This window comes from Wolffia australiana, chromosome 3, assembly GCF_029677425.1.
Source record: "Wolffia australiana isolate 7733 chromosome 3, ASM2967742v1".
Taxonomy (NCBI): Eukaryota; Viridiplantae; Streptophyta; class Magnoliopsida; order Alismatales; family Araceae; genus Wolffia; species Wolffia australiana.
This window is the reverse complement of record NC_135837.1, coordinates 1478293-1622471: the sequence shown is the minus strand read 5'-3', so window position 1 is coordinate 1622471 and position 144179 is coordinate 1478293. Positions and strand designations below refer to the sequence as shown.

Genomic DNA, 144179 nt, shown 5'->3' with positions numbered 1-144179 from the left:
AATCTGCCCTCTTTTCCTTCAACTACATCTGAAAATGATTTGTAAACTTTATTATGCCCGTCCCTCATTGGTTGTCCACGTATACCCTTTTCAATTCCCAATGAACAAGATGTGGTGACCTATAGAAAAAATCAAAGAAAAAGGAAGAGATAAGAGGGCCCTATGGAGAACGTGGTCATAAATCCATAATAGAGTCCAACTATAACAACGGAATTTAGTATTTTCATGCATAAGGATAATGGATTACCTAATAGAAAAAATTTCAAAATCATCACAAATCTCCTCGTCATGCTTGTAATCCTCCAAGCTACCAACAAATAAAATATACCATTTGATCCCTTATTTAGTTAAAATTTTGAGAAAATGCATCATGGCGGGATTTAACCATGAATCAATTCATTCATTAAAAGCTAGTGGGTGAATTCAATCATAATCCAATCCAACTTTACAGAATATAAGCAAGTGCAGATCTCAAAGTTGGGTGGAGGTTGTTTCCGATTATCATCGAATTCATTCTTAACTTTTGGAAAGGATGGAGTAGACGGTGGGAGTGATAGCCAAATGCTAAGAGCTAAATTATGTTCTACAGGCGCGAGGAGCGGAGCAGAAGCGAGGAATTTATGAGCAGAAGCATGACGCGCGACGGCACTTAGCGCTTAGGATTAAAGATGAATCAACGTTCTGAGGCGCGACACGCGAGGCGCGGAAGCGATGAATATAAGGATTCAGACGCGAGTGAGCGAGCATTTACGAGCGTCAAAGAAAAGAAAGAAAAGAAGAAGGATAAGTAAAGTCAAGTAAAATAACTACGACAGTTCTTGAAGAACAATAACCGCTCGCGCTCGTAAACTCGCTTTGCTCCCTTATGCTCCCGCTCGCTCGTCTTCATCTGAACGCTCGTCTTCATCTTCACGCTCGTCTTCATCTTAATATTCACCGCTTCCACGCCTTCGTTCTTTTTAATACTGAAAAAAGGTTCCGCTTGTAAACTTGCCCCTAAGAACGTTGTGAAATAAATAAAGTGACGAAGTAAAGGTTATGTTTTTTGAACATAAAGAAGTCGCTTCTGGCGAAGCAGCGAGTTAATAAATAAGCAAGTGAGTGAATGAGCCAGCGAGCTGTGAGTGAAGTGCAACACTCGTAAGGCGCGCAGCGCGCAGTGGATAAATCCATCAATATCAACTAGTCGTGACCATGTTTTCTTTCTTCTACTGACACTGAGCGAGCAGCAAGCGTAGGTTACGAAGTCATTTCGGGGTGGGGCGCGCTAGCGCGCGTACTCTTCTGCTATCAATGATACTAAAAAAAAAAATGAAGTGTGTTTCGAAGAGATCGAGACGCTGTACTGTTTTCTTTACAAATTCCATACATACTAAGATGAAGGCGCGGAAGCGGTGAATATATTAATCTGAAGGCGCGACGGAGCGTTCAGATGAATCTGAAGATGAAGGCGTGACGAGCGTGAAGATTCAGGCGAGCGTGAATATATTAATCTGAAGGCGCGAGGAGCGTGAAGATTAAAATTCAGGCACGGAAGCGGTGAATATATGAGGATGAAGACGAGCGTGAATATTAAGATGAAGGCACGGAAGCGGTGAATATATTAAGATTCAGGCGCGAAAGCAGTGAATATTAAGATGACGGCGCAAGTGAGTGTTTTAATCTAAGATGAAAATTCTTCCATGTTTCAGCAGTAGCATATTGTTCCATGGAGCTAAGCCGCGTATCATTCGAAAAGTTATCGTTGCAAACCCCAGGATATTATTTCAACGAAGGATAATCAAAAATCAAAAGCTCTGATTCAAAATAATATTTCTTCATCCCCCCATGAGCAAGTACCAAAACATTTGACTCTTGACTCAATAGAGAATAAAGGATTAGTAAACCAAATAATAGATAGTAAGTGGATCGGTTTGAAAATAAATGAGCTCTTAGTTGTAGAATATTATTCTCGTCAGACTTAAACAAACAAAAATCACAAGGAAAGGATTGGATAATTTTGTCCCCTTTTCGGAGAGAGAAAAATAGCTAAGGGAAATCCAAGTTTAAGCTAAGGTCTTTTTGATCTAGATTTTTCCTAATTCTGTATTACAAGAATCAGGAGTAAAGTTTTCATTCCTTTTTCGCATTTTTTGGTATTTTTATACTACAGTAATTAGGAAGAGAAAATAGCATCTTTCATCTCAAATAAAGGTAGAAATCTTATAGAGGAGAAATAAAGGTATAAATCGTTATTTAATAAATTGTGTTAAGTAGCCTTGGTGAATTAAATGAAGGTAGAGATAAGGAAAGAGAGGGATTCGAACCCTCGGTAAACAAAAGCCTACATAGCAGTTCCAATGCTACGCCTTCAACCACTCGGCCATCTCTCCTACATAACATAATCTTATTATTGACCATAAACCGACTGAATAGCGAGTAATTCCTATTTTTGGAGTATAGGTATAGCCAATCCATTCTAATGATGGAAATAGAAAAACTTTTCCACAAATAAAATACTAAAAAAAAACAGTCGATAGATTTTTAGAATTAAGGAAAAGGGGATAGACATTACAATTTGGTAAGACGAAAATATTTTTTCGTCTTATTACTTCTGGATTTGGTGCAGTGTGCGCATAAACGCAACGCATACCGCACCAAATCACACATTTTCGTTGTTTCTTTAAGCGATTTTATTAAAGATTATTAAATAATTAATTCATTATATGTGGAGGGGGCAGAATGCTAGCGGAGAGGGGGCGAGAGCCGGGAGGTGGAGGGCAGGCTTGAAATTTTTGCACATCGTCCGATTTTCACACTGCACCGACCCGTGTGCGGTGGGCGGTGCGGTGTGCGAAAGTCGTTTGCGAAAATTCGCACAACTGCTTCACACATGCGCCCAACCGCACGAGCGCGATCCGCTTGCACGGTTTGGACCAAGGAGGGCCTCCTATGGGGTCTGAGAGCAAAAATGGCTAAATCATCTACTCCTAAAACACAACATAAACAACCACTGAAGACTGAAGAACATAGGCAAGAGTTCAATATTGCCTATAATCACAAAGCCAGAAACCCATAGGCAAGAGTTCAAGAATCCTAGGGTAACTCTCTTATGGGAACAGAGCAAAAACCAGAAACCCAAGACCAGAAACAACTTAAACCGCACAATATTGCCTATAACCTCAAAGCCAGAAACCCATAGGCAAGAGTTCAAGTATCCTAGGGTAACTCTCTTATGGGAACAGAGCAAAAAAATTGCTAAATCATCTAATCCTAAAACACAATAACACATAAAAACAGAGAACACCTGCAAGTTATTTTCACATATTACAGACAGCAGGCAGAATAGAACAGCAACCTCCTACCGCTTACATCACCTAACACACCAGCCACTTTAATAAACCAAAAATGGGCCTCAAAGAGGAGCCCATTTGGGCAAGGGGGCAGGCCCTTTCAAGCCCAGAGGGCAAGAAGTGACATGGTCAAGGCCCCCGACAAGAGGGCAAGGAAGGACAGGGCATGGAACCTGAGGCCTGCCAGGTGTCTCCTGGGGCCCAGAAAGTCAGCAGCGATGAGGTCAACGAGCGCCATGTAAATGAGAATTCCAGCTGAAATTGAATCCAGCACCCCCTCCACCACCAGCGCCCTAGGGCTGTATGGATTGTAGAAAGAGGTCACCGCTGTCCCCGCCGCAATGCCCGCCGGCGTCGTCACAGCGAAGAAGAACGCCATCACCGCCACCGTCCCCGGTCTGAATTTGGCCTGCCACCATACCATTATCATGCTATCCATGTTGGCCATTATCAGCTAATGATGATGATGATAATCATAATTGGCCATATAATGATAATGATGAGGGTGTTGGATACTGACATCAATGATAATAATCATGATGTAAGATGACATGATGATGATCATGCTACTCAGGTTGGCAATTGTAGGATAATGATGGTAATAATAGAGATTGAAAAGCTATGATGACTGAATGTAAACTGTAATGATTATGATGGAAGTTGATGATACCAAGGTTAGGCTACAAATGTAATGATGATCAGGTGATTTTAGTGATTCTTGGAAAAAACGGTGGTAATGTTAAATGATGGACCTTCATTACAAAGATATTTGTAGGGAATGATATCCATAGTTACTGTGGAAGTAATGATGGCATAAATGCAATGATTTTACAACCAAAGATTAATAACAGTGATGATGGGAAACATACAATTATGATGAAGCATAACAAAATGCTATTCCTGATAGTGATGGCGATGATGCTGACGATGATGGTTATGATAATGACGTGGTAGTGGTGATTTTACATATGGTAATATTTTGTTTGAAGTTGGTGATTGGGAAGCTTATTGAAATTATAATAATAATGGTAATGACTGCAATGGCTGGGAGATGATGATGCTGCAGCTGCTACTGCTGCTGATGATGATGCTGATGCTGATGATGAGGAGGATAATGGTGATGGTGATGGTGAAGGTGAAGGTGAAGGTGATGGTGATGCTGATGGTGACAATGATGGTGATGGCTATGACGATGGCGATGGCAATGCTGATGGCGATGGTGATGGTGATGATGATGGTGATGGTGATGATAATGATGATGGATTACCTGAGAGATGCAGCCGCCGAGTGCAAATCCTTCAAAGAACTGGTGAAAACAGAGGGCTGCAGTAAGCGGGCGGATGGTGCAGGGGCTTAGCGACACACCCATGGATAGGCCAATGATCACAGAGTGGGAAACAATCCCCAGCTCCAATATCTGTAAAATCCATGTATATCATTGATCCACATCATGCACCATTATCATCATCACAAACATTATGATCATCATGAATACGATTCTAAACATCAAAATGTGGCCATCATCATAATCTCGACCATTAGGATCATCACGAATGTTATTCTAACAATCGTCATAATCCTGCACATTACGATCATCATGAACCCCATTCTTGCCATCGACATGTGGCAATAATCATAATCTGAAATGCGATGATCATCATGAGTACCACATTGACCTTCATTATATGACCATCATCATACTGTCGAACATTAGAATCAGTTGAATACTATTCTGACCATCATCAGGTGACCTTCATCATAATATCAAAAACTATGATCGTCATGGACACCACTCTAACCATCATCAAATGACCACCATCATAATCTCGCCCTTAAGATCATAATTAAAACATTTCTACCCTTAATCATGGAAACGTAATCATATCTCAAAGATTAAGACCATCATGAATACTATTCCAACCATTATTGTGTGACCATCATCATATTGAAAACTAGACTAATCATCATGTGACCATCACCATAATCTAGAGCATAATGGTCATCATGAACACCAAATAGAGAGATATATAGACAGAGAGAGAGATGGAGAAATAGAGAGATATAGACAGAGAGAGAGATCGATTAATAAACAGCCCTAGAGAGAAACAGAGAGATATAGACAGAGAGAGATTGATTAATAAACAGAGCGAGAGAGAAATAGGGAAACATATAGACAGCGAGAGAGATTGATTAATAAACAGAGCGAGAGAGAAATAGGGAAACATATAGACAGCGAGAGAGATTGATTAATAAACAGAGCGAGAGAGAAATAGAGAGTATGTAGACAGAGAGATATAGATAGAGAAATGAAGAGATATAACGATAAAAAGAGAGAAAGAGAAATAGAGATATATAGACAGAGATATAGATAGAGAAATGAAGAGATATAAAGATAGAGAGAGATAGAGAAATAGAGCGATACAAAAGATAGAGAGATAGAGAAATAGAGAGATATATAGACATAGAGAGAGAAATAGATATAGAGAGATATGTAGACAGCGAGAGATAGAGAAATAGAGAGATATGTAGACAGAGAGATATAGAGAGATTTACAGATAGAGAGAGAGAAATAGAAATAGAGAGAAAAATTAGAGAGAGAGAGGCAGACAGATAAAGAAATAGAACGATAGACAGCGATAGAAAGAGAGGTAAATTAGAGAGAGGTAGACAGATAAACAAATAGAGCGATAGACAGCGATAGAAAGAGAGAAATACACGCAGAGAGAGAGAGAGCGAAATGAACCGATACGGTATAGACGGCGATAAAAGAGAGAGAAAGTAAAGAGAAAGAGACTCCTAATAAAGCCCAAGGACCGATACCTGCGAGACGACTACGTGCCGTAAGTGCCCGTCTGCATGGCTCCCATCCCCATACCCTATTCCATGCGCGTGCGGTACGACGATCCCCAGCAACCCTTCTCTCTCTTTCCCCACCAACCCAACTCTTCCCTCCTCGTCCTCCTCCTCCTCTTCCCTCCTCGCCTTCCTCTCGCAATAAACCGTCCCAAGAAAATCAACGAGCAGAGTCCCCATCGCCGCTACCATTGCGAAGAACCCCGCGAACGGAAACTTCGCCCACGGAAACCGCGGCAGACACTCGCTCGCCAGCGCCTCCTGCGCGTCCGCCAGAACGTGTACGAACCCCGTCGCCAGTATCACCCCCGCCGCGAACGCCTTCGCCATGGCGAAACCTTCCGAGTCGACTCGGAGCCTTCCCCGACTCGCCCTCGCCAGCGGTATTCCCACCCCCGCCGCGCTCGCCACCGCTATCGCCGCCATCGCCACCATCTTCAGCTCGAACGCCCGATTCTCGTCTCTGCATCCCGCCTCCTCTCCCCCGGAAGAACAGTCCCCGTTTCGTAGAATCTCTGCGTAAAACGACGCGATTCGGGTTAGACATCGGTGGGCTCGACGTGGGTTTTTCGAGGTTTTTGATTTTGCTTGTTCTTCGTACCGAAGATGTTATGCAGGCTGTTCATCGCGAGATTTGGCAGAGATTGAAACGCCTGCCGTTGAAGAAGATGAAGGGATTAGAGAGGATTGATCGAACGCGGAGAAACTACACGCGGAGAAGTTAAGCAGATTGCGGCGTTGACGAAGATGAACGGATTAGAAAGACTTGATCAAACGCAGAGAAAATAAGCAGATTGCAGCGTAGAAGAAGATGAACAGATTAGAGCATTGAAGAAGATGAACCGATTAGAGCAACTAAAGAACAAGAAGAACAGATTAGAGAAAATAAGCAGAGAAAACAGAAACCTGGCGAGAATCCATGGACCTTTCTTCTTGTTCTTGTTGTTCTTGTTTGGGACTGAGGAAAGACTCCACATTTATGGCGGGTTGGTATGAGAGAGGATGTGGTCATGGTTAGCAGAGATGGAGTTACAGAGCGGGTTGGCGTGAAGGAGGCGAAGAAAAGAGGAAAGAAGAAGAAGAAGGAAAGAGGGGATGACGTCGGCAGAGGTTTGGGCCAATGAGAGGGCGCCATCTGTCCCTCTCGCATGTTGCTGAACTTCTCAGAGTCTACTTGGATGACGACAGATGAGCTTATCGAAAGGTCGCCTACTTGTCCACCTTGATGGATTATTTATTATTACTTTTAAGTTGTTAAAATAAGATAGCGTGAGGAAATTAAGAGGAACATAAGCATCACAAGTAGTCCATTTCTTAATAATCTTGGCAATTGGCATGATGGTTTTACAATTCTAGTGGTTACCAAGTTGCTATATTTGGGTAAAATAATTAGGAAAACAACAAGGGGGACCAGATTCTTCAATAGATTTTTTTGTTTCCTGCTTGCCTTTGCCTTCATTTGGCTCTCCATCAAAGTCAAGAGATCAGGAAAAAATCATGATTGACTTTTAGTTTCCCTCGCGGGAAAAAAAAAATTAGGGAAGTAACAAAGGGGACCAGATTCTTTAATAGATTTTTTCCTTTCTTGCTTGCCTTTTGCCTTCATTTGGCTCTTCATCTAAGTCAATAGATCAGAAAAAAAAGCATGGTCAATGACAATGAAACTTTTAGTTTCCTTCGCGGGTAAAAAAATTAGGGAAGTAACAAGGGGGACCAGATTCTTTAATAGATTTTCCCCCTTTCCTTCTTGCCTTCGCCTTCATTTGTCTTGCTTTCTAAGACAATAGATCATAAAAAAAAGCATGATCAATGACAATGAAACTTTTAGTTTCCTTCGCGGGTAAAAAAAATTAGGGAAGTAACAAGGGGGACCAGATTCTTTAATAGATTTTCCCCCTTTCCTTCTTGCCTTCGCCTTCATTTGTCTTGCCATCTAAGACAATAGATCATAAAAAATCAAAATTAATGACAATAAAACTTTTAGTTTCCTTATCAGGTAAAAAAATTAGGGAAGTAACAAGGGGGACCAGATTCTTTAATATTTGTTTTCCCTTTCTTTCTTGCCTTTGCCCTCATTTGTCTCTCCCTCTAAGTCAAGAGATACGACGAAAATTAATGATTAATGATAATACACATTTTAATTTCCTTACGAGATAAAAAGTAGGGAAATAACAGAGGGGACCGGATCTTCAATAGTTATTTTTCCTTTCTTACTTGCCTTTGATTTCATTTGGCTCTCTATCTAATTCAAAAGACAGAAAAGAATATTGATTAAGGACAATAAAACTGTTGCTTCTGTCTTTTCTTTTTCTGTGCATAGATGTGGCAGCATGCTGAATAAAGATCAAGAGTGACATGGAAGCATCTCATCCATCCCAACCATTGGATAGTCTTTATAGAAGTTAAAGAATAAATCCTAGATGAGAGGAATGAGATATTTAACTTAAATCATTAACCATTATTTTGTTTCAACTGTAGGGTTTGATATCTGCAATCCAAACGGCAGATCAAGTTGAAGTTTTTAGGTCGGGTTCATATTTCTCTCATCTATCCATTCATATGTTTTGATATTTAAGATGAGCCCCTACTATTTGTAAAAAATATAGTTGGACTTTCTTTCCTACCTTGGAAGAATTATTAAAATGGAGTGAGTTCTTTGAGGATGCATAAAGTGCTCCTTGCTGTTTTAAGTTCTTTGAGAGGGAAACAGAGAAGAGGAGAGACTTGCATGCATCACAAAATCATTGTGGTCCTGGCAGAACATAAGGACTTACAGTAAGTACTCTTGCCTTACGATGATTCATCTCCATCACATCTATTAGGTTAAATCCACGTCATTTCTTCTAACCATTCTAATTTACCATCGTCGCTACCTCTCATCCCATTATCTAGATCTCAGATCACCGTCTCAATTCCCCTAAAAGTAGAACACTAATTTATTCATCCTCATTTTTCACTCACTCCCTCTTCTGATCATAACCTCTATCTTTTCTAATCTATCTTAACTTCCCATTCTTACAAATTATGTTCACATTCTCCTATTGTTACAATATATATATTATTATAGTTCTTATTAAATAGTAATTATCTCCTGCACCTAAATGATTCCCTCATTACACAATATGTTATGATATTTACAAGTAACTCCTCTCACCCTTATTGAAAGAGCATTGAATCCCTAATTAATGTTTCATGAAGGGATGAGTGGTAATCATTACTAGCTAAATTATTTGTGCAAATATAGTTTTTATATTAATATTTCAGATAAATCAAAGTCACCAATTCATAATTTAGCCCAATTTTTAGTTTATCAACCATATATACTTGAATTGATGATCCTGATGGATGAGTTAACTTGTTTTTTCTTGTTCAGCTTCAAACCATCACAACTTTCCATAATTTTCCAATTGTATAATTTTTTATGTTTTCATTAATTTATAGATTCAATTTTATTTTATCCTTTATCTCAATATCAATACATTTACTTTAACATACTTATACTTCAATATACATCTCAATCCCTATAATTTCAGTATGATTAAAATATAATCATACTGAAATTAGTGTTGATAGATAGTTATTCCCCAAAACATTAGTGATTTGTAATTCGGCAATCATTGTATTTCCCAAAACAAGTAATTCATAGTTATTATAAAATAAAATTTTCCAATAAATAAGTTATAGATTTTATATTTTAAGAATTGGGATATTTATATCAATTTTTCATTCTATTTCAGAACGTCATCTATTCAAAACAATAGTTAACATTCATCACCTTACCTAAATGTGATCTAATAGTACAGATAGACTTTCCAGATTCCATTATTCTATTTTCTCTCTTAAATCTTCATCTGGTACCGATTAAACTGGATTTTAGTTATGTTGAAAATGATATAGATTGGAGAAACATGAAATCCACACCTAGGTTTTCCATTCAAAACACAAAAAATAAATATAAATATATAGTGTGATGCCAGTGAATAATGGCTACAAGATCTGTGATACTCATCATACGAAAGAGAAGAGACCATGATATCCTATCTGGATATTTATATGATTTTCTTAATCATAATTAGAACATATGACTTTATACTGATGATCTTCATACAATGTTCTCATCATAATTCATGATGTTGGATCATGTATTCAAAGACTCTATTAGAAGAATCACAAGTGTATTATCATGCTTATGTTTCATTAAAGAACATTGAACAATATTTGAAGTGTGTGATTGAATTTCTCGCCACTTATATTTTCATTAATCAGTGGAACTAGACAATAGTATTATTTTAATATATTTAATGTCGCTTTCTAATAACATTTGAAAATGAACATTTAGAATACATGTGTAAATACATGTATTCATCATATTCGCTAAGTAACTGCATTTATTCATGTACTCATTTATGAGCATCTCGTGTGCATTATAATAAATATATTATGTCAATGAATATTAAAAAATAAGTGGAACGTGAGATTGGCTTGCAAGCCACATATATTTTCAACAAATAAAAGGTGTAATGCAATAGAGATAATATTACATGTATGTGGTGATGTAAATATGACAATATAAATGTTTAGATATGGGGTTATATACAGGGAATGAGACATTCTGACCAAAATTAAGTTAGAGAAGATTGAATTGGACAACTAGTCAGCCTCTTTACAGTTGCCCAAACATTTTTTTCTGGCTCTTAATCGCATGTTGAATCAGAATAAAGCCCAGTCATATATAATATACAATATTATTTTATATTAACTCTCACCTCTTACTGCCCCTCCCTCTCGCACTCTCTCCCTCTCAGTTTTTCGCTCTCACTCACCCGTTGGCACTCTCTCCCCCCTCTCCCTCACTCCCTCTCCCTCTCTCTCACTCCCTCCCACTCCCCCTTTCTCACTCTCTCTCACGCTCTCACTCCCTTCCTCTCTTCCTCTCTTCCTCTCCTAGTCCCACTCTCTCCCTCAATCTCTTGCCCTCTCTCCCTCTCACTCCCTCCTTCTCACCCCCTCACCATCTCTCCCTCTCAGTCCCTCCTCAATCCCTCACAGTCCCTCCCTCAATCCCTCTCATAGGCTCTCCCTCTCTCAATATATCCCTCTTGCACTCTCTTAGTCTCACCCTCTCATTCTCCCTCTCTACCCTCCTCGTAGTCCTTCCCTCTTGCACTCTCTCCCTATCAGTTCTGCCCTCTGATTCTCTCCACATCTGTCTCTCTCAATATCTCCCTCTCACACTCTCCCCCTCTCTCTTTCCCTCTCTTTCTCTCTCTCTCTCTCAATCCATCTCGCAGCCCCTCCTCCTCACACTCTCTCCCTCTTGCCCGCTGCCTTTCACTTCTTCCCTCTCTTCCTCGCACTCCCCCTCTCTCCTGCCTCTGCCATCTCTCTCCCTCCAGATCTCCCTCCCTCACTCTCTCGCTTTCATACTCTATCCATCTTGCACTTTATCAGTCTCACCCTCTCACTCTCCCTCTCTTTTTCTCCCACCCCCTCCCTCTCCCACTCTCTCCCTACCTCACTCCCTCCATCTCCCATTCTCTCCCTTCCTCACTCCCTCCCTCTCTCACTCTTTGTTTCTCCCACTCTCTCCTTTCATCGCTCTCTCCCTCTTCATGTCTCCCACTCTCTCCCTTCATCATTCTCTCCCTCTATCTCCATCTCACAGTATCTCCCTCGCAATTTTTCACAGTCTACCTCCTCTCAAATTCACTCATCTTGAATTCCCAATCTCCCCGATCCCCCCCCCTCTCTCGCTCTCTTATCCTTCTCTCCCTCTCAATTTTTGAGTCTCCCTTTCTCACTCTCCTCTCCCTCTCCCCTCCCTCTCTCCCTCTCTTCCTCTTACATACTTTCCCACAGTCTCCCCCTCTCACTTCCCTTTCTCCCTCCAACACTCTCTCCCTCTCTCCCTCTCAATTTCTCAGTCTCCACTTATCACTCTCCTCTCCCTCTCTGATTCTCTCCCTCTCGCTCTCTTCCTCTCACACTCTCTCCCACTCAAGTTCTCAGAGTCTCCCACTCACACTCACCTTCTCTCCCTCTTTCCTCTCTCAGTCTATTATTCTCTCCCTTCTAATTATCTCACTCTATCCCTCTCTCATTCTCACACTCTTTCACTTTCTCAATCTCCCCCCTTCTAACTTTCCCACTCTCTCTCCCTATCTCACTCTAACACTCCCCTTTCTCAATCTCTCCCTGATAACAAACACCACTTTTAGTAGCTTAATCTGACCATATTTACAAGTTTATTTACATTAAATTGATTATATGTCTTTGTTATCAAGCTTAAAATGATTAATTTTATTTATAGAATGATATTCTGAATTTTGAAATATTTTTAGTGATTTTTATTACATCAAATTGTAAAATAATATAATTTTTAAAGTCAAAGTATAAATGTTTTTAGAATTTTTTGTAAAGATATAAATTTTCTAAGTCTAAATACATGTTTATTTGTAATTTTTGGGCCTTTATTTAATTCAATATAAATTTTGGAACATTTTTAACGCGTTTATTTTTGCAACGCCCGTGTTGTCGTTCATTTTTTTGGACGACGATCAAGCATGGTTAGGGATAACAATGGATTCAAATCATTAAATCTGGTTAATAACTGGCATCAGCCAATCATTAACCCAAACCGTTACGGCATTGCGATTAGTGCCATGATGGCATTTAAAGCCTAAAATTTTTCTTTCAACTTTTTTCAGTGCATGGTGATGTGGCCAAATAAAAAAAGGGACTCTTTTTTGCAATACACGCAGCGTGGGGACCAAGGAGAGAGGACTAAAAAAAATATTTTTTCTTTTTCTCTGACTAGTCAACAAGTGCAGCTAAGACGTCATCCTATGATTGGTTTCAAAGGGAAACACGCTGACATGGTGCACACTAATGCGCCACAATGCCAGCTACGACATACTTATTAAATAATATATTTAAATAATATACCATTTTGTATTTTTCACAGGGTGACACGTGGTGCAACAAGAGCAGTCGATCACAGATGATGAGGAAAAATCTGAGGCAATCATTGCATTAAATGCCAGGATGAGACAAAACCTTACCAAAATGACATGATGGCGCTGACGAGGATGAGGACAGAGAAATCTTTTGATTAAATCAATGTTTAGTATTTTTTCAACCTCCAGGCTAGATATCTGATGATCCAAAATTCCAATTGAGCTAAAATTTAAGGGTAGATTCATCTATATGTCCCTTATCCATCCATATGATTGGATCTATAAGTGAAGTTCCTGATATTTCTAAAAAAATATCTTTAAGCTCACTTCCTCCTAGAGAGGAAAATTGAAAGAAAGTGAAGTTTTGAAGGTCCATCAAGGTTACTCTTGGTACCTCTAATGCTTGGAGAGGGTCAATAGGGAAGTGGGAGGTTGATCTACACTAGGAAGATGCCTCGATCCCAGTGGAACATGGGGATCTAAGGTTAGACTCTGGCTTTACATTGATTACTCTTGAACACATTTAGATAGCTCATCTGTTATCAAAAATCACCGTCTCCATCCCTTATCATCACTCATCTTCATCAACTATCATACCTATCTATCACCGCCTATCATCTATTTCACATATCACCCACCACATCCTATCCTCCCATTTCATGCCTCATTTTACATCGTTCTCACTAATCCTATCACCACAACTTACAGCAACATCTTCATCCCTTCTTGGCTCTCCATACTCCTATATTCGATTAAATCCTAAGTTAGAAAAACATAAATATTAAACCCTAAAGTAGCTACTTCTTATCATTAACTTTAATATTGTCTTACGTAACTGGTTTACGCCTTCTTACCCTTCAGCTCTGACTTGATTGATCATGATTCAATAATAATTCGATACTCGTCTCATATTATCATATCACAATTACCCCTATCATTATCACTATCTTCTCCCATTCACTACCTCGTACGCTATACATTATCCTTCTCACCTTCTCAAATTCACCCGATGGAGATACAGCTCTTTCCCTAATATCCGTTCCCTACGGAGACAAACCTTTCTCATCATTAACTAATTAAATAAATTTATGAGTTAATGTTTTTGAAAAATACTTATTAAATGCAACTTCACTAATGATAACACAAATGATTTGTTTATTTCTATTATATTTACATATTCTATGCATTAAATAATTAAATATATGTTATCAAGCTTAAGAGGATTAAATCTAATTTTATGTTGATTTTTTATTTTTATGTATCTAAGTGAATTTAAAAGGATTTTCTGACATCATATTCTAAAATAACTTACTTTTACGTTTCAGAATATATTTTCTACAATTTTTGTAGACTAATATTCAGAGAGATATGAATTTTCTAAGTTGAAATAAAAATAATTATTATATTTTATGAAATAGAATTCATTTTATAATAGTTTATAGTTTATCAATCTTTTTTTGGATTTAAAATGCGCCCACCATGTGTCGCCATTCAATTCGTTAAATTATCACCAATCATGCACTTCCACAATGATTAGCTGTGTTAATCATTGTGAAAAGGCACAGTTATGGCATTGCATACCATAATGCACCAATCATTATCTAACACGCTGACACACTCTTTCGCAAGAGGCGATATGGACCAATGAAAAAAAGAATCCATTGAAATAGCAATACATGTGATCAAAACTTCAGAAAAAAATAATAAAAAGAGGAAAAATAAAAGTCAAAAGTTGCGCCAGTACATGTGGAAACACATCACATCAGACACTGACAAGGCAATGTTACCTTTTCTCTGATGTGAATGACATGCATCAGCGTGTCATTCAGTTAAAAAGAGAGGAAAAGAAGAATAATCCATGATGTGGCACATGGCGGCACGATGCCATGTCATGGAGTAATCGATTAATCAAAAATTGGTGTTGTCATTTTCCCTTACAAGTGGTGACTTTGAAGCTGGCAGATGCAAAAGACGAGGTGGCATAGAATACTTGGTGATTTGAAAGCTCAATTAAAATAGAAAAAGAGGAAGTGCCAGAGCTGATGATGAGGTGAGAGAAAAAATCTAGGGTTAGAATTACTCCATACTCAAGTCCCGATGTCTGACGATATACATGTGCAATTGAGCTGAAATTTTCAGGGTTGCTTTGTATCTTCTTCATCTTCCATCCATGCCCTACGATATATAAATAGAGACATTGATCACTTTAAAAATCATCTTGAACTTTCATCCTAGTTGTGTGGGCTGATTAAAATATAGTGAATTTTGAGATCCATCAAGTGTGTTCTTGGTGTCTTGGGTGTGAAGGAAGAAGCACTATAGAAGAGGGCGAGCTTGTCAGCAATCGCAGATCACTATGATCATGGAAGAACATAAGGATCTAAGATAAACATCTTTGCCTTATATTATTGCTTTCCCGTCATCATCGCTATCATAATAAGAGTTTACCATCATCATTCCACTTCCCAACATACCCATTATCTTGTCTCTCGCTCTACCATCACAATGTTCACACACTATCACATCCTCTTCTTTATTCCCATAACATGTTGCGTAGTTCTACTTTTATTCCTTATTTTCTTTGCTAATTTTAAATTTGATTTATAATGTTTATAACCTTTTATTCGATATAACTATCTCACTAATTATATTCTCGTCTTTATCTTTTCTCGTATCGTTCATCAATATACTAAAAAAAGTTAAATCCTTGATCATTGTTCCTTGTGGAGATGATCCATACTCATCATTATCCAAATACTCCTAAGTACGGGTAGATATATTTTTATTGAATAATCTCAATTACCGATAATAAATTAAAACCCTAAATTTGAAATTATCACTCTAACTATCCCACTCTCTCCCTCTCTCACTCTCACACTCTTTCACTTTCTCATTCTCTCCCCCTATGAGTCTCTCTCTTACACACATACACACTCTCTCATTCTCACATTCTCACATTCTCTCACGCGTTCACTCTCTCCCTCTCTACGTCTCTCACTCCCTCACTTTATCTCTCTCTCTGTATCTCATTCTCACACTCTCATTATTCCCCTCTCCCACTGCATTTCCCTCTCTCTCTCTCTGTATCTCATTCTCACACTCTCCCATTATACCCCTCTCCCCCTCCCTTTCACTCTCTCTTTATCTCATTCTCACACGCTTCCATTATCCCCCTCTCCCCCTCACTTTCCCACTCTAACTCTCGTTCACGTAGTTTCTCATTCTCTCCCCCTCTATCTCTCACTATCCCTCCCTCTCTCTCATTCTTTCATTCTCTTCCCCTCCATCTCTTTCATTGTTTTGCTCTTTCCCTCTCTCATTCTCTCACCCTTTCACTCTCTCGTTATATCCTTCTCACTCTTTCTCACTCTCTCATTACCAAACACTACTTGGCACCCGAGGTGACATTCAGATTAAGTTCAGTAAGATGAGGTGAGAAGACCAAGTGGAGCAAACATGAGACACATTAAAGAAGACCACATTTAATGGAATATGTATAAATGGGAACATCATATTTTCTAATTCTGACTTTAAAATATTCTTAAAACTTACTTACATTGTTATTTAGATTGATATTGACTAGTCAACTTGACAAACCAAATCAAGACCGAGACCAGACCAAACTTTAGGTCCAGGTTTAGGTTTTTCACTTTCTCATTGTCCTTACCTTCCGGCATGTGTAAGTTGAGCTGATCAGTGTGTTGGGTTCGGTGCCTTGGTTCGTCCATGGAAAATACGTTTCCATGGATGCAGAAGCATGTCTATTGATTCATAATCAATCTTTAAAGTCATACATTAAGTTTACCTTTTGGGGAACTCGTTCTACCCTTGATTTTGCCGCTCTGATATTTTTCTGAAGCCGCTCACGTGTCCGGCCTCTAGAAGTATCCATGCGATCATTCTGCACTTGGATCTCCACGTCTTCTTCTTCAACTCTTCTTGAAAATCTAGAAGATCTTCTCACTTTGAAGACACTCTCCTTGGATGAGTGAAGAAGAGAGTGGATGATGTCGGGCGTCATCTAGGACACTGTCAGGTCGGTACCAAATCGATGTCCGGCTACATAGATAGTGGGGTCAGACATCGCCAATGAATAATAGCCAATGGGTATGTAACTACGATGAAATGATGCACCTACGTGATCGTACTTGCAGGCCTCAACTCGAAGGAGAGTGCCGAACTCCATACTCCGAAGGGGTTCTCGGGTGATGACGATGGTGGCCTCTCAAACCTTGTTGGAGGGACGACGACGTCGATGGCACTGAACGGAATCAATCTGTATGGGCTCGCACGCAAAGGACGGGCTCGACCCATACTGATAAGATGTCACTTATTGTAGTTTTCTCTCAATTACTCTCACCTATCTAGCCTGAGCGCGGTGGAGCCAATTCAAAAATATATTGCAAGGAATAATATAACAAGCAGCGGGAGAACGGCATACCTCGTCAGCAAGCAGCTCATCGTGCAGTGTTCGTCAATGTCAACAACCAGTGCGGGTGTAGTGGAGAGGAGTCGGAGAGGGTCAACGGTCTTGACTAGCCCTATGGCACTGGAGCAGTTTGGCGGAGTCCCAAGGCAGAGAGAAGACGAGACCAGGGTGCCCGGTGGGACGGTACGATCAAAGGGTCACAGCTCAGTAGGCACGGCTGATTGAGGGTGGTGGTGACACTAACCGAAGTACGCGAGCTGAGTGGGCCACGACTACGTCCATCCCGAGGCAGAAGTTTGACCATACAGGCGACCAACCAGCACTGACCCAAGGTGGGGTGCCGTGGCGAGCTGAGCTGGCTGTTGTTGAGCGACCAACGCGGATGCTGGAAGACGCTCACGTGCGCTGCTTGGCTGGGGCAATGCGGGCAGCGATAATGCTGGGCAGGGTGCCAAGGGTGGCTTTGTCGTACGGGTGGCGACTACGTCCTGTTCAATCCACGACCCATTCGCCCACACTCAGAGGGCAGCTGGAGGGTTGAGTTCTTGTTTGCTCAAGAACCACCTTAGTCTGGGTGAACACGTAGGGTGCAAACGACCGATCGGTAGATGAAGGGTGTTGGCGATGACCTTTCCTCTCATCTGCCTCCCTTCTTCTTCTTTCACTTGTCTTCGTCTTCTTCTTCCCTCTTTCCTTTTCCTGGTGAGACCTGCTTCTAAGAACATAACCATCATAAATTCAACCAGATCTGAGTCATCATGGCCATATGTAGGGCCATGATGGGCCAATTTCATAGAATTCTTTATGGGGCCCTTATGATTTGGGGCCCCATTTTACAAAAAATTAAAAAAAAAGAAAAAGAAAATGCATTTTAGAAAACACAAATCAACTCTAATACGGAATGACACGCGACTGGGCAGGTACGGACACGACGAGAACAAACACGATAAAATGAGGAATCAAACGAGAATGAACCGATGAATATCAAAACACGAAGATTATGGACGTGCTTTACCCGGGTTATTTAAACCCAGGCGGCTTCACGGACACTTTGGCGTGTCGGTCGGGCGGAACGCGAGACGACAGGGGTCGATGAAGATGACGACAATGGCTTTGAAGATGTGGTGGCGATCTCGGGCTAGCACTCTCCATCAGTGGGGAAAGGGAGGGGCTCTCAAATATGGTTTGCGTGGGTGCTTATAATGAGAGCACTTTCCCTCTTTATATTTCACTTCACGTTTTTCTCAAAAACCCTAAAAATAAAATATATCCACCGATGCCGTTATGACCTTATGTGTGTGACCTTCTAGGCCCATGTATCATTCTGATTAATAACTTTAGTGGCCAAATAATAATTATTGACCAACCTTATTAATTAACTATATCACCATATAGATTAATTAAATAAGGATCAATTTAACCAATCGATAGATTAAGTTTCCAACTCGTGGGGTGCCAAGCTCCACCTCGTGCTCTAGAAGATACCGAGTAGTGTCAAACTCTCTCATAGAACCTTTACCGTCATCGGTTACCGTATATGTATAATCCACCATCCGCGCGAGATATCCAAACGACTTCGGGTAAGATTTATTGTCAAACCCTAATCCATCATTCAATTAGTACTGATTTGTAACGGGTATCATTGGAGAAAAGCTCACTACCCTAGCCAGGGATTTTTCTGCGTCGTCTTCCTTGAGTTAATCTCCTCTTCTACCGAGGGCGGATGATCCCGTCTTGACCACTCAATCATCTTCGTGAGCTTCTTACTACATCCGAGCTATGACTTGTTTGAATCCTATGATTAGAGGTTCGTAAGTCGTAGTCAAAATGTAGTCGTCCATTCATGAGATATCCTTGGTGTCTAAGGTCACTAGATTACTTATACAAATGTGACATGAATCAATCTGATTGGCGTTTAGGTATAATAGCATTTATGAATTTGTACGGATCAATTCAGTGAACTCTTTCTTATTAAGAGCACCCACTATCTGTCCTTAGTGTCGCCACACTAATAGCCACAATATCAGTTATGCTTATCATATAAGTATGATCAACTAGTGTTATTCTATTTGTATAATTCAATGTCCGTCCGACTATCCATCAATTAGGAATATTTGAAATACATGTTTAAAGACTAGTGATCATTGTGTTATGATCTCCTCATAATTTACTAAGTCATTTCATGTATTCATGAACTTCATAATAAAAATCACACATAATAATAATGAACGTAAATATCTTATTCAATGAACTTAAATAAACATGGTGGTGCGGTTGGCTTGACAGCCACATAATATCCATCACCCTTTGGTATCTATAGTTTTCCCCAAAGGTTATGATCGGAATCCTTGATCTCATAATCAAGTCTTAGCTCATACTTTCCTTAAATCCTTCAAATCCCCCTATCTGCACCAGCTTTTAGCAAAAGTAGTGGGTCACTACTGTCCAGGTGCTTTTGAAAAAACTACTTTCAACTGCTCCTTGCACATATATGTCTTCCAGTTTTCTTCAAGCCTTCAAATTCTCCAAATGCCATCCAAAAGCTCTCCCAATGATGTGAACTTCCACAATTCCACAACTTATTTAGCCTACATGTACTATTCTATCATGTTTCTCTTGCATGATGAATTTGTGACTGAATCTCTACAAATATATAGCTCTGGGTACATGCCCACGTGCGGCCTATCGTGGCCAGGAATTTGACTACTGGAGAGCTACAGGAATTTGACTACAGGAATCTCATCGTTCCTCCAATATTGTTGAGCATTTGGAGATGCATTTAGCAAATGCAAGCTTGGAATGTTTTTTATTCTAGAAATTTATTTGGAGTCAAGTTTATATTGAGTGTTTCCCATAATATAGAAATTAATCAACTCAATGAATAATATTTTTATGTAAAGGTGTGTGTTTTAGATAATATAAATAAAGCCATTTTTTCACAAATAGCCATCACTTATCACGATTTGATGTATTAGTTTTTTATAAATAACTATCAATAACTTTATTTCAGAACCAATTTTACTCAATTTTTAGAATATTTTTGCACTAAAACCTGAAAAATCATAAGGCGAATTTGTGTATCTCGAGTTCAATTTATGAAACATGGCATAGAATGTGAGTATAGATTTTTTGATATTGTTCATTAAAAGGGATGGAAGAGAATCATTGAATCCTGGTTTAGATTACCTGTGATTTTCTTATCATCTCTCGTTGAAACCCATGTATGGATTATTCACTTAAACCAATTTTAATAAATAATAAAAAGTTCCAACCCATTAAACTTCATTATGTGATAAGTTGTGAACCACTGTGCTTCCATTACTTTCTTCATTTTGCATGTTTTGTTTCATTATACTTTTTTGAGTTCCATAATGTACAACCTTATCATTTTATTGAAATAAAATTTCATATCATCAAATTCTTTCCCAACAGATATAAAATATTTGTCTATTTGGCACAATGAAAATAGCATAAAGTATCATTTTGAGGTATAACACATTTTTTCTTTTTTTTTAGTAGAAACTATAGGTTTGAGTTGTCATATTTTTTGAAGAATTATGGTGAAGATCAAAAATATTCAAGAGAACATTGCAACTCATTTAACATGGTCATCTAATCATCATCTCTTGTAGGATTTATTTTAAACTTTACATAAAAGAGTGGCCACTAAGGTAAATGTGGTAAGCCACGTAAAATGTTGAATACCAACCTCCTGATATTTATTTCTGATATTGTTTTTTGAATATCAGCGACTGCGAGTCGCTGAGTTTGTATCCTGCGGGTATCATTAAAATTGCATATTATATAGCCTCTTAATCGTTAACGACAAGCACACATATTTCATAAAAAAGTTTACATCCAGTGTTATAAATCCTCACCTATTGTTTTTAAATTTTAGACTCTCTAGGATCATAAGAATTATTTTTTAGAAAAAATAATGATGTAATTCTGTCAATGATTTTGAGATTGAATGTTTTAAATTTACTTGATGCAACGAAGGGTTCATCAACACCCAAGTCCAGTTAAGGCACTTGGGCAGGACAGACAGACGATCAACACAAATTTAACCTGACACCCAACCTTCCCTCTTGGTTACGTCGGTCAGTGAGCCTACAAGTAACTACACGTGATATGACCTCCACTGTGCCAGGGCCGATGTGTCAACCATCTGTGAAGTATCAAATTCTTAAAAAATATAAATGGATATTATGGCTTAAAGCTTTACTCGCTGTTAAGTTTGATGGGTTCATGTGTTCATATGCATGGCTTATAAGTTCACATTGTATTTTCCCAATATTTTAGTTAATTTTTAATACATCTGAAGTCACTTACTTCTTCATTTAGTTGCTTGCAAAATTTATCAAATCTTAATATGGTTCTTAGTAGACATGGTCGTTCTGTTCTGTTCGTTTAAAACGAACAAAAAATTTGCACAAATGAACCACACAAGGGTCTGTTCGTTGTGATGTTCTTTTTATGTGCGAAAATTAGAACAGATGTTCGAACAATTCGCACAATTTGCACAAATTCGCACAAATTCACACAAATAGAACAATTCACACAAACATATCGAACTCGCATGAAGAGAACATAATTCGCACAAAGTGAACAAAATTCGCACATGGAGTCAAAAATTGTACAAAATTCATGTTTAGTTTCCTAATTATTTACAAGAACAATCTGGAACATGGATGCCTCCTCCCAAAAGGAGACATAAATCTTGGTGGTTAACTGCGCATCATAGTTCTTAATACCGGGTCCTAATGTTTCCGCATAAGGTCAACTGGCCCTGCATACCCCCAATGATGAGGTCCTCGCAGTGTCTTAATTCAGCTATTGAGCAACCTGGGCACGTGCGGGCGGGTTAAGGAAAAGCCCCATACTATTGCATCAGAACAACGATGAGGCATGTGATCGCTTAGATAGTGCAGGGCCAACAGTAGTGATTTGGTAACAACAGGAAGCGGATACAGCTTCTCCTTCAGACTCAAGTTTCGCGTGATTTACGAAAGATGTTGCTTGCATAAGCATGATGTAACTTGACAGTTTCTGAGGTCCACTAGTCTTTATTTGCGAGGCATGGGCCGAGAGATCACAAATCCGATGGGAACAGTGCAAATTTTTGGAGTCTACTGAGTTTGGAGAAAAATGCCATGCTAAGAATGTCATAGAAAAGTTCATGTTCTACGCTTGTCCATGATTTGGAGCACTTTTGCATACACATGGAGACACCCAAACTTGCAGATGGATGGATAGCCTCTCATTCTTTTAAAGAGAACGTGCGAGTCCAAATTACAAGAGATAAACAAGCCACTGGTCATTGGCGGAGACCATGACACCAATGGCAGCCACCCCAAAGGCAAACTGTAGGAGACGGAGGGCGAAGCTGCCATGAGTTCTGGGTGTGCCCTGGATGTCCTTCATCCTCACCTTGGGCAGGTTTTCCTGATTGCCATCCGTTGGCGGGGAAACTTTCACTTAAATTGATAAAAATCAACAGGGAGAGCCCATTTCAACAAATACGAGGGCACAACATGAAGGAACCTTATAGGCCAATGAGTTTTATAATTGGCTAATCAGGGGCCATTTCATGTGCTTCGCACTCTTTTTAGGTTTGAAAACTATATGGATTATATCTAAGGAAGGGATTTCCAGCGAGAGATATGGGTCAGAGTTTACGGCAGTCTTTTAAATATTTAAACGAACCTTGGTTTGAACTGAATAGATTCAAAGTAAATGCGGACAACCCCGAAGGAATTATTCGAAGTGAAGTGGTCCAAGAGGGTACCCAAACTATTTCTTTAGATTGTAAAAGTTGAAGGCTGGGGTTTTCTTTCCTTGTATGACACTCGCTAGTACTTTGGAATATTGTACACCCAGAAAATTCAGCCAGTAGTGATCATCTGAAAGGAAATTGAGTACCCAAAAATATCCCTCCAACTGATGGAGGGTCGAATTTCTGGGTTTTGGGCTAGGTGTTACCTGAAGCTGCCACAATCTGGTCATGCAACATGTGAGGAATACATAGCTATTACTGTCGAAAAATCTCACAGGTGGCTTTACAAATAACTGTTCGTTAATACTTATCCTTTACATGCTTCCAGATTCTTAAAACACTCTTGAAATTGGTTTCCAGATTCTTAAGTATCTAAATATTGATCCCTTCTTTCCGTAATTAACTATTAGTGCCTTTCCCACCAATTAACCATCAAGATATCTTCTCCCTGCCAAACCCCTCCCCCCCCCTTCAAATACTTCATCATAACAGCTGCAAATTCAACTCTTATAGCCCTAAACAGCAATGCCAAAAGTTAAAAAAAAGAAAACCCAGCAAACTCCAACCCTATGAATCCCACCGGTCAACCCGTTGACCAAAACCCACCTTCTCTGGAAGTGGCCCGTAAAATTGAGTGAACTCGGCGAGGCAGCGCGTGCGAATCTGGTAATGAGCCTGAGTATTCCGGCTGATGGCGGCAGACGAGAACTTGGATGTATCAATGGCCCAATTTGGCCGTACATACTCCACTGTCCTCTCCCCGCCAGAGGCATTGGCATAGAGAAAGTTCATCAATATGTCCTCACAGTTGAAGTGTTGACCCACTAGCCGGCGACCCACCTCTGCCGCCTCGCTCCAGTACCTGCCAAAGGCAGCGCTGTCCATAAAGGCCGCGCCAGTCAAAACCACGTTATAACCGCCTCTCCTTCTGGCGTATCTCTCATCTCTGTATTCCCCCTCAAGAAGCCTGGGGTAGAAGCCCACAATTCGATGCGGGCTCTGCCGCCACGCCACAAACCCCTTCTCCACATCAGTGCATGTCATCATGATGTCATCATCCAGCTGGAACACCCCCCGGGTCCGGATTTCCGGGTCAGGCTTGAACCGGTTGTTGAGCGAGTTTTCCAGCTCCACACGGATCCGCACCGGCACAGCAGAGTCGAACCCAGCCGGGTCCGGCAGCGGTCCCTTGTTCCACACCACCACAATTTCCCTGACCGAGGTACAGCGTGAGTAGTGCTTCACGAAGAGCCTCAGGTTCCAGAGCCGAGCCTCATACGTCATCGTCACAAGCGTGAACTGGGATAGCTGCGATCCAAGCCGGTGCCCAGGCTCGGCACCATCTCCAGATAAGAAGAAGTGCCCCGCAGTGCAGGCTAAGGCAGCACCAAGGGCAAGCAGCACGAGCCGGAGACGCTTTCGGCGGCGCCATGAGACGGGAATTGCAGCCAGCACCAGTGCGAGCAGTGCAAGAGAGAGACATCCAAGGAGGAACCGCCGGCTCGACTCACCAGAGGGGACTCGGTCGCCGTCCATGACAGCAACCCACGAGTCCGGGCCGAGTTGAAGTGGGTCCAGGTGATGGCGGCGGGCCCCGTCCCACGAGTTGCGTGCCTTGAGGGCCAGGCCCAGTGAGAGGTTGACTGGAGACTCATGGAAGTCAAGGGGGGTCAACACGTTGACCCGGAAGAATCTGAGATCTGCGCCATAGGTTGCGCCACAGTCTTGGCCCGGACGGTAGAGATGGCCCCCGTGGAAGAACGGACGGCCGCCGTTGCGGGCGCCAAGGGCTTTGCCGGAGCGGTAAATGGGGTTGCGCTTGTGCTGGCGCCACGTGCCAAGTGGGGATTCGCTGTACCAGATTTCCAGCTCAGCATTCTTCTCCACATGGCGGCGTGTGAAGTCGGAAGCAAAGATCCAGAAGTAGGCCCCGTGGTGGATCATGACGGCGTCGACGAGAGGTTGCTTGATGAGGACTTTCTCCAGAGTCCACTTTAAGGGGAAGTGGGTGGCACGATAGAGGCGGAGGTCTCCTTTTTTGTTCCCCTCCGGCATCATGTAAATCTGAAACAAGGAGAGAATTTCATGGATCTGGGTAGAGCGTGAAGTGGTTTATTCTCTCGAGAGAGAAATTATGTCTGGGTCTCTCTCCAGGAGAGAAAATGAGAGTCTGGGATGGGAGGAAAGTTGGGAGCTCTGAGTGTTTAGTATCGATCTAAGTGACTGTCTAGAGAGGGAAAATACATCAGGGACACATTCCTGCAGGGAAAATGAGGGCAGGTATGAGAAGAAGGATAGAATTTTGGGTAATTGGAAATTACATCTGGGTCTCACTCCAGCACGGAAAATCAGCACGGGGATGACGAGAAACTTGGGAGATAGTACTGTCTAGAGAGAGAAAGTACTTCTGGAATTCGGGTCTCAACTGAATTGGAAAATGATCTTGGCGATGAGAAGAAAATTTAAATTTTGGGTTTTTCAGTGAAGTTGGATCCCACTAGATTTTCTGGCTAGAGAGAGAAAATACGTCTAGGTCTTGCTCCGAAAGGGAAAATCAGCTTGGAGATGAGAAAATAGTATATATATTTACGTGGTGGGTAGAAAAGGTTGGTCCCCCCATGGTTTTTGTCTAGAGAGAGAAAGTAATCTGTCCTCCCCCTGGCAGGGAAAATCAGCTCAAGGATGAGATGAAAGTCGGGATCTTGACGCGGTAGTTTGAATTTGGTTCCCACTCTTTGTTACTGCCTTTAGAGAGAAAATAAATCTGTCTCACTCCAGCAGGGAAAACCAGCTCAGAGATGAGAAGAAAGTTTAAACATTGACGTGGAGGGTAGAGGTTCGGTCTCCCTGGTTACTTTCTAGAGAGAGAAAGTAATTTGGGGGTCTCATTCTGAAAGGGAAAATGAGGTCAGGGATGAGACGAAAGTTGAGATCTTGATGTGTTGGATTGAATTAGGATCCCCCTGGTTTCTGTCTAGAGAGAGAAAACGTGCCTGGATCTCCCTCTTGCAGAGAAAACTGGTGAAGAGATTAGAAAAAAGTTTGGGCCATGGCATGTGGGATTTCCTTGTTTTCCATCTAGAGAAAGAGAGAGGCAGACTAACCTGGCCATCATGCTTGAAGACAAAAGGGAAAGAGAGATGCCATTCCTCGTCAAGGGCTATGCCCAGAACCTCCCAGGAAATCCCATTATTGGTGCTTTGCGCAACGCCGATGTCTCCCTGCATTGTACTGATAGTCTTTGTCTCGAAGAACAAATAAAGCGCGTCGCCCTGGGATTTTTGAAGATTGAAAAAACAGTAAAATAGGCAAAAAAAAGCATTGTTGGAGGGAAAAATTGACTACATGATCTGTTCACCAAAGAAAAATTCTTAACCATCGAGATAAAGAATAAATATTTCTAAGTACGGGTAAAATCTCAAGATATCTAATCAAAAGATAGGGAAAAGAAGACTAGTTTAGAACTATAAATGCAACAAAAACATTCTCAGGAGGCAAAATATAGAATACAAATTCTTTCAAAAAAAAATAAATATATACATAGAATACAAAAGACAAAGTGGCAGTAAACCACAAATTCAAGGGGTCAACGATAGGATATTTGATCATATAATGATCAGGACTGATGGATCAATCACCGGATATTGTGAGCTCATTCTATCAGACTGACGACTCTTACGTACAATAGGTTCGGTGATTGATTAGGTTGAGATAAGATTGACTCGATTGGATAACGGTCAAATGAGGATTGATCTAATCGACTCACAATGATCAGATGTGGACAGACCTGATCGATCTAATAAGATGAGGATAGGATCAATCTGATCACGTCAAATGTGGATCCGTCTGATCAAGATCAATGTGGATTTTAACGAACTGATCACGATCATGGCCAATACATCAATCGAAATTTTTTGATTCCATCCAGTTCGGTTGCAACCCCTAAAAAATACAAAAAATACTTGACGGAGCTCATCCTGATGAAGTGGGATACTTTTCTCAGACATTTTCATCAGAACCAAGTTCTGATGAAAGAAGAAAGAATTGAAACATTTCACAATCCAAAATCTGGTCAGTGTTCATCCAATCTAAACGAAAAATGTTTTATGTGCAGTGAATAATGCAGAGAAACTCACACATTTCATTTGGCCCATTTACTTATCTATGCTTACCAGAATCACAAATTCTCCGGCTCAAACATACCTCGCGGAACAGGAAAGGATCAGCGACGAAGTTGCTGGGAAAGCCAGCATCAGTAACAGAGGCACAGGAGAGCACAGGATTAGCAACAGGCCAGGCCGATGCATTATCATTATTCTTATCAGCCTGTAAATCAAGCAAAAAAACAAAGCTCAATCGATAAACGACGAAGCGGGATCTAAAGAACAAGATCAATGGGATCAATCACATACCAATTCGATAGGAAGCAGGGAGAACGGATCCTTCCCATAGTAAATACCAATGGCCCACGATCCCTCACCGTCCGGCTGGCATCCGACGGCCCCAGAATCATACCGTTGGAAAGAAGATATAACCAGCCAGAAGAACACGATCCCGACGACGCTAACAAAAACAGCCGATCCAGCAAAATACTGCGCAATAGACGAACGCGAGATCGATCTCAGCGTCTGCTTCCACCTCCATCGCAACTTCTTCATCTGCGCCATGATTCAAGTTTCTTGACCCAAATCAAACCATTTCTTCGAACTCTGAACGAAAATCAACCTGAAAAACAATAACAATCGGATAGAAACACGAAGAAGAAGTAGAAGATTGTTGCAGACGATCAAACGAAGCTGCTGCGAAGATCACGGTTGAAGATTTGTTGACTTCTTCGAACTGTAAGTAGAACAGCTAGAAGTAGAGAATTAGGGGTAGAGAGAAGAACTGGCCGTCCGTCGTGATACGCACGCTGGGAATACGTCCTATTTATAACCGTCAGAATGGACGGACAGGATCCGCCGATCTACATCGTAGGATCTGGTACGCATCCAGCTAATAAACTTGTTAATTTCTGTTACAATAATATATAAAAATCTGGATCTGATACTATAAATTGATTCCTCAGACAAAAAAACCCGTTTTTTTGCCTGAATTTATTTTTTGATTTTTTGTCCTCAAATTTAGAGTCCTTAAATTTTCAAAGTATATTACAAATTCCCTATGTCCTCGTCATGATCTTCGCTCACTTCATTAGGTTGTTAATCCAGGATAATTATCTCTTAAATCCATTGATACTGGTAGGAAGTTTATTTCTTGAAACTCCAAATCTCCTATCATGTTGACTATAAACTAAACAATTGAAGTTTCTTACAGTTTGTTTTGAGAAAATGGATTTTTTAGGTGTTATATTGAGCACATTTTATTATACATGTGCCATTGACTAAGGCAAAGAGCATATTAAAATGGGAAAAAATAAAAATATAAAATAAAAGCCTAAGCATAGATAGTGAGAGTTTGAGAGAAGAAAGAGCAAGTGTTTCACATAAGTTTTTAATTGCTGGCAGACCATGAATAATTTATTTATATATAAGTTTAGTATTTGCCTACTTTGCAGGCGTGAAGCGAGGGTAAATATCCCAATTTACACACAGACGCCGCACATTATTCGACATGTTTTTTAACCTCCTAACTATGCTTTCGTCTCGGACTCTCGGCTCGGAAAAAATTGCGATTGGACAGTTCCTGTGGAGGCAAAAAATGGGGCATGGGACGTCCCGAACTACCGTATCGTCTTGTCCACGACAATCTCGAACTCTAAAGGGTTAATAGCACGAAATATCCCAAACTGTATCAAAAATCTGAGACTTATCCTAAACTTTTTTTTTGGCACATTATATCCCAAACTCGCTAAGTCGATGGGGACATATCCCGGTGATGACGTGGAATCCATCGTGGCTGCCAGGTGGATTTTCGGCCAGAATTTGACCTGGCGGAATCCACCTGGCAGCCACGATGGATTCCACGTCATAACGGGGATTCCACCTGCCAGGTGTTTTCCGATAAGAGAGAGAGGCATTCTAGAGAGAGAGAAGGAGAGAGAGACGTTCTAGAGAGAGAAAGAGAGGCATTCTAGAGAGAGAGGCATTCTAGAGAGAGAGAAGGGAAGAAGGGAACGAGCGGGGAAATGAGAGAAAACTCACAGAATCGGACATGAAAGCGTGGTTGGGGTCGTCGACGTCGTAGTCAAGGAACAAGGCCACTCTTTCTCTCTCTAGAATGCCGCTCTCTCTCTAGAATGCCGCTCTCTCTCTAGAATGCCGCTCTCTCTCTAGAATGCCTCTCTTTCTCTCTCTAGAATGCCTCTCTCTCTCCTCCTCTCTCTCTCTCTAGAATGCCTCTCTCTCTTATCGAAAAACACCTGGCAGGTGGAATCCCCGTTATGACGTGGCTGCCAGGTGGATTCCGCCAGGTCAAAATCTGGCGGGTTAATAGCACGGTACATCCAAAACCATGTCCAAAGTCTGCGAGTTAACCTTAGCTTTTTTTTTGGCACGGTATATCCCAAACTCACTAAGTCGTCTGCGATATATCCCGGTGATGACGTAGAGTCTATCATGGCTGCCAGGTGGATCTCCGGCTTGATATTTACTTGGCGGAACCCACCTGGCCGCCACGCTGGATTCCACGTCATCACCGTGATATGTCTACCTGCCAAGAGAGAGAGAGAGAGTCTAGAGAGAAGGAGAGAGAGGTTCTAGAGAGAGAAAGAGAGGTGTTCTAGAGAAAGAGGCGTTGTTCTCTAGAACACCTCTCTTTCTCTCTCTTAACACCTCTCTTTCTCTCTAGAAAGAGAGAGAGAGAGAAGGAGAGAGAGGTTCTAGAGAGAGAAAGAGAGGTGTTCTAGAGAGCAATGCCTCTCTCTCTAGAACACCTCTCTTTCTCTCTCTAGAACCTCTCTCTCCTTCTCTCTCTCTAGCATGCCTCTCTCTCCCTCTCTCTCTCTAGAATGCCTCTCTCTCTTATCAGAAAACCCTTGGCAGCTTCTAGAAAGAGAAAGAGAGGTGTTCTAGAGAACAACGCTTGTCTCTCTAGAACACCTCTCTTTCTCTCTCTAGAACCTCTCTCTCCTTCTCTCTCTCTAGCACGCCTCTCTCTCCCTCTCTCTCTCTAGAACGCCTCTCTCTCTCTTTAAGTTAAACCCTTGGCAGGTAGACATATCACGGTGATGACGTGGAATCCAGCGTAGCGGCCAGGTGGGTTCCGCCAGGTAAAAATCAGGCCGGAGATCCACCTGGCAGCCACGATGGACTCCACGTCATCACCGGGATATATCGCAGACGACTTAGTGAGTTTGGGATATACCGTGCCAAAAAAAAAAGCTAAGGTTAACTCGCAGACTTTGGACATGGTTTGGGATATACCGTGCCAAAAAAAAAAAGCTAAGGTTAACTCGCAGACTTTGGACATGGTTTGGGATGTACCGTGCTATTAACCCAAATCTAGGCGGAATCCACCTGACAGCCACGATGTATTCCACGTCATCACCGGGATATGTCCTCGTCGATTTAGCGAGTTTGGGATATAACGTGCCAAAAAAAGAGTTTAGGATATGTCTCAGATTTTTTATACAGTTTGGGATAATTCGTGCTATTAACCCAACTCTAAATGGGAGCATCTTTTGGGAGAAAAGAACTTGATCTAAAAAATCAATAAATCAATAAATAAGTATGTACCTTAAATTGTTTAGTGTTTGCCCATTTTGACCCCGTTATGGCGTGGAGTGAGGGTAAATATCCCAATTTACACACGGGCGCCGCACATTATTCGACATGTTTTTTAACCTCCTAACTATGTTTTCGTCTCGGACTCTCGGCTCGGAAAAAATTGCGATCGGACAGTTCCTGTGGAGGCCAAAAATGGGGCATGGGACGTCCCGAACTACCGTAACGTCCCATCCAGGACGATCTCGAACTCTAAATGGGAGCATCTTTGGGGAGAAAAAAACTTGATCTAAAAAAATAAAAAAATAAATATGTATCTTAAATTGGGATAATGCGTTTCGGAATCTTCCCGGGTCGGATGGAACCGATGTTAACCCGAATGCATAACTGAAAAACCACGTCAGCACGAGGTCATATTCTAACGGATATTCGGGTTTCTTCAAAGGAGAAATAAATGAATCCTGACCGTCCGATAATGATCGTACGGTTATATATTTTATTATTTATTGTTTATTTATTTTTTCAACGGTTATTTATATCCGTTTGCCGTCTGGAGGAGGAAGAAATTTGCGATCTGTTCTTCGGCGTTGTTCGATCGTCTGCTGTCGATTCCTCGTTTTTGTTCGATTGAAAGCTGAAGATCGTCTGATTTCCGATCAGTTGATCGATCTATTCGTTTCAGATTGCTTCGATTTGTTTTTTTTGGTGTAATTTTGATCTTGAACGCTTCGAAATTTGAGATTCATTTATTGAGATGAATCCGTCCGTGGTTCTGAGGGCCGTGTTCGTCGGCGGAATCGCGGCATTTGCGAAGGTGGCCGGAGCGATGAAGGCGGCAGGTGGCGTGAAAATCAGTGCTGCAGCCGCTGCCATGACTGCTGCTGCCACTGCCGCAGTCTCGGGAACCAAAGAAAATGATAGTCAAGATCGGAGACAATCGGTGGTCAAAACATGATAGTAATCTCAATGTAGCAAAAAACACAGGTGAGAATACCTCCGGCTTGTAGATGCTTCTGTTTATGTGTATTTCTAACCCTTGAAGGATAAATTGATGAAGAGTATCTTCCTCTTTGGTCTCGGTTCTGGAATGTTAATTTGTGGTTACTTACGGGCATATAATTAATTCTGATTTTTTTCACTAACAAGAATACTCTTGCGTTTGAAATTATTTAATTATGATTCAGTGCATAAACTTGACGCAGTAGGATTCATTGTTCTGGAAGCCAAATCTTTTGATTTGTCGATATTCTAAGGGAACCATTTGTCTGGTTTCTGTTCACCTAGAGTTCATAAGTTTGACGCGGTAGGATTGATTGTTCTCGAAGCAAAATCCTTTCATTTGTTGATTCTAGGATATCCGTTTCTTCTGGTTTCTATTCGATTAGTGTTCGTACTATTTTAATTCTGAATTAGTTCGTTAACTCGATGCAGTAGGATTGAATTAAGATTATTTTCTTTTGACGGAGTAGGATTGATTTTCCAATATTCCAAGAGATTTGTCTCTTCTGGTTTATGTTCAGTTGTTGTTGAAACTCTTAAAGGAGGAATCAGTTGTTCGAGGTAGCGGATTAGTCTTTTTTTTTCTTGAAGCAAAATATTTGGATTTCTCTATATTTCTAAGACATCCGTGTGTTATGTTCAATTGTTGTTGAAACTTTTTCAGCCTGAATTAGTTTGTAAACATGACGGATTAGGATTGTGTGTTCTTGAAGCAAAATATTTGGGTTTCTCAATCTCTTATGGTTTATGTTCAATTGTTGTTCGAACTCTTAAAGTCTGAATTAGTCTATACACTTGCCACAATAGGATTTATTGTTCTTGAAGCAAAATCTTTTGATTTCTCTGTATTCTAAGATACTCGTGTCATATAGTTTCTGTTTAATTTTTGTTCAAACACTTGAAGGCTGAATTAATTCATAAACTTGACATGGAAGGATTTATTGTTCTCGAAGCAAAATCTTCTGAGTTATCGATATCATAAGATACCAGTTTCATCTGGTGTGTGACTGTAATATATGAATGAAGATGAATTGTGAATTTAATGTACTCTGTTTTATATGAAGTTTCCTTTTGTTTTCTAACAATCAACGTAGAAACATGTTAACATCTGATAAGAGACACATGGTACTATACTGATACAATCTTATACCCCCGGGGGTATCGCAGGAGATTTAGCCCATTAGGGGCACTTTAGTCATCTGATGTTTTGATTGGACTACGTCCTTTCTTTATAAATATGATTAACCCTCTCTTTAGGAGGGCAGTCAAGAGTTAAGGAATGATTGGCCTTTTGGCTCACTATCTTGATCATCCCTATCTCAGTCGTGTCTTCTTGACCATCCAGCAATTCCCAACCCCCCATGATTGTCTCATGGTATATTCAGCTGGTTCTCTTCCAATCCAATCCCTACCCTTGCCAATCGGTTCTCTTCTATTATTTGGCAATCCCCGTCCCGGCGATTGCCAACCTCTCACTGCGTCTTCAGGCGGCTCGTCCCTGGTTAATCCCTGCCTCCTCAGTTCGGCCCCATTCTACTCTCCAACCCCTTTGATCATCCCCTTCCGAATATGAACCAACATCAAGGGTCTTATCACATACCAAAGGAGGCATGAAATAAGCCTGATCAAATGCATTGAGCAGAAATTGGCAAGGAGATTTAAGGGTAATGGGATATCCATGATTTGGCATCTAGGTTTTTTCTTGAATTCTAGAGCCAAATAAGTTATCCACTCTCTTATCTCTTCCTCTCAGTCATCCTCCTGAAATCGTCTACCTCCTGGTACAATAACATTGGTTGGTCTCAAATTTGTTAAATCCTGTAATTCTCAATTGGTAAAGTAATCCTGTAATTCATGTATGCAACAACCCAAAGTCAGCGTATGTTGCCGCGCGAAGAGGTACAATCAATTGTACAAAAAAGGGAATTGTCATTTGATTATTTCCAGGCAGATGGGATTATTCATGTTCATGAGAAACTAGGTCAGATACAGTTATGACAAGTAAACTCAGCCCGGCCTTTCCTAACTTGATTCATTATCCTGTCAACCTCTTCCCAGGATCTGCAACAGGCCTAGAGACCTGCATTCAATTGTACAATAATCCTTTAAAATATATGATTCAGCGTAAATAAATTATTTCTTTGTATTTTTTTCTGAAAATCCTAGTAATTTCATTTTAGTTTTTATAGTTTCTATTTGTGTTTAAATTTTTAATAAAAATAGGAAATTATATGTAGATCCATAAACAGAGTAATTATCTAAAAAATAAATGTTGAAAAGTCTAATTGCACCAATTATATGCCTAATATAATCAATAATGATATATATGTGTTATCTCCACAATCGTTTCTCACTTCCTCTTATTAAAGGTTACCAAAACATTCAAAAATTAACCTAGTTCTAACAAATCAAGCATAAAGTTATTTTTTATGGTAGTAATGAGTGCATTGCTTTGGGGCATTGATAGAGTGAAAATGGGGTGTTAATTTGTAGGTGTTATTATTTTCACTTCAGTCTAATAAAATTTATGAATTAGTAATCTTACCCAGAAATGTATAGTTAAGAGTAAGGTTGTCTCCACAGCGATTGGCTCTTAGAGTCAGACTTAACTAATGAGTTAGGGAATAGAGAGAAGGGATTTTAAAATGATACTACTAATAAGAGTTCATATGATTATCAATATTTGAATACTAGATAGGAAAATGTGGATGAATTTTCTAAAGATGATAAAGTAGAATATCAAAAGGGATTTAAGGAGTGAAATAAGCAAGAAGTAATTAAGATCAAGCTCGTAACTAGAGAAGATAACAAACACCACAAGGTGTTTGAAGAAATGATTAATAGAAATAAGTTAGCTTATATATTTTTTATAAAGAGAATTCTCCCTAGAGATTTTATTCTGAGATTAAATTTGGTGTAGAGATAGTATAAGTACATTAGAGATTTTAGGTGATTTTTGTAGAATTTTTAGGAGTCAATTTATGTACAAAATTCAAAGTAAAGGTTTGAAGAATAAGTGTGTAGGAAGTGTTCGATGTAATGCCTAGCTGAAGGAGTGTCATGATAGTTTTTACATAACATGGGGGGTCTTGTAACATGCATTTTTTAGTACCTAATCTGATCATATTTACACATTTATTTTTATTTAATTACTTATAATTGCATGTTATCAAGCTTGATATGATAAAATCTATTTTTAGAATGATGTAGACACCAGTCTAGGGTATGCTGATTAATCAGCATCTCATGGCTCCAGAAATATGCTGGGCAGAGGAGTGGGCCTTCATTTGACAGTAATCAGATGGGGGGGGTTCTACTAATATGTATTAAGTAGTTTATTCACCTATGCATTTTATTAGCACTATGGGAAAAATATGTGTTAAGTAGTTTAAAAGGAATTTTTGGATGTTTGTCTTGATATTCTGGACTTTTTTGGGGATTTGACTGACTCAAATTACTGGATTGATTTTGGTATAATACAATCCAATGACTAACAAGATCACTCTGCGACATTACACATTTAATTCTATCGACAAAAACTGAATGTTCACCTATGAGAAGTCTTGGTATTTGTAGTCTCAAAAAGACAATTACAAAGTCTCCAAATGCTTTCAACCTTCAAAAACCCATACTATTTACTCAAATATCTTCATTTATCACTAAATTTGATGTTCTATTTCCAGCTGTTTTTGAAATTCCATCAAACATTCCACCATCAACAGACATGTACGATGGAATACACCTTGGACCAGAATGAAAACCCTTCAACATTAGATTTTATAAAGTATTTAGAACTAAACAAAATGGGACGGAAAAATTGTTTCAAGAATCGCAAAACCCAAAATTCAATCAGCATTCCACCAGCTCATCTTCTAGTTCAGAATTAATATTTAATAAACTATATGGTCTTTGGGAGACTTTCGCAAATGATGTAGCTTTGAAATGCTCCAAATCCCCATTAAATTTCCTATACCCTGTGTAGAAAAAATTTTGGAATAATTTCATTGTTATTTAGTTTTCACAAATTTTGATCTAAAAACTGTCAACTATCAGATATGTAACACTCTTCAAGAACATCATCCTGGCAAATCTGACATTTCCCTATTTCGTCCTCCATATTTTTCTTTTTTAATGAGCTTCTTTCATGACCACTGTTATTGGGATCGGAATATTCTAGATATTTTTTTGAAAGGTAATAATTTTAAAAATGCATATTAAGGTTTAGAAGACTGGAATTTCGCAGCTATCACAAAATATCACCCCCGAGAATTGAACCTTTAAAATGTGTCCTTGAATTTTTGGACCGTGTTAATGTCCCCAAAGATAACTGGGCATTGAGCCCTTAGAATTGCCTCGGTGGTCATCACACTCTGATTATCCTTCATTCAATTCAATGACTGAGTTAGAAAAGATGGGTCTGAACATGAAGGATATAGACATTCACACGAGAATCTTTAAGACACATAAGAAAATTTTGTGTTAACTAATGTTCCTACTATTTGTAACTATTTATGAATTCAAATTAACACCTCAGCTACACTAAGTTATTAGTCTATTTAATGATATTTTTAATCGCTTAAAAATTTTACAACAGATAATCCTGAACGTTTACACTAAGATAATTTTTCCAAGATAATCTAGTACATAATAGAATATTTAAGATACTGATTTTTTCATCAACATATATGATCACAATTGAGGAAATCATGATACCTCTCTATATGAATCAAAATTAAAACTCTCTTTTACATTGAATTCTGAAGCTGAGTTAGCTTTTACCACCATGCAGCATGCCTTAAAATTTTCAAAATCCTAGATTTGCTCAATATTTTTCTTGTTGAAACCAACACATCTCGTTTTGGAGTTTTGGTTGGCTTGTCACAGCTAACTCATCCCATAGTGATTTGAGTATGGTCTTATCTGTCGGTGCCTACAGTCAATATATTAAAGAGAGTTGATGCCAGTAGCTAAGTCTACTTGCAAATAGAATCACTATTTGATGTTTGAAAATTTTAATATTCTTGCTGAGTATTCTAGCCTAAAATTTTCTCTGATGAGTAGTGGGAGATACATCTGCAATGCCATCAATGGATGGCCAAGTTCTGCTTTTTGAAAATGAGATACAAGACATAACTCATAGTTATTGAGGTCTATGCGTATGGCAATCCTTCATGTCACCATATATAAATCATTAATTGGTTAGCAAGGAAAACCTTGGAGAAAGACATTACTCAAGAAACAGGTTTCGTAAAATCATATCCTTTAGATTTTAAAATAAAATTATCCCAACTACTCCATAAATGATATGTAAATTTATGGAGGAAGACTTATGTACCTGTAAGGTTTGTCACTTATTACACATCTTACAAGGGTTCCATGATGTCAAGATATGTGGGCATATTAGATTTTGGAAGACAAGAAAAGAATCAGCCTGAAAATATTTTAGTCAGGAATGAAGATACAAATTAACATGTTATGTCAACCAATGCCAAAAATCTCAACATCACGGAGTTTAATATTATCACCATATGTTGTCACTCAACTCTTTTATATCTCAAATTTAATATGGAAAGATATATATATATATCTATTTAACATAGTAGCTTCCAACATCGAATAGGATATAATGCTGTTATGGTAGTTATTGATATGTTAAGTAAGTAGCTTTCAATAGATACTTTGACTACCAGCTTTGAAGCATTGTGGGTGCAAAAATATTCATTATTGTAGAGTTATGAGTGATGTTCATGGTAATGAAACAAAAAACGGTAGTATGAACTTGGGTACAATCTTGAAGAAGATACACCCAACTCACGTGAGTGTGGTCATCAACACACACAATGTAGTAGTGATGGTCCGACAAAGACAAGGCATGAGAGGGGCATTAGTGATAACATGCATTTTTAGTACCTAATCTGATCATATTTACATGTTTATTTTTATTAAATTACTTATAATTACATGTTATCAAGCTTAATAAGATAAAATCAATTTTTAGAATGATGTCCTGAATTTTCTGCATTTTTTGTATTTTTGGGGATTTTTAGGACAATAGATTATGAAAATATAATTTATGAGACAAAATATGATTTTTAGGGAATTTTTGACATTAAATGCGGAAAGGTATGATTTTTATAATTCAAAATATATTTTATATGTATGTTTGGGCTTTTATTTTATTTTATATGAATTTTAAAACATACTTAAAGTCTTTATTTTGCGCCGCCATGTGTCACTGTTTGATTCGTCTTAGGGTGACGTATTAGAACTAAGGATAATGATTGGCGACAACCAATCATTAACTTAGTCAATGATTGATGTCAGCCAATCATTTGGCTACGACATTATGGCATTGCGAAAAGTGATGCCACAATGGCATTCAACTAATGAATTTGACTTTTTCTGCACAGGGATGACGTGGACGAATAAAAAAGGAGGTCTTTTTTTGCAATAACTGTGCACCTGGGCCAAGGCAGAAATTGAGATTTGATTCATTGTTGGTAATATTAAATAAAAATATATTCAACTATACTTACGAATATTTAGATAGTGATGAGTATGGATCGTCTCCACAGGGAACAATGATTAAGGAATTAATGTTTTATTATAGTGATGACGACTGTGAGAAGAGATGAAGATGATAATAGAATATGTGAGCTAGTGATATCGAGTAAAAGGATGTAATAGTTATATTTTAACTTAAATTAGTAAAGAAAAGAGTAAGTGAACATAGAATTGTGTGAAGCGATATGGGGTTGAGATAGAGAACGTGAATGACACGATGATATGGTAGAGATGAGATATGGGGATATAAGAAAGTGAAATGATAGTGAAAAGACAATGAAAAACCCTAATTAAGCTAACTATGATGTCAGGAAAAGAAACAACGTATGGCGAAGACGCTTACCTTGGATCCTTACATCCTGACAGGATCACGGCGATTTGTGAGTGTCGGTAAGCTCCCCCTCTTCTCCAATGCTTATCCCCACACACCCAAGACACCAGGAACACACTTGATGGATCTCAAAACTCACTATCTTTCAATCAGCCTACAAAAGTAAGAAGCAAGTTCAGGATGAATTTCACAGTGATTCAAGCCTCTATTAATAGACCAGAGGGTATGGATGGAAAGTGGATAGGGAGATGAAGCAGTGCTGAAAATATCAACTCAATCAGAGCTATATATCATCAGATATTGCCGTTTGAAGTTAGATCAATCATAGCCCTTATTTTTTATCTTTCCTCGTCATTGTCTCTGACGTTTCCTCTTTTTCTATTTTTGGTTGAACTATCAAATCCTTTAGATTCCTCGTCCTCTCATCTTCCGTGCTCACATTTTTTGGAGCTGCCACGTGTGCTTGTAGGCGGGAAAAGACAAGAGAGAGAGAGAGAGAGAGAAGAGAGGAAGACGATAAAATATTATTGTGTCTTTTCCTTTCTTTGTCCACGTAAAGAGAGAGAAAAGAAGACAAAAAAGTATCTCTGAACTTTGATTCATAATAATGAAGTAAACAACCATAGTATGAACTTTGGTACAATCTTGAAGAAGATACACCCAACTCACATGAGTGTAGTAGTCATCAACACACACAATGTAGTAGTGATGGTCCAAGAAGGCGAAGTATGAGAGGGGCATTAGACTTCACAATATGAGGATATATTCCCATCTTGACTCAAGTATAAAAAATGTTTATGTTTGCCTAATTGAGATGACTCACACTCATTTTTATTCAGATAAAGTTAAGACATGGTTTTTTGAAGTTTTCCAAAACAAGGATGTCATAACAACAATGCCACAAAGATTATAAATGGTTATAGATAAAAAAAGGAGTCCCAAGGTCAAAATGTTTCATAAAAAAATAACTTGTAGATGTGCCATCCATCCTCTGTTTGATATGTGGATCCTAAAAGGTACAATGAAAAGGAAAAAAATGTAACTAAGCAAAGGAAGGCTCAGGTAACAATTGATAGACTCAAAATTCAGGGTTAAAATTACATCTTTTATTTGAGTTTAATCAATAAAATTACCGAATCAAAACTCACCTAAATATACTAGTTAGTGGGATTTAACTATCTCTAGATAGTGATTCTGAAAGAATGATGAGAAGGGATGTGCATAGAGTAATAGGTAGTGTTGCGATGAAAATGATGAGATGAGAGGAGAGGTGCTAACTGTTGAATAAAGACATGATCACTGAAGGGAGAAATAGTAGTCGGGTTGACATGAATAAAGTGGATGGAAACGAGGGAGCAAGATGAGTGACAAATGAGATGGAGGAAGATAGTGATTTAGGGTTTCTGCTTTAAATGGAGAAGAGAACAGGGGATGAGCTCGTGATGACGAAGATGATATGTGACATAGGTGGTAGACGATGAAGGATTGAGGAAGATGGTGATGGATGATGGTGGATGCTATTGATTTAGCTAATTTATGTGTTGGACAAAAGCTAATGTAAGGAAATACATTAACCTTAAATATCTATATTCCAAAAGGATCAAGATGATTTTCTGATGCAGATCAGCCTCTCATCTTTTCTGTTGACCTTGTCCAAATACACTCGAGACATTATGAAAACCCTTGATGACCTTTTAAAACTCACTCTCTTTCAATCTGTATCTAAAGGAAGAAGTGAGTTTCTTTAAGATACCTGTGTGCCACGTGTCCCATAACACGTTGGTCACACAGCCTTTGCTTATCTAATCAGACTAATAGAAAATGAATTTCTTTAAGATTCTCCAATATCGATCCACATGGTGATTTATTGTGCAAAAAACTACCTCCATTTTTTTCATTTGTCCACGTCATCATCTACATTAAAAACATGTCAGTATTTAATTCCTTTATGGCATCACTAATCGTGATGTCATAACGATTGTGTTCTAATGTGATGGAGGACCATCTGGCAGATCAAGCCCATGTTCGTCATCAGCCACGTCGCGAAGCCCAAGCCAACGGAAGAACCCGAGTTTCCGATATCCAATTTGACGACAGCTTCCCAGTGTCGTTTCCGTCTGGTACGTATCATTTCCTTTGACTTTATGAAGGGCCCCCCCCCATATACAGGCCTCATGTATTCACGTTTTCTGTTGTTGTTGTTGTTGTACTTCGTTAAGACTCTTAGGGGGAGGGTCCTTATTGGACCTATCCCCTTAGAAGGCCCATCAGGGCAACCCCACCATACCCCCTACTATATAAATGGGGGTATAGTCATCGTTCTTCTTAGAAACCTTTTTATGAAGAAACAAATCGTGTTGTGAGTTGCACCTGTGATCCCCCTCGTCCTCCAGTGGAGGAATAGCGGTAAATTTTTGTGTTCTCACTCTAGATCAGCTACTGTGGTCGACCTCCCGACCTCTGCCCCGAACGAGTTGCTGGTTGTCGACGTTGCGCTGCTAGGGTTCAGGCCGCCAACGGGAAGTTTCAACTATGGCCTTGGCTTTCCCTGCAAGAACCTACGTGCTGCCCATGCCGATCACGCCGTCTCATGCGGCTCCTGCCACAAGCCTTGACGACTGGTCGCCCGTCTGTTCTGTCATATGCCTAACCTGTAAGATCTTCTCGTCGCACGAGGATCCAGCATAGCTTCCCGCGGCCGCCCTGGTCTCAGCTCTTGGACGTGGTTCCACTCCACTATGACAATAACCCAGTTCCACTAGTGGGTCCGACCGCTAATACTGCAGCCTCAGTCTCTGCCATTGCCACCATCAACGACCGCGCAGTCAACGGCTCTGCTTACACGATCCTCATCATGTCATGGTGCCCGCCATCAGCCTTGCACTTCACCCGCTACCACGAACGACATGCCACGATTTCCGCCTCTTGTGGACTCCGATGGTCGTTCTCTGAGCACATGAGCCCGGCCCTCTGTTACTCAGGGTCTGCCAACGGCTCCACCCCCCATCCCCCCATTCTGTCATCGCGGACCTCAGGGCATCCACCGTTTGAATGTCGTCGTCATCGTACCGTCTGCAAGTGTCGTCTGGCCTACTTGATTCCGACCGCATCGACGAGTAGATCACTCATCCCCGATGACGACTACCCACACCCGACACACAGTCCTGCTGATCGACCAACTCTTGCATCGTCACCAGCTCGCGTCGGGGTCTCCTTCACTTCGGATCTCCTCATCACGCTGCAGCAATCCGTTTAACCCCGAGGGATCGGACCTAGCTTACATGTCACATCCTCTACCCCTCTTTACAGTATTATTACATCTTTCAGTTCCGTCCTCGCCCGCTCCGCTGCCTCTAGTATATACGTGTTATAAAACTAGCCATCGCCCTTGTGTTAGAAACTTTTCTTCGTCGATGTTGGATCTGCTTTGTTCTCGGCGATGGACGTGGATGCTCACGGATGCTGATTGTCCCACACTACGTCGGTCTTCGAGCCGAACACCCGGGTCATTGGGAGCATGTCCGTTGCCCAGACCCCTCGTGTCTACTTCTGTCCACTGTCCCGGGTCATCGGATTTCCATCGTTCTTCTCGTTGGTTTTACAACTTACGCATCAATTATCCACATCCGCAACATGCTTCTATGCCCTTCCCTGTTGTGTAACACGCGCCGCTCGATCCCGCACTTCCTGTTACATCATAATGATTGGCTGATACCAATCACTAACAAAATTTAATGATTGGATGATGCCAACCATTATTGAGAATAATCTATTGGTTGTCATTTGACAAAGAAAATTGTGACACAAGGCATGATGGAAATAAAAACTGAAACTACCTTATAATTCATATAGAATTAAATATAAACCCATCAAATATACATAAATATACATATATATATATTAAAACTTAGAAAAATCTACTCATAATCTATCTAATGTCAGAAAAATAATATCTCGATTGAAAAAATTATTTTCTTTCAGAATATAACATCAGAAAAATCCCTAAAAAACTTAAACGTTCAAAAATCATTCATTTTAAAGATTTAATCATTTTAGGCTTGGTAAAACGCATATAAAACTATTTTAATTTGAATAAACCTGTAAATATAGTCATATTAACTTTTTTATAATGTATGTTATGAATGGCGTTGATAGATAATAAGTTTGTATGAAAATTAGGAAAATAGATAATAATGTAAGAGGAATATTTGGGGTAACAAAAATATTCACATGGCCTTTGACTACACAATCCGATAATTAGGAGCATGCTGGTGAGGTGATGAAGTGGTTGGTGTGTTGGCCTTATGGATGGAGGGCCCAAATCAATAATCCATGGTGAAGATGAAGATGCAAGGAGATTGTGTGTACCTGATGTGGACGGAGTCATTGTATCACAAGAATGTTGTAGTGCTTTGAATTCAAGGAATGTCAATATCACCTAGAAAGGCAGAGGCCTGACATTAGATTCACTAAAGAAGCTAGGAAGGTGGCATGAAAGTTGATTATGTAGTGTTGGGTTTCCGAAACTGTTTCTATAATTTAATGGACGTATGATTTTTCTTGCCCTAGTAGAAGCATGGAGGAAAGGAATTAAAGCCCTTCTCTCAAAGTTGGATGACGACTATTTGATCTTGAGGTAAGAGGGTCATGCGGTACTCTATAAATGGAGAAAACCATTACAGAAGGATGGGATGTATATCCCAACCTAGGATGACTTGAGATGGCATGTGGGATGCCTTTAATCACTTGAAGGGCAGCCAAAAATATGTGAGATTTCTCAGGTACCCGTTCATTACAGGGAACTGTGTCGCAAATCTAAGAAATTATTGACTGAGGAAGTCCACTCAGATAGACATCAGCAACAATATCCCTGAGATAACATTAGAAGGTGCAAAGATCAATATTGTCAACTCCTCAATGAGGGCAGATGTCCAAAGTGAGCTTGAAGTGATGGATCCCCATGCTTTCATTCAAGGAATGACTCAAAGATCTCCATTGTGCGTACAATATTTGTCCCATTAATGTACATGTTCTCTAATGTGGTCCAAAGTTGTTGATTGGGATAAATACGTGTGAGAAACATAGATATGGATTGTTCAATGTTCTTAAGCATCCAATGATAGCCGAATTGAGCTAAGACCAAGAGACAAGTGTGGGCACTGTAAGTACTAATGGATCATTCGACAAGTAGGGGAACATGTTGTGGGACGTCAGGAAGTGCTTGAATCCAGAGGCCTACAACACATAATTATGTCCATCCAAGACATATTTATCAACAGCCCAGACACGTGCAGAGGTTTTCCAAAGTGCTGGCAGCGGAGAGATGCAACCGGCAATGCGTCCATAGGCAACGTGTAGGGTGCCAATAAATATGGACACTTACGCGATGGCAGTTGTGCACATGAAGGCAACACTGGTGGTGGCATCAGGAGACATCAGAGATGGCTTCAGAAGTGATATTAGAGAGGGGGTCAACAAAGAGAGGAGCTTTGATGGCAGAGAAACAAAAAAATTGCGAAGAAGAAGAACAACTAATGAGGAAGGAGGCAGCACACTAGAGGCCGTAGTGGCGAGAGGAGAAACTCCAGGGCTTTGATGCCATGTTGACAAAGGGAAAAAGAAACCCTAGAATTGATCAAAGGGAGGGAAATTACATATGTATATATAGAACGGAGGTGAGAGGAAGAGAAAATACCGAGGTAGTGGAGGAACAATAGGGATGTGGGTAGAATAAGCCCATGATGAGCCAGATTAGCCTAGTCTAACATGCTCAACTAAGATGGAGATGGATGCAGGATGGCTTGCTTGGCGCCAAGCTGGGCTCGTGGAGCGAGTGAGTTTGGAGGCAGTGTTAGAGGAGGCAAGTCAGCAACTCACCATGATGGGCCGCATGCTTTGACTGGCCAGTCAGCAACTCAGCTGCAATGGCAAGTTTGTGATAATGCTCAACAAACCGAACACGAACATTTAAGTTTTTGGCTGTTTCTTTCATCTACAAATAATGTTCATCTGACTCCAACTAACAAACTTTCCATCCCCAACCCTACACCTGTTGTTGTTACAGATGGCTGTGTCATGAGGGTGTTCTTTAAATCTTTCTCTTTTATTTGTCACTGGGCATCCATTTTTTCAAGTGTATTTCTAATAACAATGAAATATACACTAAAAGTAGCATGAAAAAGGAGAGGACAGGGTGAGAGAGATACATACAGAGGACAGGGTGAGAGAGAGAGAGGGAGGGATGCAGAAAAAGACAGAGAGACATACAGATAGATGCAGGAACAAGAGAAGGAAATATTGATGGGGAAGATTATCATAAGCAAGGAAATTATTTAAGAGAGGACGTTGGAAGAGTTCGGGAGACAGAGATAACAGATAGTCATATAATTATTAAGAGAGAGAGAGAGAGAGAAGAGAGCAAAGATTGGGAGAGACTGCGAAAGAGGAAGAGACAGTGTAGGGAGAAAGGTATATGGATGGAGGAAAGAGAGTGTGAGAGAGAGATTGACAGAGAAGAGAGAGAGTAGACAGGTATATAGATTGAGAGAGAGAGAGAGAGAATGACAGAAGAGATAGAGAGTACAGAAGAGAGGTATATAGATTGAGGAGAGAGAGAGATTGACAGAGGAGAGAGAGACATAGGTTGAAAAGAGAGAATGAGAGGGGTTGACAGAGTAGAGACAGAAGTATATATAAATTGAGAAGAGAGACGGACTGACAGAGTACAGAGAGAGGTATGTATAATTGAGAAGAGAGAGAGACTGACGGAGTAGAGAGAGAGGTATATATAATTGAGAAGAGAGAGAGAGAGAGAGACTGACGGCATAGAGGGAGAGGTATATATAATTGAGAAGAGAGAGAGGTTTATATAATTGAGAAGAGAGAGAGACTGAGAGAGTAGAGAGAGGTATATTTATAATGGAGAAGAGAGAGAGACTGACAGAGTAGAGAGATGGGTATATATAATCGAGAAGAGAGAGAGAGAGAGACTGACGGAGTAGAGAGAGGGGTATATATAATCGAGAAGAGAGAGAGAGAGAGACTGACGGAGTAGAGAGAGGGGTATATATAATCGAGAAGAGAGAGAGAGACTGACAGAGTAGAGAGAGAGGTATATATAATGGAGAAGAAAGAGAGACTGACAGAGTAGAGAGAGAGGTATTTATGAAGGAGAAGAGAGAGACTAACAGAGTAGAGAGAGAGGTATATATAAATTGAGAAGAGAGAGAAAGAGATTGACAGAGTAAAGAGAGAGGGAGAGATGCTGACCAAGGAGACAGAGTATCTTAGAGAGATGTTGATGGAGGGTCACTATTCAGCAGAAGCAAGGGCCTTCAAGACGGCAGAGAGGGAGTCGTCAAGGCGGATGTGCTGGACCCAATTAGCATTTATGCCGATTCGCTCGATGCTCTGTTTGAGTGTCCGAGCAATGGCCGGCTTCGACCGAGTGGCGAAGAACTCGGTCACCTCCTTGGCCATCTCCTCTGAAGAGAACTGCGAACATATAATCCCACTGTTGAATTAACACAGCCTATGAAGCGAATTTCAAATCCAAGTATAGAGAGTGTACTGGGGACACAGTGCAGCTGATGAAGCGACCAATCAGGAATCCATAGCCCCATGTCTTCGAGATGTGCTCCCAGTTATCCTGAAGCACTCAAAAATTAGCCAAAGCCTCTCTCTCTCTCTCTCTCTCTCTCTCTCTTTCTCTCTCTCTCCTCTCTCTCTCTCTCTCTCTCTCTCTCTCTCTCTCTCTCTCTCTCTCTCTCTCTCTTTCTCTCTCTCTCCTCTCTCTCTCTCTCCTTATCTTTATATGCAGAATGGATCATGAAGGAGGAGCAGATTCTGGGCTTTGAGACAGAAGAAGAGATGGAGAGGGAGAGAAACTGAGAGTAAAAGAGAAAGAGAGAGAGAGAGTGCAGAAGAAGGGGTCCTCAGAAGAGAGATGGAAGGGATAGACCAAGAAAAAAATGAGGTAAAATGAAGAGTGAAGAGAGAGAGAGAGGAGAAGGGGAGAGAGTGAGAGAGGAGAGAGAGATAGTGAGAAAAAGATAAGTGTAGAAGAGAGGAACGAATGAGAGGGCAAGAGGATATTGAAAGCGAAAAGAGATAATGGGAAAGAGGTAGAAGCGTAGAAAAAGAGATAAAAGGATAGATGATGAGAAAGAGAGTAGAAGTGTAGAAAAAGAAATAAAAAGGGAGATCATGAGAAATAGAGACATAGAAGATCATGAGAAAGAGAGAAATAGAAGAGAAGAAAAAGAGATAAAAGGAGAGATCACGAGAAAGAGAGAAATAGAAGATATGAAAAAGAGATAAAAGGTGAGATCATGAGAAAGAGAGAAATAGAAGAGAAGAAAGAGAGATTAAAAGAGAGAAGAAAGAGAGATTAAAAGAGAGAGAAAAAGAGAAGGGAGAGACAGAGGAGAAGAAAAAGAGAAATTCGAACAGACGAGAATGACAGAAGAGAACAAAAAGAGAGAGATTAGGAGCGAAGAATGAGAGGAGATTAGAAGATAGGGGAGGCATACAACAAGTAAGAGAGAAATTAGAACAGCCGAGAAAGTCAGAAGAGAAGAAAAAGAGAGATTAGGAGCAAAGAATGAAAGGAGATTAGAAGATATGAGATACAGAGGAGAAGAAAGAGAGGGAGTATAAAAGAGGGGAGAGACAAAAGAGAAGAAAGATAGATATTAGAAGAGCAGAGTGAGAAAGATGTGAAGAAAGAAAGAGAGAGAGAACCTTTAGCCACTGCCACGCGATCTCCCGACCCTCACTGCTGACTCCAGCAAGCCCAAAAATTACATCTTGACTCCGGACCTATAAGAATCAGAGAAGATGATGAGATGCTCAATTTTTTTTAATTCTTTTGCAAAGGCAAAACATTTATAACAAGTTTGAAGCCGCTAATTTCCAATGATGGCATAAGATTAACAACCTCCGTCGACAGCAGGAAATTCAAAACCTCTAGGATCATCTCTGGGTCAGGGCAAGACGACAGAGAACCTGAGGACATATTCACAAGAAATAAATAAAAAGGAGAGACGGTCAGATTCACAAGAAAAATAAATAAATAAATAAACAAGAGATGCCTGCCGCGTACTCAGGATGCGGGTCTTTTCTTGGCTCAGATCTGTCTCTCTGTACACCTTCAAAAGGCTTTCATACCCAGACCTGTTTATTCTATCTGCATTTCTCATCACAACTACATACGCTGCCTGCAGCAAAGAAACACACTGTTGGTCACGCATGGGACATAAGATGGTTAGCCAACAGATAAGTTAGTCGTCTATGAGGGATGATGAGGACTCATCCTCGTCTGTCGCCATAATAATGAGAACCAGATCATAATCGTCATCATCTTAGCCATAGATAATGATGAGAATAATGATGACTGATCATGGTCATCTGTCAACAAATCGCAGAGACATGACCCAGACGAACTCGTGCATGTCATTGTCATCTCAATGAAAAGGGATGACTAGGATGATGGCGAACTAGTCGACCTCATTTCCATCTAGATAAAAGTGAATGCCGAGAATGATGACTTACTAGTCGACCTCATTTCCATCTAGATAAAAACAAATGACGAGGATGATGACGAACTAGTCAACCTCATTTTCATCTAGATAAAAACGAATGACGAGGATGATTACGAACTAGTTAATGCCATTCTCATCTTGATCAAAGCGAATGACAAGGATGATTAGGAAGTCGCTAATACCATTCTAATCTTGATGAAAACGAATGATATGGACTATGACACATGAGTCATCAACAGTGTCATCTTTATGAAAAGAAATAACAAGGAAACTGACAACTCATCATCGTCCTCTCATCCTCATCTGTGGTGATGGTGAACCTTACTTAAGAAGAGAGAAAACAGAAAGTCAACAGTGGTGGACCTTTCGAGTATCAGGAGGCAGACTTGGCGAGCTTCTATCCTCCATAAATGCGAAGAATCTCTTCAGGGCCTCATCTCTGGTGGAATCGTGTCCAAGCATGGCAAGCACGGCCAGCAGCTCTCCCCTCAACATTGCATCCAAGTGGCTCTCCCCACTCTTCGGTTCCCAACCCATTTTCCTAAGTGTAAAACCAAACAGGACGTCATTATTTCATTCAGAAAATATTTTAAATAGTACAAATTTTTCTTCTCAAAACGTAAGATAGAAAACATGGGGCCAAGTACTTCGCCGATATCTGGAATAGATTAATGAAAAATCGCTTCAGATCGGGCACTAATTCTGGGACGGCATCAGACACGATCCGTAGCACTTTGTAGCTAATCTGCAAAAAATGGGGAATGGATGATCCTGATTGATGATCTCGTGGTCTTAAATTGTACAGATAAATCATAAGAACATTACAGAGATTAGCTGCGACAAAACGGTGTACTCCAGCTCTGTCCTGAAGGCTCCCATCAAGGAAAGTAGAGATGACAGAGGCAATTTACAAGCCGTGCATAGGGCATATGAATCATCCAAAATTCCTACAGAAACAAGAATGAAATAAACACATTAAAATAGATAGCACTGAAATTAAAGCGCCGACGATTTCTTTGTTTTGTGTTTACCAAATCTGTCAGCGACTGAGAGCTGCTTGGCTTGTATAGCAGATTGGAGCCGAGCTGCAAGATCAGCATCATATTTGACCCGATAGAAGCCAGTCTGATTGACATTAAGCTTGACCCAGGTGTTGCCCAATTTATTAAAGTCCTCCGAAATTAGGATATTTTCTGTGTTTGATTTCAAAAGAAAGTTTGTTTGGGAACTATATGAGCCCCAGCACACCGTGATAGGAACCATCCATTGACCAGCGCCAGAAGATCCACTTGATAGAAATTGGGACTGGTCAAATAATTACTGTCACATTATCAGAGACCATGGCCAAAAAATTTTGGAAGAATAAAGAAAATACTGGGCTCTACGTAGCATGGGGGGTTGATGACAAGGGGACGATGACCAATTTCATCCGGTTTCCAAGATCCATCGACATCATCGTTACCGTCATTCACCCAAGTCTAAATATGGATGATGATGCCGATGATGAGATTGGGAGAGTGTGAATTGGTGTCGTTGTTGTCATTTTCATCTGTCCAAGCCCAAATATGGATGACGAGGATCATGAAAAATAAGTCATCATCTGCCAACCAAGCTTCAGGCACCGCAATGAAATAAAGAAAGCACATAACGACGAATGTGAGGAAAGTATAAACAAAATCCCAAGTGCTTCATAGAACATCTAAAACAAATGAAAAGGTGAAATGACCTGCTCGCATTCAAAAGAATTTTCTTTGATCTTTACAGAGACAACAGGGTAACCCTTTTGTTTCGTCCATGAGTTCATGAGTGTCTTGACAGGCTCACCAGATTCCTCTTCAAGAACTGACCACAGGTCCTCTGTCTTGGCATTACGGCATGCGTACTTATTTATATAGGAAGCAAGAGATCTCTAGAAAACAGAAAAAAGCAACCACAAAATCAGAAAGAATAACATGGAGGCTATAAAAAAACACTCATATATTTCAGTATCCATAGTTATTGTCAAATGGGCTCTCGTCAATGGGCCTGGCCCATTGGCACACAGTTTTATGCACTAGCCGTTATTCTGACCGTTGTAATTCTATTGGGCTTTTTTTGTGTTTCTTTGGCCCGATAATACCTCTATTTAACTTTGAACCCTAAATGGGTTGTGTAAGGTCGTTCTTGTATTTTTGAGGGTTCTTTCTTCTTCCCTAAAAGTCCTCGACCTCTCTCATTCACTCTCCCTGGAGACTCCCAATTCGTGACAGTTATAATCAATAGTAAAATGTCAGAGCTCTCTTATTTATAAGTTGTGAATTCCTAGATAATTTTAAACAGAAGCAATCAAAACCGTAGTGTGCACGATTAGGTCGTTAGGAAATATTTTGCGAGCTTTGAGATCGAAAGTTATTTTCAGTTTGTAAAATAATCTTGAAGGTTTTGAAGGAATTAAGAAATAGGTTTTGAAGGAAGAACACTCATTCAATGGACATGTTAGAAAATAAACTGAGAAATGGGTTTTGAAAGAAGGATACTCATTCAATGGATATGTTAGAAAATAAACTAAGAAATAGGATTTGAAGGAAAATGAGAAGGAAATAGGGTACTCAAGACAGAAAGCGCACAACAGTCGTCCACAGCAGAGATGCAGCAGCACTTGTTAGGGCACAACAGCCCAGGGAGGAGATAGCAGGAAAGACCAACGTGTTTATTACTTGAGAAAGCCCCCAATTAAACAAGATGATCTCGGATCCCCTATCTGTCAGCCGAAATATAAGTCCGTTCTTTATTCATTTCCTTTTAATTCATGTTCTATTTTCTGGATACCTTCTTGTATTGGGCCTTCTATTTTTAGCCCACGTGGATGTACACCCCTGGCTATATATAAGCCAAGGAACTCCAACAGAAAGAATAATGAAGCAAAGTAAGCCTTCTTGAACCTCGTATGTTGTTCGTAATGGTACCAGAGCGTTCGTCAAGAGACGATCTGCGGTGCAGAGATCGTCGTCTTCTTTGAATCGTCGTCGTCCTCTTCTTCTAGATCCACAAACTACGTGAAGGAAGGTTACTGGTGTACACCGATCCAAAGTTCTGAGATCCTCAATTGGATCTCCGTCTCATATTAGTGTCGGGCGGCTGTTCTCGTTGGTGGCTGTTCACTTCTTCCGGATCGGTGATTACGCTTCAAATTGGCAGTCGTTTCTTCTGTAAGTAATGAATTATTGCTGTTCTTGATTAGATCCTCACCGTCTCAAGATTGTCCGTCTTCTTCCGCATTGGTGGTTACAATCGCTTGATGTGCGAATTGCGTATTCCGATTTTACTGTCGCTTGTGGCAAAGGAGATCTGATCCTGTCTTCATTGCCGTTCTCAAGACTATTATCATTCTCGGCAGAGGAGACCTGAGCTTGCCGTCCATACTATTTTTTCAAGATCAATACCTGTTCCAGACGCTTATCTACTATTCTGTCTCTGGTGGCGTTGATCCAGATCCGTGAGATCATTAGATCCAACGACTGTGTAGTGTTGGATTCAAGAAGTTGCAAACTATAATATCAGCTGACATGGCGACTCCACTGCGGAACAATGACCTTCAAATTACTCAACAAGAGCAAGGATTGTCCTCTATTCTACATCATGGAATTCCTGAATCCATGAAATATACGGGGCTAAATTTATTACATTGGAGCAAATTTGTTGAGATGATTCTTGAAGGAAAAAGATTGGGTCATCACTTGAGTGAAGAAATGAAGCCATCAAATCCACGGTATGCGATGTGGAAGGCTGAAGACGCTACAGTCAAAACCTGGTTGCTCAGTAGCTTGCGACGAGATTTAATTCCAAAATATCTTCTGATTGATACTGCAAAACAGATCTGGGATAAAATTCATAAGAGCTGCGTAAAGACAAATAATGACTGGCGGATTTATGAGTTAGTTACCAAGGCAACACTTCTTCACCAAGGCGAAAAAACAGTCCAAGTTTATATATGTGAACTTCAAAGCCTATGGGATGAGATAGACCATTACAGGCCGATTGCTGAGACAGATTGCCTCTGTCGACATTATACTATGAAAGACCGGATTTATAAATTTCTTATGGGTCTTAATCCTGAGTATGACTCATTGAGACGTCAGATTCTCAACAGGGAGATAGCACCCACTCTAGAACAAGCCATACAACTTGTACTCGAAGAAGAAAGTCGTATACAACACCCATCTAATGCACCAGCTGGTGAGACAGGTACTGGTTTTATAGCAACAAAGCACTCAAAATCTCACCACAGTGAGTATCACAAAAATCAAAGAGGAAAATCTACATGGCAGGCTAGAGAGTCAAATGTCTGCTCATACTGTAAACGGAAGGGACACAGGAAAGAAAGTTGTTGGGACCTACATGGTCGACCACCGAGACAAGCCCATGCTAATGTTGTGAATATTCAAGATTCTACAAGTGAAGATGATAAAGCACATCCTACACTGAGTGATTTCCTCTCTATCGAGGAGGAGTTAGAGAAACTGAAGAATATGATTCATCCAGTAAACACATCTATGGTCTGCAAGGAAGAGCATCATGATGGTAAACTTTTAAATTTTTCTAGCATTCATAATACATATAGTTCATCCAACTGGATTATTGATTCTGGAGCAACAGATCACATGACATCATATCATTCAAATTTTATTGAATACTCTGTATGTTCTAGCAGTCGGCGAGTACAGACTGCAGGGGGAGAAATGCTTCCTGTCTCTGGCTTTGGAACCGTTAAAATAAAAGATCTGGGATTGTTGGAAAATGTCCTTCATGTTCCTAAGCTTAAAGTAAAATTGATTTCTCCTCAGAGATTGGTTAAAGACACGTTACTTACGCTAACTATGGATTCTTCTGGTTGTTTTTTATATGATAAGAAGCTGAGCCGAACGATTGGACCAATTGAGGAGAGACACGGCTTGCTGACAGTACATGATGGAGCAGCTGAGGTGCTGATGGCAAATGGCAGAAGTCTGTCAGAGGAAGATAATCTCCCAATAGTTGAACAAATTAAACTTTTTCATTCCCGTTTGGGTCATCCATCGTTTGAACTCTTGGGACGGATGTTCCCTGTTTTTACTCATGGTGTGGATCTTTCCAAACTTATATGTGATGCATGCCAGTGTGCTAAACACAAGAGATCGTCATTTAAGGGAAAGGGTGAAGGTGAGCGAAGTGTCAATCCGTTTGATCTTATACATACTGATGTGTGGGGTCCGTGTTCTATATCATCATTGAGTGGTGCTCGATGGTTTATTATAATCGTTGATGACTATACTCGATTGACATGGACATATCTCCTTAAGAATAAGTCAGAGATAACAGAGATTATCAAACATTTTATTACCATGATACAGACCCATTTTGGTGTGCAAGTCAAGAGAATTAGATCAGATAATGCTCAAGATTACTTTAATGTAACATTGAGATCTTATTTTCAAACACAGGGTATTGTTCACGAGTCCTCATGTGTATATACACCGCAACAGAATGGTGTAGCTGAAAGAAAAATTGGTCATGTTGTAGAGACAACCCGAGTATTACTTATTCATCGGGAGTACCCAAGTATCTATGGGGAGAAGCATTATTGACAGCTGTTCATTTGATCGACCGTCTACCAACCAAAGTACTTGGATACCAGAGTCCTATCAATCTTATGATCAAATTTTAAACTTTTTGCGAGATTGAAAACTGGGCTGAAACCCAGATTATTTGGCTGCACAGTTTTTGTTCATATACATCATGCATATGTGTTGGATATACGTCAACTCAAAAAGGGTATAAATGTTATCACCCTCCAACCAAGAGGATGTTTGTGTCATTAGACGTAACTGTGGAATCCCACTCTAGGTTGGGATTAGAACGGGAGAGAAGATGATGAGAAGAAGGAAATGTAATCTCATACACAACTGGTTACAAGAGAGAGGGTAGTTATACCCTAGGAGAGAGAGTGTGAATAAAGGGCTAATGGGCTAATAGAACAAGGCCCATTAGCCATATAAGGCCTATCTCACTAACAGCCCCCGCAAGCGAGGTATGGATGTCGTCCATGCCGAGCTTGGATACCGCACGCAGGAGGAGAGGATTAGACAGGCCCTTGGTCAGGACATCAGCGGCCAGGTCGGAGGAAGACACAAACTGGAGGTCGAAGATGCCCTCGTCCATCCGCTCCTTAAAGAAGTAGCGGTCGTGCTCCATGTGCTTGATCCGACCGGTCTGGCCAGGATTTTTGGCCAGGGCAATGGCTGATTTGTTGTCGCAGTAGAAGTGAATCGGACCAGAATACTTGACGCGAAGTTCGCGCAAGATCCCGTAGATCCACTGGCCTTCCGAGGCCCCATCAGCAAGAGCCCCGAATTCCGCCTCGGCGCTAGAGCGGGACACCTTGTCCTGCTTACTGCTTTTCCAGCTGACAAGGCCACCGAACACGAAGGCACAGTACCCGGTGGTGGAACGGTAGTCGACGACGGACCCGGCAAAGTCAGCATCCATATAGACCTTCACAGTCGTGTCAGAGCTCCGTGGGAAGAGAAGGCCCTTTCCGGGGCAGCCTTTCAGGTATGCAAGAACCCGATTGGCGGCCTGGCGATGGATCTCGTGCGGAGCATGCATGAATTGGCTGAGAAGGTTGACGGCGAAGCTGATGTCGGGGCGAGTGTGGGTCAAATACAGGAGCTTTCCCACCAGCTGTTGATATTGATAGGGGTTGACCGGCGGAGAATCGCCCCCATCACCCAGCTTCACATTAGGATCAATGGGCGTCCGGAGTGGGAAGCAGTCGATCATACCAGTCAATGTCAGCAAGTCAACGGTGTACTTCTGCTGGGAGACAAATATGCCACGAGACGAGTAGGCGACCTCAAGACCCAAAAAGTAACGGAGAGGGCCGAGTGCCTTAATCTCAAATTCCCGAGCAAGAGCAAGTCCGAAGCAGGAGGCTTCCACCATATCCGAACCAGTAATCAGGATATCGTCAACGTAGACCACCAGGATAGCGACCCCGGTTGGGCCATGGCGGAAGAAGATGGTAGCATCACTGTTGCTCTGGGTGTAGCCTTTAGCACGCATGACGGAGGAGAAGCGGCCAAACCACATCCGCGGGGACTGCTTCAGTCCATACAAGGACTTGCGCAATCGGCAGATGGTTCCCGGAGGACCCAGAGGGTACCCGAGAGGATGGCTCATGTAGACCTCTTCCTCAAGATCGCCGTGAAGAAAGGCGTTCTTGACATCAAATTGCCGAATCAACCACCCATGATGAGCAGCGAGAGCCTAGAGTAGACAGACGGATTCTATCTTCGCCACGGAAGAGAAGGTCTCAAAATAGTCGATCCCCTAGGACTGCGTAAAGCCCCGAGCGACAAGCCGAGACTTGCGACGCTCAAGGGACCCATCAGCACGGTGTTTCGGGGTGTGAACCCACTTGCACCCCACGGCCTTCTTTCCCGGCGGAAGAGGAACCACATCCCACGTGTTGTTTTTGATCAAGGCATGCATTTCTTCGTCCATCGCCGCCTTCCAATGAGGACAGGCAAGAGCGTCGGCAAGACGGCGTGGGACGGGAACGGACGCAATGCGGGTCAAAAACAGACGGTAGGGAGGACTCAGGCGGTCGTAGGAAAGATAGTGAGAAAGTGGATAAAGAGGTGTGCGAGTGCACTGGCGGACCCCTTTGCGTAGAGCAATCGGCCAACCAAAGGAGGCATCGTCAGCCCCAGGGGAAGCCGACGGAGAGGGATGGCCAGAGGGGGAGAGAGCGGAAGCAGTGGAGGGAGAGACTGTCGCAGGAGGGGCAGACGACGCGGAGGGCGGGGAGAGCGGAGGCAAGGAATCAGGAGGGATGGGCTCGGGGTCAGTAGAGGAAAACTGAGGGGGAGACACCGTGGAAGGACGAGGTTCGGAGGCCACTGCAGGAGGGGAGTCATGAGGAGCAAGAGGAGGATCAAGGGCGACAGGCGTGGGGGAAGGAGGAGCCATGAGCTCGACGACAGGGAAGGAGTCCAAGGAGGGAGCCAATGAGGCCTCGCCCGGCGAAAGGCCGGACGAGGAGGAGGAGCCATAGAAGGGTTGGAATTCGGCAAAAGTGACATTCGCAGAGATAAAGAACCTGCGAGTGACGGGTGGTAGCATTTGTAACCTTTTTGGAGAGAGGAGTAGCCGACGAAGATGCACTTGAGAGCCCGGGCATCGAGCTTCGTCAGGGTGGGTGCCGTATCATTGACGTACGCGGTGCACCCGAAGACACGAGGAAGAAGGTTGGTACGCAATGTCACAGCAGGAAATGTAGTGGACATCCGATCAATCGGACTGCAGAACTGAAGAAGCTGGGAGGGCAAGCGGTTGATGAGATCCGTGGCTGTCAACACGGCTCCTCCACAACACGTCCAGGGGACACAGTAGTTCAGCAACAGGGTACGGGCTGTAGAAGTCACATAGCCAATACGACGTTCGGCCATCCCATTCTGCTCCGGGGTGGCAACACAGGACGTCTCATGCAGAACGCCCCCCTCGGCAAAGTAGGTTGCCAACTCTTGGTTGACATAGTCGCGGCCGTTGTCCGAACAGAAATGCTGAATGGGACGGCCAAACTGGGTCTGAACCATGGCACAGAACTGTCGAACCGTGGCCGCCACAGCTGACTTGGCTGGAAGCAGGTAAGTCCACGTGTAGCGGGTGGCCTCGTCGACGAAAATCAGAAACCAGCGGTGCCCCTTCAGACTGGGCTGCGGAGCCGGGCCCCAGACATCACTGTGAATCCGATACAGCGGTACCGTTGTATGGGAAGCAGATGGAGGAAAAGACGAGCGTCGATGTTTGGCTAACTGACATGCCTCACAAACAACGGTCTTAAGGTCCAAGCCCATACATAAAGACGGAAACAGACGCTGTAAAGTAGAGAACGGTGGGTGGCCGAGGCGCTGGTGTTCAAGCTGGAGGCGGTCGCGGCGATGGTCAGCAGCTGGTTGAAGACTACGCTGCACCATAAAGCACGATCGGCTCCCATCATCGAACAGCAGCAACCCCGGGTCCCGCCTAATCAGTGTAGTCTTCCGCACCTTGTTAGACAAGAAGATCCCGTCAGGTTGGATGTGGAAGGAACACTGAACCGCATCGACAAAGTGCTGCGAAGACATAAGCAAGGCACGGAGAAATGGAACATGGAGAACATTGCGGATGTGACCGAGACCATCCAAGTGGATAGTCCCGATGCCAGCCACTCGAAGACGTCCACCCCCGGCTGTGAGGACAGCCCGAGTCCCAACATGCCGCTCGTAGGATACGAAGCGGTGGTTGAACGGGGTCATGTGTTCCGTGGCCCCCGTATCAAGCACCCAAGTGGTATCCGACACAAGAGGGGCCATGAGAGCCGTATGTCCACAGTACCACTGATCGGAAGGAGTAAGTAACGCACCAAACGTTCCGAAGGAGGCCATAGGCTGGGTCTGCAGGACGGTCAACTGCACGGACAAACGGGCAAGATCGGCTTGCAACTGCTCCATGGTCACCGCAGAGCCACCCGGTAGAGGAGGGGACGAGGCCGGGGCGGCGGCGACAAGGGCTTTAGCAGCCTTGGCCGCTTGAAGGTCAAGCTGCTTCTTCCTGCATCGCTTCGCCGTGTGACGGCGCTTGCCACAATAGGTACACACCAGCTTGTCCCGCGGGTCCGAGGCCGGATCGGAGGCAGGGGGTTTGGGTTGCTCCGGTGGGCGCGGCAGCAAACTAGAAGAATCCCCAAGACGGGAGATCAAGGCAGTGGAGTCAGCCGAGGTCGCCACCTCAGAACGATCACGCCGGAGACTGCTCTCCATCTCTATTAACTCCTTGACCACCGCTTCAAACTCCGGGAGAGTACCCTTGGTATGCAAAGTTCTGCGGGGAACCTCGGCGTACTCGGGGTTGAGGCGGTCAAGAAATGACAGAAAACGGAGGCGAAGGGTGTGGCGTTTATCAACGCCGTTCGGATCGCCAACGGGCATGTAGTAGTCGACCTCCCTCCAGAGTGCAGTATGCGCCAAGCTATAGTCCATGATGGACATAGTCCCTTGGCGTAGGGCACCAGCGCGCTCCACGAGCGAAAAAATCCGCCAGTGATCAGCATCGTGACCACAATACTTGTGGGCATGATCCCAAATCTCGTTTGGAGTAGTCAAGTGAAGGAACTTGTCGTAGACCGAGGGAGAGAGCGTGTGGTTCAGCAGCCAGGAGTGGACAAAGTTCTGCTCGGCGTCAAAAGCGACATAGTGCGGGTCGGTCGTCGGCAGGGGCGGGCAGATCAAGTGCTTGTGGAGGAGACGGCCCTTCAGCGTAGACTCCACAAACTTAATCCAGGCTAGCAGTTGCGGAGCACTCAACCGACAACAGTCGGGAGCAGGCGGGAGAGGGAGACCAATCTTGGGAGAGGGCAGATCTCTCCCGAAGTTGGCCGCCGTGAAGACGGGAGACTGCGCCGGGGGGTTCTCAGGAGAAGACCCTGAGTGGACGGTAGAGTCGGTAGGCATGACGAGCGGCGCCGATCGCGGCAGCTTATCCGGCGGCAGCTGCGGCGTGCTGCGGGCTGCGGCTTGCGGCCTGCGGCGGACTGCGGCTGCGGCGTGCTGCGGCTTGCGGCTTGCGGCCTGTGGCGGGCTGCGGCGGCGGCTTGCTGCGGGCTGCGGTTTGCGGTCTGCAGGGGCTGCGGCTGCGGCTTGCTGCAGGCTGCGGCTTGTGGCCTGCGGCGGGCTGCGGCGTGCTGCGGGCTGCGGCTGCGGCTTGCTGCGGGTTGCGGCATGCGGGCTGCGGCGGGGTGCGGCTGCGGCTTTCTGCGGGCTGCGGCTTGCGGCCTGCAGCGGACTGCGGCTGCGGCGTGCTGCGGGCTGCGGCCTGCGGCAGGCTCCGGCTGCGGCTTGCTGCAGGCTGCGGCTTGCGGCTTGCGGCCTGCGGGGGCTGCGGCTGCGGCTTGCTGCGGGCTACGGCTTGCGGCCTGCGGCGGGCTGCAGGCTGCGGCTTGCTGCGGGCTGCGGCTTGCAGCGGTAGTGAGAGACGAGAAGGAATCCTCTGGCTTGGCTGGTGAGTCTGGCTAGCAGACAGTGGCAGCAAGGGCCAGGGACAAGGGGGTTGGATCAAGAGCAAGGCTCTGATACCATGTGGAATCCCACTCTAGGTTGGGATTAGAACGGGAGAGAAGAAGGAAATGTAATCTCATACACAACTGGTTACAAGAGAGAGGGTAGTTATACCCTAGGAGAGAGAGTGTGAATAAAGGGCTAATGGGCTAATAGAACAAGGCCCATTAGCCATATAAGGCCTATCTCACTAACAGTAACCTTCAATGAATCTGAAAGATATTTTTCATCTCCATGTGGTAGAGCAGAACAACTAGTCCAAATTGGAAGAGAAGTTGAATTGCCTAGTATGCTATCATCACCAGAGAATACAGATATAACTCATTTAGAGGCGTCAACCAACTTACCATCTATGTTTGAAAATGGTAGTCCAAATTCAGTATGGCAGAATGAAAACGATGAATCTATTGAATATAATTGTGAGGATGCAGAAGAAGAACAGGAATCGAGAGAAATAACTACAGTACAACCACAGCAAGCATCTTCTGAAGATGACTCAGGCTCGCCAATTGCATTAAGAAAAGGAAAAAGGAGTTGCACTCAATTTCCAAGATACCCTATATCGAACTTTATTGGATATTCACATCTCTCCACTGAATATCAAGCACTTATTGGTAAAATTGACGCAATACTACCGCCCAAGACAGCGCAGGAAGCTATGAAGAATAAAAATTGGAAACAAGCCATGGATGACGAAATGAATGCACTACTCAAAAATGATACATGGGAAATTGTTGCATTACCCTCGGGTAAGAAGATAGTAGGATGTAGATGGGTGTATACCATAAAGTATAAGTCTGATGGTACGTTGGAAAGGTACAAAGCCCGTCTGGTCGCAAAGGGGTATACTCAGTCGTACGGAATAGATTATGGGGAAACATTTGCCCCTGTGGCAAAATTGAATACAGTTCGAATTCTACTTGCAATAGCAGCAAATCTGAATCGGAAATTATTTCAGTATGACGTAAAAAATGCATTTTTACATGGAGATCTAGATGAAGAAATTAATATGGAAATTCCTCCTGGATATTACCCGCACATGCGCAAGAATCAAGTGTGCAAATTAAGAAAGGCCTTATATGGATTGAAGCAATCTCCAAGAGCATGGTTTGGGAAATTCTCTCATGCGATGAAAGACATGGGCTATCACCCGAGTAATGGAGATCACACTCTTTTTGTCAAGACAGGTTTGAACGGGAAGGTGGCTGTATTACTTGTCTACGTGGATGATATTATTGTTACTGGAAATGATGATGAAGAAATTTCTATCTTAAGCCAGAAACTTGCTCAGATTTTTGATATCAAATATCTGGGATTGTTGAGATATTTTCTGGGAATAGAGATTGCTTATTCTTCTGATGGCATCTTTATTTCTCAGAGGGAATACATTTTGGACATATTGAAGGAGGTAGGTATGAGCAACTGTAAACCATCGCCAGTACCTATGGATCCTAATTTGAAACTTAGACCATGTGAAGAAGCAGCGCCTGTTGATCGGGGACAGTATCAGAAGTTGATTGGTAAGCTTATATATCTTAATCACTCTCGTCCAGATATTGCATTTGCGGTGGGATTTCTCAGTCAGTACATGCACAGTCCGCGGGAACCACATTTGCAGGCAGCATTTAAAGTACTTGCCTACCTAAAAGGAACAGCTGGACATGGGCTAATGTTTCAGAAAGGAAAAAATTTAATATTGGAAGCATACACTGATGCAGACTATGGTGGGTCAGTGTTGGATCGAAGGTCAACAACTGGATACTGTATGTTCCTTGGTGGTAGTTTGATTACTTGGCGCAGCAAGAAGCAAAAGGTAGTATCAAGGTCGAGTGCAGAAGCAGAATTCAGAGCCGTAGCAAAAAGAATATGTGAAATTCTTTGGATCCGAAATATTCTCCTTGATCTCCATATAACTCAAGATTGTCCTACAATACTCTATTGTGACAGTAGGTCTGCAATTGATATAGCGCATAACCCAGTTCAACATGATAGGAAAAAACATGTTGAAATTGATAGACACTTCATAAGAGAGAAGATTGATTCTAAAGTGATTGCTATGGAGTACATTCCCTCAGATCAGCAAGTTGCAGATATACTTACTAAGGGCATTCCAGGCAGTTTATTTCATCGGCTTTATTCCAAGCTGGGAATGAAGAATATCTACCTACCAGCTTGAGGGAGAGTGTCAGCAGAAATATAAGTCCGTTCTTTATTCATTTCCTTTTAATTCATGTTCTATTTTCTGGATACCTTCTTGTATTGGGCCTTCTATTTTTAGCCCACGTGGATGTACACCCCTGGCTATATATAAGCCAAGGAACTCCAACAGAAAGAATAATGAAGCAAAGTAAGCCTTCTTGAACCTCGTATGTTGTTCGTAATGGTACCAGAGCGTTCGTCAAGAGACGATCTGCGGTGCAGAGATCGTCGTCTTCTTTGAATCGTCGTCGTCCTCTTCTTCTAGATCCACAAACTACGTGAAGGAAGGTTACTGGTGTACACCGATCCAAAGTTCTGAGATCCTCAATTGGATCTCCGTCTCATATTAGTGTCGGGCGGCTGTTCTCGTTGGTGGCTGTTCACTTCTTCCGGATCGGTGATTACGCTTCAAATTGGCAGTCATTTCTTCTGTAAGTAACGAATTATTGCTATCCATTGCATACTGGATCCGAGAGTCATAATGTGCAACAGTCAAATGTTTACGGAACAATCAAAATTACAGCAGAAACATAAAAAAGACTTTCTTCTGCCACAGGTTTTGGTACCTCATCAGAAATATACTTTGATTTAAAAATAGTACACTAATTTTCTGAAGGAACAATAATTTTGCCCATGCTATTGACATATTTTTCTAATCATATGATTCAACAAGCTTTTACTAAATATTCTCTATTATGTAACATCACTTCTGATGGCTCAACGGAAACCTGCTTTCAGGAGACAAAATAAAAAAAAACTAAAATTGAAATAACTTTGAAAGGGCGGGCACACTGGCCTTTATCGCCAGACACACTGGCCTTTATCTCAGGTCACCACATTTTCCAACTGAAGGTCTATTTTTTCCCTAGATGTGTACCAGGTTGGCAAGGGTCTGCACTCTCTCTCTCCACCCATTTCCCATATCTAATACTTCCTGTCACACTTTGACAATATAATCAAACGAGATTATGAAGAGCGACAGTGCATACTAGGAAGAAATAATGGCTAATTATTAATAACACGATTTCTGTTCAGAGTTTTTCTCTTTTTTGAAAGAATCTGTTCTGAGTTATTTACTAGACCCAACGAAATCACTTTAACAAAGTGTTTGTAAAACAGGGAATGTGACACTATTTTTTCAAGAATTACAACCGCAACTCCTTTTGGCGTAAGATGATTCCATTTAGTTTCACAACATGTCAGAAAAAATCTTATGCTGTATCAGAGTTAAGGAATCTAACCTTCCAGCACTGGGGATTAAGTGGTAACAAAATATTGAAGTAAGAGACTATTTCAGTCTAACCTGGAAACATTCAGCCCCAAGATAGCTATGCAGCATTCGGATGACAGAGGCTCCTTTTTTATAGCTAATTGCATCAAATATTTCTTCAATCTCACTGGCATGGTTTATGTCAACCTGTCATATGATGTTATGGATGAGTTTGTTAATTAAATCCGGATCCTAACCTCAAATAAAAAAGAATTCTCAACTTTATCAAACCCTGATCATACCCACAAATATAAAATCATGGTACAAAAAATAGAAGCTACCAACTGCGCTGAAAAATATAGTTGATAGCAAGGTCTTACTTTTTAAATTAGACAGAATGTTGTTTTCCAAAAACAGAGTGCCATGGTTTTATAAGGGCATGACGAAGTTCCATTGTTCAAGAAGAACGTGAATTAATGAGAAAATATCCAGTATAAAATGTCTCATTAAATATTTGAAAACTATTCAAAGCGGCAGCATCGATCAACTGATTGTGGTGTATAGAACAGGTATCAGTGAAGGTTACCAAACCGTTACATTTTCTTGCGATAAGACTATGATATGATCCTGGCTCCATTGGTTACCGGAGGAGGATGTTATAAAGAGATAGAAGTTTACAAAGAAAACAATACAACTAATTCATCACATGACCATGCACATGATAGCTTATCGTGCGGGTGATTGGGCAACTGAGTCCTGTTAGGTCAACATAAATTTTAAGAAAGTGGCGGGGAGATGGTTACACGCCTTCATGAATCTGATTTCAATCTGTGAGGGGAGACTGCAGGGATGGGGGTCGCATTTGATCTTGGAGTTCTGAGAGGTGGTTGTTATATCCGTGCGAGAAGTGACATGAGCAGCGGGTTGCTGGTGGAAAGGCAGTGGATCAGCAAGGATCTGGTTGGAGATTTGGTTCTTAGTACACAGTTTGATTTTGTTTGGCAAATTCTATACTCATCCATATCAGGTTATTCTCCTTCAATGATACTATCATTTTATAACGGACCAGAAATCATAAATGGAGGATGCCTTATCTAAACCAGATATCGATCATGGAAGGAACATAAACCAGAGGAGGAAAAGGGTAAATTTTTTTATAATAAGTTTAGCAGCTTCTGCTGAAATCTGTTCTCTTAAAAAACAGGGATGCGAGGAAAGTTTATTTCTCCTTTGATAATACATTCTTTTTGGAGGACAGGGGAGGAGAGCATTAAGATGAAGAAGAAGAGCTTCATTGGATATCTTCTTGGCATAGGTTGGTATTCATTGGAAAAAATTGAGAGTAGAGCTTCTCGAGGCTGAGTTTGGGACAACCGACAAGAACAGTATTTAATCTTGAATATCCCTTCATTCTTGAATTGATTCTTGCGAATACTGTCAGGGCAGCATATCAACATCCATAATGGAAGGAATATAAACCCGAGGAAAAGTAACCTTTTTTACAAGATAATTAACCACCTTTGATGAAGTCTGTTTTTCAAACCTAGAAGATAAAACATCATTGAAGATACAATGTACTAAATATTATAGTCTGTTTTATGTCTCAACCCATTATATAATTTCAGCAAAGAGATTTATGTAGTCTATAATTTGTGTGGTCCACTTACTCTGCTTTTCCTATAGAAAACATCCATTAGAATTTAGAATGATTGGGCAGCTAGTATCGAAACCAACTTCAAAGGGGAAGGCAGCATGGCCTTCAACTTTGGGACATATATGCTATATGAAACGGTGAGGAATGGCGAAGTCTATATTCCAGTATAAAGCTTGCAGTGGGTACAATACATGCTTTCTCTTGGTTCATCCTTGACTCCGTTTCTTGAGTCAGATTTTTTGCCACAGTGATAACTCTGTCCACGTTCCTTCTTCAGCTCTTCCTCCTGTGATTTAGTTGGTGGAGGAGCTCTGTCAGAGAGAAAAGTTGAGGATTCATGCCTCTCATTAGCAGAGTGGACCTTCTATCTGCTTTCCTCCTCCACGAGAGTATGGATGGCTTCATCTAAAGCTGCTACTTTCTTCCAGTGAATGATCTGCTCCTCACATCAAGGTAGTGTACCAAAACATTAAACTGGAGTCTTCCACTTTTGACTCTATGCTAGGTCCATGTTAGGACCCTATCATAGACAACACACTAGGTAAACAGAGTGAAAGAAAGTTAAATAAAAGTGCGCCTCATCAGAACATGAGAATGACTTGATGATTTTCTGTCTTTATTGAAGCATTCTATTTTATTTTTTTCTATCACTATCCTGCTGGATTCAGTTTTCCTGTCCATCTTTTTATCAAAGAATTAGGGGCTTATAATTTTTCAAAGCAATGCTCTGATTAAGACATTCAGTTTGTGAGAGAATTTGAAAAAAATCCTTTTGCCACTGATACTGAACTTAGGCAGCGAACGTATTCTCTCACACATTCACAACCAGACACCCCAAAAAAATTGTACAAGCAGAGGCCAACAGTTGATTGGAAGATTACTCCATATATTTACGTTGGATAAGAAAAGCTCTTCAAGAAAATGGTTGCAATAGGCAAAAGATAGAATAAATATCAAGTAAATAGAGGTCTATGTAAATGTGCAAGGGGAAAGAATAGTAGCATTGTAAATCTTACCTCTATAGGATGTGATTCTTCTAGAGCATCAAGCCTAAGACCTTCAGTTGTTTCATCCAGAAATTGAGTCCAAATTTGCCATTCAGGAAACAAGGAATCCACAGCCAGATAGCTAACCTGGGGCCAAACATTATCAAATGTTCAGTACTTGTATATTTGATTAAAGAAAGAGGCTTTTCTTGTAAAAATTTTAGTACCCATGTTGCAAATCCTTCGTTAAGCCACAAGTGCGTCCACCATTCCATGGTCACAAGATTCCCAAACCATTGGTGCGCCAGTTCATGAGCAACTACGACTGCAACCTGAGAAAAAGATGAAATAGTGAACGCCATTTTCTCATCATTTTTCAGGAAAAGCTCGTCTCAGATGTGTTATCTTGAGTAAACATTGATATGCGATTAAATGTTTTGAATACTAAAATTCAAGGGCGAAAAGTGTAGAGATAATTCTTAAGAAAATCATCCAGCCCTATTGTATTATTTGCAAAACTCAAGAAAAACAAAGACGAAAAATTAAATCAAAGGTTGAAAATATATTCCTAGGACCATAAAGCTCCACCATATTAAATTACCCTTTGCTTATTGGCAGCAGTGGAGTGACACTCATCATAAAGTAGAGCTGTTTCACGATAAGTGACCAGGCCATAGTTCTCCATTGCCCCAGCAGAAAAATCAGGAATAGCAACCATGTCTAACTTCGGCAGTGAGTAGGGCACACAAAAATACCTAAAAGAAACAAGATGTCAGCAACATATTGCATAGACGTTGAGGTCAACTCACTATAAACATGAGATGACCAAATGAAAAAGAAATGAAGTTTCTATAATGAATTGATTAAATGTGTATCATGAAATAACAAAATGGGTAACTGGGTCAACTTATGCTGCTAATGAAGAGACTGGTGACCCACGCCTTCCACAAAAGGATGTATCCAGATACCCCAGTGGCATGAACTTTAGGCACAAGAGGCGACGAAGATTGCAACCATTTATTCTTCGAGTGCCCCTTCGCCCGCTCGATTTGGGTCACCCAAACGTAGCTGGCGATGAATGTGACATCGAAGGTCTTCTCGGAGTTCATACGGAGAGGCAGCCATTGGAAGAGCGAAGAGGGGGGCCGAGCAATGATAGTGCTCCGGGCAATATGGCTACACCATAACGAGGTGGTATTTAGGGGGCACAAGGTTTCTACCAATGGGATCATGGCATCATGGTTCTCTCGAAGTGTAAACAGATAGGGAGCGGTTGACCGTATATGAGTAGAGCTTTAGAGCTCTTCGCGTGTACCTTTGGGTGGTTATTGCTTTGTCAACTGATCACCTTAAATCAGATTTTAAAAAAAGAGGATAGAAAGGAAAGGGAAATAACCTTGCGAACAGATCAAGCGATCTCACAGCAACATCTAGCGCAAATGTACCTTGACTGGATTTACCAACTTGACAATACACACGCACCTTGGTTCCTAAAAAAAGAAGTAGACAATTATTCACAGATATTTTAATCTGACGAGATGAAAAGAAAATAAGCATGCCTACCAGAAGATGTTGTATCTTCAACATAATCAAAGAGGCCCACAACTACAGCAACCAAGTAAGTTGACATGACCGGAGACTCTTCAAAGAAAAGTGTCCGTACTGGTCCATCCAGCTTTTCTTCAGTTACTGGCATGTTGGACAATGCCACCAGATCATGGGGAACCTCTAGTGTTATCTTGAATTTGGCCTATATGTGATTTATTAAAAGCTTGAGAAAACCATGAAAAGTTGAACCAGTCAAACAGGAAAACCAAATACAAGTTGCATTCAAATAACTTCAAATATTATGGTCCATCTGATGTCTCACACTCTAAACGTAAAAAATTTAAATCAAATAAGCTAAATGCAATGACAAGACTAACGGGGTGGTGGGATGGTTCAATCCCAGGACTTTAGATTTCCTAGGAATTTCCAAGTCCTCTTTTCTTATCTCTGCCTATTTTCTCTTGAACTCTTGTTTGCTTCTGTCAGTTAATAGGATTGCTTATTGCACCTAATTGAGCCATGCCTTCCCGCAATACGAAGTCTCAAGCCATTTCCCTTGCACTACTCACGAAAAAGAAGGTGAACCCCATACCAAATGGGCCAGTAATGGACAGCGAGAAAATTGAGCAGAAGATAGACGCAAGAAGAGGGGGCAGCCTCCCAAAGCCCCTGCCTTATCCCATCTCTATCTATCATGATCTTTCCGAATCATTATATCTATCTTCAGTGTGATCTCTAACTTATTTATCCCCTCTCTCTTGCTGCCTCTTCCATAAGACAGGGAAACAGTGCTTCTGGGATTGACTTAAATCGGTGAAAGATAATTTTTAAACTTTATGCTGAATTCGCTGTCTGCGTCCTGACAAAAAGACGCTTTGTTTCAATGAGCGGATTATCAACATGCATGCTCATATCATTACACTCGCAGATACGTCACTAGATCTTAAATATGTATCTTGCTGGTAAAAGGCCAGGTACCATGTCAATCCCACTAAACCAGCCTAAGCCGGGGATGCCCCGAGGCACTCACATCCTATAATTAGGAGCAGGCACAGCCAATTATTCATCCAGAATTACCTCAGGAGTCCCTTTCCCTCTACTCCTTGCAACAGGACACTCTTTTCTATCCCAGTATTAATGGCGATCTCTGCTCCTTCCCTTCTCTCTTCTTGAGCAACCTTTCTCTCTCATGTTTGGACATTGCTTTCATCTTTGAATTGGACCTTTCTTTTGGAGAATTCCTCTTATATCAGGTCAATTGTCCAATATGTCCCAAGGTACATATCTTTTGGAGGATTCCGTGATGATTTTCTGAAAAGTATTTTACAAATGTTCCACATATCCTGCATCATCAACCTTGCGCAAAGAAATTATTGGATTGGTTGGGTAAGAAGATGACACCATAATTTGGCATCATTGGATCCGTCAAAGGAATGAAAGTGAATGGATGTTATGCTCAATAGAAGCATCCTGCAATACTGAAATCATTGGAGATTTTGAGAAGGCTCTATTATTGGCAAAAACCCATCTGTAGTGTGTCTTTATTGAACTTCAGAGTTCCAAGCATTGATTCGTGGTTAGAAGAGGCTTTACCAGATTCCAGTCCCAGCATTGGCAGTTCCCAGCTCTAAGAATCCAGTAGCCCCACTGCAAGACTGCTTCAGTTCTAGTTGTGCCGAAAGATGAATACTTCTCACGCCACCATGTAGTTAGTAGGTAAATCTGGTAACCGTTAAACAAAAATCATTTCTCAGACCCACGGGTAGCACCTCAGAGCCCGGCTGCAACAAATGAGTTTGGCCTATTCAACAGAGACTGAGATCAAAATTTCAGCTCATGCATACACTTTTAAATCACCAAAAAGAAATTAGAGGTAGCTTCCTTGCCTACAACATTCATCAGTAAAAATTATACATATTCTATTCTAAGACAGAATTCCTCTTCCGGTAAGCTGTGATTAGGAATATAGAAGGATATTTTTGGTTTGAAGGCCGTGCCGAGGTTTGGGCACACCTAGTGGCATTGAAGCCTACTTGACATCAATGCCTACCTGGGGCACTGGGGTGATCCAATATGTGTTTGGAACTGTTCCAATACTTCTCCATTCATTTCCAATGAGGTGATCTTCTTTGTTTGCTTCTTCCATGTCGCCTTGGAATTTTAAGGCCCAGTTTAGTGAAACTTTTATCACTTTCCACTGGGCCAGAGGTGGAAAAACCTACTTATAAAAAGTAACAGAGTCGAAGACCTGAATGCAATGGAACTGAAAAGTGTGATTTGTTTCATTGCTTAGGTTTAGTTATATGAAAATACAGCGATAGTCAGTATAGATGACTCTTGTTCTCTGGATATTTTTTTCCGAAGAATTCCAATAGGAATCCCAACTTGATACTCTGCCAGTATCATAAGCTGTGCAAATAAATTGGGAAAATATTCCAAGGTCCATATGAAGATTGAAGAAGGCCCCATTTATCTATAGAATCACAACATTCAGCACAGAAGGACAGGTGGGATACACTTGTGCATTTACTCTTCATCTTAGGGGCTTAAAATAGATGTATTATTGAAGAAAAACATGAAATGTTTATGATAAGAGATTCCAAAAGGCATATCAAAGGCGTCAGTTTTGCAGGGGGAGAAACGACGCAACAGACGTTGTTGAACATTCTCACACGCACTTATAAATAAGTATGCGAAGGAGAAAACACAGGATTATTCTTGAAAGAGATCTCAAGCGGCAGAGGGCGGGCGCTGGAGCAGTCGTAAGGAGTTTCCAAACGGCCAGAAGGAGGCTCGATCCTCCCCGCATTACTTCTCTACTCTATCCTCATTCTCCTTCTCTCCCCCAAGTTGCATTTCTGTTTTCAATCGGACAACCTTTGCTGAACTACATTGTTATCATTTGGAGTTATATCAGTTTATCTTCCCTGATGAAGCATGAATATAGTTTTCTGATTTTTCGCCGTTAATGTCCATTAAAAAGGGGTCATAAATTTCAAGTAGGTATTCCTTTTTCAATCTCATCGTTACATAATTTGATTCTTTTTCCCAGCACACCTAAACAAGGGGAAAAAAATTTCTAGAGCTTTTGTTCTCTCAAGATTTGCCTTTTTGTTCATTTAGGACAAACCCAGTAATAATCATCGAGCGATGGTATTCTGGTCGTGAACAAAGATATATTTCATTATATGACTTCTGGAAACATCAATGAACTCAGCGCATGTGTAAAAAAGATATTTTTCGTTTATCAGATAGCAGGGAAAACACATATGCAATCTAAACGTTGCATTTGAAAAGGAAAGTCAAATCTCCTGAAGTTGACAATTTTTTCAGCAGCTGCAGTCCAGAAAATGAGTCGTTTCATATTTACTCTCCAATATAAATTTTACTATCTTCTTTTGAAAAAATATACAAATTTTACGATTTATATGTGCCTTCAAAGACTCAGCTGATGAAACAATATAAGATAATACAAACACGCACGGTTCCTGACGAAAACATAGGACTTTTCTTCAGAAAACAAATCTAAAAGTTCAAGAGAGTACGTCTGAACTAATGAAAATCAACTGCGCCAAATGGGGATCAACAAAACTCAACAAGAAAAAAATTATCACCTTGAAAGCAGGTTCATCCCAGCATGGAAAACAACGCCGAGCATCTGCAGGCTCAAACTGCGTAACAGCCATGTTCTTTTTCACGCCGTCGTGTTCATACGTACTATTAAAAAGAGGGAATCCGAACAAAAACAATGAGATCCCATGTCATATAGAAAACTATCCAGATATAAAACCTAAGATGATCCTGAAGTCAAAATTACCTCCGGTAGAATCCTTTCATTTGGTCATTAAGGCTTCCAGAGAAGCCGATTTGCAAGACACCCTTCCCAAGTGGAAGAACCCTCTCGAATTCCAGCACTAGGATCTCATCTTCCGCCACGTAAACGATCTCAACGGGATGCCACTCCTAAATCAGCAAGAGGTAATCAACAATTGCAGCAAATCTTTACTGGTACATAAATAAGCATCCAAATCCCAACCTCGGAGGAATCCTGAGTCCTGAACGAGACCGATCCATCGGCAACGACAAGATCCACGGCGTTGAGGACCAAGAACTTGGTGTCTCCGACAACGGCGATTTCGACGCGAACAGTGCCCGCGAACTCGCAATTGAGCAAATCAGGCTTCAGCTTCAGATCATAACGCCGGGGAATGGCGAATTTCGGCAGCCTCGGCTGTCCCTTGAACAGATTTACGCTCTGCTTCTCCGCCATCTTCGCGAGCTTCACTCCGTGGAGATCGATCAGAAATTTGAAATAAACTCCAAGGAAGAAGAAGAAGACGACGAAGAAGAAGATTAGAAGTAGAAGATTCAAATGCCACGTGTCAGCCCAGAAAGGGTCTTATTGCATGCCACGTGGCATCCCAGAAAGGGTCTTACCGCATGCCACGTGGCATAGTAGTGAAGCAATAGTCCACGTGGCATTGGACGGGACGACGGACAGGGAAGGACTAACTTCGTCCCGTCCTACGTCCCAATTTTCAGAGTTCTGCCTCAATCGTCCCGTCCAGTGTTCTTCCCATCCCTTTTTTTCGTCCGCGTCCCATACCTTTCAAAACCATCCCGCCCAAGAAATTCTTGTCCCGTCCGACATTCCCCGGACGAAACAGGGCATACGTCAGCATTAAACCACTCAGAAATTGACACATGGCGCAGGACGTGTCTGCCAGCTGGACCTGTCTGGCGCATACTATACTCACACAAGACACAGAAACTGTCCCATCCCCCCTCCAAGGCCTCATACGGGACACTTATATCGTCCATGGACAGAGCAATCGTCCCGTCCGGGGGCGGGCGAATGATTCTTCGTTCCGCCAACTGCCCAAAGTCCTGGACGGGATGATTTTTCGCCCACCAACAAAATTACCGTCCCCTCTGCATCCCTGCACTATATGTGTAATATAGAACTTTCTACAAGGACTGTTTGGGGTTTAGGGTTACGGGTTTAATCTGATGATTAAAATGCAACTTGATCTTATCGAATCAGTGGATTTATCCATGCGAGTTCAACATGGAACTAGAAAATCAATCTGCACAGGTAAGAAAATGGGATCAATATTAGAACAATTAGTAGGGAAGCACGTCGCTGTCTGATTTTAGCAAAAACCTAACCCTATACCTAAAGTTCGGTCCGGTCTCGGTCTCGGTCCAGTCCGGTCTCAGTTCAACCGGGTTGACTAGTCAATCCAAGTATTAATAAGTAGTTTTATTCAAAATCCGAAACTATGTTCACATTTTTACAGAAAATGGTCTCCCTTTCTCCTACTTTGCTCGCCTTTGCTCCACTTGGTGGTCAGATAGAGAGAATTAAAGAAATCGAAGGAGAGTGAGAGAGAGTGAAAGAATGAGGTTCAGATGAAGAAAAAATGAGTGTAAGAAGGAATAAAAGAGAGGTAATGGGAGATCGATGGAGTGTGTGAAATAGGGTGAGAAAGGGAGAGAGTGGGAAGAGAGACGGAGACACGGAGAGAGTATTTTTTATTATGAAATTAAAACTCATAAAGTTATTTTAAAACTTTTGAATGAATTAGGTTAATGAGGATACTTACTTTATAATTTTTTAAAAGCTAATTTTAACGAGTTTGATTTTGTAAATTTATGTGAAATTAATTAAATAAATTTAAAAACAAAAAAATGAAGCTTAAATTCACTTATTCAATAATTTCTCCTGGTAGATTTGTCCCTTACTTGCCCTATGCCTCTTAAAAAAATTATAAACAATGTTGTACAAACTAGAAGCCTTAAACAATGTATTTAACCCTAATTCCCGGTTCGTTAGACATACACCAAGTCATTCGGAATCTGGCATTGATGAAGCATTATAGTATATGGAAACCAATGAGAGTAAATGTTCCATGAGAGAGTTGATATAATACTACGTGTCTTCTAGAGCGTGATGTATAGCTTGGCACCCATGGACTAGATACTTAACCTATTTGTTAGGTTAAATATATCTTAGTTAATTAGTTAATATGTTGATATATTTAATTAATAAGGTTGACCAAAAAGTTTTATTGGGTCATTAAAGTTATTAATTATACTGAATCATGGGCCTGAAGGGTCACACTCAAAGTATCTATAACATCAATAGATATATTTTAACAACAAGGAATTTTGTGAAAAGTTTGTAAATAATTATAAATAGAGGGAATTATATAACGTGGAAGTTGAAGAGTCAGATCGTGAGAGGAGAAGAAGAAGAAGAAGAAGAAGAAGAAGAAGAAGGAGAAGAGAAAGGGAGAAGAGAGAAGAGAACACCGCCATCCCCGACGCCGCCGGTACCTCCGCCGCCGCCGTTCCTCCGCCGCCGCCAGTTCCCCGACGCCGCCAGACCCTCTGCCACCGCTCACTCCACCGTCATTCCCGTGCCCACGATGCCGCTGGTACCTCCACCGCCGCCTGTTCCTCCGACGCCGCTGGATCTCATCCGCCGCCCGCTCATCTGTCACCGTGTGATCGCGGCCGCGCGTCCGCCACCGCTGCAACTTCTACGCCCGGCCGCAGACGCCAAGCCGTTCGGCTGCCGCCAGCAGGTCTCGGTCCGGCCCACCGACACTCCACCGGCCGTAGCGCCGCTCCCCGCCGCGCGGCCGCACGCCGCACCCGTCCGCGAGACGCGTCCGCCGGCGCTCCGTGTTCGCCCGCGCGCCAAGTCTGCAACACGCGGCTGCACGCCGCACCCGCCTGCGCGGCCGCACGCCGCACCCGCCTGCGCGGCCGCACGTCGCGCCCGCCCGCGTGACGCGTCTGCCGGCGCTCCGCGCTCGCCCAGACGCCCACACACCAAGTCCGCAACGCGCGATCGCACGCTGCCCCGTCCGCGTGACGCGCTCGGCTGCGCCAAGTCACCGCGCCTCGCCGTCAGTCGCCCACCGAGCTTCCCGCCCGCAGCTCTCGCCTGCGAGCTGCGCCCACCTGCATGCTAAGCCCACTCGTGCACCGCGACTGCCACACGCTCCTTACACAAAATAACAGTCGCCAGCGCGACGAAGGTACCCCTATCCTCCTTTCTTTGTCTCTTACTTTCTTCAGTGCATCTTCCATTCCCTTCCTCCGCGCTCGGGTTAGATATAGGTGAGCGAGACAGGTTGAGAAGATGATGCAATTTTACGAGAGTCTTTCCTGCCCGGTACGAGTTGGGTTTCCCCGACGCGTGTGAGCATTTTAGCGGGGTATTCTCGTTCGTCGACATACTCACCCTAGACCCTCTCGGGCGAGGTTCGGGAGGTCCGTTTGACTCACTCATAGCGGTCCCGTCAATCTCTAGAACGGCACACACCGCTCTTCAGCCCACGCACGTACGACACATATGACCTCATACATTCACGCCATCATATATATATACCTGCCCATTACCATTCTTGGACGATACTGACTGTCGTCGTCCGATAGAGATCCTGAATCGATACCGAGCCGCTACCCTCGGTGTCAACCGGACGACGTCTTGACGGCGTCCGGCATCAATTCAGTAGTGCACATTTTTTATTTATGTTCTTGTTTAAATATTTTGAAACATTTTTATGTTTTCCATATGGGAAAATGGATGCTTGTTTTTCAAATCGGTATTTGGATATACATATCGTAATCCACGTCCAAAGTGTCAGATTAGGTATCCATAACTGGCATCTGCCACGTCCAAAGTGTCACCCTCTGATCACTGATGAGGACCAAGTGGTCAGAGGGTAGCAGAACCCAGACCTTATAAAGGTCAGCGCAATAACCAAATTCAGAGAATTTCTTTGGTGTTTTAATTGTGGTGGGGCGCACTAGCGATCAGATTGTCCCAAAACTAGTACTATCATCCATTGGGTGACTCAACTTATTGGGTCTCCATTCACAAAGAGTATATTCTAGATGCTCAACTAGACGACGAACTCCCACCACGAATCACCCAAGTATTGTACGACTTCCAGTATCTCCCGCCGCCTTCCCTCCCGAAAGGACTTCCTCCACAATGTGAGGTGGATAATGCCATAGATTTACTACCCGGAAAAAGACCACCAGTTTCATCTCGTTGACTTGAAGAAGCAGCTCACAGAGATGTTGGACAACGGCTTAATAAGTCCCCCCAAAGCACCTTATGACATGCATGTCCTATTCCAGCAAAAGAAGGATGGGTCTTTGCACTGATGTGTCGATTATCAGGCTCTAAACAAGCTCACCGTTTGGAATATTGCTCCTCTCCCACTGTTGGATGATTATTGGACTGTCTGGGTATTGCAACAATCTTCTCTAAGCTCCACTTAAAGAGTGGCTACTACCAAGTTCATAGTCATGAAGGTGACAAGGAGAAGACGACCTGCATAACAAGGTATGGGTCATTTGAATTTACCAACATGCCAGAAACACTTGCAACCTTGATGAATGTCCTCTTTTGTGAGTTCCTCTATAAACTCATTGTCATCTACCTTGACGACATCCTAGTCTACGGCAAATCAATGGAGGAGCACAAGGATCACCTGCGGACTATCTTCTGCATCCTTGCAACCAAATTCTTTATTTTTCAACACAAAGAAATGTGTCTTAGAACAACAGCATGTGTAGTTCCTCGATCATATCCTTGGAGGGGGACACATTCACATGGATCTACGAAAAATCAAAGCATGCACAAATGGCCAGTCCCTCGATCCGTAATGGAATTATGGTCTTTTCAAGGTCTCATGAGCTTCTAACGGCGATTAATCACCCACCCAATTTTCCAAGAGAGCATTCCCCCTAACCAATCTTTTGAAGGAGCACAATTGGGTTTGTTCTCTAGAAAGGCAACACTCATTAAATGAGTTGAAGATGGCAATCATCAGTTATCTTGTCTTGAAATTACCAGATTTTTTCCAGTCCTTTGAGGTGTTCACAAATTCATCAGATATCATCCTCGGGGGAGTACTCCCACAAAATGTACAATAGATTACTTTTGAAATTTGAAAGCTCAAAGAAGCTGAGAAAAACTATGCCATCCATGAAAAAGAAACGTCAGCCATCATCCATTACTTGGAGTTTTGGGGTCATTATCTCTTAAGTGGACCATTTACAATGCACACAGACAACGTCGTCAATAGGTACATCAGTCTCATAAGACGCTCAAAGGGTGGCAGACACGATGGCAAGATTGTTGGGTTCTAAAGGCCTTGACGTGGATGAACAAAACAAAACGATTCGCAGCGGAAGACTTGAACGAATCGAACGACACCAACAAAAATCATTGAAATAATGTACCTTTTCACGGATCGCATCCGTGATTTCATGGATCCCAGAGTGAGCCGAGTCGAGCTGCTCATGTGTGCAGCCTCTAGACGTATCCCCACTATCCTCGGCACGTCGGATCTCCTCCTTCTCGTTGATGAGCCCCCTTCAACCTCCTATGTCGTCATTACGTCGTCCCGATCGTATTGGGCATGGAGAGGGATGTGGGGAGAGTGGAGAAGAAGGGGAAGTCCCCCTAAACAATTCTGGCCTGGGTGAATTTCGTTGAGGGCCTTCTCCTATTTATACTAAGTGGGTATTTTTCATAAAAACCTCCAAAACTTAAGTATATCTTTCGACGTCCAAAAGACCATTTGCGTGTGACCCTCTAGGCCTATGTATCGGTCTAGTTAACGACTCCAACAGCCCAATAACCTTTATTGGCCTTCCAAATTAATTAACTATATCATCATATAGATTAATTAATGTCCAATTGATTTAACCCAATCGATAGGTCGAGACTCCGACACGTGGGGTGCCAAGCTACACCTCGTGTCCTAAAAGATACAAAGGAGTATGTATCGATGCACTCATGGAACTTGTTCGTCATCGGTTACCGTGTATATATAATCCCTCATCCACTTGACGCTCCTTGCATGACTTAGAGTACGGTAAACTGTCAAACCCTAATAGATCATCCGAGTTAGTACTGAAGCATTCAGAAATCATCGGAGAACTCTTCTACAATATTTCACTGCCTTGGCCAAGAACTTCATGCATCATCTTCCTTGAGCTGTCACCTCTTATACTGAGGGTGGACGATCCCATCTTGACCACTTGATATACCTGAACTAAGACCATTGAGAATCTCATGATTAGATACTCGTTGGCCATCACCAAAGTACAACCGTCCGTCCACAAGACGTCTTTGGTGTCTCAGGTCTAAGAACCACTTACACAACCGTGACGTGAATCAACTTGATTGACCGTTCGGTATAATACTATTCAGGGATTCGTACGGATCAATTCAGTGAACTCTTTCCACTAAAGACCACCCACTATCTATCATTAGTGTCTCCACACTAATGGCTATGGGACCGGCCATACTCATCATATCAGTGAGGCTAGATAGTGCTAGTCTATCCGGATACTTGAATGTCCTTCTCGCGTATCCTTTGAATATGAATGTTTAGAACACATGCTTAAAGACTAGTGATCTCCATATTACGATCTCATCATAATTTACTAAGTCAGATCGTGTATTCATGGACTTCATTATACACATCACACGTGCGCTATAATAAGTATGTTATATTAATGAACATGGAACGAGATGTGGAATGTGTGATTGGCTTGCCGGCGACATATATTTTCATCAAAGATATCATGGCAGAATTCAACTTCGACATTATATACAAGGCGGGGAAGACAAACGTGGTCACTGACGCACTGAGTTGTTGTCTGATCACCACGCTCATGTGTGCTATCTACGAGTTACCAGTTGACTATTACTTCTAATCTAAGCTATGTGCTGCTAGACGTGGTCGTTCTGTTCTTTTGGTGTGAGTTTGTGCGAATTGTTCGTTCTATTTAGTTTTCTGAGCAGAACAAAAATGAATTTGAACAAAACATTGCACAGACCCGTGTGTGGTTCTTTTGTTCGCTTTGTGCGAATTTTGTTCTAGTTTTGTGCGAATGTGCGAATTTTGTTCGTTTTTGAAAAAGAAAAGACCAGAAAAAATAACAAGGCCTTGTGCGGTCCTTTTGTGTAAATTCTTTGTTTTTTTTAAATGAACAGAACAGAACAACCATGTCTACGTGCTGCCTATGATGCCGAAAGTACAGCTGCAAGCTGAGAACCCAAATTTCATCATGACAATCCAAGAAATATTAGATCGAGGATGGCCTATTCTATAGTTGAGGACGTCTACTCTACATTCCTTATATAGGAATGGCACAATTCCTCGTGGGCAGGTCATCTAGGTCAAGAACAGACCCTCTCTCTTTTGCAGAACCGATTATTCTAGGACAAAATGGCAGCAAACGTGGAATTTTATATGAAAACTTGTCATACATGCCAAGTGGATAAAACAGAACGGTAGAATATTGTGGGAACATTGGAACCTTAACAAATTCCAATGGGACCCTGGGAGTCAATGTCAATGGATTTTATCACCGGATTACTAAAAGTTCATGGCATCGATGCGATTCTTGTCTGGGCAACACAAGTACGTGCCCTTCGCTCCTGTCAGACCACCATGCTCCGACTATAAGCCACGTGGCATAAATATACGCAGCCACATAGGCATAAAAATAGGCCGCGACAAGAACATTTCAAATTTAGTGCAGCGAGGCACTTGGCAGGAAAAGAAGCACGTGCGAAGACACATAACGTTCGAGAAGCTTCCATTACCAGCTTCTGCCATGTCCTAAGGCCTACGAGATCTGTCCTGATACCCCATATCAAATGACATCTATCCGATATCTGGTATCTGAAGCCGTCCCAATTTTAATATGCAATCAGACATAGCCCAATGTTAGTCGGAAATTGTTAACAGTCAACTATAAGCCATGTGGCGTAAAAATACGAAGCCACGTAGGCCGCCATCCAAAACATTTCAAATTTAGTGCAACGAGGCACTTGGCGGGAAAACAAGCGCGTGAAGACACGTAACATTTGAGAAGCTTCCATTACCAGCTTCTGCCACGTACGAAGGCCTACGAGATCCGTCCCAATACCCAGTATCTTGGAAATCTATCCAATATCTGATATCCGAAACCGTCCCAATTTTATTAGGCAATCAGACATAGCCCAATGTTAGTCGGAAATTGTTAACAGTCAACTATAAGCCACGTGGCGCAGAAATACGCAGCCACGTAGGCCGCGATCCAGAACATTTCAAATTTAGTGCAACGAGGCACTTGGCGGGAAAAGAAGCGCGCGCGAAAGACACGTAACATTCGAGAAGCTTCCATTACCAGTATAAATAGAGTTCGATACCTCGAGCTATGAACATAGAATTTCGCCATGGATGTGAGAATGTTCGGGATGGAGAGTCCGCTCTACGCGAGGCTGCAGAGTCTCATGGCGATTCCAGAGGAGGTGGAGAAGGCCTTCAACGCTCCCACGCGGTCCTTTGTGCAGGAAGCTAAAGCCATGGCCTCGACTCCCGCCGATGTCAAGGAGTATCCCGATCACTACCTGTTCGTCGTCGACATGCCGGGAATCAGATCCAGCGGAATCAAGGTATAAGTTGAAGACGATAATCTTCTCGTTATCAACGGCGATCGGAAAGACGAGGACAAGGACGGGAAGTTCCTCCGCATGGAGCGCCGGTCCGGCAAGTTTATGAGGAAGTTTCATCTGTCTGAGAACGCCAACGCGGATGCGGTCTCCGCGGTGTGCCAGGACGGCGTGCTCACTGTTCGAGTGGAGAAGGTGAAGCCTCCGCAGCCTAAGAAGCCGAAGAACATAGAGGTTAATGTCGCGTGATGTGTGGACTGTGGAGTAAGCTACTTCTAGCATGTTAATATGTTCATCCGTTGTAAAGAGATCATTTTCCGAAGTTTCTAAATAAACTGGATCAGTTTTTATATTTCAAATGTTTTTAGTTTCTTGGCGGATTGGACTAGTTCTCGTCCGTGGAAGAAAAATTGATTCGTTAGGCCTTTGATCTATCGACATATTTGATTTTTGCAAAAACGATGCCCTAACAGGAAGTTCTTTCTTAATGGATTATGAAAATTTGAGGTGATCTTGAGATATCTGTGACTAAATCTATATCGATGCACAATGATATCTGATATGAGTAGCTCGCCTGTTTACAGTGGAATCTGTTATTCAATCTTTTCTGAGCTTAAACTTGACATGTTTTTGTTCGACTTTACGTCTATTAATAAACCTGTCGGCCAAATTTCAGAATTTCCAACCAGCAGGTAAAGAGAAGTCATGAGAGATCAAGAATAAGGAGAAAAAATTAAGAAATAATAACATAAATAAAAGTTCGATTGATTCAGTCATTATTAAGTATTCCATTGGTTCAGCTTTATGATAAGATAGATATATTTATTGTGTAATTCGTGTAAGAATTCATTCATTCTTCACTGAGTTTATGTCTGAGATAATTTTAAGTTATAAGAAAGTTGACAAAGTTCATTGATATCTTATTTATTAGAAGATTAACTAAATAGATACGATATAGGAGAGAAGTTCGTGATGTGATAGAGAGCTGAGGATTGACATTTATTATGGCTTGTATATCTTGAATAATTATAATCGAAGTTGTATTAATCTATATCTATGATAAAAAATCCTTGCATTAAATTGATTTCTATGATAATATATTTGTCCAGGGTCTAAGGTTCACGTGAGATACTCGAGGTAATTTGCAGTTTGAATCACTATTAATTAAACCCATTTTTCAAAGCAGGTAACGTGAGAACTTAATTGATAATTTCATGATATTTTAATGATTGTAAGCCGTATAAATGATAATCTATACTACTATAAGAGGAATACATGTGCGCTTCTGGCCTCTGATTGGCTAACAAAAGAGTGAGAGAGAAGAGAGAGAGTGAGAAAGCCCCTACCCGTCGCCGCCCCGCCCTCCTCCCCCGCCCTCCCGCTCCCCCTCCCCTCGCCCGGCCGTGTTCTTCCTCGTGTTCTTCCTCGCCGCTTTCCTCTTCATCAAAGATCTGGTGGGTTCTTCCCCAAATTCGATTTTTCTTCATTGGGAATCTGGATCGTTCTTCCGGATTGATTTGGCTTTGGCTCCTGGGAGCGATTAATTTTTGTTTCATTTTGAATGATGAAGCGTCAGGATCACTGGTTTTTCATGGATTTTTGGGGCAGAGTTGTGCTCGATGAGATTATTATCTTTATCTGTCGAATTGTTTCGGCGATTTGGAGGAAAATTTTTGTTAGAATATCTGAGATCAGCATCTATACGCTGTGATATTTGTGGAAGGAAAACCTGTGGTGATACTCCAATGGTCGATATGAGTTTCTTGAATCTGAGATGAATTCTGTATTCGTTTCTTTATCAACGTTCTTCATATGGCTGTGACATCAAACCAAAAACTGCATCTGCGATGATTGAGGAGAAAAGGCCGGTCAGTTTAAGAAATTGCACTTTATGGTCGATTTTACGAAATTAACAATCCTTTTTCTCAATTTTAAGACAGTTGAATGAGACATTTTGCATACTCTGTTTTCTCTTTTGTTTACCTTTTCGAGCTATCTGTGAAAAACTGGACCGAAGCAGTGTTTACACAACTTTTTTACGACTGATACTATGCTTTATTTAAATCATATTCTAATCTACTGTGCTGAAAAATCAGGTTTCATTTCCATTTTCCATTTAACCGCGATGTCATGTGTCATTGACATCATCTCTTTGCTAAAAAATTACAGAAACGCTACCATATTATAGAATATATAAAATTGTTCTCGGAGAAAACATGAAATTGCCATTTTTATACTCCATTTTCTGATATATTAAGAGCGTTATTTTTTATCTTCGTGCAGACATCGCATCCCCACTACAACCAGATCCTGGTGAAGAACCCTGAAGACGATAACTTTGCAGGGAGGGGGCACGGGCGGCAGGAGGGGGCGCGGGCGGCGGGGAAAATTGGTGTGAAATTGGTGAAATTGGTGTGCGATGTGTGAAATTGGTGTACCCTTCTGGATGCTGATTGGATGATAAGAGAGTGAGAGGGAAGAGAGAGAATGAGAGAGGAAGAGAGAGAGTGAGAGATCCCCCTCCCTGCCGCCGCCCCGTCCTCCTCTCCCGGCCTCCTGCGCCCCGCTCAAAGGCACCAAATTCTCACCGCACCCCGCACAAAGGCACGAAAAAATATCTAACGCGAGCAATGCGAGCGGGCCCCACTAGTGATATATGATCAATATTACTTTATGAATATTGATAGTGTCTTCTTATTTTATCAGCTTTTTTTATGTAACATCTGCATTCTGTGTGAAACTATCGCACCATGAAAATCATGCAAGGCAAATATCAGCAATGATAATCTGCATTATTTAACTAAGATTTCTTCAATAATGATTTTTCTATAAAGTCAAGCAAGGTTTATTATAAAATTATGGATGATTGATATTAGTTAGAGCCTTAACGATATGAAAGATGAAGTGCCATGATTCATAATGTGATATCATAATAAGCATGAATGTATTTATAATATATAGAATTTTTGCATATTCTCATCATTCATTCATAAGAAAGTATTTCTTAATTGTATGCCATTTTAAGATAATTACTGAAAATTTAAGATTCAAAATGAACCTCCGAGTTATCTCAGAATTTTAAATGAGCTAGTCAAATTTTCACTGTTTTATGGAAATTTTTGGAATTTCTTGAATTTTTCATAAATAAATGAGTTATTAATGTAATAGTGTATAATTCAAGAGCTCGTTTCTATTTCTTTGAGGATTTTTGGACACCAAGTCGTAGAAAAAAATCAATTTTTGTGATTAGTCATTCCAAAATACAACTAATTTTGTGTGAACATTTTTAATTTCATCATGACTCAACAAATATACTAGATATGATGATTATGGGTAGTCTCCACAAGGAATAATGTGATGGACATACTTGCGGTTGGCAAGTAAATTACACATTCCAAGTCTTGTTCGATGTTTATTAATATAACATATTTATTATAATGCATGTGCAATGCTTATTATGAAGTTCAGGAATACATAATTAGAATATGTGAATTATGATGAGATCTTGGTATCCGGATATCAAATTATGTGAATTATGTGAATATACAAGAAGGACATCAAAGTATCGGGATAGAATGACACTATCTAGCCTCACTCATATGTTGAGTATAACCGATCCCCTACCCATTAGTGTGGCAACACTAAGGATAGATAGTAGGTGCTCTTTTGTGGAAAGAGTTCATTGAACTGATCCATACTAATCCCTAAATGTTATTATACCAAATTGTCAAACATGTAGATTCATATCACAGTTGTGTAGGTGGTACTTAGAACTTAGACAACAAAGACATCTTGTGAACAGACAATTGTACTTTGACTATGACCTACATGTTAATAATCATGGGATTCTAAATAGTCTTAGTTTGGGGTGCATCAAGGAGTTTATGAAGACGATTGAATGGTCAAAATGTGATCGTCCACGCTCAGTATCAGAGGTGACAGCTCAAGTAAGAAGATGCGATGAAGTTCTTGGCCAACACAGTGAAATATTGAAGATGAGTTCTCCGATGATTTCCAAACGCATCAGTACTTATTCGGATGATAGATTAGGGTTTAACACCTGACCATACCGAAGTCACCCTAAGAGTATCGAATGGATAAAGGATTATAAGTACATGAAAATCGATGATGAACATGTTGCCTGAGTGAGTCGAGATACACTCATTTGTATCTTCTAGAGTACGAGGTATAGCTTGGCACCCTACGTGTTGGAAATTCAACCTATCGATGGGTTAAATCAATTCAACATTAATTAATCTAAAAGACGATATAGTTAATTAATTTTGACGAGTAATAAATGTTAGTGGGCCATTGGACTTGTTAACTAGACTGATAACGAGCCTATAAGGTCACACGCAGATTGTTTTTTGGACATTGGACGATATACTTAAGGTTTAGAGGCTCTTATAAAAAATATCTAGTTATTATGAATAGGGTAACACTTTAATGAAATTTACCTAGGCCATATTTGTTCAAGGGCCTTTACCTTCTTCTCCCCACTACTCCACTTCATTCTCGATGCAATCAGGAGGACACAACGACAATGATAGAGGTTGAATGAAACTCATCAAGATGGAGGAGATTCAATGTGTCATAGATTGCGTGGAAACATATAGAGGCTGCATACATGAACAGCTCGACTCGTCTCACTCCAAGATCTAATAAATTATAGATGTGATCCACGCACTAGTGATTTCATGTTTCAATGTTTTAATGATGCTTTTGCGATTTCATGATAAGTCTTCCATTGCATTGAATCCTTATGTTCATCTAGATCAAGGCCTCCAGATACCAACCATAATTATGTCACTACATTTGTTGCCTTATCAGACATTTTGACAAATCCTTAAGAACGAAATTCCTTTTAACTAAATATTTTGTTTTACCTTCATCTCTCATATTTGCCAATGAAGCTAGTTTTGAGTCAACTACTTATGTTTCCAAAATAAGAGAGCATCGCAGAGGCAAGAAAGAAAATGGTTTTTTGGGTTGTTCCACACCTATGGCGTGCAGTGTTGTGACAGAATTTAATAATGTTAATAGATCAAAACATTGACTTTATAAATGGACCTCACTGAATAATTCAATAACCTATATTTTATGAAATGCCTTTGGAGGAGTCGTGGAAGTACATATATAACTTCACCATTACTTGTGATGAGGGAACGCCAAATATCATCCATCATGTCATTCATCAAGGTGATGCATGCATGATAGGTTACGTGATAGTGATGGATGACAATGTTATGAAATGCCTTTGGACAGCTGTCTTGGATTACAGTGGTAACATATTTTAAATAATGAAAGAGAGATAGAAAGAAGGGGAGAGAGAGACAGAGGGAGAAAAAGGCCAAATGAGATAGAATCAAGAGAGAGAAGGAGAGAGAAGAGGGAGAAGAGGAAGAGAGGGAGAGAGAGACACCAAGAGAGAGTAGAATGATAGATACAAGAGAAAGAGAGACTAATAGAGTGAGAAAGACACCTGAAAACAGAGAGAGTGACTAAGAGAGAGAAGAGTGAGAGAGAGACCGAGAGAGATAGGAGAGAAAGAGAGACTAAGAGAGTAAGAGAGTGAGAGAGACCGAGAGAAAGAGAGACTGAGAGAGAGAGAGAGACACACACACACACACAAAAAGAAAGAAAGAACCAAGGAGAGGGGGACAGACATAAAGAAAGAGAGAGACCAAGAGGGAGAGGGAGACATACGGAGAGAAAGAAAGAGAGGGGACACATCCAGAGAGAGAAAGAGAGACCAAGAGAGAGAGGGACGCACAGAGAGAGAGATACAGAGAGACCAAGAGAGAGGGACACTCAAAGAGAGAGAAACCCAAAGAGAGAAAGAGAGACCAAAAGAGAGAAAAAGAGACCAAGAGAAAGAGGGACACATCTAGAGAGAAAAAAGACCAAGAGAAAGAGGGACACCCAGAGAGAGAGACAGAGAGACCAAGAGAGAGGGACACTCAAAGAGAGAGAAACCAAGAGCGAGAAAGAGAGACCAAGAGAAAGAGGGACACACCCAGAGAGAGAAAAAAAGACCAAGAGAGAGAGACAGAGAGACCAAGAGAGAGGTACACACCCAGAGAGAGGAAGAGAGACCAAGAGAGAGAGGGACACACCCAGAGAGAGAAAGAGAGACCAAGAGAGAGAGAGCAACCAATAGAGAGAGAAAGAGAAACCAAGGGAGAGAGAAAGAGAGACCAAGAGAGAGAAACAATAGAGAGAGACCAAGAGAGAGAGGGACACACCCAGAGAGAGAAAGAGAGATCAAGAGAGAGAGGGACACACCCAGAGAGAAAGAGAAACTAAGAGAGAGAGGGACACACCCAGAGAGAGAAAGAGAGATCAAGAGAGAGAGGGACACACCCAGAGAGAGAAAGAGAAACCAAGAGAGAGGTACACACCCAGAGAGAGAAAGAGAGATCAAGAGAGAGAGGGACACACCCAGAGAGAGAAAGAGAAACTAAGAGAGAGAGGGACACACCCAGAGAGAGAAAGAGAGATCAAGAGAGAGAGGGACACACCCAGAGAGAGAAAGAGAAACTAAGAGAGAGAGGGACACACCCAGAGAGAGAAAGAGAGATCAAGAGAGAGAGGGACACACACAGAGAGAGAAAGAGAAACGAAGAGAGAGAGGGACACACCCAGAGAGAGAAAGAGAGACCGAGAGAGAGAGAGAGAGGGACACACCCAGTGAGAGAAAGAGAGACCAGGAGAGAGAGGGACGCACAGAGCGAAAGACACACAAAGAGAGAGAAAGAGAGACGAAGAGACAGAAAAACCAAGAGAGAGAAAGAGAGACCAAGAGAGCGAGTTACACAGAAGAAGAGAGACCGAGAGAGAGGGACAGAGAGAGAAAGAGAGACCAAGAGAGCGAGTTACACAGAAGAGAGACCGAGAGAGGGACACAGAGAGAGAGGGACACAGAGAGAGAAAGAGAGACCAAGAGTGAGAGAGACAGAGAGAGAGAGAGGGAGAGAGAGAGAGAGAAAGAGAGAGAGAGGGAGAGAGAGAGAGAAAGAGAGACCCAGAGAGTGAGGGACACAGAGAGAGAGAGAGACACAGAGAGAGAGAGAGAGAGAGAGAGAGAGAGAGAGAGAGAGAGAGAGAAAGAGAGACCCAGAGAGTGAGGGACACAGAGAGAGAGGGACATAGAGAGAAGAGAGAAAGAGAGAGAAAGAGACCAAGAGAGAGAGAAAGAGAGACTAAGAGAGAGAGAAAGAGAGACTAAGAGAGAGAGAAAGAGAGACTAAGAGAGAGAGAAAGAGAGACTAAGAGAGAGAAAGAGAGACTAAGAGAGAGAAAGAGTCCAAGAGAGAGAGAGAGAGACTAAGAGAGAGAGAAAGAGAGACTAAGAGAGAGAAAGAGTCCGAGAGAGAGAGAGACTAAGAGAGAGAGAGAGAAAGAGACCAAGAGAGAGAAAGAGAGACTAAGAGAGAGAAAGAGACCAAGAGAGAGAAAGAGAGAGAGACTAAGAGAGAGGGAAAGAGATCAAGAGAGAGAAAGAGAGACTAAGAGAGAGTAGGCATCGGGGATCAGATCGGATCGTTCGAATCTTGATCAACAGATTCGAACGAACAAAAGCCAATTCGAACGAACAATTTGGTTTGATCGTGTTCGATTGCCATTTGTACGATCTTGTTCGAACAAGTTCGAACCATTTCAAACAAATGGCAAGCGGCGCCATCGACTCTCTGGCAGCCGCCGGCACTGCTGGCGGTCGCGGCAGCCGCTGGCCGGCGCGAGCGGCTGCTGGCAGGCGCTGGCGGCCGCTGGTTGGTGCTGGGCAGCCGCTGGTTGGGCTGGGCGGCCACTGGCCGGCGCTGCTGAGCGGCACTGGCGACGCCAGATTCGAACATTCGATTCGATCCGATTCGAACAACGTGTTCGAATCAGATCGTTTTCGAACATTTGATGCGGACAGCCACCTTGTTCGAACAATCCGATCCGAACAGATGCTCAGTTTGGGTTCGGATCGGATTTGAACGGGGCAGATCGGTGTTCGGATTCGATCGTTCGAATGCCCGATCCGATCGATCATTCGAACGATCTGTCTGAATCCCCGAAGCCTAAGAGAGAGAGAAAGAGAGACTAAGAGAGAGAGAGAGAGAGAGAGAGAGAGAGAGAGAGAGAGAGAGAGAGAGAGAGAGAGAGAGAGAGAGAGAGAAAGAGACCAAGAGAGAGAAAGAGAGACTAAGAGAGAGAGAAAGAGACCAAGAGAGAGAAAGAGAGACAAAGAGAGACAGAGAGACAAAGAGAGAGAAAGAGAGACTAAGAGAAAGAGAGAAAGAGAGAAAGAGATCAAGAGATCAAGAGAGAGAAAGAGAGACTAAGAGAAAGAGATCAAGAGATCAAGAGAGAGAAAGAGAGACTAAGAGAAAGAGAGAAAGAGAGAAAGAGACCAAGAGAGAGAGAAAGAGAGACCCAAAGAGAGAGGGACCCAGAGAGAGAAACCAGTAGGGAGAAAGAGAGACCGAGAGAGAGGAAGGCAGAGAGAGAGAGGAGAGGGTGACAGACAGTCTGTGTTACAGGGACGCTGTCAGAGGAGGATGGTATTAAATGCAAGTTATTTTCATGAGGAAATGCAAGTTCAAGACCTCCCCATCCTTGATGTGCCGTTTCCAACTTGTGATTCAAACCAATTGGAAACATTCCTCGACCCGTTCACCCTCAATCTTGACCTCAATTCTTGGGATTAAATGCAAGTTATTTTCATGAAGAAATACCGCACAAATGGATCGTATAAAAGTGGCTTTAACAAATTTGAAAATTTTTATTCAATGAAAATTTGAAGTTTCATAAATCACATTTCCTGAAGTTTTCACCTTGGGCTAAGGTTTCTTCAACAAAAAATTTGTTAGCATCTATTCCTTAATCACAAAACATATATAAGCTTCTAGGATTATTCGAGGATTATTTTAGAATAATCCTAGAAAATACCTCTCACAATAGGATTATTCAATCCTTCTAGGTTTGCACAAATTCTAGGATTATTCTATCCTTCTAACTGACAGAAGAATGTCAGGTTTGCAAAAATTTTGCACAAAGTTGGCGTCTCTATTTCATGATCATTATTAAATGCGACGCCAAAAGGACAACAACTTCGATCAGAAAAGAGCAAAGAAATAAAGAAAATACCACTCAATTAGGAAACAAGTCTCCTTGGCAACAAAGATCCGAGACGTAGAAGGATAGAATAATGTGGACTCACAAAAGCCCACCCTTAAACTAGCCAAGCAAATCCTGCAGGAACGGAACAAAAAACCCAGATTAGATAATACTTAAATAGAAAAAGAGAAAAAAACTTAAAAAGAAAAGAGACAAAATCTTGTTGAATGAAATGGGTGAAACTCCAAGAAAGAAAATTTTCAACTCACAAATCTTGTTGAATGCGACGATATCACAGCTCTGGATGTACTCGCTTGCCGGCTCGGCGGTGAGGTGATCTTCGATCAGACCGTCAACGGAGACCAAATCATCAATGATCGTCATCATGATCTGAAGCTTCTTGATTCCATACCCCACAGGAACAAGCTTAGCTGGAAAATTTTAGAGAAAACTAATTTAATTCCCTTTCTTAAGATGCAAAAAATAAAATTTTAGAATAATTAAAATTAGGAAAACCCACATGCGCCCCAGGTCAAACCCTCCATCTGGACGGCCCTCACTGATTCTTCAAGTTTCTTCATGTCGGTTTCATCGTCCCACGGCTTAATATCCATGAGAACGGATGACTTCCCAGCTGTGAAGCAAAAGAGAATTCAATATAATTTTATCAATATACTCTCAACAAAAGGTTTTGGTGACTTTGGCACCATATTTTATATCTTCAGGGAAATAATCGGACAGGTTAACCTTTCAAACGATTATAGTTATCAGTTACTCGGGTAAATGGTTTTCTTTCAGAAAAGTCTCTAAGGAAAAAAATAAATCATCATTTAATATCAGCAAACAATTATGTCAATTAATAAGGAGTTGATTCAGGGGATAACTTACATTCTTTCTTCTTGCCAGATGCTTTCGCTGCTGCTGCCCGCGCTTCGGAGGCTGCCTTCTCCTCTTCAGTCTCCTCTCCAAATAGATCAATATCATCGTCATCATCCTCCTCCTCTGCAGCTGGTGCCTGAAATGATCATCTTCATCATCATCATCATTAATAGTGGCGCAGATGAGAAAAAAGCATCCACTAGACCCCACATGAAACATCCGAGAATCTCACTCATTTAATCGAAAGTAAATCATTAACTTGTACACTTCCTTCAGAGCTTTAGATCTCGATTAAGAAACCCCGGTTTTACTAATTCCACTACATCGAAACCTATAGCGAAGAATTTGAAAAACTTAATGAACCATGTTCCATCAAGCAATCTACGATATGAGGATTCAGTTCACAGAATGAGACACCAACTATGATTGCATGGAAAGATGTTTTGAAATATGATTCTGTAAAGTGATCTATTAAATGGTACTACTAACCAAACCGTATCTAAAATGACGTAATTATCTGTGAATTTTTTAAGAAATTTGATCAAGAAAATGGCGATCTCTGGCTTCGATTCTCACACGGAGATAACAATCAGGAATCCCTAACAAATCCATTGGAAACATGATTTTGTAAAGTGATCTATCAATGCAATGATAATCTTCATCGCGTTTTCTCTGAAATGGTGTGATGATGATCTATCAACCAAGAAAAATGTCGAAATAATTAACCTTAGCATCAGAAATTGGAGGAGAAGGGGGAGCTACTTCAACGGCAGAAGAAGAAACGACCACGCCGCTGCCGGCTTCACTCACTCCGCTGAAGAGCACACTTTGTTCAGAGGACATTCCAAAGAACGCATATCAAAGTTTTCAATTGAACTCAAGAAGAAAGGGAAATGGTGACCTTAGCTTCAGAAGGGCATCGATGTGCTTGTACCAACGTGAAATGTTGAGGTATTCTGAAGATGGTGGCGAGGGAAGCGCGCCATAGACAGCGAGATCATCCTTAGATGCTTGATATCTGATGAAAATAAGGTTAAACTTGATATCCATTTCGCAATCAGTTTAAACTAATTAGATGAACTTACCCAGAGATGTAACTCCGCGTCAGGAGATACTCGTCAAGCTTTTGGAGGCCGGACGGGGAGCTGAAGTCGGAGAAAGAAACAGCCATGGCTAAACAAAAACGAAATAACCATCAGCGACGGAAAATATACAATAAAATCTTAAATTTCGGAGCTTTACTAGATCAATTGTCTATGCAGAACACTATTGTAAACAACGAATTCGACAATAGAAACTGATTATCCAATCTGGACTCTGCAAGAAGAGTGAAAGAGATATTTTCAAGATGCAACACGCTACAAGATCAATTCAGCACATAGAAAACTGTCATATTGTAGGCAAAGAACGAATTTTCAACACGTTCGAACTGAAATTCCACTCCAGAGTCCGCAAGAGGAGTAAAAGAGATATCTATGAAGTGCAATACGTTACAATATCAATTCTCTTTAAAGAAAAATATCACAAATCACAGGCAAAGAACGATTTTTAAAACATGTTCGTCTGAATTCCCAATTCTGGATCCGCAAGAAGAGCAAAAGAGAAATCTTCACGAATAACTCTGCAAACAATTTGCAATACCTTCGGCTGAGATCGAAGAAGAGGAAGATCGCCGAGCAGTCTTGAAGTACACAACTTCTTTCCTAGCGGCGCTAGGGTTTTATAAGACCTTTGATCAGCACGATGACGAAATGGACGGTCAAGATCTCACTTAGATCTAATCTCAGACGTCCATTTATACCCGGTTCTCTGGAGTGGGGAAAAACATAACTATTAATTATTATTTGGAAACTTGGTTTGATGATTTTTTTTATTGTAGAAAGATATTTTTATGGAATTTCTCACGGAGAATGTACAGATGATTAAGATTGTTTTTTTTTAATAACAACACGATTAAGATTGTTAACTCGTGAAATTAAAGAGCTCAAGGAAAACAATAGTTAAATCACTAAAATGTTTGAAGTCCAACCTAGAGGGAATCCAATCCAGTTATAATGTGGCTAAATTCAAGGATTATTTTGTTAGGACTCAAGATATAATTCAGAACTTTGGCTTTCAGAAATTCAGGCATAGATATTATTCAGAATGTACAAACTTATCAATATACTCTGTAATGTCTACGAGTTTCATCATGATTTCAAAGTGAATATAATAGTAGAACTCTTAAATTACCTACCTAATTATATTTATTACTAATTATATTTATTAATACAATCTACTCCATGCACTATAATTTGATCCATTTTGCTCTCTATTGGTGATTACAATAATAATAAAGGACCGTGTAAAGTAAGGACTGTTTAAAATTACTAATTCCAAATATCTTAAACTAGATTAATTTTTAAAATTTTAGTGCTGTCATGATGAATTTCCAAGCAATAAACTTAATATGCTTTAAAACCAAAAAAAGAAGTAATTTTAACACAAAATATTTAATTTGAACAAATGATTTCGTCTATTTGTTTACTAAATGCTACATATCAAGGTATTTTAATTTGTAATAATTTTATCACAGTCCTGGAGAGTAGACTATTTTGAAATCAAAATGGTTTTTGTAATGCCAACTCTTGCGTATTACACATATGAAGCAAAGGCTTCTATCATTATGGAATAATATGCTACGTGTGATATTAAAAATATTTATATCTAGTGATATTTTGGAAGATAATATTTGGATGAATTAAATAATATTTATTATTATTAATTCGAACATTTTGTGAATTTTTAGGGTCATCGAATGGAAACTCTTACCATATCATATTTGACGAATAATAGACCCTATTTACATCATGAGATTAAAAAATTAAACGATTATCATATACAAAGGGAATTAAAATACAATTATTCAACCCCTCTCAAAAGCACACAAGCTCTTAGAGATATACACAAATTTCAGTATTATTATAAAGTTTGGTAACTCTTAGCTATCATGAAAATTTAGGCAACTAATTTATCTCTTGCTTATCTCTTGATTGTATCTAAGACAGATCCAAATTAGCCAACTCATATTTTTTAACTTATAAATCAAAGCTCATCTCTTGTTCACTTCTAAGACTGAGAAATCAAATTTCTAAATTAATGTGATATGCATGTTAACGTTATGTAATGAAAATCATTTTATTCAAGTACCAATAGCCCCAATGTTTTTTCAGAGACAACAACTCCATTACTATCTACCCTTAATTTCTCATAACAAAAGTTTTAAAACGAAGGTTCTGGTGGAGTTTTATGAAAGGGACCATATCGTGTTTCTCCAATAATTAACGTAAACTAAAGGATGTCATGATGTTTGTTCAGTACATCATTTCAAGATCATTTTCATTGACACATGCATGATTTATTTTGTAAATGAATATTTATGAAACTTGGTGCCGATTTCCATGCCAAATTAACTAAAATACTATTATAGTCCCATGAGTATCAGAGATATCCAGATAAAGAAGTACATTCCTGGAAATAAAAAACAAATGATAATCATACAAGGACAACAAGAGAATCAGGAGGGACACAACTAAGAAACTTTGTGATCATGATCAAGAGGAAAATTTATCCAAAATCAAGAAGTTGACACGCCAAATATCTTCTAATGAATGCAAAAAATCCTCAATAACTTCTATTCAACTTTCCATTTTCTTTATGCAAAGCAACAATTACTGAAAAAATCAAGCGAGGGAGAAACAAATGAAATCAATAAATGAAAAAATCAAGGACTAAAATGTATGCATCTATGGTTATGCATATCGAATATTGAAGACTTGTACAACCTTCTCGAAACTTTGTTGTGAGATGTATTTTGGTAAAAAATAAGGTTATTTCTATTATTCAGATGGCTTGGCCGATTACATAGTGTGAGAAGGTGCAGAATAGTAACAAATATATCTTCGCTTGGCACCCTCCTTGTGGGTTTGTCTTTTTGTTCTCTTGGGCACTATTTTGGCTAACTCATATTCATATAATCTCCTTGGTTTTTGGTGGGCTCGAAATTCATACCATTAGACATCAAGATATATTTGGACCGCACACATGCTTAGCCCAAAGTAAAGCACTGACTTAAGGCAGTGTCTTGATTAGATTTAACTTCTAATCATGCCAAGTTGAAGCTCTAGCAGCAGAGTTCTAAGTTATTTTGATGTGCTCTACCTCGCGTATCAAGCACATTGAGTGCATTTTCTTGTTTTTTAATCCTTAACATTATTTCCCTTAAATGTTGTAGCCTTCCTTGTGAGAGGCCCACATAAAACTACCTTCTGACTTCATGTTGTCTTTTTTTGTCGAAGTCTATCCCTACAAAGACCACCAAAGACATCCAATTCACGATACGAACCACAACGGTTTGTATCATATTTAATCACAAACATATCATAAATATATATCTTTCCTTGTTTTAGTTTAAGATCACATCAGAAGATCATGTTCTGACTCCAACAATGGAACACAACGGAATGAATGAACCCAGTCTCATTCAGGTCTATCACAAATTCAAGTAAATGAATCAGTTTGGCCAGTCTTTCCCCAAGAGTGAAAATGCATACAAAGATAACTTATGACCTCTCCTAAATTCCAGAACCCAGCCTTAAGATCAACAGCCAATTTTGCCACAATATTACATTTTAATATGTAAACTAAAACAAGGAAAAATATATGTTTTATAAACAATTTGGGCAATTTGGGCAGATATAGGCTTATCAGTTTTATAAACAATAAAAAAACATGACGAGATGATCAACACAAGCTATAATTATGGCTCATTCTCCTGAGAGAATAGGGAGTTGGAAAGGACACGATTTTTTTTTTAAGTCTTCCAATCTGTCAGGAATTTTTTTTTTCTCAAGTACATACATGTTGGTTGACTAAATGCAACTTTTCCTCTTCTAATGAAAACATTTATCATCCCATGCTATATACATTACCAAAAAAATCAATCTACTTACAAAATATGGTTTTTAGACCAATTCCTCACAACTCCAGATCAGAGGTCTAACCTCTACTTGCCTACCCACGAACTCTCAATAATCACACCCTTGCCTTCTGAGATCACTCCGCTGGATATAGCATATGAACAAGGCAAAGTTAGACAAGGAGGGATTTTCTAAAAATTGAACTGAGGCAAAATTTGTGAATAACTAGTGAAATGTGCAAACGAATGGGACATAACACATCGCCATACCTATGACACCCATTCAACAGGAAAGCCTCTCTTCCTCAGTGGGGACTAAAAAATTCCAATCGATGGAATCATATGCCTTTGCAAACTTAAATTTCCACATGAACTTCTTTGTCACTTTTCTCTTCCTTGTAACATATTTATCTCTATATCTCTTTCTACCTCTGTCTCGATCCTTAATCTTTATCTCAATCTCTATCTTTTCTCAGATATTAGGCAGAGGCAAAAAAAAAAAACAGAAAATACCTCAACTGCAAAAGGGCATCTATGTGGCTGAACCATCTGAACACATTAATGAAATCCGAAGAATGCCGTGGAGAAATGGCAGCGTAGACAGTAATATCATCCTTGGAAGGTTGGTACCTGAATCATATCTTCCGTATAAACAGTAATAATATCAGACAGATGAAGTTCTATTTTAGATGCTACTACCCAGTGATGTAGCTACGAGTGAGTAGATAATCATCGAGTTTTTCTAGGCCCGAATGTGAGTTCAGATTGTAGAATTCCAGAACCATTTCAACCCTGCAGAGTGCAGATTCAAGATTACATGTGAAAAGATACTCAAATAAAGCAAAAAATAAAGATGATGTGGGGTTTAGTTTTCGTAACATTCGTATGAACCATCTCAAAAAATAAAGCAAAAGTCCAAAACCATTTCAAATTGCAAAAATACGATACCATGCATTTGGATTAGTTAAGAATTCACCGATTCCAATAATTTTTAATAAACGAAAATCAAATGAAGAATTAAGATTCACTGATTACGGGATTCATCAAGCAGATCGCCATAAAAATGAACTGGAGTGGCCAATATGCCGTTCGAGGAAAATAAATAGATAGCAAACGAATCATTAGCTGCAATAGATGGTAAATTGAAAGAATCTGACTCTAATGAACGGATTTTAAACAAACAAGCAGGTTGAACAGGTAGAAAAGTAGGGGGAAGAAACAAATGATACATCTCGACGACAGATGAGAATCAAAATCTTAAGACAAAGACGATCTTTGTTTCGGATAATCATAGGCATCTCATGAAGTTTCGGAGAAAGTTCGCGGGGAGATTTTCAGATCTGTAGAAAGCAAAAAACTGAAATAACAATACAAGATCCGTTTCGTAATTCCGGCTCTATCATTTCGTCCGATCGTGAATACAAGATCCGTTCCGGTGGAACTCACCTTCCTAGTCTTTCTCCGTCGATGTCCCGATAGAGAGAGAGAGAGAGATCGTCAAAAAATAACTCTCTATCTATCTCTCTCTCCATCTCCCTATATATATCTCTGTCTCTATCTTTATCTCCTTCTCCATCTTCGTCTCTATCTCTATATCTATGTCTATCTATATGCCTATCTCTCTCTCTATCTCTATTTCTATCTCTATCTCTACGTCTATCTCTATCTCTATGTCTATCTCTATGTGTATGCCTATTTCTATTTCTCCATCTCTATATATCTCTATATATTCTCTATCTTTATCTTGATGTCTCTGTCTTTGTCTATGTATATGTCTTTGTCTCTGTCTTTATCTCTATTTCTATCTTTATCTTGATATCTCTGTCTCTGTCTCTACTTCTATCTTTATCTTGATCTCTATGTCTCTCTATCTCTATTTCAATCACTATCTCTAACTTTATCTTTATCTGAATCTCTACCTCTATCTCTGTCTCTACATTAATCTCTATCTCTATCTCTATCTCTACCTTAATCTATATCTCAATCTGTCTCTCTCCATCTTCATGTCTATGTCTATCTCTATCTATACATCTTTCTATATTTAAATATCTGTATCTATCTTTATCTCTTTCTCTATTTATATTTCTGTATCTATCTTTATCTCTATATCTATCTCTATCTCTATCTTTATCTCTATCTCTATTTCTATCTCTATCTCTCTCTATCTTTATCTCTATCTCCAATGTCCCATCTTATATGGGTCATCTATGTAGGACACAGCTATCTGTCCTGTCCAATACCTATTAATGAATATCTCATTATCTTCGTCAACGCTTATGGATTATAAATATAAAGGCTGATCTTTGTTATCCAATTGTTGATATGAAAGCCACACATTGAAGGTGGCATTATTCTTATAAGAACTACATTTAATGGAGACTATCTATATAATTATCTATGCCTCTATAAATCCAGTACCTCCAACCTCAAATTATCTACTCATTTTTTGTTAATCCTCCAATATTTCACTCTACTAGTGTGAGCACTGCTTAATTATTTCCATTCTTTGGCTCTTTTTGCTGCCATCTAAATTCACAGTAAAAAAAATCTAATAAGGCAAGAACATATACTTTCCTGAAAAACATCCAGGGAGAATAACATGGTCAGAATCTCTAAAGAAATGAATATTATTTATCTGCAACAGTGTATGGAAGGATTTTCTGTGTAGTCCCTTATAGGGATCGTCAAACATCATCCCTCACGTCACATGTCACCGTGATGGACACATGACAGATGATGTGATGGTGATGGATGGGGCGTGACGGTGACGCGTGACGGGCTGCACGTGACGGTGATGGGATACCTCGAACGCGTGACATGATGACAGGTCCGTCACAGATGATGACCGTGACGGATTAACATAGTATAATAAATAATATTATACTTCGACTACGTTTATTAAAATAGTAAAAATAAATATTATTATTTCCGTCACTGGTGATGGCGTCACGGTGACGGTGACGTGACGGAACGAGGAAGAAGGGACGCGCGACGAGTACGTGACGGAATTTTTCAAAATCCTCGGACGCGTGACGAGACGGTAACGTGACAAACATTTCGTCACGTCACCGTTCGTCACGCATCGTCATCCGTCCTGTCACGTCCGGGGCGTCACGTCCCGGACGTGCCGTTCCCTAGTTCGACAATTGAATCTCCTTAGGAAAGAAAATAGTTTTTTATAGAGATCTGAAGACGAGTCACTTCAAAAAACAGCATATGGCAAAGTAAAAAAGCTGCTCTTGGCCAAAAAAACTCAAGAGGGATATAAAATAATGAGGCGGGTTGTTTCTAACGTCAAAGTCAAGGTCAAAGTCAAAGTAAAATATCTGTCCATGGCCATGGACCCCAGATTCTACTGAGCAAAAAGGTAGCCACCCACCAGGACAGATCTCGAGGAAGAACATCGCAGAAGAACTCAGCAAGAACAACAATTGAATGAGCCGGAAAAAACATGGACTTTTGTGAAAATGTACAGGACTCTTGATGCACAGAAAAATAAGAAATCTTCGGCGGAATAGACGACGGGCCATCTCAAAAACCCAGCCCTGTGGGAGGTCAATATTCCGCCGGGGGTTTGACCCTGACCCTCCGACGCGGTCTCAGGTCAACCACAATAATCGTGATGTTGTCCTTGCTTCCCTTCTGTAGGGCGAGCTTCATAAGATAGTCGGCAGCCGCCTGTGCCGCCGGGTCAACGCCGATTTCTCTCTCTACGGAAGCGGCTCCGTCACCGTTCTTTCTGTACCAGAGGAGGATGCGTTTACGAGCTGCGTTACAGACTTCTTCATTGGATAAGACGTCCCACAGGCCATCGGTGGCGAGGACGAGCACCTCGTCTTCTCTGGACCGGCGGAGACAGTTGACCTCAGGATCCGCGATGACCCAGGGCTTCAGATATCGATCTCCTACAAAAGTCAGAGTTCAAATCAAGGTAACTCACGACAATGTTCTCGTAACAGGTTAAGTTAGGAATTGAGATATGTAAACAAATAGATATTTCATTTAAAATTCCACAAAAATACAACAAATCTATGAATGGCTTGTTCCAAACGCTAGTCCAGTACCATGTCAAATAAATACAGCGGCACTCGCCGCAATTAAATAAAAGGGAAGCAAGACTCAACTCGGCGGCAAGTAACACTCGGCACATCTTTTCTCTCTTAATTGTCGTCCTATTGTTCCTTTTCATCTTCTTTTCTAAACGTCTCATTTTGATAGCATCCAAATTTGGCTGGTGGATGACGTCCTCCAGGGACGTCATCGGTACCTCTCTTTCTCTCCCGCCCGTTCTTTGTTGTTTATTATATCGATTCTGGACGTTTCCGCCTTCGGACATCAAGATATCCTTGCAAATTCCACTCACATTGGGGATCATTGATCAATACATTACAAGAAAGCATTAATTGGTAACAGAGCACGTTGTATCTGAAAAACACAAATCCAAGATGCCTAAAAAGACGTCCAAATGGGAGACGAAAGCGTAAGGAAGATGGACAGCAGCATCGTCAACCTCCACACGACCGTGTTAGCCATGGATCAGATGATGGATGCATTATTTTCAATGATGGAGAATCACTTTCAAAAAATGATTCCTCCCTTCCGCGCTCTTCATATGAATGCTTGATGCTAGCGAGTCAATTGTCAAAGCCATGATTGGCGATGGAAGTCCTTTCCACCACTAGAAGCTCTGCATCCTTGCTAGATCGGGATGATCCTGTGGAACTGTCTCCACTGAACCTACTGTGTCCTCCTTGCTTATCACATCTGTCATCGCCGCTGTCAGCACCATCATCACATCATGTTTGGGCTCCTGAAACTCTGCAACCTCATGGGGGATTGATACGACTCCCTTGTAAATCTTCCACAATGAAAAGATCCAGCAAGTTCTCCGGAGGAAAGGAAATTCAAGGGGTAGAGAGAGAGATGGAAGGGAAGGACGTCGACGGAATCAGCACGTCGAGAATAGGAAGGAGGGAGGGATAATGAGAGAGAGTGACGGGGTTGTGCACGCCACTGGCTCCCGATTGTCTTCTCGTTGCAGGGGTGGCCTTCTGCAAGGGAGAGAGAGATGAGCGAGAGCCTTGACCTAAGGTTGTTCGTAGGAAATACTTACGAGGATCAAAGGTCCTCTGCCGGCCTTGGATGAGCCCCCTTAAGGCTGCGGTATTGGGCTCTGCTGGGCCGGATCGCCAGCTTTCTGTCTGGGCTGGTGGCGACGTTCATAGACCCGGGAGTGGATCATATCGGGGATGCATCCTACTAACCACTTTCTTGATGGAGTGGGTTGTTCATGTGCGAACTGGACTATTCAAACTTTATGAACCAGGCCTGTCCAGACAGCCGGTGGATTCTGAATCCGTCCTGCACGTACCTGACCTGAGAGGATTTACCTTTGAATCTGATACCCTTAAAGAATCTCAGGACTCTTCTGGGCTCATCGGCTGGACCGGCTATCGAGAAAAAAATGTGGGATCAAATAGTAGTTCAAGGCGGCCCAGGCCACCCCTTTCCAGACTGTTGGAGTTCAGTATTGCAAATGGACCCAGACAAGTGCTGTCCTGGTCATTCTCAATGATTCTGACCTCCACTGTCCACCTCTGCCGTCCGTCGTCTTTGCTGCCACCACTTTCAACGTCCCGTCCTTCGGCTCTTCCCCTGTCAGCCGTGTCTCTCCCATTGCCTTTTCTCCACCGCCAGTGGCCAAGGCCTATCCGGTCCACTGACAGAAAATCTTCCACGCCACTGTCGACTCCCTAGGCTGTCGCCGTTGATTCTTCCTGTTCAGCCTTGTCGCCTCCATCCGCGGTCTTCCCTCTCCATCATCAACAGCTCTAGTCCACCGCTGTCGACAATTGCCATTAATGCACTACAGTTACCATCGACGTGCATCTTCTGATCACCTCAGTTGACATTCACCCTTCTCCTCCAATGTTGCCGTTACGGTTAATTGCCGGCCTCCGTCGTTCCCTACATCCTCTGCCGCTGTGATCAGCCATTCACGATTTACATCAACACACAGAGACCGCCACCATTCACCTCCACTGTTTGCAACCTCCCTCGGTCATGAGGAGAGGCCAGCTCTCCCCCCATGCGGGACATCCCTCCATGCGTAACCTCCATTCACAGCTGCCGTAACCCCCAATGCGACACACATTTACAACCTCCTCAGCCATGATCAGCCGTTCCCAAACCCTTGCCGCCATGATCAGCTGGTCCCAAACCCTTGTGGATCTAGAATGTAATCCCTGATTTCTAGAATGTAGCTTGTGGATCCAGCATTATCAGTCTCGCCATAATCAGTATCATGTCCGTGTTACCTAGAAGCAATTTGTGGATGGTGGATGAGGCACAGTTGACAGCAGCTTGACGGCAAATGGTAGTTAGCACCAGGCTGACAGAGAAGATTGAGGAGTTGGGCTGACATGCAGGCTCTCCTCTGGATCGTCCTGGAGGAGGGTGAGTGAAGGTGGCAGAGGTGGGCTGGCAGGGGAGAAGTCAGAGGAGTTTTGATGGGCTATCAAACATGGCAGAAGATGGACGCTATGGTCAGACAACTTGGCCAACTCCACCGTACTATCTCGATAGGCCTGGTATTTGGGGACCCTAATGAGGTCGGTGATCATGGAGGTGGTGGTGACTGGAGGATTCCAGCCACCAGGACTGGCATGGCTTAGAGGCCCAGTGGGCAATTTCATGGTCAACTGATATGATACCGGGCCGCTGTTATGCTAAACAACGGTGCGGTATGGAATCCAAGCCCTTCTATCAGCCCAATTAGGCCCAAACCGATGGGCCTCCTTCCGTATATATACAAGGAAGGAAGACTACGAGGACATGGAAAAAGTTACATCGTGAGTTCCCTCTCTCTTTCCCTTCTTGAACTTCATAACCCTCTTCCTCTGTTACCTCTCGTCCTAACCTTTCCTCCTTGGCCTTCGCCGGTTTCTTCTCCTCCAGCAAGAAAGCAACTCTTATCCAAGGGAATCGCTAGGCAGCTGCACGAAGGAAGTACAATCAGCCACTCCAGAGTTGGATCTACATCTCTCTCTCTCTCTCGATCTCGACCTCTTATTCTACTGATCCCGTGGAGTTTCCGGATTTGCATTAAATCTTGGTGACAGTTTGATAGAACTCCAAATACTTTGCTTGAAAATTGTCACCAACAGACACTGATGTCCAACAGTGTCCCTCCGAGAGAGAAAGGAGGGGGGGGGGTGTTGAGAAAGAGGAGTGAGAGAGAGAGAGATAGCCGGTGGAGTCGATGACGCCGGAGCAGAGAGATCCTTGCTCCTCGCGTGCAGGGACGATCGACTACGAGAGGAACAGTGAGATTGAGTTGAGGATGAGGGAGTATGCAAAAGCACTCACCTGGGAACCAAAACTGCTCCATCCCGTGTTGTGGGCGCCCTAAGAACTGCTGTGGCCTGGCTTGTCGTGGGCCAGGCCGTTGCCATCGTGTTTGGGCCGATGCCGTCGTTCGTAGATGCGCCTTAGGATCATTCACAGTTACGGTTCAAGAAATTTAAAAGCATTGTCTAAGAAATACAATTTTTCGAATTCCACAGATACGTTACAAGAACGTATCATCAACCTGATGGTGAGACCTCTCCTGCCAGCACCATAAAATTGAGGGAGGTCAGGTGCACAGAATGGAGTTAAGGAGGAGAAAAACAACCTAGGCAATCAGGAGGAGAGCAATACAGGTGTCACACCACAGCCTCCAGAAGCAAAACAGTCAAAGACAGACCTACGTCTAGGCAATACTGGTGAGGCGTCAAGTGTCCATGAGTCCACCACCAAGCACGAGTCTGGAAGATGACAGATAGTCATTGGAAACAGGGGCCTAACATTGGACTTTGGTCAGTCATAGGAGTATAAGGAGGTCGGCATCACAAACCTAAAACCACGAGAGAAGAGCGTGCAGCTGATATCAGACCCATCATTGATGCCTCTGGAAGAATCAGAAGAGAGAACCCAAAAATTGGCAGAAGCAAATGGGAGCACACAGTCGGCGAGGCTGACAGTGGAGGAAAGTTCCAAGTGGCATCGAAGCAGAGAGCAGGATGTCATAGCAACTATGACCTCTTCATACCACGAGACAAGAAGTGGAGGTAATTCGCTTAGGGGAATACGGGCACCCCAGAGGTCCAGGAGGTTCCCAACAGGAGATATAATAATTTTTAAAGGCGTGCCTACAGAAAGGGAAAGTTTTTCCTGCGGGACAAGGGAAGGAAGGGCATGGGTGAAAGCTCGAAGGGCCTGCAATGGTGGAAGCTGAGGCAGTTGGGAGGGTAAGGGAGCTGAGGCAATATTCAAAAGGGAAAGCAACATTGATCGCAGATGACACTGTGACGGAGAAGGAGACGAGCCATGGGAGAGGCAGGGAGGATGAGAGGGACCTGATCATGAATCAACAGGTAAGCACAGTGACCGAGGTAGTGGAGCTTCGGAAGAAGTCAGAGTCGATCCCTTCATAAGTGAAGTGTGTATCTTGGAATGTGTGCAGACTCCAGAATGCGAGAAGGCGCGGTATGGTGGGGAGATACTTGAAAGAATGGGGCACTAAGGTGGTCTGCTTACAAGAGACCATGATGTAAAGTTGTGTAGCAAGGGAGAGGAATCTGGTGTGATGAGGATTTCTAAATGGTTTCCTGGTAGAGAATGCAATGGGGCGCTCCGGGGTCCGGTGATTGCCAAGAATGACTTGGTGTTTTACACAAAACAAGCATGGATGGGATAATTTGTGGCTACAGTGAAGCTGAAACAGACCATCTCGGTTTTTTGGTCTCATAACACATAATCTACAAACTTTGCTCTATGGGGAGCTATGTGTAGAGGTATCCGCCTTCCCGGGCTTCCATTGCTGTTTGGGGGAGAATTCAATGTAACATTGCAGACATAGAATCAACCTAATGCAGCTGGTGGGCAAGACCCAGGTATGGCAGGGTACACGACAGGGGCGTACGTTCAGGTTCCTTATGGGACTGAACAGGGAGTATAAGGGGTTACAAAGATCCTTAAAAGGGAACATGATCCAAACCTAGAGGAGGCAATCCAAACCTAGAGGAGGCAACCCAGCAGGTATCCTTCGTATGGGAACAACAATGAGGACCAGGAAACAAGACTGATGGCCAAGACTAAACAGCAGAAGTATCCACCAGATGGTCACCATGGTGCAACTACAAAAAAAATCAGAAAAAAAGGGAGATGGAGGCCCAGATCAAAAGGTGCAAGGCGCCAGATCACAATATGGATCCAATCTGCATTGCTTGTATTGCAAAAATAAGAATCATACGAAAGATACCTGCTGGGTTCTCCATGGACGACCTTCCAAGCCAGCACAGGCCTATGCTACTGATGCAAGGGATGGGATGGAGATGCCCAAGGCAATGCCCAAGGAAGTGACACTGTTACGAATGTTTCCAAATTTACAGCTGAAGATTATGTTAATCTCAAAGAAGAATTAGAGAAACACAATATTATGATTAGCTCTACAGCTATGGCCTGAACTGGAGAGCTGCCTATTTTTTGTAATCATATTGTTTAAGATCGGATCATTCATACTGGACAACAGACCATATGGCCCTTCATTGTTCCAAGTTTTGTAATTACATTCTGTATCAAGGAGACGGGCGAGTATTCACTGCAGTTGGAGAAGTATTACCAGTGACTGGTATTGGAAATGTAAAAGTTGTGGGCCTCGGTATCATTAAATGTGTTTTGCATGTACCTGGCCTCAAAGCACAGCTCATCTCACCACAAATATTTGTTAAAGATTTAAATCTTGTTTTCTCTGTAGCTCCTGATGGTATTTTCGTTTATGACAAGGCAAAGAACCTGAGGATTTCACCTTTTAAGATGAAGAATGGGCTCGTGTATGCGAGCAACGAAGCTGGTGGAAATCAGGCATCTTATCATCTTGTACAAGAAGCTAAGTGGAGCAGACAAGTGGAGCAGATCAACCTTATGCATTCCCGTCTTGGGCACTGACATGCAACGGTTTTTTTCCAACAAATATCAAAAGAAGAAACGTCGGCACGTGTGAGATCACACGTGCAGAAGTACTATAAATAAAAGGAGAGGCGGGAAAAGCAAGGGTATCAACAAATTCGAATGCCAGTTGCGGCAAGGTCTGGGGAAAGCAGGAAGAGGCCTGCCAACCAGATCGGGGGAGATTCCGGGGATCTCCATCAGCAACTTTTCTCTTTCAAGCTTTTACTTCTTGTTCTACTTGTTCGGAAACAAATGTTATGATCGATGATCTTGGAATAAGTCGACATTGGATCTATACTGATTACGTTTTTTGAGATCTATGTCAGGCACCCTTCATTTGAACTTGTGAACTTTATGTTTTACATGCCTTGTAAAGATGTGAATAAATCCAACCTCAGTTGTGAGACATGCCAATTTTCTAAACATAAACGTACATCCTTCAGGGGGAGGAGTGAACAGAGAACTGTACCATTTGTGCATATTCACTGTGACGTGTGGGGCCATCCTCTACTACAGCCTTGACAGGGTCTAGATGGTTCACTGCATTTGTTTAGAATCGCACACGACTGACATGGGTATACCTCTTAAAGTCCAAATCAGATGTCTCAATGGTGGTTCAGGACTTCTTCCGGATAGTGAAGAATCAATTTGATATTCCTCCTATATCAAGGCACAGGGGTCATCCATGAGTCATCCTGCGTATATACCCCCACAGAAAAATGGGGTTGCTGAACGGCAGATAGGCCATGTGACCGCCATTGCTTGCTCTCTGCTTATTCACTATGAGGTGCTGAACTATTCTGGGGGGGAGGCTATCTTAACATCTGTGCATATCATCAACAGACTGCCATCAAGAGCATTGGGATATGAAAGCCCTGCAGACCTGACGATGAGGTTTTACTCTAATAATCAACTGAAAACAGATTTTACACCTAAGTTATTTGGGTGCACATCTTTCGTAAATGTTCACAACCTGGAAGATAAATTCAGTCCCAGGTCCATGAAGTGCTTTTTCTTGGGTTATTCACACACCCATAAAGGTTATAAGTGTTATTACCCTGAGTCAATGAAATTCCTTGCATCAGCTAATGTAATGTTCCATGACTGGGAAAGCTTCAAATCTTCCAAGCAGCCCACAGACAAGGAATATTCTCAAGTACGAGGACCTCAGGAAGTTACTGAAGTATCCCATCCTTTGATTCCAGGAAACGGTTTGCAGGTTTCATCGGAACAACTTCCAGATTTTCCAATGGAAGATATGGAGTTACCATCAACCAACGATCAGCTGGGCACAGCTGCTCCCAGTGTGCGACGAAGAATATGGAAATAGAGAGAATGAGAATAAAGTGGAAGACTCTGATGAAGACAAAGATCGACCAAGAGTAGTCAAGGAAGATGATCTCATTGGTCGGTCAATTGCCGAAAGGAAGGCCATGAGGGAATACACGCAAGGCAACAGATACCCACTCTCCAATGTGGTGGGATATCACCATCTAGGACCTGATTATTGATCCTTTATTGCAGCAGTCCATTCTGTCTATACCAAGAACACACTGGGATGCTATTAAAGATGTGAATTGGAAGAAGGCTATGGATGCAGAAATGGTAGCACTGATAAAAAATGAAACATGGGAGATTGTTCAAGCGCCAAAGAGTAAATGTCCAGTTTGATGTAGATGGGTATTTACTGAGAAGTATAGAGCAAAGAGCAGTATGGAACAGTATAAAGTTGGGTTAATAGCCAAAGGCTACACACAATCCTATGGTATTGATTACAGGGAGACTTTTGCACCGGTTGCAAAGCTAAACCATTAGGATCTGTTGCGGATATTATGAGAAGGAACCAGAACAGACAGTTTGTAAATTGAAGATATCTCTTTATAGACTAAAGCAGTCTCCAAGAGCATGGTTTGGGAAGTTCTCATGCAGCATGAAGAGCATGGATTATTTCCAGAGTAATGGTGACCATACCCTCTTTGTGAAGCCCTCTGAATGTGGTAAGATTTCAGTCCCGCTGGCATATGTAGATGACATTATTATTTCAGGGGATGATGTTAGCTCGCTCCATGGCTGGTCGGCATTTGACCTAGCCGCCAGTTAGAGCAAGAGAAAGAGGCGGGAGAGAAAAAGAAGACTTGTTGTTTATTCCTTAGGGTTTCTCTGGTTTAAACCCAGAGACATACAAGTAAACGGGCTGGGCCCACAAGTAAATGCGCTAGTGGATTGGAGAGTTAGTGGGCCTCTTATACGTGGGTCCCACATTTACAGAAAACAAAGAAAGAAAGAGAGAAATAAAAAGAAACGCAAGACATAAATGTAAGCTCCTCTGCTAACAGATGATGATGCAGGAAACCTGGCCTTAAGTGCCAAGCTGTCTGAGACATTTGAAATTAAGTCACATGGGAGGGTCAGGTATTTCCTAGGTATTAAAGTGGCCTACTCTTCCCAGGGTATATTCATCTCACAACATATATTATTCTTGATCTTCTGCAAGAGACAAAGATGAGTGGATGCAAACCATCTCATGTGCCTATTGACGCAAATACAAGGCTTGGCTTCTGTGAAGAAGAAGCAAAAGTGGACAAAGGACAATATCAGAGGCTAACTGGAAATCTCATCTACTTGAATCATACACCGTCTGATTTAGCCTTTGCAGTTAGGTTATTGAGTTGATTTATGGATAGTCCTCGACAATCTCATTCGCAGGCAGTATGTCATGTGTTGGCATATTTGAAGGGATCTGCAGGTCATGGTATTTTCTTCAACCGAAATGGTGGCACCAATGTAGAGGTGTATACAGATGCAGACTTTGGAGGATCCGCAGTGGATAGACAGTCAACTACAGGCTACTGTAAATTCCTATGAGGGAATGTAATTGCTTGGAGCAGTAAGAAGCAATCGGCTTGTCTAGCGTGGAAGCTGAATACAGAGTACTAGTGAAAGGCATCAGCGAAACTCTGTGGATAAGAAATATCTTTGCAGAGCTTGGATTGGCCCAGAATAAGCCCACAGTTGTGTACTGTGACAGTACGGCAGCAATTGGTATTGCTCATAACCCTATCCTGCATGACAGAACCAAGCACATTGAGCAAACACTGGATCAGAGAGAAGATTGACCAAGGAAATGTTCAAATAAAACATGTCAAATCAGCTGGTCAAGTGGCTGATATCCTCACCAAAGGGTTGATGAGGCCGCTCTTTGACTGATTGGTGAGCAAGCTGGGAATTCGAAGCATCTATTCACCAGCTTGAGGGGGTTATTCGTTTCTTTCTCAACGGGCCCAATAACATTAGGGTCCAATTGTAACCCCATAAACGGGGAAAGACCATAGAAATAAGGATGTTGTTTTTCGTTTTTCATCTTAGAAACCCTAGCCACTGCCAGGTCCGCAGCTAGCAGAAGAGAAAGGAAAACTAGCAACAAGTATCTCTTCATTAAAAAAAGGGTTACTAACTGATCAGAAGTTTTTTGCATCTATAGTTTCATCTGGCCAAGATGATGATAAACATCCATGCAATAGAAAATTCAAAATCTTTTGACGGAGACCAATAATCCCAGTGAACGTATAATGATAGAAGTACACAAAAATAGGACGGTTCCAACAATTCGAAGCTTCGCATACAGAAAATATGGTTCAAATTTCAAATTGTGAAAATTTCACAATTTAGCAAATATGAAAATTTCAAAACTTTACATCTACAGCTACTTTGAAGGACACATTGTGCATATTACATAAAAACACAATCTACTAAATGCAGACATAAAAAATAGAAGACTAGGAACCTGATATTCATTCAAAATGCCAGAAGAACGTCATTAATATAATAATAGAAAAATTACAGATAAATCACCTACCTATTGACCTCGACATTGCGAGAACACCAAAGACGCGATACCCATTCCAGCGTATGACCTTTCCTCCTGCATTTTCAATCCTTCTATATTCATCCTCCCTGTTGGGCTGAACCATGCAGATATCAATTCTTTGAAAAGAAAATAGAAGAAAGTCACAATTTTTTCCTAAAAGTATTGCTACTTTGATCAATTCTTGGCGCTCTGATCTAGGGTTTAGCACTTGGTAACATCAAGGTCAACGTCAAGCCTCAGTGATGATGATAACTATGTTGAGGAATTCTTGAGTGGTTGACAATGATGGTAACAGGGTGTCCAGTGACGGTTGACAGTCGACATTGAAGTTACCAGGGTATCAGGGATGGTTGAAAAAACTGTCAACCTCATCAACGTCAACTTCACTGTCATCAGTTGACTGTTGACGTTCACAAAGATGACGATCTCCGTTGACGATAAGAATGTTATCAGCAATCTGTCAACCATCTCTCACCATCTTCATCAATGTCATGAGTTATTGTCCGTTTACAAAACAAACCCTACGTTGACTTCTGTTGATGATGATAACGTTATTAGCAATTTGTCAACCGTCTGTCACCGTCATCATCAATGTCATGCGTTATTCTCTATGTTCAGAACAAACCATACGTTGAATTTTGTTGACGATGACAACATCATCCGCAATACCTCAACCATTGGTCACTTGTCATGCTGTATTTTCCATGGACAACGCAAACCCTACTCTGAGTTCATTTTACTGAGAAGAAATTCAGAAAAATATTGAATCTACGGAGCATTTCATACCTTGTGATCAACTGATAAAGGAACCGGCTCCTTGCCACGACAGATTACTGCCCTGGAATCTCCGCAGTTTGCAACGATAATATGAGACGAAAAAACCAGAGCAACAACAGCAGTTGATCCAACAGTCTCTGGACCAACAGGCTCTGAAGAACAGCAATCACTGTTGTTAACTCTGCAACGCTTTCCTCCGACCTCTGCATCCACTTTGAGAAAGCAGCTGGAAAAAACACTCTCCCACTTCTTCTTGCATTCGTCAGCACCTAAGTTGCTGCCACTTGGGTCCTCATTAAGATTCATCATCTCCTCTTCTAGTGCAATATGCATCCGCTCTCGACAGTAATTAGCCACCTGGATGGATAATTTTTTTTTTTGAATTAAGGATGGATAAATTTATGTTATATGATGATCTTAAACAAGTATGCAAACTCTATATTTATATCTTTCTCTTTCTATCTCGCTGTCTCTCTGTGCCTGTCTCTCTCTGCCTCCATCTCTCGCTATATATTATGTGTATTTAAGAAGAGTACCCATGAGATATTAACTTAAAGCAAGCAGATTAACTCTCAATATCTGTGTCTTTAACCTCCTATCTCTCACTAAGAAGAGTACAAATGAGATATGACCAAAGAAAATCATATGAACTCACTCAATCTCTCTCTGTAAGATGAGTGCCCGAGCGATATGACCATAAACAAACATCTGAACTTTATGACTCCGTCTATCTCTCTCTTTAAGGCTTGTACCAGTAAGATATGACCAATAACAGGCATATGAACTCTCTATCTCTCTCGCCCTATTAAGAATACATGTGAGATATGACCATAAACCAAGCATATGAATTCTCCCTATCTCTATCTATCTATCTATCTCTCTAAGAAGAGTACCTGGGCGCCACCATGGCCATCATAAACAGCAAAAAAATGTCCAGAAGAGTGGGCAAGATCTTTATGCAAGTCACCATCGACAGAGGCGGCCGAGGATCTCATCCATGGCGGAAGAACTAGAAACTGTGGCATCACAGTTGTGGCATCTTCCATCTCCGGCCGCTTTCCACAGATAGAAACAAGCCCCCAATGTGGCATATGATTCAGTGACAGACTCCGTTGTCTCGTCCTCTCACCAAGAATTTCCCCCAACTTCACGGAAGAACAGCCCGATTCCTCCTCCAACGAAGATTCCACGGCCCCGATAATCAAACTATTGACCGCATCCCCCTCGAAGATCGAAAACTCCTCGGTCGAACTGCAGATGCTACTATCATCGCTGAAGAAAGCAAGAGAATTGAAGCTCTCCTGCCACTGATCCGACGTCGCAAGGGTTTCCTCATCCTCACTCTTTTCTTCCCCGTCTTCGATCCTCAGCTTCTGATACTCGCGCCCGCCGTCACACCCGGCGGCAAAATCTTCCCCAACATCGCTTTTCTCGCCGGAAGAAGAGCATTCAGCCTCTGACGCAGACTTCTTCCGCTTGATCTCGGCCGCAGAACCGCCATCGGGAGCTGCGTTCTTCATCGAACCAGCTTTCCGAACTAATCCAAGAACGGCGGCAGATCTATACCTTAATCTCCAAGAAAACGTCGAGATTTGGGATGATTCTGCCATGGATGAATTCTCGGAAGCTCCATTGAAACGAATGGAAGAAAAACACCGATTCCAACATTGATTTCAAGTAACATCGGACCTAAAATTCTACGATGAACAGGAAAAGGCAAGAAGAATCACCACCGAGAACCGAGGAAGATCCGCCTCGACGTCTTCGATTCCTGGATCTGCGGCGCGACAATCGATCAGTAAAATATTCGGAGAACGGGGGGAAGATCGAGGGGGAAATGGCATCGCTGTTCTAACGAACTATCTCCTCCCGACTTTATCTCTTTTTTATATCCTTAAATAGGTATAAATAGAGAGTTTTATCTCTTTCTCTCTCTAGCTTGCCAATGGTCAAAGGATGTCTGTTCATTCAATTTATATTCTCTCCCTAAGTCTGTCTGTTTAGGGTTCTACATTTAGGATCGAGGACCAGTTTGACCGGACTAAACCGGTCAAACTGGTTCGCAAGTGAATTTTAATTTTTTTTAAAATTTCAAGAAAAATATTAAATGTAACTCGCCGGAGAGGTTTCTGTTGAGCTCTTATTATGCAGGGACGTGGACATGACGGGTTTTTCGTCCTGGGCCAAAAAAATCATCCCGTCCAAGGATTTGAACGGAATTCTGGTCGACACTTCGTCTCGAGGACCACCGGACGGGATGGTTTTCGTCCCATGGGATGAAAAAACTGTCCGTTCGGAGGTCTTGGACAATGGACGGACGAATCTGGACGAAAAACCGTTGGATTTACATCTGACAGTTGAAATGTAGCTATGTGGCCTCGCTATGACAATTTGCATCAAAGTCCTTGTAATTTTACGTGCGTGCAAACTGACGCCCCTCAGAAATAGTTGTACATATGTCCCTTTGCATTCTCTCTCCTATGTATTTCCCGACAAAAACTTAGAAAAATCTATATTAATATATTAAAAATATAAAATGGGTTTTTTGTCTGGGATGAGGGACGGGACGGGTTTTTCCCTGGATGGGACGAAAATTCATCCGGGAAGGACTGGACGGGATGGTTTTCGCACCGTCGGACGAAAAATTCGTCCCTCCTTAGTTCCTGCACTGAGTTTGGACGTCGGACAGGATGAAATTTGTCCCGTCCCGTCCATCGTTCACGTTCGGGATGATCTGGAACTATAAGAGCTCATCATAGCCGCCATATATTTGATGCAGAGGGGTTCTTCTTTGAAGGTCGGCTGCAATAACCCATCAATAGCTCTTTCTTCTCTATTGAACATTTCTTCCTTATCCGCTGACCCTGATAGTTATACACGAAGAAAGGAAAGTGTGGAGGCAGAAAGGTTCCTCTACATCAAGTGAAGGGAGATTGAGAGAGAGGGGGGGGAAGAAGGGGAGGGAGGTGAAGGGGCATTCATTACAAGCGATTTTAAAGCTCGTCATGTGGATATTCAACAACCCCATCAACATAAATTTTCTACTTTGACTTGACATTGACTAGTCAACTTGACAGACTAGGACCGGTCTGAACCAGGCCAGGACTGAACACGAACGGACCGGAGCTGGACCGAACTTTAGGAAAGGTTTCAGTCTTTATTAAAAACCTGGATCAGATCGTGACGTTCAAACCCTATGTCTATCTATGAGTTTCTTTCTCTCTTTCTCTCTCTTGCTTGTCAGTGGAATAAGGATGGGTGTTCCTTTAAGTCAAACTCTTTCACTAAGTCTATCTTTCTAAGAGTATATTTCTCTTTCTTTCTCTAGCATGTCTATAAACTAAGGATGGTTTCTCCTTCAACCCACATTCTCTGACTAGCTTGTCAATGGACTAAGGATAGTTTCTCCTTGAACCCACATTCTCTCACTAATTCTATATGTCTATGTGTTGCTTTCTCTCTCTCTAGCTTGTCAATAGATCGAGGAGTCAACTCATACTCCCACTCTCAGTCTGTCTATGTGTTTCTCTCTCATTCTGTCTCTAGCATGCCAATGAACTAAAGATAAATGTTCCTTCAACTCACACTCTGTCTCTTTCTCCCTCTAGCTTGTCAATGGACTTAGGATGGTAGCTCCTTCAACCCACATTCCCTCACAAATTATATATGTCTATGTGTTTCTTTCTCTCTTTCTCTCTTTCTCTCTCTATCTTGTCAATGGACTTAGGATGGTAGCTCATTCAACCCACATTCCCTCACAAATTATAAATGTCTATGTGTTTCTTTCTCTCTTTCTCTCTCTATCTTGTCAATGGACTTAGGATGGTAGCTCATTCAACTTACATTACCTCACAAATTATATATGTCTATCTGTTTCTTTATCTCTTTCTCTCACTATCTTGTCAATGGAATAAGGATGTATGCACCTTCAACTCATACTCTCTCACTTCATCTCTCTGTCTGTTTCTCTCTCATTCTCGATCTAGCCTGTCAATGGACTAAGGATAAATGCTCCTTCAACTCATACTCTCTCGCTTGGTCTTTCTCTTTCTCTCTCTAGCTTTTCATTAGACTAAGAAAGGATGTTTCTTCCAATTGTGCTATTATTTTTTCCCCTCTACATCTCTATATATCTTCCTCTCTATCCACCTATCTCTCCATCTCCTCTGTTTTTCTCCCTGTACATTTATCCCATCTCTTGTCATATATATTCTCTCTCTGGCCATTTCTCCATCTCTTTGTGTCTGTAGATATGAGTTTGTTACCATCTCTCTATGTATGTAATGTTGTCTTTGTCTGTAAACAAATGACAATCTCCATCCCACTTTTAGGGAAAAACTTAACCTATACCTAGATTTTGGACTGATCTCTATCCGGTCACATCTGCTAGGCAATGTCAAAGTCAAATTAGAAAAGCCAGTGCCAGAGTGAAATTAGTAAAAGAAATTTAGAGTTTGAATAAAAATAATAATATTAACTGTTACTTTATGCAGCTAAAGAGGAAAATTAGGTTCTTCAAAACATAACTACTTGCAATGTTCATTTTTATGTAAAAAGATAGATGATAAGATAGATATAATGACTTTATACATGTTTGACTAGTGCTGAACCTTTTCCAAGAGAAATCCAGCCATAGGTGTAAGTGTACACCCTAATAATTCCTAATTTATGGTTTAATGTTGTAGTTTCAATTTGGACTTGGCCAAAAATATTTATGTATATTTTTACTTAGTTAAGCTATATCATATATGGGAAAAAGGGTTCATCCACAAGGATAAATAATTATTTCTCATTTTTTTCCAGGCCCATAAGGACTAGAAATAATTTCATATGTGAAAATATATTTTAAGGAATTGTGTGGATTTCAGATATTTTTATATAATTATCCATGATTATCTGACTAAAGTTACTGCTTATTAATTTGAGTTAATATTTTAATGGAATAAACTTTTTATTATTATCAATTAAAATATTATTTTGATTTTTAATGAAACCGTTTTGATATAGATGAATATATAACATTAATAGTAACTAATAATATTTATGATCATTTAATAAATATTGTAATTAATCAAAGTAAATAAAAATTATCTGATCGATTGTCTAGGGTGGGGGGTAGGCAATCAATATGCATAATTATGGGCGCTTGGGTCAAGGGTCTGCAAAATTACTGATCTCCCTAACCTAGACTGAATTTTGACAAAAATCCAAAATTTTTGGCCAACTCTAGGACTGATAAGGGTTCCACCACTTTAGGCAGCAGGCAAGGGAGCGACAGTTCTGGTGAGGCATGGCTTCACACATCAGATGAGCACAACCAACAGTCAAAGGAGTGGTAGAAGATAATGGAAATACAATTTCTTAGGCCAACAAGGAATTTTTTTCTGAAATTTTAGATGGATAACCTATAAATAGACTGTTGGCTTTGGATGTAGAAATTGGATTGTAGCGAGAGCAAGTGGTAAAAAGGGGTAGATAGAGAAAGTGAGGAAAAGTAGAGGAAATGGATGACAATGATGGAGAATGTAGTCATAAGTTCCTAAAATTATGATGGCGTCTTTGTTGGGTTAGTGCATTGGTTAGTCCATGGAAAACACGTTTCCAAGGATGCAGAAGTGTGTCGATCAATTCATAATTGATCTTTAAAATCAACATTGAATGCACCTTTTGGGGAACCCGTTCACCCTTGACTTTGCCTCTCTGAGATCGTCTTGAAGCTGTTCATGCGTTTGGCCTCTAGAAGTATCCGCGCGATCACTCGACATTTGGATCTCCACGTCTTCTTCACCAACTCTTCTTGAACATATAGAAGATATTCTCGAAATGAAGACACTCTCCTTGGATGAGTGGAGAAGAGAGTGGAGAAAGGGAGGGGTTCTCAAATCTGGCTTGCATGGGTGCTTGAAATGAGGCCTTTCCCTCTTTATATTTCACTTAAAGCTTTTCTCAAAAACTCAAAAAGTAAAATTTATCCACCAATGCCCTTATGACCTTATGTGTGTGACCATGTAGGCCCATGTATCGTTCTAGTTAATAACTTTAGTGACCCAATAACAATTATTGAACAACCTTATTAATTAACTATATCCTCATATATATTAATTAAATAAAGATTAATTTAACCCAATCAATAGGTTAATGTTCCAGCCCGTGGGGTGCCAAGCTACACCTCGTGCTCTATAAGATACCGAGTAGTGTTGAACTCTCTCATGGAACCTTTACTTTCATCGGTTACCGTATATGTATAATCCATCATCCGCGCAAGACTCTCGAACGACTTAGGCTAATATGTCATTCGATTAGTACTAATGCATAATGGAGATCATTGGAGAACGCCTTCTCTAATATCCTCACTACCTTGGCCTGATATTTTTCTACATTGTCTTCCTTGACACTAAGGGCGGATGATCCCATCTTAACCCCTCAATCATCTCCGTGAACTTCTTACTACGTTCGACCTATGACTTGTTTGAATCCCATGATTAGAGGCTTGTAAGTCATAATCAAAATGTAGTTGTCCATTCACGTAATGTTCTTGGTGTCTCTTGTTAGTGTATCACTTATATCATAGTGACATGAATCAACCTGATTGACGTTTAGGTATGATACCACTCAGGGATTCATACGGATCAATTTAGTGAACTCTTTCTCCAAAGAGTACCCACCATTTGTCCTTAGTGTCGCTACACTAATAGCTACATGATCAGCTATACTTATCGTATACGTAGGATCAACTAATGCTATTCTATCTGAAAATTTGATGTCCGTCTCGATTATCCATTGAATAGGAATATTTAGAATACATATTTAAAGACTAGTGATCACTATAATATGATCTCATCATAATTCACTAAGTCATTGCATGTATTCTTGGACTTCATTATAAACATCACACAAAATAATAATGAACATAAATATTTTATTCAATGAACTTAAATAAACATGGTATTGTGATTGGCTTGATGACCACATATTATCCATCAGTCTTCAGCCCCCGATTTATCTTCCTCAACTTCGATCCTTGGATTACACCATGATCAATAATGTCTCTCTGCATGAAATGATGAACATTTCAAACACTTACACTACCAGGTAAAACCAGGATTCTAGAGAGCCTTGTGGGGCTGGCAAGCCTCTGATAGGGAATGTTGGAATGATGGAAAAAGAGAGAGGATGATAATATGTTTGTGGGCATGTTCATTAAAAAGACCTATCATTTTCCGATTTCTCAGCATCTCGTTTCTTCCTTTTTTATTTTTTGACAGATCCATAACTTGAATTTTATGCTCCTCTTGAATAGGGAAGTAAGGGTTCCTAGTGGATGGATCCAAGCCATGGCCAATACTGTCTAACTTCTCCATTCAACCCCAAACAAAAAATGATAATTTTTATCCCAATAACCCAATTATTTGGTGTCAAGCTTACATAGAGTGCTCCAGCCCATTAATTCTAGTCCCACTTAATTCGTGTAAGTTTCTGCACACCTGGAATTATCAAATATTCATCACTAGTAAAAACTGTTTGACCTCCTAAAAATGAACGTAGTATGTAGAAAGTGATATTCAGATAAAAATTTTCAATATTCGAATAATTTGGTTAATAACATTATATATTTATGATTTATATGTCTAGAAACACATCACATTCAAGGATTCTAATCACATTTATCGTTTTATCAAGGGCCTCAAGCCAAAAAACTTGGCAATAAGGACCTTTACTCATGTATCTTGAGATATGTTCTGCTTTAGCTAGGGACACAAAACCTGCTAAGATATGCTAATATTATACCTAGAAATCTCTTGAATGCATAAAATAGTAGTCTGGTAACTCAACCTAGATAAAACTCAAGATACTCAATATTTAAAAAAGTAATTTATCATGTCATTTAAATAATATTAAATGAATAATTATCTCAGATAGGTAAGAGAATAATTCTCCTATAAATGATATAAAGATAAGGAACTTAATAAATGGAATAATAAATATTGGAGTAAATGACAAGCATCTATATTTTCTTCATCCTTTCCTCAACATCTTCTTTTCTATTCCAAAATTTGTGAATTCTTTGTTATTTCCACCCATTATATCTCGTCAAATATTGATATCAATTTCATCTATTTTATTTTGTTTATGATATCATTATTCCCAATCTTCAGTAAAAATTTTGTCATAGTCATTTTGTTTATTCTCTCAACATGTTTTCCATTTCCTTTCACTTTTCTCTTCTTTCTTTCCTTTTCTAACTTCCAATTATGTTTCTATATATTTTATTAATGGTAACATTAAAAGGTGAATGACACAATATCAAAAAAATGTGAATGACCTAGTAAAGAGCAGATCAGTGATGACATTTGAAAACATGTCTTCTCAAATATTTTGCTGGATAGCTACTTGAGGTTTCCTCTTTTGTTGACTTGTATTTAGCACTATCCTACATGACATAAGATAACTTATCCACTGAGGAACCTAATGGGGCTTCCAAAGTTTATTTTGTGTTTATTATTTTACTCCATCACTCAAAAAATATTTCATAAAATTATCTATCATTTCTGTGCTGTTATGTGCATGAGGGTAGAGAAAATGAAATGTTTTGAGGAGAAATAATCAATGCCACTATGCCCCAATCATTGGGTTTGAAATATCCAATGGTGAGGTTGTCTTGTCAGTAAAAGAGAGAGATGGGAAGAGAGAGTTCACAAGAGAGAGTGTGAGTGAGATGAACTCTCATTACTTTTTTACCAATGGTCAGTCAAATTATTATCATAGACCTTCAGTTCTACGGTTATGGGGCATGTGAGAGGAAATCAGATTCCTTTATGCTAACCAAGTCATAAGGACTATTTTATTTAAGTTTTAGCTCTTCTACGGACCATTATCCCTTCCATTTATGAGGTATTGGTTTCTTTATTCATAGAGAGACTACATCATAAAGCTGCACTTCTGTCGGCACAATGTTGCCGATAAGAACATATAAATGTGGTCGTACTAACATTAGTATATTGAAAAATATTAGTAAATTGAGCAAATAATTGTGAAACTTTATAAAAACTTACTGTCATAAAAACTTTATCTCCATAAATAATCAAATAAATTGGATCTGAATATCCATATATGATATATATGTACTTATCCATATATAATCATTTTTAGCTACTAAAGTCATGTCTGATTGTTATAAATTTTTGTCCAATGATAGCAGACATGTTTCTATACATTGGATATAATCTCAAGGTCCAAAATTTATGATTTGATCAGCTATGATTTGATCAATTTACATAATTGAGAAAGATCAGCTATGTTGAAATGCTTGAAGATAGTAATTCAAAATTTCATTCAATTGATGTGTAAGTTGCATGATCAAATCCATTATAGAATATGCACACTTGAATTTAGTAATGGTGCCATGTGATGATCAGGAATACATCTTTACTAAAGGTTGACGTGGTGTATTCCTCTTAAAGAATTCATCAAAACTCTTATCGAGGCATTTCGACAAATTCACTAAGCCTTAATCTTCATAATCTTACAATTTTTGTCATTTCATCAGTGTGATAAAAGAAATACAATTCAATTTGAACTTACATAATAAGGAATAATTTATCATCAAATAATCTATAAGTGAAATTTAAAAGGTAAAGTTTTCCTTTTAAGAGATGCCACATCATGGGATCTTCTTTGACCCTCTTTTCTCCTTTTGATCTCACTGCAAGTGATCTCCCTTAAAATAGTTTAGATTTTTTACATTCATATTGATAAAGAAAATAACTTTAAAATTCAGAATATACATTTCTAAAACTATTTAAATTATTTTATGATTTTAAATTCACTTTATTGAGATTGAGTTCCACTCCATCATGTGCCACAATGTGATTGATGTGAATTTATTTCAATGATTGGCTGCCCCTATCATTCAGAAAAGGTGCCATTATGGATAGTCATTTGCAACACCATGATGGAACAGTCATCAGTTAAGTTTACTGCTTTTTATTTCATAGGGGCTCATGGTGGCAGGACAAAAATTGGAAGATCAAAGTTATAATAAATCCAAGTAAACAAGAAGACATGAGACCGCGCAAAAAAGTACATCAATGTTAATTTAAAAGTGCTAGGGGACAAGAAGACATGAAGTGCAGTGCTACTTATGGAACCATGTCACATATCAAATGTTTAACAAATGCCTTTTATTTTTTTCCCTTTGAAGGGGTACATGTCATATCAAGATTGAGAGTGGGAATGAGCTCACACATTCATTTCAGAGTAAATGCGGGTGTGGAACTCTAAGTTGTGTGGTAAAGCATAGAGAAGAATAGGAAGGAGATCAACAACCCATAGTTTTTGAATTTTAGAGCACAGTATCTGACATTCCCAAAGGATTTTCAGGCTAAATGATTTAGGGCATCTTTGTCTTACCCCCTCCCCCTCCCTTATCATCCATGCCCTAGGTTCTATTAGGGGAAGATCGAAACCCAAGAAAAACTGTCTCTAACATTTGCCTCCACCTTAGTTGAACTTCAGGAAACAAGGCACGTATAGATCTTCATGTGTTGAAACTTTTTTTCGAGGAAGTTTTTCTTATACTTGATTCTTAGATATCTAATGTATAATTCCAGGTCTGGGCTGAATTCACCTGCCCATATTTGAATATTTCAGTCCAGAACATCACTAGAGTGTTTTTTATCACATGAAATTCCCCAAAATTATTTTAGATAGTTCTTTAATTTAATTTTTATTTCCCATCATCACATTTTACACGTCACCGTCTTCATAGATCTTGAATATCATGATATTTAAAACAAGGTGAGTATATTCCTAATCATCTTCCTCTTTGCTATTCTATTCTTCTCACCTAATTTCCTTTCTAATTATATCTTAATGATTTTCTCTCACCAAAAGGAGGCATCAGATTGATAAATCTTCCAATATGAGGTTTAGATCCTCACTCAATAATTTTAATTAGTGATTCAGATTATTTTTAGGAATAATTTATTATTTGGATCTTTATAGAAGGACCTTTTTGACCTTTAGAAATGTACTTATCAGATGTAGTTTTATGTTTTCCACACATGAATCTTATAAATAATTAAATATGTCCCTACAAAAATTTCACTTTGTAATCCAAAATTGTTACAAAAGATACGAAGTACCCAAAAATGAGACTGTAAAAGCTATAATGGGAAATTTTGAAGAGCTGGTGAATTAGGATATTCACGTACCTCAAAGGTTGTACAAGTTTGAATCAATTGGTCCTTTGAAAAGATGATGAAAATTACTGGGATATAAATATTAAATTATCATTCATCTCGGACCATGTGATTACAATACCTGCAGAAAGACACAAAATCATAATGTGTTTTATCAATTAATGTGACCTTGGTTGGTTGAGTGCATTGGCTATTTTTCTGACAAATGCATTATACTGAATATATTTATTTAACTGCAGGTAAGAGTAATTTCTTAATATATATATAAAATTAAGGAGGGGATATATATAGAGATAGAGCTAATGGAGATGATAAAGATGAGATGTGGAGAGGGTAAAAAATTGGCATTGACAAGGATGGAGAAAGTTATACTGATAGTGTTCAGGATAGAGAAAAAATAAGGATGACAGAGGATAATATAAAGAGATATATAAGAGGAAAGGGAGAAAAAAATATAACCATAAAAAATGTATGGAGAGATGAAGAGATTTTTTATAGGGATTCAAAAGTGCTAGATCTACAAAAAAATGAATGGAGCAGAGAGATATGGAGAATGGAATGTCTAAGGAATATAAGAAAAAAAAGATAGACAACAAGAATGAGATAAATACAGAATGACAGGGATCTTATCATTGGTTTCATCACTAGTTGTGATGTTTGATCCAACGGAACACTAGCACTGGTGGGGATCAGTGGTATGTAGCAGCAATAGACGCACCATAGGCGACAAAGGGGGAATTAAAGAGATTTCAAGAGACCCCTTGGTCCTCACTACCTAACTTGATTTTCCTCACTTGATTCCAGCAACATAATATTTTTTCTTCATTATATGATATCACGTATTTATTGTTCATGTCTTCTTATTTGGTCTGCAAGTCATTCTAAACTAGACTAACAGCTTGGTCTAACATAAAAATCTGATGATTCAGTTCAATTTGACAATATATCCATCAAACTGTGATGTTCCATCTCTCTCTATCTCTCTATCTCTTTTACTATATAAAGGCCAGGTTAATGGGTAATATAGGATAAAAAACAAATGAGTAGGTTGTAAAGAATGTGGAAGAAAATCTGGTTCATGAGCCTGCCTGCAACTGTATAGCTCACACATCAGAAAACTATGTTAGATGACTCTTAGGCTGGCACAATGACTAGTGCTTGGAGGAGCAAACTTGTAGACATGTTGTTGATTCAAGTAGTCCAGTAGGTCAGATGAACACCTATAGCAGGACAAGGGAGATGACTTGGGCCTGAGTCTATTCATAATGTGTCATATTGGAAGGATTTAAATTGTCTCTATGTCAAAGAATAGATGAGATCAATTCTCAGTCATGCCAATGACTCAAGAACTCAGACCTTTTAGCTTACCAATTTTCATTAGATGGATATCCTTTGCCTTTTGTGTACGAGTATTATTCTCTCCTCTCTTTGGGGGACAATAAGATACTCTGATTGTCATGGATCTTTCAAAAAATCAGCTCCACATCATCGTATGCTTTCAAACTAATTGGAAATATGATAATGTGACTTTCCATTTAGGCTAAGGCATGTATCTTTTTATGACTAATAGAAGGGATTCATTAATAATAGGTCCTAATATATAAAGAGTTACATAAGTTTCTCAAATGACATCTGGATTTGATAGGTCATACCTAATCTGTGTTAAATCTCTAGCGTGTTTAAAAACATACTAACCCCATTGTATAATCACCATTTTCTTGAATTATTATAAGTCAAATACATGAGAAAAATTTAATCATTTTAATATGTTTTCAATCTATTTTAAATTTATCCATTTTCGTGAACATAAATGAACATTTTAAGCTAAAAAGAACTATTATGTTTCAATAATCTTCTTGCACAAGACCTCTAACTCACCTTTTCAAAAAATTGTAGCTTTTGAGTTTAACTACATTTAACACAATTTTCAATGTAATTGAAAATACTATAATATAAGTTTGGAGGAGGAGACTAAAATCATAGATCTAAATTTTATACACTAAAGCAATGATACTCCCCGTTCATACTCCACCGTTGTCATTAGGCCATCCTGATCACATCAGAAACTTATCTTACCATGTATGTATAGTCCCTTATCTTCTTGAAACTCATAGGACTACAAAGGAGACAGTCAACAGTCAAACCCTACTTGATCATCCAAGCTAGTACTGATGTACTAAAAAATTATCTGAGAATTCTTCTCTAATATTCCACTACCTTGACTAAGGACTTCATCACCATCATCCTTGAGTTGTCTTCTATTATACTAAGGGTAGGCAATACCATTGTGACCTGCCAATAATCTTCATGAAATTTTTGTTGCACCTGGAGTGAGACAATTAAGAATTCTCTGATTAGGAAATCGCAGGCAATAGTCAAAGTTCAGCCATTCATCCACAATGTGTATTTGGCGTCTCAGCCACTAACAAAATCATTATCTCAATCAACCTGATTGATATTTTAGTGTAATACCATTCATGGATTTGTATGATGGATCATTTTAGTGAACTCTTTCTTCTAAATAGCACCCATTATCTATCCTTCATGTCTTTGCACTGATGGATAAGTGATTGACCAAAATCTTAATATGAGTGAGATTTATACAATGATATTTTATCCTAATACTATTATGTCCATCTCTTACTATGCTTAAAATAAGAATAACTTGACCATATTTTTAAACACTTGTGATCTACATACTAAAATCTCATCATAATTCACTTAGTCAGATCATGTATTGATGGACTTTAATGTAAGCATCACACATGCACTATAATGAATACATTGAATTAATGAATAATAAAACGAGACATGAAATGTGTGATTGGCTTGCAAACAACATATATTTCTATTAGGGGCATAGTTATTTTACTAAAATATTGAGGAAAATTAAGGAAAGTACATATTCTTCCAACAAATATTAAGGAAAATTAATCTTCAAAATTTTCATTCGAGATGTATCTCCAATGTAGCCACTCTTTCTTTCCACCAATAGATTGATTTTAAGATTACTTATGTAGGATAAATCATGAATGATTTCAATTGATGAAAATATTTTTATCTAGGGTTATTAAAACCATTTCCTTGCATTACATGAATTTCACGGTCAAAATGCCAATCTAATTCTAATTGTTTTGACTGAATTATTTGATTCTCTCAGTATTCAAATTTAATACTAAGTATATCATACTAACTAAATAACGTAGTGTCATATACACTTTTTTAATATTGCATATCTGGAATTAGATTGCTTTCCCATTTATAATTAGGGATATGAGATGCATCACACAATATATATTCCACTATCCTCAGTATCACATAAGTACATCAATGATTTATGTTTGTTTATGCTGCCATATATTCAAGGAAGTTATAAAAATATATTTCCAGGACTCATCATAAATTAAAACCCTTTAATATGTGCTTTTATATGATTAGGGAGATAATTTATAGATGAAATATAGTGATGGAAATAGTTTCATCAGCTAGCGACATACCAGATCTGCTAACAAAGCCCCCAGATCATGATATAGATGAGATGCACTCGAGCATCATGGTTTGCTTCACAAAGCTAATTAACTTTAGTCCAAGGGTGAGATTGATGGTTATAATGTGGCCTAAAAACCAATCAACTTCCAAGTTTTATTTATGATAATTAAATTAAACTTTATTCATTAATATTATCATGTGATATTTAAAATGAAATTCTTGAATACATAGAATGACAAAGATAATTATCAGGACATCAGAATATGAATATCAGGGGTCTTCAAACATGAGTTCTTAATAATATTATTTGAAGGGTACTCAAGAAGGATATCAAAATATCCATAGGGAATAACACCATCTGATCTCAGTCATATGATGAGTATAGTCGATCTTGTAGCCATTAGTAAGTGAGAAAACACTGATGAAAGAATAGCGGCACTCTTTATAGAAATATTCAAATGAATTGATCAGTACAAATCCCTAAAAGATATTATACGTAACTTTGAACTAGGTTGATTCCTGTTAAGTTTGTGTAAGTGGTTCATAGACTTAATATACTGATGATATATTATGGATGAAGGGTTGTATTTTGGCTATGATCTACGAGTTCTTAGTAATAGAATTCCAAATTTTTCTCGTCTTAGATGTAGCAACAAGTCCAAGGACGTGATTATGTATTGGAGGTATGATTTTCCACCCTCAATTCAAGAGGAGACAACTCAAGAAAGGTGATGCAATGAAGTCATTGGCCAAGTTATTGGAACACCACAAAAGTAGTTCACTAATGATTTCCCAAATGCAAGGAAGACCAACAAAGGTTTGAAGGTTGAGTATACACAAAGTCATACTTCCAGTATCAAGTAGATGCAGACAATTTTCTTGGAGAGAGTTATGAGACTCCATCATATCTTATTGGGCACAAGGTGTAGATAGGCACTTCACATGCTAGTGACTTAACTGATAAATTGGATTACATATTTTCTTGATTAATTAATCTATTTTTTGGTATACTTAATTAATAAGGTTCATCAAATGGCATTGGGCCCATAAAGTCATTAGCTACACGAATACATGGGGCAAGAAGATTGCATACATAATATTTGTAGAAATTAGTGTATATAGTATAAGTTTGGAGTATTTTCTGAAATGGTCAAAGAGTCATGGACTTCTATATTTTTTTGTGATGACCTTTTTGAAAATATCCATGAGAATCTAAAAATAAAGGGGGAACCCTCATTTGACAGCCGTGCGGGTCATTGTTGAGTGCCCTTTTTCTTCTCTAGCTCTCATTGAGTGTTTCTTCCAGTGATACTAGATGGTAAGAAAATCCTCTCAGATTTATTTCAGCTCAATCTGAGGGAACAAAGAGGAGATCCTTTGATCTAAAAATTGTGTATATACATCTAGAGGCTTCACATCTTAATAACTTACAGAAATGCACTAGACGGACAAATTGATTGTAGAAGTTCTTTTGTGCCAGGTGATCTGATAGTTTATGCTCTTCATTTGAATATCCATTATTGATTCAATATTCCCCTATGTAATCAATTTCTTATTATAGATAAATCCCGCAAATCTTTAAAATACCTAAATATTCTTCATGATCATCGGTTAAAATTTTCCATATCATCCATGATCAATAATTAATAAAATGACATGTTTATCTACGTTGAAAAAAAGAGGAGAATATTTTTAAATTATTTAAAATATGATGTGGTCATGCACCATTACACACTACATGAACTCATTCATATTTGCACATTATCTTGACACCACATGTAGTATCATGTGGTGTCATCATCAATACACTCAGTGTGTTAATATGGGTAGATGTCTTGCAAATTCCATATGAACAATTTTATTAATTTTTACCCAATGATTGATACCACCTTCTTGTGCCTCCTTCTTTAACATTTAGAGAATTCTTTCTAATTAAAATTGAAAACCAATTATATAGCTGAGATGTGGCCCTCTGTTCTATTACATTTATTATAATTTTAATCCTGTCTTTTTATAGGCATTTTTATGAAAAATCTTCTTATGTATACAAAGATGAAAGGCCTGAATAAGTCTTTCTTTCGACGTCTCTCCTATTTCTTACTCTCTCTAGGCATAATCCCTTCCCAATGTGACCAAAATGGTGAGGAGACCAAGCCAGATCAATGGTGGCACCTATTGAGTAGAGGACGAGGAGATCTAATGTACTGAGGACTATGTGGTTACATCTAGAGGCTTGATTCATGCCCCTCAAAGTTGATGGATATTATGCGATCATCAAGCCAAATTAGACCACCATGTTTTATTTAAGTTCATTGAGTAAAATATTACGTTCATATTCTAGTTTGATGTTTATACTGAAGTCTGTGAATGCGTGCAATGAACTAGTAAATTATGATAAGATCATAGTATAGTGACAGTTAGTCTTTAAACATGTATAATACATATTCCTATTTGGTGGATAGTCAAGATGGACATCAAATTGTCCAGATAGAATAACACTATCTGATCCTAATATGTGAAATATTACCGGTCTTGTGGCTTTTAGTGTGATGACAGTAAGGACCGATTGTGGTTGCTCGTAGGAGAAAGATTTCATTGAATTGATCCAAAAATCCTTGAATGATCTTATACCTAAAATGAGTGATCCACTGACCTGAGACACCAAGGACATCTTGTGAATGGATGACTACATTTTCACTATGACTTACGCGTCTTTAGTCACAGAATTTAAAAAAGTCATATCTAGGATGTAGTAATAAGCTCATGGATATAATTGAGTACTCAAGACGGGATCATCCATCTTTGATATGAGAGATTGAATCATAGAAGACAATGCAGCTAAATCACTAGCCATGGTAGTGAGGATATTAAAGAAGGCTTTCTCTAATGATCTCTTCCGCATCAGTACTATGTAAATGACGGATTAGGGTTTGAGGATCAACCATACCCTAAGTCATTTGAGAGTTTGGTGTGGATGATGGATTATACATATATGGTAATTGATGATATAAAAGGTTCCATGAGAGAGTTCGAACACTACTCGGTATCTTGTAGAGCACAAGGTGTAGCTTGGCAACCCACAGGCTACAAACTTAACCTACCTAGTGGGTTAAATCGATCTTTAATTAATTAATCTATAGGTTAATTAATAAAGTTGGCTAATAATTATTATTGGGCCACTAAAGTTAATAACCTGAATTATACATGGGCTCAAAGGGTCACACCCATAAAATCATAAGGCCATCAATGAATATATTTTACTTTATGATGTTTTTGAAAACAACTTAAGTAATATAAATAGGGAAAGGGACAACCATTTTTAGCACCCAGGCCAGCCAAATCTGGGAGGCCCCCCTTTTTCTTGACTCTGATCCTCACAAAATCATGGAGAGAATCTTCATGGTGAGAAAATCTTCAAGATTTTAAAGAAGAGTTGGAGAAGACATAGAGATCTAAGAGCAACGTGATCGCGTAGATACTTCTTGAGACCGTGCATGTGAACGACTTTAGAACGATCACAGGATGAGAAAGTCAAGGGTGGAACAAGTTCCCCACAATGTACATTTGATGTTGATTTTAAAGATCAATTTGAAATCGATAATCACTCCCGCCTCATGGAAAAACTTGGTTTCCATAATTGAACCAAGGCACCAGAACCTAACAATACTTAGTGGATGATAACATATTTGATTATGCAAAACATGATTTGATCAACAAAGGCAAATTAGGGTGTTAATTTTAATGTCCCTGTAAATTTGTAATGCCTAGTATGTGTTTGATGAAATACATCGAGGCTTATATACTAAAAGTTGATAAAATCTCACTCTGGCTGTGATCAGAAATCAATCTAAGAATTTATAACCAATAAACGAACAACGATCTATCATGTGGAGTTCATAGCCTCACTTGAATCACCCTGATTTAGGGGCGGAGAGTGGGGACATTTATTAGCACCCTCTAGCTTCAGTGTGTGGCTCTATCTGCCTTCGCCGCTAGCGCAAATGCATGATGAAATAGAGCTCCACAATCACCATGACGGATTCCACAAACCTATAGAGAGTTGTCACCACCCCTAGATGGCCAGAAAAAACCCAATGACAGATCACCTCCTATTGCTGATAATATTGGTCTAAAAATACCTCAATTCATGGTCTAAGAGACCTTTTAAGGCTTATGAAAGACCTCTGCCGCCAACAATGATATAAATGTCATGAATTTATATCCATTGAAGTAAATAATGCGACTTTGTTTATGGGCCTCAATGTTGGCCTTCTCATGGACCTTTGCTTGGGGCTGCACTTGTGCTGCTCTTCTTATAGTCTGGTGATGATGTTGCTTATGCATAGTGTCATGTGCCAACTGCGGGTGGGCTTGAGCACTTTGCACGCGCCAGCCAGTGGAACTCTTGAATGCTACTGTACAAAAGTAGCTCGATTGCTAGCGCTTTAACTAAAAACATTATTTTTTTTCTTCTCGTCCTTTTTCTTTATTTATTTATACTAAAATCAGGCCTGAAAAAGTATAAACCAACTGATTGGGGAAAATGTGATGATGAATTATGTAATTACGCATAATATTTATTGGTATTAATTTATTTTTTTCTTGAAGTTTGATTTTTAATTTTTTAATCCAATAAAATGTTTCCAACATATTTATAAAGATTTAAAGTAATGTGATGTTATTATGGGACACATGCAATTTACATGCTAAAAATAGTTTGAGATCATACTAGCTGTCAAAATTGACCATTGCAACTTGTCTAGGTTTTAAACTATTCCAACTCAATACCCTCCTATGTATATTGATAGCATGGGAAATAGAAGAGATGAAACATTTTGCCATCTTTCTTCATCTTACTACTTATACCTTGATTGGGAGCCCTACTAACATGTTATCACACAATGTTCCTTGTTGCCATGAGTGATAGAGTTGTTCACCACTGAAGTGTCCATTTGGCCAAAATGGAAGAATACTCTAGCTTGGACATGGGGGCTACACCCACGTATGTGTGAAAAAGTGGTAAGCACACCTTCCCCAAGTATGGCATGAAATCATTCACCTGCCATAGTCTATATCACTGTACTAAATATGCACACTCTGTCCTCATGGAAAGATTTATCTTGGCTGATAATCCTCGTGGGTTGAATGATGCAAAATATTTCAAATAGTTATCTGAAGAGAATATTCTTTTTACTATGTTACTGGACTCCATATGAGGAAATATTTGTGAATCTTATGCACACTATGACTGCAAGAAGATGGCATGGGACATCATTCAATAATACTCTGTGACAAGATGAGCTGTTTATCAGTCCATGACTTGCTCCAAAAACCATTCCACATTACTATGTGCAAATGAAATTTAGAAATTAAAATAATAAAATGATGTCGCCCAGCCACCTACTTCTGTTTAGGGGATAGATAGTATCTCTTCAGAGATTGGGTCTATCAATATCCAAAGGGGATTAACCTAAACTTTAAAAATGTTAGAGTTGAGCATTTCAACCTGAAACATAAATCGAGTTTTTGAAGATACCGTTATCCTGATTCAAAAATCAGAAAGTCATCTTGGTTGGGACCTTACACCTGCCTTCGCTCTTTAAAATTATGCCTAAATTTTTACACAACCCCATTGTATGAATAAAGCAATTAGACCTGCTACACCCACTACATCACAAGGGCCAAAACAGACTCAACCGACAGTTGCATAAAACTGAGAAAGTTTAGGTTGTAGGTGACACTTTGGTTGTTCTTGGTGGCATATTTATTATGGAGATTGAACTACTCAAAATTATTATTTGCATCTTGAACATTTCTCAATTATGCATTAATCATACCTTTATGAAAATATTAGCATAACTATCCTACTATCAGTTAATCTTTGATGCAGTACATACATTTCTTTGTGATAAGCTTGCAAGCTCGAAGATTTGGCTAGCTAGCTTAAATATGGGATGGTTTATGCTGGTGTTCTTCCCACAGTTGTACATCCGTCTTGGCATTGATATCAAGAGAGGCTTTCACATGCATTACATCATTATACAAGGATGACCAAGTTTGGATTCTCCACTAAAAGTGGTGACATCTGTCTTTTCATTTGTTCAAAACTTACTTCCATCGTATTTTTCAGCAGTTATGCATGGGTACCTTCGTTTGTCAAATCTGCCATCTTTCAAAACATAAGAGCAGTACTTATGCTTCTTCTGATTCCAAAAATATTAGTGTACTTGAATTATTTCATTGTGATGAGTGGGGACTGGCCCCATCATTGATTTACATTGTTTTTTTTATTCTTGATTCTTATTGATGAAATCAGTTTCTCTACTGGGATTCATATCCTTAAATTCCTACAGTTTTTCATCCATAGTACTTTGATTCTTGATTATTTACAAATACTTTGTTCTGAAATTCACCAAAAGTTTTGTATCCCAATTAAACACATTCGTAATGATAATTGCAAGGAATTCATGAGTTATTTTCTAAAAGTATTTTCTAAGAGGAAAACCATTATCCAGGAACCCTCATGTTTACATATGCCTCAGTAAAATGGAGTAGCCAAATAGAAACTTGGAAATGGTCTCAGAAAAACCAGAACAATAATCATCTAGATTTATGCCCCTAATCTTTTTTTACGGGGAGGCACTATGCTCTTCATTCATCTCATCTATAGGCTTCACACACCTTATCTAAATGAATAAACTCCCTTGGAAGTGTTACTAGACTATTCAATACTGACAAAACTCATCCTGACTTTGAACTATATCAGTTTCGATGGGAATTCTATGTTCATCTTCAGCCTCACTTAATTAACAAACCATCTCTCATAGCTCCCAATCATGTATTTAAAGGGTACTGTAACACTCGTAAGGGATGGGGAGGTTTCCTGCACAATGTCTCTTGATCTATCAGGATGTTAACTTTAATGAACTAAAGTTCTAGAATCCCTCTTTAGATACCGAAAGGAGGAATCCATATCCAGTCCTTTTATGTTTCCCTTACCCTTGTCTACTACACCCTAGCCTTCTTTTGCTATTACTGGCAACTTGAATGGATGTTGTGCTACAACCTAGCCTGCATTTGAGGAGGGAAAGGAAGATCACACTTCTGGACAAAGTGATTCAAGTTTAAAGCCTCCACATCCCAGATATTTTATCCAAACTTAAATTTGAACGCCAACAACTTCGTCCATTAAGATGAACCCAAAATGAGACATCAAAAATTTTGGCATCATTTAATTGATGTTACCTAAATCTTTATACGAATTTACATCTCATGTATTAAATGAAGCATTTGGTCGAACAACTCTTTTGAATATAATTTTTTACATAACATAAAGGCCATTAAAACATATTCTGATTGAAATTTGTTTAAAACGCTATAAATTTTAATGGGTTAAATTATTCATTCTAGCGGTTATCTATGTTTTTTCAGGGCTAATCAGAATTAAATGAATAAAAAGAAAGAAGATAAACAAGAGGAATAATTATGATAAAACAACAAAATGGTTTTAGTGGCCAAGGCATCCAACCAAGCTAGGCATGTTAGTGCAGAAGCTAGCCGCTGACAAGCGAGCGGCAAGCGCTATGGCTGCCCATGACTAGTAAGTATTGGCGCATAAGCAACAATGCCCAACCGAACGAAATCCTTAGTAAAAGTCCATTAAAGGGCCCATAAAGGGCACAAAGTGTTAGGGTTTCCCGTGCAGGCCTATAGAAAAGCTTTATTTCATTTTTCAAAAATACATGTCTGACATTTATGTAGCCAAAATTATTTTTAGTTTTCTTGATATCGTATAATTTTCTCTATTTACCAAATCACATTCAGGCTGAGCTGATAGGATGACAAAGTGACAATGTGATGACCATAATTATGTCATCAAATAGTCAGGTAATTGTCATTAATCAAATCATTATTTTCATGCATTATTTCAATATTTACCATTCAAAGCATGATTTTTTACTAATCCCACTTGATTAAGAGAATCAAGTGGATTGGATCTTATCTTTCACTTAAATGAGTACAGATGAAGATGAAATACAATAAAGAAGGCACCTGATTAAGCAAGACTGACTTACAAGATCTACAAGATGAAGGCCAATTTCTCAAAGGACTGAAAGTCACTTACTTGGGCCAGCCCTAAAAGTCCAAGAAGCCCAAGAAGCCCAAAAGTGTGCCCAAGAGAGAAAACCTATTATTACTCTTTCAAAGAGTCATTTGAGGTTGTCTGGAATTTCTGTCAAAACAGGTTAGGGCTTGGAGAAGAAGAGTTCTGTAGACCCTCCAAGAGCTGATGAGCATTGGAGTGGAGAGAAGAAGCAAGCTGAGGAGTAGCTTGTGCAAGACGATCACCACCTCGCCGCAAGGATCGTGACACACGGTTGGTGTGATTGCTTGAGTTTCAGTGATTTTCTCCCCCTAAGGCAGTCTAGGTTGGGTTGGAAAGCACGAAGCAGTGTCTCTTCAACATTTCCAACTGAAATTGTTCATTGTTCTAGGTTAATTTCAAGTGTTTTTGTTCAAAAAGTGTTCTCGTTTCCTCCATTTCTCAATTCATCCATCCATCCAATTTCCTCCATTTCTCAATTCATCCATCTATTGCCAAGGATTTGAAACTTAGCAGCCAAGAGGCCGTGCACAGCCCCTGCGCACAGAGGTCGCGCGCAGCCAAGAGGCCGCGCACAACCCCTGCACATAGAGGCCACACGCAGTCAAGAGGCCGCGCACAATCCCTGCGCACAGAGGCTACACGCAGCCAAGAGGCCGCGCACAGCCCCTGCACATAGAGTGCCACGCGCAGCCAAGAGGCCACGCACAGGCCCTGCACATAGAGGCCACGCGCATCCAAGAGGCCGCGCACAGCCCTTGCGCACAGAGCACCGCGTGCAGTCAAGAGGCCGCGCACAACCCCTGCACACAGAGGCTGCACGCAGCCAAGATGCCGCACAGCCCCCCTGTGCGTAGAGAACAACGCCCAGCCAAAGAGGCTGCGCGCTTGGCCTGCTCGCGCTCAAAGTACAAACGCACGCCTGTAAGTGAGCAGTTACAGGCGAGAGCCTGTAACTGAGTAGGAAACTAAATTTAAACTATTCTTCTGAAGATTAGATTTTCTAAATCTAATCTTCTAAAGAAATTCCCTAAATTTTATCTACTGAGGATCCTTCTAAAAGTTAATTACTGAAAGATATCTATAAGTTAATTACTGAAGATTATTCTATAGAGTGTTACTGAAGATTATCCTACTCCCTTCTTCTTGATTATTCTTATATAAGCTGCTTACTGAACTAAATTGAGATTTTACAGACACTTTGCTGTAGAATCATATTACTAAAGATCTTTGAATTGATTTTTAGGATAAATCATAGGAATTTGATAACATAAATTAAACTGAAAGAGGAAGACTACTGGATTACCTGCTCCTTGTGGTTCGACACCTTACTCGCCCTAAGGCTGTGAGGTTAATTTTATTGTTGACTATCTCAAATACTCACATGACTAATTAGTAAAAAACCCACAATTTGAGATTATCACAATGGCCCACCGAGCCACAATCTTGTGAAAATAAGAGATAATCCGTGACTGGGCTTCCAGTTGACTCGGCCCAAAACCCACTAATACCATGATAAGTGCATGTATATTTTCATAGCTTTTAGATGTTTTCGGTATTATTAATTTAGAATTTATCTTGTTATCACTCTAATTAACTAAATATTTATGCACTAGCTATAAATTATAGTTTTTTCACATTACAGTTATTTTTAACTAAACTCCTTGACTTCTTTCAAATCAAGCAATTTTAGTACTGATGAGTATTCTATAGTTTCACATGTGAAGAAAATTACAGGAATGAGAAGATGGTAACTCTTAAAGAGTTGGAGAATTTATGTGAGCTTAGTGATTCTACAAAGAGGCTTGAAAGGATCAAGTGGAGTTGTGGACCTTCAAAAGAGAAATCTGAGGAAGACGAGCCACTACCTGACTTGTCTGTTGGGCTCTCAAAAGCCTTAAAAAGAAAGACGATAAATATTACAAGGGGAAACTCCCAACCAATGGAGAAAAAGAGGCAAAATGGCAAAAAAAGATAATAGAAAATGCCCAAAGGGTATTTTAGTAATTCTCCCAATTTATAAATAGACTTTTTCCCCTCATTTTTTCCTCATTATGGGCATGCTCTAGAAAGTCACGGGCCAGCAAGACAAGGCATTTTTCAGAATCCAGGTTGTTCAACATGCTTAATGTAAGTTTATTGAAGTTTTTTCATAATGCCATCTCTTGTTTGCATTGAAAAATGCCTGATTCTGGCAACATATAAGGATCCAGACTTGAGAGGAAGCATTTAGGGCTCAGTGAACTTGCATTGAGGTTTTAGGATCTTAGATCTCTATTTTCTCCATCATTATCCATCCATTTATCCTTAAAATCCATCATTTTCCCACTCTAAACACTCATTTATTCTACTTTCTCTCTCTAGAATAGGTTTTCTCTCTCTAGATCTTCATCTATATCCCTATTTACTCCCCTAAAAATTTCATAAAAAACCTTCTTCATTTGCACATTCAAATTCTATCTCAAACTCCTACAGTCTCTCTTTATTTTCTATCTCTATCTTTTCATTTTGGTATTTTCTCCCTCTAGACCTTCATCCAGATCTCTAGTTCATCCCCTTAAAATTTCATAAAAAACTCCTTCATTTACACCTTCAAATTCCCTCTCAAGCTCTCTCTACACCATCTATTAATTTTCTCTCTCTATCCTCTCATTTCAACTTTTCCTCTCTCTAAACACGTTTATTTCTCCCCATAAAATATATTCCACCTCTCTCTAGACCCTCAAGCATTCCACACTTCGAATCCCAAAACAAATCGCATTAAAATATCACATTTATCATTTCAAAAATAAAAAATTTCCTCTTCTAGCCGCCACCTTGCGCTGCCATTCGGTGCTTGTGTGCACGGGACAGCCCTCTTCCCGCTGGCGCGCAGGCAACGCACACGACCACAGGGCACAGGGAAGCCCAAAGGGCTTAGCCATTTGGCTAAGTCTTGACTTAGCCCAATTGGGCTTAACCTAAGTGGGCTGACCCACTAAGGCCAGCCCTGTATGGGCCATGCAAGGTCCGCTCGACCCACTAAGGCCGCTGAAGTTGAAGATTACTAGGAGAAACTCTGAACCCATGGAGAAAAAGAGGCAAAAATGGCAAGAAAAGAAAATAGAAAACACCCAAAGGGATATTATTAATTCTTCAAATGTATAACTACTATTCTCTCCCTCCTTTACCCTCTTGTTGGTCTGCCACAACCACCGATGTCACTGCAGTTCCGCCACTTCCGTTGTTGCCGCCACCTCCGCCGATGACGATCGCCATAGTAGGTAAATTCCTTTTTTGTAGTATTTAAAAAATTATTTAAAATCAGAAAAAATCATATAAAATAGAAAAAATTATTTTATGCATTTAAAAATTCCAAAAAAGTATGAAAACCCCAGGAAATTCATATAATCAATTTATAGTCATTTTAACATCTTAAAAAATTCTACAAAAATATCTAACTCTCATTTTTAATATTTCTAGTGGTTTTTGGTGTAAATTAAATTCCATAAAAATCTAAAAATATTTATTTTTGATTTATTTTGTTACGAAAAATTAGGAAAATTAGTGTAAAAATATTTTTTTATTTTTATGTGTATTTTGGCTTTAACTTAAATCATAGGAAATTATATAAACTACCTTAAAATCTAGAAAAATCCCAGAAATTGTATTTTTCAATTTTTAAATCATTTTCTTCACCCCAATATTGAGAAAAAATTTTGAAATTAAATTTTGTGCTTCGCTGTGGATTGACCCCTTACTTTCCGTATATTAATTATAAGTGGAAATTTTTCATAGATATTGTTGGTTAAGTCTGAATCAAAACAACGACATAAAACCCCTAACTTTGGACTTATCATCCACATCATAACAGGCTTCTTTAAGTTCTTTAATATAATTTTGGTCATTTGATCTTCTTAAGGGAAGATGGGATGCTGAGATTTAAAGAATATAATTTTATAATTGTTGTCTTCTTCTCCCAGGTTTCTTTATTTGCTAACAGATGCTGACAAGGCTGGTGGGCCCACATGATTGGCGAATCAGGAGGATGTTTGGTGACAAGGTAGCCAACATGGCAAGGAAGGGTACACAATACACTCCAAGGGGTCCACGGTTGTGATTTAATTGCAGTCATTAAGCCCTCTTGAAGCCAGATCCAATGGCTAGGGGTAAATGCATTCATCTCTTACCTTGTTGATGAAGGGATTTTTAGTAGTAAAATTTTAGAAATTTTAGAGTTAGTTTATGCATCATCTTATTAATTTATCTTTAGTTAGCATAAATTTGCTCTCCATGCACTAATACTTGAAAACCTTCATTAGGGCAACTTATTATCATTAAATTATCTTTAGTGTTTTAATGATATTTTAACTCCTTTAAAAACATGCTTAGAAATCATTAAGCATTTTAAAAAATGAAAAAATAAGAAATAATAAAAATGGGGTTTTTTAAGTAGTCACCTAGCCCAGGACCTGCTGGCGGCATTCAAGCCAACCAGCAACCGATGAGCATCATTGCACAGCAGCCCACAGTTGGCCACAATGCAAAGAGAGGCCCCCAACATGCCCAATAACAAGTCCACAATTACACAAAGGAGTTCGGTTCACATAGAGAGGGAAGTCATTTAATTTCAATCTATACCTCTTTGCAAAAGTTTATAGAATATTAATTTTAAAAATTTTTCAATATGGAATTAGTAATGGGCTGTGCTTTCATATCCATGTCAGAGCAGGCCTAAACATAATAGAAAAGATCGTGGCCCAATGGTCCATGATGTTAAGAAATGAAAGGAAGAAACATAACCAGGCTTCGAGCCAACCCGGCCCAAAGCACGTATCATTTAGAGCCATTTTTAACTGAATGGACATGATCTCAACCATCTGATCTTCTTAAAGAAGATTGAACGATGAGATATGTTCCTTATTTTTTAGGCTCTCTGGCTGGCCACGACGGCTGACGTGACCAGGGGCCACCTGAATTGGCAAATCAGAAGGATCGGTGGCTGATGGGGTAGCTGATGGAGCAAGCTGATGTGGACAACGGGGTATACCATTTTTAAATGGTCTATGGTTGTGATTTAATTGCAACCGTCAAACCATTTAAAAGGGGGCAATCTAACGGATGGGGGTAATTGTGTCGTCTGGTCGACGGAGGCCGACGACGAGGGGAACATATGCCAGTCCAACCACCCCTAGAGGGCCATTGGATCAAGCCTGTCCCTCTAAAGGGTCAAGAGAACATCTCTTGACCCTTCATAGAGGGATTTTGCTGGCTCAATTCACCCATCTTTGTCGCACTAAATAAGGGGGACAGCAAGGACTATTGAAGGTGACTAAGGAGCTTGTGGAGGTGCCATGACTCAGCTTGACAGCTTAAAGGACTCTCAAGAAGATCACGAAGGATCAGAGCATCATCAAATTGCGCTAGGAAGAAGAAGAGCAAGGGAACCCGCATACCGAAGCTAGGCGGCGGCGACCAGCATTGCCACTCATGTTCTTTAAATCAGGGCCTTCAGAGAGTTATTATTGTCATTTATTAATCTCCCAACATATCATCTTTATGATTAGAAAACAATTATCATGAGGGTTATAAGAATCAGCAATTTGATTTTTGATCTAAATCCATACATTGATTTCATTTCGGCATTCCATATACCAGCTTGTGTGTTAGAGGAATACTATTCAATTTATATAAGTTTTCTCCTTATCAATCATATAAAACATATAAAAATACATCACTCTTATCTCGACCTCTCAAAGGCATCCCATCGAACCCCTCTCGGTTGTTGATGGAATTACCTCTATTGCTCCCTATTTTTTACTATAAAAGGCAAATATATATATATATATATAAACAGATAACTCTCTTTAATCCCGACCTCCTTTCAAGCATTTTGTCGAAAACCTCAAAGGTGTTTGACAGAAATATCCCTCAACTTCAATTTTCTGCTAAATAAACATAAAAATATATAAAAATAAATCTATGCATCTGATTTCGACCTCTATTGGACATTCTGTCGAACACTTCTTGGGTGTCAACAAGGACCCATAATAGTTTTATTTTTTTACTATAAAATAATATATATAATATAAACACATATATAACTATATAGTAACTACTAAATCTATATAAGTCGTAGCCTACCAATATATTTACACTATTAATCATATATAAACTCCTTAATTACCCTTACTAACCCCTTTCTCTTCTCTCATTACTACATTACCACTTAAGCTCTTCTAAACTAAAAAAAAATTAATGCCTCTACCTATCTAATTTGTTCTCTTACTAATTAAATAAACTCCATACTTCTGGTTATATTCTTTACTCTTTCTAGTATTTACAAAAACATATAAGTATTATCTATTATTCTCTTGTTCTCTTATTCACCTAATATTCCCTCTAATTACTAACTCCTTATTCCTTCTTATATTCACTATCTTTAGTATTAGTATTATTGATCTTTAACTGTAACTCAATTGTTAAATACACCTCAAAAGGCCAGTCCCTGTGGAGATGAACTTACTCTAGCTATACATCTGAGTGAGTTTTACATCTTTATTCAAATTTATTTGATTTTAGGAAAATTAAATTACAACAACATTTGAAATTAATGCACAATTTGTCTTTGTCACCTGTCCATCATCCCCCTTTGGCCAGATGGTAGTTTTCTGCCAAGGGGGACTGCCACACGCAAATCAACATCTTGGGAGGACTCTCAAGGCTGGTCCACACCATCCACAGCTGATGGTGCTCATCTAGGAGCCTTAAAAAGATGTCTATGACCCCTAATTTTCCATCTTTCGACTGAGAGTCTTAGCGGAATACCCTTCCGGTGGCGAAGTGACCTAGGGGCAAGGAGTGACACCTCTCCTACTGCTTGGAACACCCAGGAAATTATGTTATGAATGTTAGAGCTCCTTGGATTTTCACCAGCACAAAGGAAGGCTAGAGGAGGTGAACACTAAGGCTAGGAGGCATCAATTGGCATCCCCCTTCTCCGACCACATGAATCAGGGCAATTCAGGTGAGTTTTTTTGAACTCCATAGGTAAATTGGTATTTGATTATGTCATTTGGATACTTGAATGTGATAGAAGTAAAAGTTGTTTTTCTATCGAGTTTCAAAGACCGACCTCTTTGCGACATTCTATCGAACATATACCTGACATTTATGAATTTATGTAGACTTATCGCATTTTCATATCAATTTTATTTTATACAAATACTTAAAAACTACTCATTCAATATTATACTTATATATCCACTCCCAATTATTATTATCTACCTATTAATCATATAGTATTATAAATATTGACCCCTAATTACTCTTAATTCCTCATATTATGTTCTACTACTCTCTCCCTATTTATCTATTAACTAAACATCTCTAAAACTAATTAAAATATTTTGACCCCTATTTCTATTAATCTTCAACTATTATTATATATTTTTATATATGAACTCATCTGCACCTCATTAATTTCTATATAAATTAAATAATGTTGCTTCTGTATCTATCCTAATTCTTATCTCCCTTCCTATTTTTCATCTCTATCTTAAACAAAATTCCTTATTCACTACCTACCTAAATATCAATTAATAAAATAAAAATATCTAAAATATAAAATAAATATCAGTTAAAATAAATGATATCACTAAAACATATTTTATCAATATTAATTTCTCTACCTTATTATCACTCAATTATATTTAGAATCTTAAAACAGTTCTTCAGTTAGCTATTCTAATATATCCAAAATTTATAAAACTATAAATTTATTTATTATACTACTTACTTATGAATTACTTATTTTCCACCCCTTTACTATCTTTACTACTACTATCACTTCTCTTACTCAACTTTAAATTAGTCTCTTTAATTACTCCTATGATCATCTGAAATTCTCCATTATCAGAAATTTAGTATTAGATTCACCTCTAGAGGCCTGTCCTTGCAGATAGTACCTCACTGATATTATACATATTTGAGTGAGTTTTCTATAATTATAAATTTTATTTGATTTAGGCGAATGAAATCACAATGACCCAAAAAAGACGTTTTACCCCGACTCAAATTCAAATACCGGCAACTTCTTCCATTGCTCAATCTATCAGGGCAGACCCAGTTCATAGTGCACTGAAAAATGTCTCTTCCTAGGATGGTAGCATACCAATAGACACCAGCACTACTTTTGCTCTGAGCATTCTGCTTACAAATCAGAATGTGTCCCTTTTGCATAAAATATTCTTGATGAATCTTCAATAAATGAATAGATCCAAATCTGTACAGGAGTCACTTGCTTAACCTCAGCAAAAGGAAGATATGAACCATGAAATGGTAGTATTATATGCTTATTAGACCCGGGAGTCACTCCTCGTCCTCATGATAAATGTCCAACTTGATGTCATTGGGTCTACATTCTTAAATATCATGCAGATGGTAAATGGTGAAATTATAAAATGTGATTAGTCAAACAAGGCAATACACAAAACTGAGTTTGATTATACTGAAATAATGGCAACTGTGGAAAAAATGAATGCCATAAATCCTTGTTTTCTGAGCTAAAAATTATAATGTATAATTTCTATTATTTGATGTCAAAAATGAATTTTTACATGATCGCCTAAATGGAGATGTTTACTTGAAGCCTCCCCCTGGATATAATATTCTTGAAGGTCAGGTGCCGGCTACAGAAGACACATATGGATTTAAATCTCTTCGGAATGGTTTGAGTAGTTTACTCAGGCCACGGAACATCTTGAGTATCAGCAATTAAACAATGGTCATATTCCTTTTATTTGTCATTTAACCTCATATGATTTAGTAATTCTCATCATCTACTCAAATGATATTATTGTCACTAGAAACATCCCCAAGGGGATCGCTACCTTAAGTCAGCAGTAAGTTACCAATCCTCCACTAGCCAACCTCAAATGAAAACAAAACAATAATGAACCTGACAATAATAGTTTCACCCATTGACATTTTATCAAAAAACTTATCCATCTAACTCATACACTACCTGATATTTTTTATTTTGTGAATGTACAGAGCCAATACATGCATCATGCTAAAGTGTCTCCTATATAGGTGGCCTGCCAAATTGCATGTTAGTCAATGGGGACCATTTGTCTTAACCTCACATTTTAAGCTGAATGAACTTAAGCCTTGAGGTTTATTGTGACTCTGATTAAGCTGAATCACAGATTGCTTGCAAGTGATACTGATCCCCTCTGTGCAGAACGGTAGTCACCTTGCACAATAAGTGCTTGGGTGTCTCCTTATCTAGTAGTGGTTTCGAATTCTGAACTCTTGGTAAGAGGATCTGTGAAGCCCTTTGGATTCAAGGCATTTGCAATGAATTGGCTTTCTCTCTTATGAAACTTACTACTCTTCAGTGTCATAAAAAATCTATGCAGCACAAAGATACCAAAGTCACAGAGAGTGATTGCCATTTTATCAAAGATAAGCTTGAGTCAAACTCATCGACATTTCCCACACCCCCACTATGCAATAACTGGCTGAACTCCTAAACCTCAAAGGTTGTTCCAGAGACCAACATGAAGGTCTACCACACAAGCTCAACTTGTAAGACATACATTCCTCCGCTTGAGGGAAGGTATCCTGGCACCCTTATGTAGCACTTGCAAATTACATGCTAAACTTAGTTTGAAGTCATAGTAGCCACTATAATTGACTATTGTAACTTGTATTAGGCTGTGACTAATCTAGCCTGATATCCATTTCATGAGAAATATTAAATCTCAGACATTGTTTTATTTCTTTCTCCCACTATAGTTAAAATTATCGTCTGATAATCACATGTAAGACCAATTGTATATATAGGATGATCCCTTTGTTAATAAAATACTGAAGCTTGAATTTAGCTAGTCCTAATATCAATGGAATAATCCTTGTGGACTCAATTGTGTTTGGGAATGTTACAATAGAAAAATTCCAACATAACAAATAATACATCATCATCATCATCATCATCATTGTTTGATCAGAGTAATTTAGTCTTTCAGCTTAATGTGACAGCTGACAGCATATTCTACCACAAGAGAAGACATAATTTCTCATGTCCACCTGGGCAGACTGCTCTTTCTCTATCTCTCTCTCTCTCCCCTCTATCTCTCTCTCTTCCACATCATGATGGATCTCACGACGAGTTTCGAGGAAGGGAACATTGGATTAAGAGGATGCAGTAAGGGAGAAACCAGGATAAAAGCAGATTCCTCCCCAATACTACTCTCACTCGTACCTTTCGAGTAATCTCGGTGAGGCCCAGACTACGGCGACATGGCATCATTAGAGGAAATTGGTGGCATGGAGACTTCTCTCTCTTCACCCAGCGACTTCTCTCGCCCCTCTGTGGCCTTGTCTCCTGTCAAAATGAGCATTATTTCAGAGCCAGAGGCAAGAGAGAGAGAGAGAGAGAGAAAGAGAGAGATAAATAGAGATCAAGAAAGAATGAGAGAGATAAAAACTGCTAGTTCGAGCGAGAAATTGAGATGGCGAAAGAGAGTTAAATAAACAAAGAGAGGAAGTGAAACAGTTTAGAGAGAGAAAGAGAAATAGAGAGAGGTAGCGAAAGAGACAGATTAAGTTCAAGATTGGGAGAGAAATGGTTCAAGGGAGTTAAATAAATGGATATAAATAGTGAAAGAGAGGAATCGAAATTAGGCCAGTGAAAGAAAGTAAGAGATTGATGGAAAGACAATAGAGAGAGTGAGAGAAACTGGTATGGAGAAAGATAAATAGGGAGAGGTAGTGAAATAAACAGCTTTAGATAGAAACAGAGGGATGGTGATTGAGAGCTCAAGAAATAGAGAGAGGTAGTGAAAGAGATGGATTTAGATAAAAAAAAATTGTGAAAGATAGTGAAATAAATAGAGGTGGTGAAAGAGAAGGATTTAGATCAAGACAGAAAGAAAGAGAGAGGCTGCGTACCAAAGATAGCGCCGATAGAGGGCCGTCTAGGCGACGATGTTCTCTTTGGCTCTGTGGAAAATGAACACATGATCCAAATTTAAATAGATGACGAAATAAGTCCGATCAGAGTCTTTAATAATGGAGACACAGGCATCTAAAAGTTCTAGATTATTAATAAAAAATCTGAGGGCCTCTTTAGAGAAAAAAATCAGCTAACCCAATGACTGATACATGGCTTTGACAGCGTCAAAATTCTTGTATGTATATCCAACAAAGCTCAGGTCTTTGGGGGTCAACATTGACTGCAGAGGAAAAAAAATTGGGTGAAAATTCCAAAAAAAATTCTGAGATATTTGGCCTAAATATTTTCTTTTACGCATTAGATATCAGAATTATGATAAATAACTAATAGTTCTTTTTTAAAATATAAGGAATCATGATCATACCTTCCGTGAGGATCCAGATGCTGACCGCATTGGCAAAGAGGGAGCCTGACATGTGGTAATGCAAAGAGCATCAGAAAACAGGAAAGTACCTGAAGAAAACTATTTCCGTGATGGTTCGTGGGACTGTTAAAATGCCCGTACAATATGTGAAGTTAATCAAGCTTTAATATCCATGATAATATGGCAAATCTCCTATTTCAATTTTTTTAATATGATCATAATTAAGAATTGATTTGAGAGTCCACAATTGGATTGCCGATGAGGAAAGCTTTCAAAAGCATACATAAATAAAAATTAAATATTAACTCTTACATCATTAAATTTCATGAAGTTCTGCGTATCTAGTTCGCCATTGACCTCTGGCTTAAAAGCTGCCTCAGATTCATAGAGATTGTCCCACTCAACCCCTCTGAACCACGGGTGAGCCTGATTGAGAAGAACATAAAAGAAAGAGAATGATGAAACTCAGATGCCTCCCACGGGAAACAGAAACTAAAAGATTTGTACAAAAACACTTTAAGAGATGGCATTCTACAGTATTTAAAAGAGGTAAGAATGGTTTCTTTATTATATGGCAATTTGTATGAGAATGCTTTAAAAGATGATATTTTTCACTATTTCTTCTGAGAGATTCCTAGACAATGGAAAATAAAGAAGACTTCTAATACTCAATGGATCTGCGTAGAACAAACGTCATATCTTAGATGCCACCAAGGGTGAGCAGAAACTAAACAACGTTTTTTCGGGGATCTGATACATTCTTCTCAAGAACGTACTGCCAATATGCCTCCAAGAGATCCTTGTT

At 40.2% G+C, this 144179-nt stretch overlaps 6 protein-coding genes, 2 long non-coding RNA genes, 1 other non-coding gene and 1 pseudogene across 10 annotated transcripts in view; 2 read left to right on the top strand and 8 right to left on the bottom strand.

The window, feature by feature from the left end:
• Positions 1 to 2285: 2285 nt before the first annotated feature.
• On the bottom strand, positions 2286 to 2372 carry TRNAS-GGA (transfer RNA serine (anticodon GGA)). Its single transcript has one exon. It is a non-coding gene; the product is annotated as a tRNA-Ser (tRNA).
• An 843-nt stretch (positions 2373 to 3215) lies between these two features.
• On the bottom strand, positions 3216 to 7373 carry ZIP9 (ZIP metal ion transporter family). The gene is made up of 5 exons (XM_078573273.1): positions 7092 to 7373; positions 6787 to 6838; positions 6153 to 6700; positions 4600 to 4749; positions 3216 to 3741 (listed from the first exon to the last, which is right to left on the bottom strand). Exons 1-5 carry the CDS (start codon positions 7104 to 7106, stop codon positions 3433 to 3435), a joined length of 1074 nt encoding a protein of 357 aa, XP_078429399.1. The 5' UTR covers positions 7107 to 7373; the 3' UTR covers positions 3216 to 3432.
• A 16459-nt stretch (positions 7374 to 23832) lies between these two features.
• On the bottom strand, positions 23833 to 28228 carry LOC144700572 (glycosyltransferase family protein 47). 2 transcript variants are annotated; one of them, XM_078572007.1, is made up of 5 exons: positions 28072 to 28228; positions 27759 to 28004; positions 27550 to 27672; positions 26451 to 26618; positions 23833 to 25410 (listed from the first exon to the last, which is right to left on the bottom strand). In XM_078572007.1, exons 2-5 carry the CDS (start codon positions 28002 to 28004, stop codon positions 23914 to 23916), a joined length of 2034 nt encoding a protein of 677 aa, XP_078428133.1. In that variant the 5' UTR covers positions 28072 to 28228; the 3' UTR covers positions 23833 to 23913. The 2 variants fall into 2 exon arrangements, with proteins under 2 accessions (XP_078428133.1, XP_078428132.1); XM_078572006.1 differs by having other exon boundaries at positions 27759 to 28223.
• A 16760-nt stretch (positions 28229 to 44988) lies between these two features.
• Positions 44989 to 71485, bottom strand: APM1 (aminopeptidase M1). The gene is made up of 19 exons (XM_078572005.1): positions 71194 to 71485; positions 70975 to 71120; positions 70772 to 70874; positions 67173 to 67359; positions 67006 to 67099; positions 66211 to 66364; positions 65837 to 65941; positions 65640 to 65756; positions 63063 to 63176; positions 50173 to 50355; positions 49478 to 49751; positions 49272 to 49393; positions 49094 to 49191; positions 48810 to 48987; positions 48008 to 48122; positions 47843 to 47910; positions 47647 to 47724; positions 46475 to 46552; positions 44989 to 46398 (listed from the first exon to the last, which is right to left on the bottom strand). The coding sequence occupies exons 1-19, from the start codon at positions 71425 to 71427 to the stop codon at positions 46216 to 46218; spliced, it is 2631 nt and encodes an 876-aa protein (XP_078428131.1). The 5' UTR covers positions 71428 to 71485; the 3' UTR covers positions 44989 to 46215.
• Positions 71486 to 79327: 7842 nt separating this feature from the next.
• Positions 79328 to 79990, top strand: LOC144701466 (17.9 kDa class II heat shock protein-like; annotated as a pseudogene).
• Positions 79991 to 80812: 822 nt separating this feature from the next.
• Positions 80813 to 82358, top strand: LOC144700570 (uncharacterized). The gene is made up of 2 exons (XR_013580792.1): positions 80813 to 81092; positions 81922 to 82358. It is a non-coding gene; the product is annotated as an uncharacterized LOC144700570 (long non-coding RNA).
• Positions 82359 to 88757: 6399 nt separating this feature from the next.
• On the bottom strand, positions 88758 to 91383 carry LOC144700568 (elongation factor 1-delta-like). Its single transcript, XM_078572004.1, has 8 exons — positions 91264 to 91383; positions 90708 to 90795; positions 90524 to 90640; positions 90349 to 90436; positions 89632 to 89758; positions 89264 to 89377; positions 89013 to 89174; positions 88758 to 88878 (listed from the first exon to the last, which is right to left on the bottom strand). Coding segments are annotated over exons 2-8 (696 nt in total). The 5' UTR covers positions 90794 to 90795; positions 91264 to 91383; the 3' UTR covers positions 88758 to 88876.
• A 3145-nt stretch (positions 91384 to 94528) lies between these two features.
• Positions 94529 to 95058, bottom strand: LOC144700569 (uncharacterized). The gene is made up of 2 exons (XR_013580791.1): positions 94850 to 95058; positions 94529 to 94724 (listed from the first exon to the last, which is right to left on the bottom strand). It is a non-coding gene; the product is annotated as an uncharacterized LOC144700569 (long non-coding RNA).
• Positions 95059 to 98010: 2952 nt separating this feature from the next.
• LOC144700567 (protein phosphatase 2C 50-like) lies at positions 98011 to 111085 on the bottom strand. Its single transcript, XM_078572002.1, has 4 exons — positions 110111 to 111085; positions 109227 to 109574; positions 108429 to 108534; positions 98011 to 98484 (listed from the first exon to the last, which is right to left on the bottom strand). Exons 1-4 carry the CDS (start codon positions 110825 to 110827, stop codon positions 98135 to 98137), a joined length of 1521 nt encoding a protein of 506 aa, XP_078428128.1. The 5' UTR covers positions 110828 to 111085; the 3' UTR covers positions 98011 to 98134.
• A 30863-nt stretch (positions 111086 to 141948) lies between these two features.
• Positions 141949 to 144179, bottom strand: part of LOC144700565 (AGC (cAMP-dependent, cGMP-dependent and protein kinase C) kinase family protein) — an 8517-nt gene continuing 6286 nt past the window's right edge. The window contains exons 9-13 of the mRNA XM_078572000.1: positions 143687 to 143800; positions 143375 to 143419; positions 143146 to 143230; positions 142947 to 142997; positions 141949 to 142380 (exon numbers count right to left, since the gene is read on the bottom strand). Of these exons, the coding sequence (XP_078428126.1) occupies positions 142286 to 142380; positions 142947 to 142997; positions 143146 to 143230; positions 143375 to 143419; positions 143687 to 143800 (390 nt within the window). The 3' untranslated portion in view covers positions 141949 to 142285. The remainder of the gene's footprint in view (positions 142381 to 142946; positions 142998 to 143145; positions 143231 to 143374; positions 143420 to 143686; positions 143801 to 144179) is intronic.

What these genes read in the sequence shown, in the direction of transcription:
- ZIP9 (XM_078573273.1), bottom strand. An exon ending in GGCACGTAGTCGTCTCGCAG is followed by an intron (nt 4,750 to 6,152) that starts GTATCGGTCCTT and finishes TGGATTTTACAG; the next exon opens with ATATTGGAGCTGGGGATTGT. An exon ending in TCGGCGGCTGCATCTCTCAG is followed by an intron (nt 3,742 to 4,599) that starts GTAATCCATCAT and finishes GTATGGTGGCAG; the next exon opens with GCCAAATTCAGACCGGGGAC.
- LOC144700572 (XM_078572006.1), bottom strand. Translation starts at nt 28,013, where the DNA reads ATGGCGCAGATGAAGAAGTTGCGATGGAGGTGGAAGCAGACGCTGAGA. An exon ending in ATCCTTTCCTGTTCCGCGAG is followed by an intron (nt 26,619 to 27,549) that starts GTATGTTTGAGC and finishes CAAAAATCCCAG; the next exon opens with GGCGACGCGCTTTATTTGTT. An exon ending in TCTTCAAGCATGATGGCCAG is followed by an intron (nt 25,411 to 26,450) that starts GTTAGTCTGCCT and finishes TCCTTGTTTCAG; the next exon opens with ATTTACATGATGCCGGAGGG.
- APM1 (XM_078572005.1), bottom strand. Translation starts at nt 71,427, where the DNA reads ATGGCGGAGAAGCAGAGCGTAAATCTGTTCAAGGGACAGCCGAGGCTG. An exon ending in AAGAATCACATCCTATAGAG is followed by an intron (nt 63,177 to 65,639) that starts GTAAGATTTACA and finishes ATCATATGACAG; the next exon opens with GTTGACATAAACCATGCCAG. An exon ending in ATTTCCTGCTGTCGACGGAG is followed by an intron (nt 47,725 to 47,842) that starts GTTGTTAATCTT and finishes TGATTCTTATAG; the next exon opens with GTCCGGAGTCAAGATGTAAT.
- LOC144700568 (XM_078572004.1), bottom strand. Translation starts at nt 90,793, where the DNA reads ATGGCTGTTTCTTTCTCCGACTTCAGCTCCCCGTCCGGCCTCCAAAAG. An exon ending in CTCCAATTTCTGATGCTAAG is followed by an intron (nt 89,759 to 90,348) that starts GTTAATTATTTC and finishes TGATCATTTCAG; the next exon opens with GCACCAGCTGCAGAGGAGGA. An exon ending in GGGTTTGACCTGGGGCGCAT is followed by an intron (nt 89,175 to 89,263) that starts GTGGGTTTTCCT and finishes AAAATTTTCCAG; the next exon opens with CTAAGCTTGTTCCTGTGGGG.
- LOC144700567 (XM_078572002.1), bottom strand. Translation starts at nt 110,827, where the DNA reads ATGGCAGAATCATCCCAAATCTCGACGTTTTCTTGGAGATTAAGGTAT. An exon ending in CTTTATCAGTTGATCACAAG is followed by an intron (nt 108,535 to 109,226) that starts GTATGAAATGCT and finishes TGCATGGTTCAG; the next exon opens with CCCAACAGGGAGGATGAATA. An exon ending in CGCAATGTCGAGGTCAATAG is followed by an intron (nt 98,485 to 108,428) that starts GTAGGTGATTTA and finishes TGACTTTTGTAG; the next exon opens with GAGATCGATATCTGAAGCCC.